Genomic DNA, 144,179 nt, shown 5'->3' on the forward strand with positions numbered 1-144,179 from the left:
GGAGAGATGTCTGTTGTTTTGAGCAATTTACTATAAAAATAATGGGTAGAAGTGTGCACTAGAATGTTATATCCTCAGTCTTTCAGTCAAAATTGTTATAGGCACTGTGAATCATACATAGGGGCCTTCTACCTACTCTGGGAAGATTATCTTATAGTTTCTGAAGGCTAATATAAAATTTATTAATGTATCCAAGATGTATTTAATCTAAAAAACCAGTGATTATAAAGATCAAAGCACAAGAAGTAGGTAACTACTATACCTTTTATTAAGACTATTTTAAAATTCTAATTTCATGCACATTTTCATGGTTTTATCTCAAAAATGAAAAACTTCAAGAATTTATTTTTTTTTTATATTGAATGAAGAGATTTACAAGGGTACCAGTGGTCCCTCTTTATAGAAAAAAGATTGCAGTCTTCAATGTGTTGCTGTCAGCTCAAGACAAAACTCTACTCCATTCAGCCCAGCCTATGTTGTACAGAGGTTATTTCTGCATTGGTTACAATGAATTTTCTGTTCCTGCATAGCTATGCTTGCTATATTTGCTTGGGCAAAAGTTCCCAATTCCTGGTGGCATAGCCTTGAGCACTGTGTTAGTCTGAGTGTCTCATTCCAAGCTTTCAAGGGTGTATTTGTGGAAAATCATTTTATTATGATGAAATGGGCCAGGCTGAGCTCGGCATAGCTATACTGCTCATGGAGAGGTACAGGTATATGCATGTGGGTGATTAGAGGTATTCAGGGGACTAGAAAAGGAACAAGAAATGGGTGAAGAGTTTCCTTCTTCCTCTTGGTAAATCTTCTACTCATCAAGAAGCTCAGGGTTCAGGTTAGAAATTAAATAAAACTTCTTAAAATGCCTCTGCACCAAGGCAAAAGATGGCATTGGTAATTCTAGCAGGTACTTCTCTGCCTGTCCCTTCCAAGAACCATCTGACAGGGGTGTTGCCACCATGCTTCATCTGAAAGGCAGGCAGAAATGGTTCTGACCACCAGAAAAAAAGCAGGCACAAGGTAAACAGGAGGAGCAAGGGCTCACAGTTTCTAGGGAGAAAGAGCTAGTTTGCAAGGGTCCAGTCTGTGGATGAGCCCAGGAAAAAAGGCAGCATCAGAAGACGAGGTGCCAGAGAAATGACTAATGCCATTGTTGTCCTTGTGGAGGGATGTAAAGAGGAGACATCCAGGCAATGACCAGTGAAGTAATTTGTTATGGATGGCATTGCATGTGAAAATTATCTGTAGTAACTCCATTTGAGGGCAGATATTCTCCCTCGTCCCTCTTTTCCATGAATCATTCAAAATGGATTCCAGTCCAGCTGGGAAAGAAAATTAAACAAACTTCTGATGACGATGCTGCTAATCTTGCAGTGGTGATTTAAAAGAAAAAGGACACTGGAATTACATACCCAGCAAAGATGACTCTACTGCAGCATATGCTACTCTTTTTGTGATTGCCATGTGGGTAAAACGTATTTTTAAAGCCTTGACGCAGGCAGGCTAGATTCAAACCAGTAGTTCTTGGCCTTCTGGGAATCCATTGGGGTTGGAGAATAGTAGGAATTAGAGGGGGAAAAGGAGAAAGGACGTGGCAAAAGTGGTTTCGCTGTACATAAGGCCCTGCATCCTGCTTCACAATATTGTTGATATTTGCTTTCATTTCGCCTCATATTCTGTACAGAATTGTGAACCACTTTTATACCTTTGGCAAGAAATAGATGCTTTGGCATATTTTTTCAAAGGAAAATCTCAGGATGATTGGCAAGGTGCCAGCAGCTGTCTTTACAGCTCACAGGCCCTGAGGTTTCTGCTTGTCTAGGCAATGAAATACCTTCTTCACAGAAATAGCGAGAACTTAAGCACAGAAAATATCTTCCTTTTTCATTTCATGAACTTCTAGCAGATGAATACTTTTTCAGGCTTCTTGGCCTGGCTGAATTTCAACTAGTACAAGTAAGATGCTTCATAAATGATAATCCCAACTCTTCCTTTCAGCATGGGGAGTACCATTAACAAACAAACAAACAAAATAAATGTTTAGGACTGTCATTGCTGGTAGTTTGTTTAGCTGCAGGCTCTGAGCGTGTTGTGAAGTAAAGATACACTGTTTTGCCAGAAGTTGATGAATGTATCAGCTCATGTCATGTCACAGTACTGAATTTGTCCTTTTGTCTTCTTGCAAAAAAACTTTATTTCCTTGGACAAGGCAGTTCCCTAAAACCTTTTGAGAGTGGCTCTGAACTCTGCTGGAAAAAGGAAAAGCTCATGTTATGACTGAAAGATGTAGACTTTGGGCACATCTAATCAGCACTGGGATTATTGAAGAGGTGTGGAGGAGCAGAAGACAGAAATGGAGAGGGGGAGCGCAGGCTGGACAGACAGCATGGGGAAGAAGCAGGACCTCCTGCAGCAGAAAGGGCTTTTGGCAGCTATCAATGGTCTCCTGCCCAGAGATCTGAGTTCAGCTACAGATCCACCGCTATACATTAGATCCTTCTCCACGTTTCAATCTTGCACAGGCTCAGCTCAGGTGTAAACCACTCCGGAGAGCCAAGCACTGGAGCCTGGTGTGATCTGATCCAACCCTGTACTGAGAACCAAGGTACCTCAACACCCACTTCCACAACTGAACAGAGGTAACACCTGCCTGTTTATTTGTCAGTCATCTTTGTATTTATTTGTTTCTTTTTACATGGTTTTGCTTTGTTGTTAAACTTAGTTCTTTCAAGGCAGCTGTGATACCTTCAACATTTCCAAACAGATGCAGAGTACTGTTTATTTTAGCTGGTTTATTCCTGAAGCATACTTCTGTGTGAGTTTTTAGGAAGAAAGGGGGAAGAAATTGTACCCAAAGTATCAAACCCTCTTAAAATCACATAAAAGCATTCACCAAAGCACGCTGTATAAAGCTCCCATTGCTATGTCCTGGTTTTTCGCAAGCCACAGTATGTACTGACGTCTGCTGTGTCTCTGAGTTAACTGCCACAGTGGCAGCAGATGTACTTTCTTATCTTATGTGAATAACCTTAAGCTTCAGCTTACGCAGTGTAATAATTTTTTCAGTTTACTTTCGCAGTATCACTTCATAACTGATAAAATTAATACTTAATCTGGTATGCGTTTAGGTAAGAATGAGTAGTTATGCTATCCTTTCATCTGCATTTGTGTGACATCCAGTGGCTGGATGGGTCAATCACAGGCTCCTATTTCTTGCAAAAGGTGTAAAAGTGGCTCATAACTCTGTTTAGAAGACGAAAGTGGGAAATGAATTGGTTATTAATCCCAACAGACCAATTGCTTAATTTTGGTTTAAAGATAAACAAGTGATTAAAGCAGCTTGTCCAAGGGAACCCGTTACAGATATGTATGTGTATAACTCATGCAGCCTTCAGAGCTCTTTCCCACTGCTACTGCAACTCATCCCCTTTGCGTTCCCGCCGGGCACAGAGCAGTGAATAAATAAGTGTGTTGTTCTAGACAAAAATGAATAGCTTCTGTTTTCCTGCATTTTGCTGCTGACTCCACCGCATGTGAAGAAAAAGACATTTTTTAAAAAAAATAATATTTTTAATGTCATACAACAACAGAGAAATTGAGCATTGATGTCTCTTGTCTGAGCTGACTTTAAAATTGTGTTTTCAAACTGACTAGATTTCAGGCTTAACATTTATTACTGGTGAACTAGTAAAAGGATGTAGAAATATTATTTTTGCCAGTAAATTTCTTGTTAAATAAATAGGACACACACGCAAAAAGACTGTGCAGGCCTGGGTACTGCATACAAGGCAAATGTTACCAGCAGAGACAGGAAAACAGCAGCTGTGCACCATTCTTGGACACAAAGTCCTCAGGAGTCACGAGGTTAGCGCAGGATCTGTTTTTTTCATGCCTGGTTTTGCTGACTACAGAGTCACTTAGTCAACGATAATAATCAGAATAAAAGTCCTCTTCTGAAGTTAGACTAGTTTTATGCTACTCTATGGCAAACAAAAGCAAGTCAAATCTGTCAGAATTGTATATAGAAGAAAACAAAGATCAGATATATGAAAATGCCCTTGCTGAGATCCAGTCCTTTCAGCTGCCTCTTGGAACCACCTTAAGGTATGCATCATTTAGATAATATTATATTGCTCATGATGGATTTGCTCCGTTCTATAGCTGCTCTTTGAGTCAGCCCAATGGATTAGAAACTTTGTTTTCCTGACCCTGAAATCTACAGGAAGATTTTATTTAATTTCAATGTGATTGTCCCTAAATGAAAAATTACAAACCAAGGTCACCTACCCAGCTCTTTCACCAGGACAAAGCTATCTGTCACTGAAAGCTGGCTGCTGATTCTCCGTGAAGGAAGAAATTACTCTTAAACATGAAAACAAGCAGAAAATTGGTTTTAGCTATATTTTTTAAGAATTAGTTGGTTATTCTTAGGTTTTTAATAAATGTAACCTTTTTTGATCATAAAGAAAGAAGTACAGAAGTTTTCACTGTTAATATTCCTAAATATCTGAATATTTTAATGGTTTTTTCATTTACAGCTTATGGAACCTTTTAATGGTAAAAGTGCAACTGAAAAAAAATTTCCTCTGCATATTCATCCCTACAAAAAAGTAATACATTAAAGATTATGATGTTATGAGCCTAATTATACTGTCAGTATCTGTAGAAGAGTTTTAAAAATAGCCTGCCTGGCACTGTAGGTGTCAGATTGCAGTGACTATCAGGCTAAAGAAAGAAAATGTAATTTACCCTAAAAAAAATGTATGTGTCAATCTACTACTTTAGTAATTTGGTGAGGGGAGGAAAAAAGAAGGGAATGTGGGATGATTGTTACTGCATTTGAGTGATTTCTTGAAGGAAATACTACTGCAGCGGTAGCCTGTACGATTTTTCCTGTTTTATTTCATGCACTTTGTAGGCACTTATCTACATCTGGAACAGTCCTTGTTGATTCATCTGAATAAACACTGGATGTGATAAACCCACAAGCATAGACAAGACATGCAGAGTCTTTGGTTTATTTGCTCATTAACCAGCATCCAGGTGCAGTTGCACCAGGGCAGGAGAGATGATGAGTTTGATTACAGTAACTGGAAGGATGCCAAACACAATTGTAACTGGCTGGTCTCTGGAATTGGATGCATTTGCAGTTGTAAACTGCTGTCAGTTCCCCAGTGAAGAAGCACACATCGCCCTGAAGTTTCACACTCTGGGCCTATTTCTTTATACTGGCTTTCCACTAGCGTGCAGATAACTTTGCCCAGAAAGCAGGTGTATCCTGCCTCTCAAGCATGCAAAACCCAAGGAATAGCTTATCTTTGGCCACAAAACGCCAAGTGTATAATGTAAATAGAAAATGATCTATTCCTTCTTCATGGGAAAGGCAGTTTTGCTGGACGTGTGCTGGAGGGCACTAGCAAACAGCACACCAGTTCCTAGAGAAGCACAGCCAGCCGATGCAAAAAATGATGCACTTTTTGGCCGTTCTGTTTTTATCCCAACCACTGAGTCCCAGTCACCTAAAGGAAGGAAAGAAACGAGTCGGGGGCCTGGCTTTTAATGCAGAAACCCCTGCAGACTTTCTGTGTCAGGGGTCAGTGCTGCTGGCATTGGCGGTTAAAAGCAAACCAAAATGCATAAATAAAATAAAATAAAATAAAATAAAATAAAATAAAATAAAATAAAATAAAATAAAATAAAATAAAATGAACCACACCAAGGAACCAACCAGGACTGGCCCAAAGGAAAAGGCTGGGAGCCTGTGAGCCTTCAGGCTGTCCCTGCAGTGCAGCCTTGCGAAGGGTGTGGGTCAGGGCATCCAAGGGTGCCTGGGCTTGGAGGTGCTTTTGCTTGCAGGGCACCAGTGTGTTGAGCTGGGATGGGATGAGAGGGAATGGCCTGAGGCTGGGCTAGGGGAGATTGGACATTAGGAAAAACTTCTTCACTGTAAAGGTTCATAGAATCACCAGGTTGGAAAAGACCTCTGAGATCATTGAGTCCAACCATACCTATCTGCCACTAATTCATATCCTTAAGCACCTCATCTACCCATCTTTTATACACCTCCAGGGATGGTGACTCCACCACCTTCCTGGGCAGCCTCTGCCAGTGCCTGATGACCTTTTCTGTGAAATTTTTTTGCCTAATGTCCAATCTAAACCTCCCCTGGTGCAGCTTGAGGCTGTCCCTCCTTGTCATAGAATCACACGATAGTTTGTATTGGAAGGGACCTTAAAGATCATCTAGTCACAAGCCCCCTGTGATGGGCAGGGACACATCCCACTAGATCAGGCTGTCTGCTGGATCGGTCTTTCCTGTTGAAAAGTGTCTGTGCCTTCAGTTTGAGCAGGGCCTGGTGGGAGAGAACCACTGGGTGGAGAAGGTGCTGGGGGAAAGGGGATCTTCCATCTCGGAGCTGAGCTGATGCTTCCCTGGCCAGAGATAGACTCATGGAATGGTTTGGGTTGGAAGGGACCACCAAGATCATCCAGTTCCAACCCCCCTGCCATGGGCAGGGACATGTCCCACTAGACCAGGCTGCTCAAAGCCCCATCCAGCCTCGCCTTGGACACCTCCAGGGATGGGGCAGCCACAGCTCCCCTGGGCAACCTGTCCAGTGTCTCATTGTGAAGAAATTCCTCCTTATGACTAGTCTAAATCTGCCCCTCTCCAGTTTATACCCATCTCCCCTAGTCCTGTCACTTGGGAGAAGAGACCAACATCCACCTTTTTACCACTTCTTTTTAGGCAGTTGTAGAGAGCAATGAGGTCTCCTCCAGGCTAAACGCCCACAGCTCCCTCAGCCTCTCCTTGCAACCCTTGTTCTTCAGGTCTCGGGCCCTGCAGAGCTGCCCAGGAGGTGTTTGGCTCCCACCCCCAGTGCTCACAGCCGGGCAGGGTCGGTTCGGTGCCGGGGGGAGCGGTTCTGTGCCGGGGGGGGGGTCCGGTTCGGTGCCGGGGGGGCGGTTCAGCGCCGCGCAGGTGGGGCGGGGCGGGGCGGTCCCGCAGGTCTGTCCCCACCGCCCGTCCCGCCCCACGGCACCGCCCCCCAAGATGGCGGAGAGCCTGCCCGAGCACGACCGCATCCTGCAGGAGATCGAGAGCACCGACACGGCCTGCGTGGGACCCACGCTGAGGTGAGGGCGCCCCGAGGGGCCGGGGCTGTGGCGGTGGCCCGCGGGGAGCGCTCCGGCCCCGCACCGCGATGGGGCTGGAACCGCCGCCCCCGCCCGCGGGGAGCGTGACAGCGGCCGGGGCGGGATGAAACGTCGCGAAATTGACCTTCCCCACCGCGCCCCTTAACAACCAGGTCCACACGCTGCCGAGTGGCGCAGAGAAGGGATGGTTCGGTCTTTCCCAGTGGAAAAGTGTCCGCGCCTTCAGTTGGAGCAGGGCCTGGGGAGAACGGCGGGGTGAGGAAGGTGCTGGGAAAGGGGTTCTTCATCTCGCAGCTGAGCTGATGCTTCGCTGGGCAGAGATGGAATCATAGAGTCGCCTCGCCTGGCGCAGCTTGAGGCTGTTCCGCCTTGTCATAGAATCATAGAATAGTTTGGATTGGAAGGGACCTTAAAGATCGTCCAGTTCCACCCCCCCTGCCATGGGCAGGGACACCTCCCACCAGGCCAGGTTGCCCGAGGCTCCTTGAACACCTCCAGGGATGGGGCAGCCACAGCTTCCTGTGCCACTGTCTCATAGTGAAGAAATTCCTCCTCATCTCCAGTCTTAAATCTGCCCCTCTCCAGTTTATACCTATTTCAGATGTCTGAAGGGAGTGGAAAAAGCACAGGTACCTGCCAAAGCAGAGAGAGAGAGAGAATTGTGAATTTGTGTGTTATCTCTTTGGGAAGATGCAGAGAGCTTGCGTGCAGGGAACTGGAAAAGGCGGTTTGTGTGGCAGCGTGCCTCGGGGTGCTGAGCACAGCCCTGCTGGCTCCTCCTGGAGAGGGAATGATGCCTGCTGGAGAGCGTGGGCAGGGCTGGGAGAGGGCAAGTGCAGGGTATGCAGGTGGCGAACCTGATGCGGAGAACTGACAGAAGAAAAATGTACATTGTGTGTAAAATGGGTAATTTTGCATTTGGCATTGAATGATGTTGTGGTTGGCTGTGTATGTCTGCAGTGGGTCCTGCGGCGCTGAGGGCTGTGTGGGAGGTGGCAGGCTGGGCATTTGTGCGAGGCTGGGGCCCATCAGTCCTCAAAGAGCCCAAATCGAGGGGTGGTCCAGACATCATGCAGGGGCTGCTTCAGGTTCAGCCTAGTCTTTGAGGCCAGCTCAGGGCAAACTGTGCTCTAATCTCGCCTTACTGTTCCTTAAGCACAACCAGTATTGTGAGTATAGTGTGGCGGTGTTGAAGTTGAGCATCGTTAAGAGCTTCACTTGCAAGAGTTCGTGAGCTCGGGTTGAGTGAAAGCAGCTGAGATGCTTTCACACTTGAGTTGTCTCTGGAGGCAGCCTAGCCATGTTTCAGCCAACAAGCCCAGGCAGGTTGGAGTTGATGTCTGCAAAAACCACACCAAAACAAAAAACTTAGCAATAAAATATTAAATATAATTGCAGTTTTGCAACCATCTTCAGTATGGAGCTTATATGAGAGGAACCTATGTAAGGGCATACAGAGAACCAGGCTGCATGGTGGAAGACACGTATTTGGGAACCACAGGTGTGGATGGGGGAGGGATGTAAAAGAGGGGAGGGACAATATGAATCTCTTATCCACAGTATACATTTAAAATGTGTCAAAGTTTTTATAAATATTTAGTTTCTTCACTTCTTTACATGTTCTTGCCCTTTCTTTTTCTGTTTGTATCTTATCTGTCTTGTCTATCTTGTTATCTTACTGACTTTTCAGAGGGGCGTTTTGCATTGCTGACTTCAAGAAATGCAGCGTTGGTCTGATTTAACCTATAGTGTTCATTTGCAAATCAAAGAAATTAGAAGAAAAGGGTTACACCTGTCTGAGTGTTTTGAAAGAAGTCCAGTCAACATGACAGAAATATGGTGCTACTTTATAAAAACAGAAATTTTTAAAATGAGAACTGTCTGTTCAGGCACACCTAGTAAAACTTCTGAATTGATGTGTAAAAGGGAAAAGTCTAAAATTCCACATCTAATTTTAAAATCTATTCCAATGAACAAAAGTATGAATGTAAAATGGGACATGATTTTTACTTGCTATGCAGTAAAAATCGAAGAAATGTGTTGAGTAATTCCATGTGCGGTTGCATAAGGCTGCAACATAAAGTGATCCATTGATTTCTGGTCATGGAAGCCATTGATACCAATTCATGTAATGACTGAAATGACATTCATTTCATTACGTGCAATGGAACATTTTTGTAATCTATGGTCTGTAATGCTGGGAGACTGTAGCATTGTAAGATGAAATGAAGGACCAATATACGTACTTTAAGAAGCAGAACAGAAGAAAGGGCTTGAGGTGAGCAGTTCAGTTAAGTAGCATGATGTAATACTAAATGCTGAAGATTGTAGGATATCCGAGATCTGACTTATCCTTAATTGTTTATATATAGAGAGCTCAGTATTTTCCTAATGCATCCATGCTTCACAAAGGATGTATAATTTTTTTGTAGGCCCTACACAGATTCCATGGAAACATGTTTCTGCTCTTGTTTTTCCTCAAGGTTTTGTTCGCCAGATTCGTGTAGCTGTCCCTGCCAGGGTGCTGCTTCCTACCCTACTAGAAGAGTGTCAGCGCTTGTGCTTATGATATAAAAAATAATAGCATATTAGATCTGTAATGGTTCTGTGTGTAATTTACAGATAAGGAACAACATACAGACTGATCTTGCAGGTGATTTTTTAGTGCTGAGATTCACTCATCTATAGGAATGCGCAGTGCAGGTCCTTTATAGGAGGAATCAAGATACAGCTAGTATGGAGTATTTAGGAGAGTAAGTTAGTTCTTAAAGATTGCTGAGCACCTCAAGAAATATCAAATACGATCTCTTAATTTTATCAAATTAATTTTCTTTTCAAATTTTAAGTGGTTTAATTGATTTTAAAATTGCTGATATTTACCTTGCATCTCTAAATTTAGTGACACTCGCTGAGTCATAAACGAGACTTAAATCAACTCTATAATGTGCCTTTCATTAAATAGGCAGGCTGTGTTTGTGGCATGCCAGGATTAATTTTTTTTTTCAGCAGACTGAAACTTTTATCAGCATCTTTCTAGCTTTGATGGCTGACTAAACAAGATTAATGACAACACCTGTTAAAGGATTGTCACTCTCACCTTTTTATATAGCATGTTAATATTTTATAGTTCATGTCATATACAGGCTGTTGGACTTTGCAAAACCGGAGAGAGTTGTCCACACATTTCTAATCTTTATAAAGGAAAAAGAAAAAAGGCAAAACAGAAGAAAGGCAATTCCCATATCCCTCTCCAAACAAAAGATAAATGTGTTACATAGTTAATAACAAAACACTTTCAGGCCCTCGCTGAACTCCATATAAATACATATTAACAAAATGTTGAGTCAGTTTTTAAGAGTTTTCATGCTTCTTGAATACTCTGCTGAATGCGACGCTGTAACTAATAAATTCTATTCAGAAGAAAATAATTGACTTTATCTGCTAGTTAGTTAGTTTTAAGTTGGTTGAAGTAGGTCAAAGTGGAGCTCAAAAGAGTAGAAGTGTGTTTCTGCCAATGTCCTGATATGTTATACTTGAGAGTCTCTTTGAGTGTGTGGTAATGTGTAATATTTTAAGGTCCTTTTTAAAAAATACATGAATTAACTCTTAAACTACAGCTTGACTATGTGTTGCATAAGTCTATGGTAGAATTTTTCTGAACATTTAGTCTCATGACATTTGTGTTGCTGAGCTTGCCGTATTCTGTGACCCTCATGCACAGCTGGTCAGGAGTACCTCCACGCCCACGTACAGTTGCCTAAACACCTAATACAAAAATAAAGTTTAAAAATGATGGAGGCATCAATGATGGCCATTTTGTAGCTAAGGTGCAGTTGATAAGGAGGTGCTGTGTCTGTGGATGTATCTGTAAGTGGGATGTGCTCTGTGGCTTTGACTCAATTGCAGCTCAGAAGTGTGGCTTGAAAGTCAGCGTAAAAATGCTTTTAACCAACTTTGTGTTCCTCTGCTCTTGAAATCTGTCATTACTGAGCTGTCAGTTGGTAGATGTTAGACCATCTTCTAGTTTTCTGTAAGTTGCGCTGGCCATGAAACTTCTTTGCAGAGTTATTAGACAGCCTCCTGGGAAGACATCTCACTGGTATGTTATCTCTGACTACAGGCATGAAACGGACAAGAGCTGTTAGGTTGATGCGTTTCTGTCTGATGCTGCAGTATGCTGCAGTGACCTTCCACTGACCTAGGGCTACATCGCACTGGTAAAGGCAGCTCTGAGCCACCCTGCTGCAAAGCAAAATCACTTCTGTATGATGCAGCTTTTTCCTCATTTACGTTGAACAGAGTTTGGAAGTGGGATGTAGGTTTGTTGTGAGCCTCATAAATGTGCATGAGTGATGTGTTAGAAGCAGTTGATAACTGTTCAAACCTGAGCATCTGTCCTTGTGCTTCAGAAGAGCTGAAGGTAAAGGCACACTTCAGTAAGGCATCATTAGAAGAATAAATTGAGGAAGCAAAGGTAGGGATAGTGGTCTGAAGAAGACTGTTTTGTCTTTGCCGATCAAGACTTCTAAGAAAATTCAGAGATAGAATTAAGGATTAAGAGTCTAATTCTGCTGTTTTTACTGAGTTGTGGTACACTTCGCAAGTGCAGGTGCTTTACCCAAACTGGGAGCCATAATTTGTATTTTGGAGATATTCCTCTATGCATTCTGGGGCCTGTCCCCTGTGTCTGTTGAGGGGGCCCGTCCAAAGCCAAGTGAACAAAGTGCCTAAAATACCCTTTGGAGTATGACAGCATGCTCTGAAACCTCGACGTAACTTCTTTTACCGAAAGCGTATGCTACAACTATTAGCAGGCATGATTTAGTTAAATCATTCTGTATCTTTAACAGCAATAGTTTGTAAGGAGTAGCATAGATAGTATAAATGACTTCTCTGGATGTGTGAAGAGAGTACAGTGTTAGCACAGTCATATTTCAGCTGGGAAATATTTTTTCTGAGTACTTTCCAATGGGCTGTTGGGATTTGTGGTGTGGTTATCCAATGACAATGTGGTTGCCTTCATTTTTGCCCTGTGGTCTTACTTGTCCGGTATGATTACCTAAGGGTATTTTTTCTGTTTTTTTGTTATTTTGGTTTTGGATTCTGAGCCAGCAGTTTGCATTTTTGTCCATAGCTTAGTCTTGTTTTAAATACAGACCAAACATAAAAGGACTAGGAGATCATCAAACAGTGTTTTGAATCAAAACTGAGATGGCTTGATCAGGTATTTCAATTTAAAATTGAATGCTGTTTCACAATATTATAAGGTATTTTTAGGGTTTGAAAATCAGTAGTCTGTATCTTCATTGATGGTCTGCCTTCTAGCCCTGCTTAGTTTTCAGGTTAATGTGTCTCATTCCTGGTTCACTTTCAAACTGAACTTACAAAGTAGCCCAAAGGAACTAGAAAATCCTTCTGTCTTAGCTGTGGTCTTTTATGGATCAGGTCACAGAGTGTACTTGGATGTATATTTATATATCAGTTTACCTTTATTGTAGTAGCTAACTCCTGCTTTGCAAGTGGATTGCTACAGAGTAAGGAGAATGGCCTGCTTGCTGAGAGCAGTGTATCCTGAAAAGCTGGTGGCTGGTTTGTAGTGTCGGTTGCAGGGTTTGTCACTCGGTGCAGGATTTGTTGATATTCTGAATGTTTTAAGTTGTAAGGAAACGGTTAGATAAAGCAAATGTCTATGTGAGCAGGTCCTTGACCATGCGTATTGCTGTGGAGAAGAAATATTCTTCTGTCACTAGTCCATTCCACAGAGTCAAAACAGTGTAAGAAAAGTTCATACTGTAAACTGATTAATCTGGCATTTATATATTTAGCAGCAGATGTGCGGTTCTGATTTCTGTGTAAGCTGTCCTGATATTTCAGGCAGATTTGTCATTTGGGAGCAAAATCTGTTTTAGAAGAAGCTAAGGATTAGCTTCCATTGCTGAAAGTTTCAACATAATATTTTATCTACTTTTCTAAAGCCTGAAACTGTTTGTGGGTAATCATATGCGCATTTTTCTGTTGTGCAAAAAAATCTTTAGGTTTAATTGTGATAGAGTTTGTCATGAAATGTGTGTCTGGAATCAGGTTGTCTTGATCTTTTAAAGTGTTTCTGCATCAGCTTCTGACTCAGTTCTTGCCGTGTTTTCCAAATGGGCAATTGCCAAATGAAGCTTTAACCTAACTTGTAACCTATGTGAAGAATACTTCTGAAATAGCTCTCTCAGATTTTGCAAGCATTACCAAAGAGCTTGAAATTGTTCCCGTGTTTAGGAAACATGTTTCAAAATACAGTAAAGCTTTTAAAATAGAGGGATGGTGTGCTGAGAGATCCAGGAAAAGTGACTTTGATAGGTGGTTCATGCAGTTTGTATCACCGTGTCTCATCAAGATTTATCCTTCCCATCATATGAACGGCTTATTCACTGTTACATCAGTGAAATTCAGGAAAGCCAATTGTTATTCATGTAATTTCTTCATCGACTTATTCCTCTAGCTGATTTTATTTAGTGTCTGCTGACCTAGATTTTGGACCTGCCATATGCATAGCAAATGCCTAATTTTACATCCTTCACAAATGCCAGTCACATGAGTACTTACATTCTTGCAGGTTTTTGAGGAAAGCCAACAGTATACACTGTACTCCAGCTTTCTGTGTGCACTGCTGAACCATTGCTCTGAGGCTTTGCAATTGCCTCAGTACTGATATCTACCTGAGGAGCATTAGCATAATTAAATTAAATATAAGCCTGTTTGTGACCTGTAAGTGCTGGAGCATTTGCACCTACAAGGCTGAAATTACAGCAACTGCAGGTAAGCAAGTTTTATTGTGTGACATTTTATGGATTATACTACTAGAAGGAACTCATGAAAGTCCATGAGGATTGATATTTCTTAAATAATGCTTCTAAGACAATGCCAGGAATGGGTTCGCAAATAGGAAATTTCTATGGGTTGTAGTAAACTATTAAGTGCTACCTCTTTCAAAAACATCAACTTCCCTTTGCATCAGCATCAAGTAATCGCATTAGATTTTATCTTACTGAAGGACTTGCTGTGGCTAGTTATAAAATCTGGCTTTTGCCAGTCTTTCTGGCTATTATCTGATGATGGTTGAAATGGCCAAACCTAATCCCTGTCACCACACACCTTGATAAAACAATGACATCATGTTCAATTTGATGTTCAGCTTAAGGTATGCTCAACAACACATCTCTTCCTCATCTTGTCTATACCTGCTAAGGAATTATTTGTATGCCTGACAGCCTGTCCTATGCAGGAAGGAGTTAACAGTCTCTTCTGGAGCCTGGCTGAAGTCCTTCCTGTACCTCAGCCTTTGCCAGTAATACCAAACTAGTCGGGAACTTAATCACTGACAGAGGAATTACGAAGGAAAGAAGCAAGTTTTAGAGTGTGTCAGCCCTGATGGAAAAAATTGAGGTCTGACAGGACCTAAAAGCTGTCTTTGAGCAGTTCTGCACCAGGAAACCTACAGAGAGAAATGGGACTTTATGTATATAGAATTTTTTTATATATGAGTGGGATTTTCACTGTCTCAGAAGAAGTAATTTGCTTGCAAAACTTGCAATTCTTCCATGAATCAGAGTAGTACAGAATGAGTAATGCATACAAGTAGTGTGTGTGCCAAGGGGGAAACTTTTGAGATATTTCAATGTCAAGAAGAATTGTTTAAACTTTCAAGTATCACATACTTCAGTTTTAATACACTGTAGTCTCCTTTCTGTCACAGGCACTTAGATGTTTCTGTTGGTAGTGGCTCTCACTGCGCCTTTCACAGTTCGCAGGCTTCCTGATGTGCAGTGACTGAAGGATCTCTGCTCCATTGATTACAGGAAGGCAGCCTTTTCTTCTGAGTTTTGTTTTTAGTTAATTTCAGGGTAAAAGTAATATAGTTGATACACTGTATGTTTGTTCTGCTTTGTTTCATAAACTTAGTAAACTGTAGTCAGGTAGCCAATGTAGAGTTTCTGGGGCATCACCTTTCCCTAAAGCAGGAACAGATTTTCTGCCGTTTAGTCCGTTTATCCAGCAGGCAGAGGACTGGAGTGAGGTAACAGTAGTAGAGGCCAGTTGCTTCAACACTGTTAGTTGCTTCCTAACAGAGAGGAACACTGTGAGTTACTTTTAATTGGGCTTTTGTATTAAAACTTTTTTAAAGTCAACTTTCATTTTCTTCAGTGATCCTGGGAAATGTGCATGTACAAAAGATATGTAGTACAGGCTCTTGATTTGCATGAGAAAAATACACTATGGTTTTCTACGTATAGGCTATGCGAGCTCACAGAGTTAACAAAAATTAATAATATAAATTTATTGGAAAATATATGCTTTGGTTTTATGTTTGCAGAAGAATGTGACACGTCTGAGAATTATCTAGTTTGAATAGAATACATTCTTATTCAAACTGCATTTAAAATTTTAGTTATTGGATATTTTATTTAATCTGGAACTTCTTGATTTCTAAAATAATGTATTTACATTTGTGTAGTGGTGGTATTCAAAGCCTTTTGAAGTAACTTAGACATTTGTGACATTAAACGTTCTGTTCTATTTTGATCTCTTGTGAAGATTGTACAGAAACGATTGATACGTACTTATCTTGAAGATTGTCTGAAGTGCTCCAGATAAAGGAGACAAATTAGCTGTGGGTTGTAGTAGATTGCCAATTATTTCTGGGACATGTATAACAGAAAACTGATCAAATCTTTAAAAACTTAAAAGCTCACATTTTCATTGATTCATTGCTCCTAAGAATGGAACGATTTATATTATACTCTGTGGAAACAATAAGGGGAGATAAGAGTAGTCCTATATGGACTTTAACTTCTTGTTCTGTTTTCTATGAAATAACATAGGTTCCAACTATGTCCACTGTATCCATTTAGGTGTGTGAACCAGATGGCCAAACTTGCATTTAATCATGTGGCGATAGCCAGCACCAAAGCGAGTGAAGCTGGAATTTTCTTTGTCTGTTTTATCTACTATTACAGCACAAAATCAGAAAAAAAAAAATAGTAGTGCAGCACTTGTTTTTCAGTTCTTGCTTCATACATCAGTAAGTCGCACAAAGGCTTAGCAGGAAGAGGCATCTCCTTGGTCAGCAGTGTAAAAACAGGAAGGAGGAAGTCTATTGCAAATCTGGGCTTACTGATTATCAGTTCATGTTTCGCTGCAGAGGATGTCCATTAACAGCTATCAGCGTGATCCATTGCTTATCCAGCATGAACAATGACTGCTGTAGTGCTGCCACTACAGAATATGGACCGTGCTTATAGGAAGTAATGTTAACTAACAAACTGTACTCAGCCCTTTCCTGCTCATAGAAACAGGATATTATTAGTGAGAACAATTCGCAGAAATTGCACATCCAGGAAAACCAGGCAAGTAACGCATAACAGCTAAACTAAGATTAATAAAATCTTTGCTCAGATTAGGCCATAGCTTGAGTTCTGCATTGTTCTGGCGTGTAATGCAATCTTTCAAATAGAGCGGTGAGATGTAATTATGAACAAGGATGGCAGAACTGGACCCTGCGTAGTGCCTGACATAGAAAGACTGCTTAGATTTTAAGAAATGTGCTTATTACCATAACTTCAGTTGAATTACAGGAAACATCTGGACATTATTTTATAAAGCTTTTTAGAGTGTATGCAACAACCTATATGAAATTACTCCATGGAAAAATCCCTACGACATTTGCAGTTTGTGTAAACAGAAAATATCTTTGTGTATTGTAGGACAAAGGAAGTTTCTGCAATGTTTCCTGTGAAACTGCAGCTTAAGTGGAGTGTGTGATACAGTATCGTGGGCAAGGATGCCATGGTTATAGTCACAATGACAGATCTGGTTTAAGAGCAGAATTGTAATTTGGCTGGTCAGTGTTTTGTGCAACTTTATTTAATGTTTTGGTTTATTTGTTGTTTGGTCTTCTTTTGCTTGTTTGTTTTTTTATTAAGTGGGAAGTGGAGGGAGAGGACCTACTGGACCGTTTCTTGCAGTGTGTATATGGGAGCTAGAGGAGAACACCTCTAGCCTTGGTACAAAATTGGCTTTGGTAACAAGATATTATTTCTAAAACCATAATTTTTTCATAAGCAGACATTCTTTATTTGGGAGTTGGTTTGTTTCCATGTGTGTTTTGTTTTAATCATTACTTTGAAAAATGGAATAAAAATTTTGTCTGAATTTCTTTTTTTTATAACTTGGTTTAACTGATCCAAGTGATCAGGTAAAAATTTTTTTTTTTTCCCATAATGCTAAATCTGAAGTTCTACAAATTAGTCTTTATCTCTTGTATCCCTTGCAGTTCAGAAGTTGCGTGGTCAGGCTTACAACTGTTGTGCATATAGGTGTAATTCCCATCATCATCACAGCATTCAAGGAGATGTAACTGATTGGCACTTACTAAGTGGTTATCAGTACCATGTAAGGAATGTGTGTATACAGTGTTTAATTGCTACATATGTCTTGTGTAATAAGGAAATGAAAGACTTTGTGGCAATGTAGGCAGGAGTGGGGAACCTGCAATTCCTCCTAGAAATGGGGCAGAACAGGATGGGTTATGAGTGTGTGAAAATGGTGGAAAATAAGTCATTAGTAAGGAGCTACTTTGTCCTGTAAAAAGATTGGGTTTGGGTTTTTTCCAAAAAAAAATGGGGGAAAATTTCCAGATCTGAAACCCAAAAGGGGTTTGTTAAATATTCTTTTTTTTTCTTTACCTGATAGAGCATTTTAGTAATGACTTTTAAGTGACAGAGTTATTTATCACCAACCAGGTATTCACTATCTCCTGCAACGTTATTTTCTTATTAAAGTGTGGAGCTTTTATTTTTAGTAAAATAAACTCTTCACTTTCATTCTTGCCTGAAGCCTAGGTACCTGAGCTGTTCTGCTTACCATTGAAAAGTTACAGGTATCGCCATAAGTATAAGAGACAAAATCACTTTAGTTCTCATTCTGATTCTCTTGCAGTTCACTTTTCCATGCTAAATTCTGATGAAGTAGATTACAGTGGAAGTTTTGTTCAAGTTTCTGATTATTCTTATTTTCTAGAGGGAAGATGACATAGATGTGATGGTGGGGATGAGGAAGGAAAAAGCAAATTTAGGGTATTTGCTGAACCATCAAAAAATATTTTTAGGCTCCTCTCCTTTGACACTAGTCTGCACACATGTCCTTTGCCTGCCTTTCCAGGAGTCTGGTCAATATGTTATGTTAATTTCTGGACTTACAGTTTGTGGTTTTTTTTTTTTGGCCTGTAACTTTTTATTTCCATCCCCCTTAGTGAAATGCTGATCCTCTTTTAATCCCATTTGATCTCAGGCATTTATGTTATGTATCCTGGCTGTGTGCACAGAAAATGATAGCAGAAATAAATTTTTGAAGCTGTACTCTTACCGTTTGTGAAGAGGTAGACTTCTAATGACTTAGAGTGGTAATGCACATGTATGGAGTTGTCATTGTATAATGTATCACATGATTTGAGGATAATCGATTTTAAAATTATTGTTTTGTAAAGGGTCAGGTGGAGTTGACAGTGGGTTAAGTTTTATGGTTCTTGGCTGAATTTTATCTTTCTGGAGATTAACGTCAGTGTCTGGTATTTTTGTGCATAGAATGGTGCCCTCTGGTGCTTCAACAGGTTTTTGCATGTAATCATAAAAAATTGTCAATAAGACCTATTAAGTACATATTTTTCATGTTGTGTTTTAGTTTTGAAAATAAAGTGGTTTTTTTTTTGTAAAGTAACATTGCTTGATTTTCTTCCATTGGAATATGGTTGCATGTCTGAAAATTTTCCTTCGCTTTGCATTGAGACCTGAATCTGTTTATTCTTGTCTTTTGCCCTTCAGCCCAGGAGGTAAGAATAGATTGATGTAAAAATATCCTTCTTGCAGTAACGTTGAGCCAGTGACTGAGGCATCTTTCTCCTAAATTAGTTTGAGCAGTCTCTGACTATGCCCACTGAATTTTTCCATCTTCCGAGTACTTTCTGCTCTATCTTATATTTACCTTGTATAATGGCATTAATATGACTCATATTGCCCAGTTGTTGGGATGCGTCAGGGAATAAGAGTCTGTCTATATACAGAGTTCTGGGAAATATGGAGAAATAACCTGCTACACGTCCCCAGAAAAATCCTTCAGCTCTGCTGATGGGTGCCCTGCTTACCCCATCAGTTAGGATGATGTCACTGATTTGCAGTACTGATGTCTAACTAGTCACTAAAGTTAGTGTTCTCTCATTCCAGATTGAAAATTAAGATGGTATATTGTGGGGCTTTGGTTTTTTTTTTTTTTGCTGCCAAAATCAAATACAAACTTCTGTCTCCAACATCAATGATTTTTCTCCTTTATTTTTTCCCTGGTTGGAAGACTCAGGCTGAGAAAAATGTTGCTCTTCAGAACCAGGGGAGGGCTACAAAGATGATCAGAGGGCTGAAGCGTGTTCCATACGAGGACAGGCTGAGAGAGTTGGACTTGTTCAGCCTGGAGAGGAGATCTTATAGTGACCTTCCAGTGCCTGAAAGGGGCCTACAAGAAAGCTGGAGAGGGACTATTCATAAAGCCTTGTGGGGATAGGACAAGGGGGAATGGGTATCAACTGGTGAGGGGCAGATTTAGACTAGACATTAAGAAGAATTTCTTCAACATGAAAGTGGTGAGACACTGGCACATGTTGCCCAGGGAAGCTGTGGCTGCCCCACCCCTGGAGATGTTCAAGGCCAGGTTGAATGGGGTGTTAGACAGCCTGATCTGGTGGGATGTCCCTGCCCATGGCAAGAGGATTGGAACTAGATGGTTGTTAAGGTCCCTTCCAATCCAAACTATTCTATGATTCTATGATTCTAAATTTGTGCTGTGTTACGGACCACTGGCATCTACTTCAGGGACCCCTAAAGCTGAAAAGGTTCCTTGAGGTTCTTCATTCAGAAGTGTATAAATGTAAACAAAATTTGGAAGAACTATATATTACACATGTAAAATTTCTCTTGATAACCTATATGTGTTTGCCCTTCATTCTCTGGTGTATGTGAAGCAACTTAAAGTGAGAGAGAGGTTTTTAGCGTAGACGTAATTGCATGTAATAGTCATCTTCTGAAGAAAAGCGTTTGGAAGGCTTGCTACTTCCTCACTCTCTTCTCAACAGAACTGGGACTGTATGTTGTAAATTCTGTTAATTTTGTCTTGTAATTTAAAATAATTAGCTGTTGGATGCTTTCAGGATTCTGTGTCTCTCTCCAAGATACTTCAATATGTGATTTGTCTGTCTGATAGTTTAACTTTGAAAAGTACAGAGTTGCTATAAGGATTGTTTTCAGTGCCGTAATCTGTCAAGATGTACACTGTCAGATAGCTATTCGAAGGTAGTGATTATTTAGCTTAGTGCAGGTAATTTTTGAAATGCGTGCATGGAAAATAAGCTTCGGTATTGGAAATAAACAATTCTGTGCTATATGTCACGTCCCATAATAGGTACATCAGGCATGCAGAGCCTCAGTTATGTTTGGAGTTCTGAGAAAACGCCTAATTTCTATCCGTGGCCAGAAATAGTGTGGTTCTCTTGGGTACACTTACACTTTAAAGAAGACCAGTGCTATAGGTCAGACTTACTCCTGAAGCCTCTGTAAATAGTGTGTATGTGGTGTCCTAAGAGTACAGCGTCTTTAGAAAGTTAGTAAATTCGTTTAATCAGTCTTCTTACTTATCACCTAGATCAAGAAGTTATGATACAAAGTGTGGATTTATTTTATATTCTGCGATGATTTATTTCTTTAAAGGTAAGTTGCTGTGTCTCAGGAATTTTGCCACCAGTGTGCTGAAGAGGGTTGATTTGTTACTGTTCCCACAAGATGGAGCTGTCTACATATGTAATTAATATAGAATTTATACTACTAGTGAATCTTGAGAAGGCCCATCAAAATACTGTTATAGATAACAGATCATCATGTTATTAGTATTCCTCCAGAAAACAGTATAATGTAGAACATAAAATAATAACTCTTATTTTAATAAGGTAGGTTAAGGCAGTGTGTGGGATATACACAGTATTGATTCCCCCTGCCCCCAATTTTAAACACTTATTCCCTGTGTGTGTGATTTTGAATTAAATATCGTGATAACACCCCTGAGAATTATCAATCACTACTTTATTTATCATAAAACTGAAATATAAGTAATTTTAATACTGGTGAAAAAAAGTGCTGATTTTTATAACAGTGAATACTGTATCACCTATGCTACATCATATGTACTTTCAGAATTTCTGACTATGTTATCTGGAATTGTTTGATAACATTTTAAAGAGAGATCTCCTGATTGTAAGTCATTTCCCTTTTTCAGTATTTTAACAGCAATAAAAATCAAGACTAGTTATCAAGACAGCCGTGCTCAAGTGCAGCTACTGGGTACCACAAAATCATCACACAATGAAAGTCCACAAAGACATTGCGTTGTTACCACTAAAGAAAGTTTGGTGGTGCAAACTCAAGTATGGAGTTACTCTTGCACCACCTTGTATCTCATTTTAGGTATATTTGGTCTACTGTGTTCTGCTACTGTTTTCACTTACAGTTATGTTACACGACTTGCAGTTATGAGTACACAGTGATTGACACAAGTCTCCTATCTTTATGATAATGATGCTTCTTTTTCCCTTCCCTTTGAGAACACTGGAAGGAGACCTAAACTTGGAGACTCCTTCCACCCTGAAATGAAAGGCTCAAGGAAGCAGTAATACATTGAATATTTTTTCTTTTTTTCCTTTTTTTTAAATTTTGCTTTAGCATCCTGTGTGCTGTAGGTGGTGAGTCCAGTCCATTCAGAGGAAGGTCATGCATGCCTGATATCTGTGCAGAAGCTATCTCATGCCTCTGGTCCTCCTAATCTTTTTGTTTCTTCTCCAGGAATGGTACTTTGGAGACAGATGGATGTCCCTCCAGCGTCTCTGACACTTTTCTTATGGGATAGAGCAGCTCTCCTGTAGCTTGTGCTGTGTATTCTGGAGCACTACAACATTAATTGTTGAACCTTTTTCTCATCCCTTCCATATTTCTTTACAAATAATAGTGACATGGTCTACGTGCTTCCACTCAGGTCTTCAGATGCAGAACATTCAGTTGCCTAATGAGAGCTCACTGAATGCTGACTGTGTGTCTTGCACCTTTCTTTCCTCTCAGGCCAGGTTGCTCCAGCCAGCACCAGGCTCTGTGTGCAGGTGTTTCCCATGGGCAGTTTTGGGTCACTCGTGATCTTTCACCACAGCCCTTTAAACCTCACTTGTCCTGGGCAGCCTTGAGGGGCACCTTTTGGCAATCTAATGGAAACCTCTGGCAGTCTGACTGTCACACATTTGCTCCTTCCAGGTGTTATTTCAGACTTCAGTGGTGGAAAGGGAGAGGGGTGTATTTTTCCCTGTGTGAACTACTGCATGGGTCAACAATGCTTTTACCGTGGTGCACTTTGGAGGAAAAAGCTTGTATTTCAGTGCCATAACCTTATTTTCCTATAAATCATAAGCAAATGGTGGATATTGAAGGAATATTTTATTGAATAGATTTTTCCCTGAGGAAATACCTATAACAAGAAGGCTATTGGGAACTGGCTTTCTTCCTTTGGTTTGTAGGACAGTTTACTACCTCTCTCATTTCTCTTGATTTCAGTTGCTTCTCTGAGTATGTTGTCCAAGGTCAAAATGATGACGAATCTAGTTACAAGACTCTTTTCAATCTTTTCTGTATTATTTTCTTCCTTGAAAGATCACGTTTTTGTCAGATAGTCATCTAGAAGTTTGAATGGGTGATGATAACGCCAAATCTTGGCAAAGTGCAGCTGTCTGGCTAGAAAAGATGATCTTGAAGAATATGGGAAGTCATACTTCTCCGAGAAGTATGGGAGAAGTACTTTTTCTCTACTCAGGCTGTACTTTTGGAACATGAGCCTTCCCCCTCATCTTAAGATTATTTTTTTTTAATTTATTTTTAAAGCAACTTATTTTTATGGATTTCTCGAGAAAACTTTGCAAATATGAAAGGAAATTTGAAGCTAAAGAAAGCAATTTAAAGATGTTCCGTCTCCTGATACTTTTAAGTGCTTGTACAAATATGTTTGTATATGTATGATTGTATCATCCTTACATTGCTGCTCTCATTCTGTCTGAAACGCTGCTTCAAAAATGATCTGTCTTTGCTTTTCTTGCTATTTGGAGTTACTGATTAAATTTTGGGACTGCTTTTGCCTTACATTTCCTGGGAGACCTCATACCTTTGATTTCCAGCACAGTTCTCCATAATACCTCTTTTCTTGCTTCCTCCGCAAAGTCTAAAGCTTTAAATTGCCTCTGTCTTCTTTGCTCACTCTCACCCTTGGGAGTTTTTTCAAGCTATTTCTGACAGAGCTCAGCAAGCTGCACCAGTAATTTCTCCTGCAGTCATGTTTCCTGCTTGAGGTTTTCAGTGTATGATTCAAACAATTAGTAAAGTGAAACAAAAGACTGATTTGGTCTTTCCTGAAAGTTAGATCCCATTGAGGTAGCAGGATTAGGCATATGCGTGTCATGGTGTTACTTTTGGAGATGTGAAGTTTCGGCAGGAGGAGGCAAGGAGCCATGGGGATTGCCATCCACCAGGGGTCTGGCTGCTGCCACACAGTGCTCCCATCTTTCTGGCTGGAAGCATCCAACCTTGATTTAGTTGGATAACTCTGATGTTAGGAATACCAGAGAAGCAAGTTTGTATGTTTGCACTTCTTTATATTTAGTGAAGAGTGGAATTTGAAGGAGAAAAGCGATCCATGCTGTTTGAGGTGTCCAGAGAAACTGATTCTTTTGTACCCGTATTTGAGCATTAAGGCATAAATAACAGACCAGTGAGACTCAGGTCAACCATGATGTAACTGGTTAAGCACCTGGATTAATGCCATACGGGCTGGGTTCAGTTCTCAGTTTTGTGCCATCTCCCTTTTAATGCTGATTTTGGTGGAGTGGCTCGCAAATGGTGCCACTGTAACATCAAGTTTGTGTGCTTTTATTTTATTTTTAAGAGAGAGATTTTAATAAAGATCCTTGCATGCTATTTTTAACTGGGGGGCAAAGTGAACTTGCATTTTCTTATTTGTGTTTAACAGGTCTGTATATGATGACCAACCAAATGCACATCAGAGGTTTATGGAAAAACTAGATGCCTGCATACGAAACCATGACAGGGAGATAGAAAAGATGTGTAATTTTCACCATCAGGGCTTTGTGGATGCTATTACAGAACTTCTTAAAGTTAGGGCTGATGCAGAGAAATTAAAGGTAAGGAACTAGTTTTTCGGAGTTTCATGTATCATTGTCTTTGAATTTAAAAGAAGGAACTTGATTCTCTTACTGAAGAATAAGAATTTAGTGATTATCACATACACTCTGATGTTTACAAGAATTTTTTAGGAGTGAGTTATTTAGGATTTGTGATTATAGCTGTGTTACCTGATCCTGATCCAGTAGTTTACATTTACAAAGCTGAATATTTCATTAGCTCTAGTTCTGATTTTTTTAAATCTATGTTTTCAGAAAATGTTATCAAAATTATCTTACTCTTTTTAAATGCTTTGTCAGAAGCTAAACAGTGAAAATGGTAAAACCAATATTTCTTACATAGATCTTTTTCTAATCATGCATTTACAAGTCAGAACTTAGAAAAAAATAAAGTATTGATTAGAGAAATAAAAATACTGTAATTATGCATGAAAAATAAATTTTCTTAAGTCTGTAATGAGTAGGAGTGTAGGTGGAGTTAATAGTTTTCATTAGAAATGAGAATGTAGATTTACTCCCAAATCAGAATGCAGAATAGTGAATTATGAGATCCGTCCCTTTTAGCTCTCTTTACACTTTTGAGAGCAAAATAATGCACGCCAGACAGAATGAGCATAGTTCATCAGAGGTTATGATTAGAAGAGCATTATATAAAGGATATTCAGATAACAAGAGACCAAATACAGCGTCAATGAGGTCATTGAGCATCTTTGTTCAGAAATTAATGAGATTTTTAATAAACTAGAATGTGCTTCCTTATTATGATGACCTAATGAGTCACTTACTATGTGGGAAAATCTGAGGTCGAGCTTTGCCTGCACCTGCAGCATTAAAATGTTGCTGTGGTTTGGAGATTTCCACGTTTGATGTTAATCAACCACCCAGTGTTTGCATTCAGCAAAGTATGAATGTTTAATTACCATAAAATGCAATCACCATTTCTTACAGACAATGAATGGCCCATAGAGCTCATTGAGGTTATCAAAAAGGGACCAGTGGTCAATTGGGTCAATGATTTGAATTGTTTGACAGACCTACAGAAACAAGGAAAGTTCAAAAATCCCAAGTAAATTTGAGAAGTTTGCCACAGAATCTGTTAGAAAGAACTGTCATAAGTAATTGAAGTTAACAAAAGCCCTTTGCGATCAAAAGTTCAAGTTCAAGCTGTAGAGTTAATTTGAATTTGCATTTCTTTGTTCTAAGTTTCTCATGAAGCATGATCTGATTACAAGGGTGAGCAGTCACATCAGGGCAATATATGCATATTTGTCTAACAAAGGTGAAATTATTTTTAAGGTCCAAGTTACTGATACCAACCAAAGGCTTCAGGATGCTGGGAAAGAGGTGAGAAAATGGTGCTCCCTATGGGGGCATTATGAATATGAATATTTGTAGCAAATTAAACTTATTTGCATAATTTAATTGTGTTTTTTTCCTTTTTTTTTTTTTTTTTTTTTTAAAAATCTCTAAGGTGATAGCCCAAACAGAGGAAATAATCCGATGTAGAGTTCAACAACGGAATATTACAACAGTTGTGGAAAAACTACAGTTGTGTCTTCCGGGTGAGTTGCCTACAGCTCAATATGATGGTAGATTAAATAAAGTAAGCAGGAATAACCAAAATACAAAATAATTTTATTTTTTAAATGGGGGTCCTGTAACATCAAGTCTAACAGCAGAATTAATGGGTTTTAAAAAGACGTCCACATGTAGATTCCGTGTCTTTTACAGCATTTGACATAGGGCAATTATGCCACTTTGTGAAAAGACAGCGAGCTAGATGTAAATGATGCAAACCATGTAGCCACATGCAGCTTTGAATGATGTAACATATTTAATATGATAAATAATGTACTTCCTGATTAAGAGGGTGAGTTTTTTACTCTTTGAATTCTATGGAAAATACTAATGATTCTATTTCAGCATTGTACTTTTAGCTCTATGTCAATACAGGCTTTTTTTTTAAGAAAACAAAAGGGCTCTAAATTACTTCAGAAAGGTAATATTGTAGGATTGCACACAACTCTATAAGGATTTTGTCCTGTCCGTTACATTGGCGTAAAACAGATTTGAGAAAATTTCTTTGTAAAGTTTTATTGTTGACTTGTTATGAGTACAGTAGGTGGTACTGTTGCCATTTAATGGAGACAGGTCATAGATTGGTAATAGAGATGAAGTTATGTAGTAAATGAATGAATATGCTTGATATATATGCCTACTGTTTTGTTTGATCGTAATTCTTTTTCATTTAAAAGCTGTTCTAAGAGTTCAGTTCTTTTTTCTTAACTGCATTCTAGAATATTCTTTGCTAGTTCCATCACATTTATGCTACAGTAGGAATTCAATAAAGTAAATGTAGCACATCCTTTTCTATGGTTTATTTTGTCCTTTACAATATGTATTTTTTTTTAATAACTAAAGCCATGATAAGATCAGTGGGTTAATCTGCTTGGGTTTTTTTTCAGTACTGGAAATGTACAGCAAACTAAAAGAACAGATGAATGTAAAAAGGTGAGTGAATTTATTAATATAAGTGAAATACAAATTTTGTCAATAGAATATCAAACACTAAAGTAATCAAGTAAATAGTCTCTAGACTACAAGTTCTGCTGCTTGGTACATAAAGCTTTCTTTTCTTAATACTTTGCCTGTGTTTCAGGTGTGGCACTGCAAGTGAATAAATGTATTAAATATAAAAGCTTCTAGGAGCTTACTGATTGCCAGAAAAATAGTGTTTACTTAAATAAGCATGATATGTAGTGAAATTCTGATTGCAAAATGTGAAATAGAATGTATTTTTTATTAATACTTAAAACAGCTTACGAAGCAAGATCCGAAGTAAAGATCTTTGCAGAGTCTATTAATTGCTGATTAATCTAACATGATATATTTAAATCAAATTCATAATCCAAGAAAAAAGGATATTTAATTCCATATATCTTTCTTCAGACTTATGTAGTATCTCTGCTGATCTTTTGTGTACATGGGACTATGAGAATGAAATGTAGAAAATGTGTTGGTTTTTTTCCCCCCCCGTGACAAATTGACTTGTTGAAAAAAATTTAAAACCGTAAATAAAAATGAACTTCTAGAATAGAGATTTCTAACTAGTACCTGACCAGCTGCTCCTTCCTCTGCTGTGTCTTCACTTTCCATCTTCTCAGAGAGCCACTTACTGCTGCAGTAATCGCAGTATTTCCAGTTCTCTTTCTGTGGCAACTTGGCTGCCCTTGCCCTCCTGTAGCTGTCATCCTGTCCCTCTGGGGTGACTGCTGCTGCCTTGCACCTCGTGCACAACCACCCCAGGAATACTACTACTGCCGTTCTTCCTGATTTCTACAGCATCATTTCCACCATTCTGCCTGCCTGCTTTTCATACAGCCTCAGTCATGCTGGTTGCTCTGTCTTCCCTTGCTGGATTCACTGTCATTGTCATTGCCTCTTTGTGTATTTGGCATCACTGCAGCAAGCTCTTACAAACAAGTCTGTCTGGGTCTGACTGTTTCCATTTGGGACTAGCTATACGTAGTCAAGTGTCTACAGGGCTAGTCTGTGATCTAGGTTTACTTTTGGACTCTGGGCTTCTGGATAGCCAAGACCTCTTGCTGTATCATTGGACATCTGAAAATCCTCAAGAGCGGCCACTGTGTCTGAGCAAATTGTCTCTAAAGCCTCTGTGCAGACATGTACTATATGTGTCACATCTACTGTACACATCAGATCAATCAGCACTGCAGCAAATCTGGTGGGTCTTCGACCATCGTGTACGAGCTACGCGATACCTGTGCTGCTTGGGAGGTCTGCAGATATGTAAGAGCTTTGAGAATAATCTAATAGTTATGACACTATGCTATCTCTTATTGCAATCAAAACTTGCTAGTTGTGAACCAGTGTGGTAGATATTATCAGCTTGACTGCTGTACAGTTTCCTCTGAACAGAACACTGTTTTGACATCTGCTTAAGAGTAGATAGCCACGTATTGTTGCAGTGCTCTTGGAGCAGATCAACAAAAGATGTAAACAGTCAGGTGCCCTTGCTGCTCTGGTCAGAGAACAGACTGCAGGTTGTACTGTCTGAATGGTACCACTTCCTTCTGCAAGGTAGTCTGTAGCGTGTGCTGTGCTTTGCATGTTAAAAAAATGGAAACGCTGGGATCGAGGCCTGCATTCTGCCATTCTCTTGCTCTGTCATGCAAGACAAGCAGCATCCTAGTTTTAGAATTGCAAGGGAAGTTATCTCTCCATGATAACATTAGGAATTATCACTTAGGTGAGATAAAATTGCAGATGGCTTTTAGCATTTTGACTCCATTTTTGTGAGTAGTTTTGTGGAGTCCACTGGTGGTTGATGTGCTAAATTTCTATTATGTAAGAGATTCATATCTGATAGTTTTTCTGTGGAAGGAGTTGCGAGACAGGGAGCCTTAAAAGTCAAAGGACAATATATTGAATTAAGGGGTTTGGACATGTCGTTTTCATACCATAAAAAGATCTAAGGGAGAGGAGAGGTGCTTGTAGCTTTGATCTACCATACCTTGAAATCACATGGAGTGCAGAAGGTTTAGACTCTGCTGCAGGCTACGACTCCAGCTGATATCTCTTTCATTAGCCATGCTACAGTTACCACCTTGTCTGTGACTGACAATTCCCTGTAATACAGCCTAGAGGTGGCTATCCTGGAGAACCTGTAGGTGATTCAAATGGTAATTTCCTTGTCCCTCAGAAGGCCACAGATCCAAAGAGGGAGTGGGTCCTGGCCTTTATCACTAAATGATTAAGCAATAGCAAGGCATCCATAGCATCAGTGCAAAGACATGATAGCTGATGTGTGCAGGTACAAGGAATTTCAAAACTGACCTTCCTGAGTTGTGCTGTGAAGCTGTCCTGAAAGAGTTGGAGAGAGGAGCATTCACAATCCCTTTCTTAGCAAAAGAATGAGGAATGTTTATTTTTGGCAAAGATAATTTTTCTCATAAACCTTCACTGAGGTTTGTTAATGCAGCAAAGCCTTTGTTGGTCTTTTTTAAAAAGAATTCTTTTCTTTTAACATAATCTGTTTGCAGCCTTTTAGAATATTTTCATTATTGCATTCTCTTACAGTCTTCCACTGTGAATTTCTAGTGTTTAAAGGAAGGGAAGAAGAAAGTGGGGCTATTCTATATTTTTGGGGACAGTTGTTTTAGGGTAAAGGTTGGAATTCCATTTCCTTTTCTCCACAGCAGCAGCTTTTAAGGTAATGCAGGATTTTGGGTCTGGAATACATCCTGGTTTATGCAGATGGAATGGAGGTTTACTGAGTAGACCAAAAAGCCATCTGTTGATAGCAACTTTTGATCCCTGTGGACATGGGCTACATTTGAACTGATGACCTAGAGGTGAAAGGCTCTGTATCCTATTTATCTGTCTCCTGAGCCATACATAACACAAGTTGACAAGAACTGTAGTTGGGAGAGGAAGTAACTGTGGAATCTGCTCCAAACAGACACGATTGGCTGGAAAGAGTTATGGAGGTTTTAAAGTCTTTGCTGAAGAAGCACAAGGGAGAGGTATGGTTTCTCCACTGCTCTCGGAAACACTTGGTGAGGGCTATGCATTTAGGCTGAACTACTTAGGTCTTTCATTTTAAGTCAGAGATAAGATCACCACACATTGTATGCAGCTCTGTTATTGTGGTCTGTGTGTTTGGATTTCAATGTGTGTCTCTGGAGAAAGCTCCAAACTGCTTCAAGAGATTGCCTAATTGGGAGTCGTTTGTACTGGTGGTTTTGCAAGTTTTCCACAATGAGTATTACAAAAAAACCCCCAAACCCACCATACAATGGAAATAATTAAATAAAGTAATCAGTTAAGTTTGTCACCGAGTCTTCTTGAATCTACTGCGAGAAGGACTAAAGAAAGAGTATGATGTTTCAGAGTGAGCATTTTGCCCTGGAAGACTTGGATTTGCTTTCTGACCTCACTATAAGCTTTCCTCTGAACTGTGGGAAAGATAGAGTTGATTAGTTATTTAGGTTACTAAGTCTCACTAAAACAGTCTTGCAGCCTTTCGCTGCAAAAACCTTCCAAGCTTTCAAATAAACTTTAAGACATAAAGGATGCAAATAGGAAGACTTCATCATTTATATAATTTGGTTTTACCCATGTTTGTATGGAAAGATATCAAAACAGTTAAAACTGATGGTGATTTGATTTTGGTTTTCTGCATTGTTTTTGGAACCGTGTCAACATAAAGCACTGGATTTTGCCAACTGTGAATCAATACTTCCCAGAGGTACCATGTATCTGGATAACCCCCCCCCCATCAAAGTATATGTTTGATACTGAACTTTCAGCTGCTTGCATTCTCACAACCCTATTTGTTTTATAATTTCTATTTTTAAAAAATCTCCTACCACATCATTAGCAATGAAAGAGATATTCCACAGATCTTGGTCTTTTCACACGCAATTCTTTAATCTGATTTTCAGAGACATTGAGCTCTTGACTCACTTTCAGAGTTAGTACTGCCTTGATCTTGGTTTGTGCTCCTTTCAGGCAACTGACAAAATTGATATGCCAGGGAAATTTAAATATTAGGTTTAGAATTGTTAAGACAACTAGATTTAAAACCAAATGAATAAATAGATAATTGTTCTTTTGGTGAAAGGTATTCCATTGCAATTTCAATAGATCATCTTCAAGATCTCTGTGAGTATGACTTTTCCGCAGTGTTACTGAAAAATTCCAATGAACTCCCATAAATTTGTTCGGTAGAGTAAAAGAAATTTTTCATATTTACTCAGTGAAGGTGTAGTGAGCAAGAATATAGAATATTTGCCTCTGAGGGAAGCACAAAGGCTGGAGAACACCACTATTTTTTCTTTGTATATTAAGTTTGTTTCCTTAATTAAAATAAAAGAAGAATTTTGTTTTTCAACAGCAAGTTTTGGGACATAACTGTATGTTTCTTTACACAAAGGGCTTTTGAACAAATGCATTGTTCTCCATAATACTCTTAGCTGTCGAGTTTATCTCGCTCCTGTTCTGTATAGCTTTTTGACTGCTCTAGTTTAACTTGTTTGGGCTTTTTTAGTAAGTTTTGCTGTTTTTTTGTAACTGCCTCCAAGTGATGCGCAGCTGAGAAAAATCTTAAAAGTTCTCTCTGTTACTTAAAACATAACTTAATATTTTGTGTACACTAAAGTAATGGTCGCTTCCTTTTCATTTTGGATTTTTTGTGTATTCAAGTTTCAAATTCTAATACAGAACCGACTACTCTGCGGCTGTGACTTGGACATTTTGTAAAATGCCTGCTCAATTAGTGAATAAGATGATGCAAAACACTAGTATCAATCTTGTGTGTATGTGTGTGTGTTGGTTTTGTTTGGTTGGTTTGGTTTTTTTCCAGTTGTGCTTCTTGCTGATTTTAGAAGTTTCCATTTTTATAGTTTGATGATGTTTGTAAAATCTGTCTTATGGTTTTCTGGTTCTAACAACAAGATGGATCGGTTTGGGACAATCTTATCATATGACCTCTGTTGGTGTTTCAAACTTATGTCTTGCATTATAAATTTTGCATTGGGGAATGTATTTTTGCAGGATGAGCTCAGAAGAATAAACAGAGGACTGCTATATTTATGTAAAAAAAAAATAACATTGAAGATACTACTTTAACTGATTTGTAGGCAGATGGGCATCTTCACCTTATATGGTTGAAAACATGTTGGGAACTAATAATATTCTTAAAATCTTCAGCATTGAGCTAAATCTGTGGAATTTTTAAAGCAGAATATACAAATGTGTTATTACATGAAATTATATGCAAAACATTTTAGTTTAAATCCTGACCTGCAGATGACCTTCAAATTAATAAGACTCCAGTTCTTTATCAGAACAGATGTTAAAAGGGCAAGGTCTTGAGCTCCGTATATGTATATATATAATTAGTAAGAGACTCTAGAATGGATTTAAAGTGGATTATGTAAATTCTGATCTTGGAGACAGCAGTCAAAAACCTTCCAGATGAACTAACAGCGTTCTGATAAGCTGATCTGTATAATTTAAATAAAAACCTTTTATACGATTTTGATGCTATTATGGTTTTATTCCCAAGAAGTCTCACCATGTGGCAGTCTTGGTCATTTACTATTTAAAAAAAACAAAACCCACACACATAAAGCCCCCAGACCCCTTGTTATCTGCAACATTCCCATCGCCTTATGTATATTTTATATAAACCAAGTATATAATAAACAAAAGCTCCTAATTTACACTTGAAACCTCTTTATTTGCAGTCTCATGAAAGCGGTTGTGTTCCGGAATAAAAGAGAAGACTTTTCCCATCCTTCAGCTATGCTGAATTGTTAGCTTAAAAATGTCTTGATTGAGAAAATTCAAAACAACGTGCTTATTTCAGAATGGAACAAGAAGTTATGACAGAAGTATTAATAATTTATTATTACTTTTGTACAGAAGGGGAGCCAGCAGCTTTAACTGCATTTCAGTTTGATCTATATCGTCTCTATCCAGAAGCAGAAGAACTGTAAAGGACACTTTTCCAGGTTTTCTTGAACATTTCAAGGGACTTAGCTTATATTCAGCTTTTCCCTTTCGAAATGATGTGGCAGTTCTCCAGTACCAGTTGTGTTGGAACTAAGGTTATAGTGCGGGAAGCTAAAAATGGGCTAAGACTATTTGTGGAAAGAAAGGATTTCAACTAACAGCAAGTTAAATCAGTCTGATTGTAGTTTTTCTACTTTTCTCGTTTGAGACCAAGCTAGAAGGCATCCGTTTACCTTTTCTGTTCTAATACGCCAAACTACATGCATTTTTAAAAAAACTGCCTGAGCTGAGTGGCTGTTAAGAATACTGCTTAAAGGGAAAGTATTGTCACATCTGCGACTAGTTGCTGTGCTATTCATGTTTAACCTGTTTCCTGTACCTCTCTTTAAAATGTTGTTGACATCACAGATTTGTTGATCATGGAGTTTCTGTTTATTGCCTTCTTAGTTTAGCTGTCTATCTCAGAATTGGCCCACTATTGTTTTGCTTAATCTTTTCAATAAAGTCAAAATTTTCACAAGTATTCTGCCTTAGGAGCCTGATTGACATTTGAAAATTAAATAAAAAAGGGTACTGACTTTAGGAACAGGCATATAAGAGCCTGGCTCAGCTCTAATTTTCCACCTTGTGGTGTTCATGTCTCTACTAAGAGCATGAAGAACCAATTTCCCTCAATTAAAATTTCCTTCTTTAAGTGTTTGACTAAGTCAGCTGAAAATATCAACCTTTTACTCATATGCTACAGACCTGAAGTTGCTAAATGGTTTTAGGAAGTAAATCATGGCCCCACAGCCCCTATAATCTATGAGAGAACTGAGACTGAAGACAAGTAAATAATTTTAGTAGTAAATAGAATTGATGTCTCAGCATTATGTATCTTTCTGTTGTCAAAATTGTTTGAGTCCTTAAATTTTTTAACTTGGTTTGCAGTTAAGTCACATTTACACTTTTAACTTGAGTAGTTCTTCAAACTCATCCCTTATGTGGAGTTTCACAACATAGTTATGAATGCACTGCATGACATCTGTGTAGTATATGGACATGAGAGGGAATGTATCTTTGTATTGTTTTGTTTTTTTTTCCACTTTTTGATCATATCTTCCATATTTCTGCTACAAATAGTCTGTAGGCTAACAGAAAGAACAGAGTAAATTAAGGAAACTTGGTTGTTGGTTTGTGGGTTTTTTTTAAACTCTCTGACCTTAATGCTTGTTCAAAGTAGTCATTTTTTTGGTGGAGTATACTGTGTTTTGTCAGAACTGTTTACAGTGAAATGTTATATACTGCTGGAAAAAATATTGCTCGAGATACGTGCATACATGTCTCTTCCAGCTCAGAATGGTGGAAAGGGGGTGGGTATGGATGTGTCTATATGTTCACATATACCAAAAGAAGGCAGATACATACAGGCGCACTTTTCTAAGTTTTTTTTCATTGTTTGTTGCATATACTGCCATGTTGGGTGGTTAGCAATTTGTGTTTTCAGAAAGAACAACTAATGGAAAACCCTAATAAATTCAGTCTAGAAGGGGAGATAATTATGACTTTAATGCCTCCCTTTTGCAGGCTGCTCCGTGTGGCGTAGGACTCTGTTGGTCAGAACAGCTACAATAGGAGCCTACTTCAAATTTTGATTTGACTGAGTTGCTTTGACAGTTCACTGTTTTTTTTTCCAAACTAAAGCCTTATGTGGATTTCTTAATTTTTCTAAGAACAGAGTAATTTCATTAGGTGGAAATTGTTTGTGTCGTGATGTTGCTAGATTTGATGAAAGTGTTTTATTAAAATTTTATAAGATACATAATTTTATTTTAATCTCTTTGTAGATACTATTCTGCTTTAAAAACAATGGAACAACTAGAAAATCTATACCTTCCTAGAGTAAGCCAATACCGGTTTTGCCAGATAATGATAGACAATCTTCCAAAACTGCGTGAAGAAATAAAAGAAATATCCATGTCAGATCTCAAGGATTTCTTAGAGAGTATTCGAAAGCATTCTGACAGAATTGGGGAAACTGCCATGAAGCAGGTAAGCTGACCTAACAGGATGACTTCTGTCCTGTTACCTGCTGAAGATGTCGTTGTCGAGTCTTAGGTTAGCGGAAAAGATTTGCCTAAGGATTACAGCCAGCACATAGACCTTTGAGTAAAGTTGGAGAGCTGTGAAGTGCCTGCTTACACCTTGGCTAATTTCTTCTCCTGGACATGAAGCTGTTGATTTCAGTGGTCCCTGACTAACACAGGAAGCGGCAGTGTGACACCTCAGTAGCATCAAACTTTCTTTTCCAGTTTTTTATCTGTGTCCTAGAGAAGTAAGTTTCCTTCCTAGGAAGGGAAGCAGAAAAGCTGTGTATGTAGAGTTGCACAAAATTGTGAAATACTTTGAGCAGTCAACTCCTAGACATTCTGCAATTCAGCAGCTACCACAGTAAAACAAAAAGCAGCTTATCTGGCCAGCCAACAAGGGTGAGTAAGACTATAAAGTTTTGAGATAACAGCTTGGGACAGCTGGAGCCCTTGCCTGTTCCGTCACAAAATGATCTGCTGTTTCAAAGCATTGGTACTGGGCAAGCTTTAAAAGCAGCTCATGCTTTTAAAATTTGTTTGGAGAACAAGTAAAGTTGTCATTTGACTTTTTGTTAGGCAGAGTTCAGGTTGGGTTGGTATTTTGTCATTTAAGGTTCTTCTAAGATGCGGCATTGATTATTATAAACTTAATTGCAAGATTTTACTTTACTACCTTATTGCATCTCTTCCAGTTATAAGGACAATATAGTGCATTTGGCTTCTACAGCTCTTTGCTCACTGAGGCTGAACTGAAGACAGCAGACAAACAGCTAGAAACTCTGTGATAGCTGCTCTTCATTTACATATCGATTCTCTATTTGCTGTTTATGATCAGGAAAATTACAGGTTACTTTTTTTTTTTCTGCCTCTTAAATTGCATTCTGGAGATTAAGAAAGAATTATGCCGAAATTAGCTATTGAAATAATTTATCATCTGAGATCTATTTGGAACAAACTCATCACTATAGGCTGAGAGCACACATCTTGCAAGTATACTGATGTGTGTTCAATAGCACCACCTGGTTTTCATGTCATAGTGTATACTCTTCAGTGATGAAATTTGCATTACATCCCTCTTTATTTGTACTACTTTTAAAACAGGCACAGCAGCAGAAAACCTTTAGTACCACTCTTCAGAAGCAGAATAATGTAAACTATGGTTGGAATATGCATTTATGTAGAAGCAGAGTTTTGGAAACCAAGAATGAAATTACATTGAAGCGAACGTTTGAAGATGATGATGAACATGAAGAAGAGGTAGTGTTATACTAAATGAGTATATTGTATTTAGAATGAGTTTTGTAGGTTTATTGGACAAAACCTGCAATACACTGTTTGTAGATGGCCAATGTTAGGACGAACCAGGGAAGACTTTCAAGGGACACCAGTCCAGATCAGCATTCTAGGGGGGGAAATAGTGCTGAAATATTAGTTGTTTTAGTGCTAGGTTTAGCATCATGTTTGGGAACATTCAATTGGATAGAACTTGTAATTATTCTGGAATTCATTTGCAATTCATATTATATATTACCTGCCCAGTGCAAATGATATGTGGCCCACTGGAGTATTTTGCTGTTGCTAAAGCCAGCATTTCTGTGTTGAGGACTTCAGCTTGTGTTAGAACTATTTCAGCTGTTAAATACTCAGTATTCATAAATTTAATAAAACAGCAAATATTGAGGCCTTTATATGTGGTGCTCTGAAAACACAGTGAAAGGAGTCTAGTACTGTAGTACAAAGAGAGGGGAGAGTCGAGCAATTAGTTTATGCTGTTGTGATAGTACCCATCCATTTTTGTGTCCTTATGAAGTGGACAAGTTCTGTTGGTGATTTTCCAGATTATATACTTTTTATTCTTTTATACTTTTCCTTTCCTTCTTCAGGTTTTAACCGCACAAGATCTTGTAGACTTTTCTCCAGTCTATAGGTGTTTGCACATCTACTCAGTTTTGGTATGTATTAAGGTGACCTCATAAAGATGTTTTACTTTTTGAGGACGAGACAATGTAGCACAGATTTCTAATGGACAGATGGTTTCTACTGAATGGTCATTTTAATGAGATGGATAGAATGTCACTTGAATTCCTCACAATTCAGCCATTAGGCACAGAGGGTATTGTATTTTTGAGGGCCATGATAGGAGAAATATTGAAATCCACAGTCATTGTATTTACCATTTCCAAAGAGAATAAGCAAATATTAAATAAATATCTCAGGGTTTGGGAGAGTGGGGATGGGAGGCAGTAGACAGTTTTCAGGCAAAGCTAATGCACGTGGTGTTCAGACGTGTGATATATTCACAGAAACGTTTTTGTAACAGCTTTACAATGTGTTTAGTTTCTTTAATAACCTATAGAAAAAATTTAGGAGGCACTGAGTTTCAGTTATGGAGTCGTAGGTAATACGCCTTGTATGTAAGTATTAATATACTCTGAAAGTTGTAGTTTAAAAACATAAATATTGCTTGAAATGCCTAATATTGTTTGACAAAATACAGGCACATGAGCAAAATCCTTATTTACAGTACATTCTGGGGCTCTGTGAAAAAGAAAAGGTAATTTCTGCATATTTCATGCATGCAAAACTGTGCTGGGGTCAGCTGGAGATTTGTGTGGAATAAATGCAAAATATCTGGCCTTGTTTAAGAGAAGTCTACCCTTAATTTAAGAAGCATCTTTTTCTTATTGAGACAATGTTGAACTGCTTTTGTCACGTTTTAGGGTGATGGAGAAATATTTGAAAATTACTACAGAAAGCAAAGAAGGAAGCAAGCAAGATTGGTTCTGCAGCCACAGTCAAGCATGGTAACCAATACATTTGTTTTTTGCATTGATTTGGCTTGTACCTAATACTTTGTGGCATTTTTATTCATAAACTTCTTTTCTTTTTCACTGAAAGCATGAAACAGTAGAAGGCTATAGAAGATACTTCAGTCAAATTGTAGGGTAAGTTTTCTAAACAGACTTTTGTTTCAGTTCTACTATGCTGATTATTAATTCACTCTCTCTTCTCCCATTGTCCAAATACTTTCTTCTGCAAGATTCGTTTCTGCACATGTCATGCGGGTGGTTGTTGCTGGATCTGAGTGGGGAAGAGCATCCAAGTCCTACCAGTACGGTGCCCCACAAGGGCCCTCCGGTGGCCTGGGCTCCAGCTGGCATGAAACAAACTTGTCACATTTTGACTTCGTGCTGGGCAAAGCAAAACACTAAACCTACCAAAGTGTCACTGTCCAACTGGGGAAGGGTTTGACTATGCCTGTGTGTGAAAGGGTAGAATTTGCTGCAATATTATGAAACAACTTAATAATTTAGCGCTATTTTGTTTTAGTTTCTTTGTAGTAGAAGACCACATTTTGCATGTAACCCAAGGACTGGTAACTAGAACATATACCGATGAACTATGGAACATGGCCCTTTCCAAGATAATTGCTGTTCTTAGGACACATTCAGTAAGTGAGAAGTCTTATCCGTTTAAATCCTCTTACTTCAGTGCTCTGTATATTTAAGCTGGGATAGGAACGAAGTGAAAAATTACACCTCTCTCATGTTTTCTCTTCCTTGTGATTAAAAATTGCTCAGATTTGGGAAAGAGCCTGCCAAGCTTTTGTTTTTCCAACAGTATCAGGCTGTGATCCGCAGCCATGGGCTATTTGCATAATCCTTCACTGATTTACAACTCACTGGGTCTTCCAAACCTTCTCTTAGTCCAGCAGTTTAGAATATGCAGAGTTAATCTGCTGTTATTATTGCAATCCTTCCTCATTAGTCTCAACTGACCTCTTCATTAGATCAGATTGAATAGTTCAGCACTGAAAGCACCACCAGGAAATAGTTCCTAATTATCATTCCAAATGCTGTGTTTCCAAAATAAACTCCACCAGCAAAACCCTTGGAGCTATCTTTTCAATGCTATAGTAGTAATATGTTTGTGTTGAAGTAGAGGTAGTAGAAAAATCTTCACAGATGTTGGACTGTAATTCTGTATCGGCTGAGTATTTTAGTACTTTCAAAGTGTGTCTCCTAAAGTTACATGTGTACTTTAGGTCCTGTGTTGCTGAATAGCTGCATGCTATTTCTTATTCCTTTGTGCAAACCAATGGAATACCATTGTTCACTCAGACTGACTGGTAGTAAATTGCTTCAGTCTTTACTATTGGTGTAAATTTTGCTATTGGGAAACATAAGAGATTTGTCTTTCTCTTTTTAAGAGTTGCTAGGAGCAGTTCCTTTATGCAATGTTATTTTAATTTTTATTACAATTGATCTTTAATTTGAGAAGTATTTTACATTCCATATAAACTGAGGAAAAATTGGGAAAAAGTTCAGATTGCCATTATAGCTTTATCATAGGACCTTTACTGATCAGTTGTAAATGAGATGTTCTCATATTTTAAATTCTTTTTAGAAAATTGGAATAAATTGAGATATATTCAGCATTTTTTAAGCTAAATACTTTGCAAATTAAATGGCTGCTTATAGATCTATACACTATATAAGAATATGTTAATTAAGGAGTGAAAGTACTGTAATCTATAGAGAACTCTTAAATGTTTGTCATGTAGTTAATCACTATTTCTTCTCAAAATGCGTAACTCCCATCAAAATCAGTTTTATCACAATCTCTAATAACATTGTACTACAGACTAATGTTTAAATACATGTAGGTCGTCTTACGAGGTATTGTAAACCAAACTCTTACTTTATTAAAACATGCTAAAAGCAGAAGTTAGAGAAAGGTGAAAAAGGCATGAAAGGTGAAAAAGGCATAAATGGTCTCTAACCAATGCTATATTCTCATAAAGCTTTAAATAATTTTAGTGTAAATATTTTTTGTATTGCAAATAATGATGCTAATGTGAAAGTTTTAGTTGTATGATGCCACACCTCTGAAAATAAAATTTCATTCATTTAGTGAATAACTTAATGACTTGACTTCTTACCATCAAACTTGTAATCTGAAATTTTTTAGAAAGTATTTTATAGTGTATTCCACATGCAGCTGGGAAACTGCCTGAGGTGGCACTGTTAGCACTAGTTAGACCCAGGCACTATGGAAAAACACATCTTGTGGAAACCTTTCTGAAGCTGATTTAGCAAAGCGTTTTGATGTGTGCTTACATTCCACAGAAATAATTTGCTAATTTTGAATGTCAGTACAATATACTGATATTTATTGAATCTCATATTTTAGTTTACTTTTTCTGAACTTTTGTACTACTGATAGTTCATATAAAAATTTAGCAGATACTTTTATGTAGCTGGACTAAGTGAAGACAAGTGAGTCCAAGTTGCTTTTACTAGGGCAGTCAGTCAGGTAAAGAGATAAGGCTGGAGAATTTAACCTTCTGTGCTAATATTCTTTGAAAACATGTCCCATATTTTAAATACTTTTAACAAAACCAGAATTTCTTGCTTTCAGTCATACTGCAGTGATCCTGACCTTGTCCTGGAACTGAAGAATCTCATTGTAGTATTTGCTGATACTTTGCAGGTATGTATTATATTAGTAATTTAACTTAAATTCCTAGTGTCACATTCTTCCGCTGAGTGATTAAGTGCAATGCTGTACATTTCCCTGATGTTAAGTAAACAAATAAAGAGCAAAGTTATACAGTAATATTTCAAAAATGTATGTGTTTCTTGCTCGGGTCCTCTTTTTCAGTATTACCAACTTAATGTATGCATCCTGGACTATCCAAGTAGCATCCAGTTGTTCATATCTATGCAAAATTAATATTAACGTTGCAATTTATGTACATTTTTGTTTTGTAAATGCTTAGCTTCTGATCTTAAGCAAGAATAGCATTGCAGTTATCATTAGCTCTCCATGTGGAAGAGTGAATGAGTGTCATTGGCAAGTATTCTCCCGATGTTTAACAGACTGGTAAAAAGGATTAGTTGTATGCATAAATAGCAAGTTAAAATATTGCAGAGAAATAAGACAAATTTCTGCTTGAAAACTGAAAGCATAGCATTAAGTATTTATTAAGAATTTCATATATAAAATATTTTAATTGTTGTGGTGTGTTTAAAGTACGATAATTTGTTCTGTAGAAGTGACAATATTGAATAATAAGTCTCATCTCGGAGTCCTGAAGTGTTGTGATAGGAATTGAGTGTGTTCTTGAATTATCAACTCTTTTAATTTTTATACCTTAGGGTTATGGTTTTCCTGTGAATCGACTATTTGATCTTTTATTTGAGATTAGAGACCAGTACAATGAAACACTTCTTAAAAAGTGGTCTGGATTGTTCAGGTTAGTATTTAAAAATAATTGTATTTGTATTGTATCTATTGGGTTTTTTTTTTACTTGAAGTTTTTCTTTCTGTAATTCTGAAAGAATTTATTAGCTCAGAATAGTGTATGAATTGCATATCGAGTAACTCTAAGGCATTCATCACGTGTCACTGTTTATTCAGGAGAAGAGCCATTGAGTGTTTATGAAGTTAGTGGAGGGAGAGAAAGAAAAGTCTCCAAAGAGACATTATTTGAGAAACACGCAGGAGAGAGACAATTTTTTCTTCATAAGGAACCTAATTGTTCTACACCTTTGCAATAGGGCATTAGGTTCCTAATTTAGATTGTCTTAATGGTTACAGCTAGCTGATAGGTGTATCTCCCCGGCAGACTGACACTGCCAGTATATCTTCATGTTTTTTTTAATGCAGGTTGGTTTCCCCTTGCTCCTTGGAATCATTTGATTGAGTCAGTTGTAAACCCAGGAATAGGGCAGCTTGGGACTGTACTCCAAAGCCTGTTTGCAGATAGGATGTGATATCTGAATGTTGTTTACTACAATGAAAGTTACATTGTGTTACAGAAAACCTTAAAATTAAATTGATCAATTAAGTCTAGTGTCTAAGGTTCTCATGCTTTCTAGACTCTTAGTATAGTCAGTGGAATAGTAGAAAAGTCCAGAGGGTACTTAAATAAAGCTGTAGTCACATCACCAGTTGAAGTTACCTGAACCATCTCTACTAACTGTAGCTAGCTGTGGTACCTAAGTGAGACAATGAATGTCTGCTTTATTGTAGGCAAAGCCTAGGCTACCATAATTAACAAATATCTTATTATGTTTTATTCTGCAGTTGACTGATTGATCTAAAGTTCCTTTGCTCTATTATGCTTTGAGTCATACCTATTAAAATACTTTCAGCTATTTTTTTCTCTGTGATGAGACATAGTATGAAGAGTTAGTGTATACAATTTACTTTCAAATTTGTCTGAAAATAGTTTGGATGTCTGAAAATATAATGATTGCAGTTCATAATTTTTTGAAGCTGCAGACCTTAGTGTGTGGTAGTAAAATTCATATTCATTTACATGTTTCAAAACTGGGAAATAATTAAATTACATGTCCTAAATTTTTTTGACCTTATTAACTAATTCATCAGGGATATTTTTGAAGTGGACAACTACAGCCCTATTCCTGTAGCGAATGAGGAGGAATACAAAATAGTTATAAGCAAATTTCCTTTTCAAGATCCAGAACTGGATAAGGTAAGGAAAAGTTTTATGTTATTAAAGTTTTCCAAAATCTAATTAAGGACATTTGGGCCAGTAATGATTTTTATAATTAAAAAGTAATTTAAATTTGAAAAGTTAGGTAGATTAAGAGGCTAAATCACCTTCTTTGTGTGTAATTATCCAGTCATAAATAAATATGAAAACTAAAGCTTTAGTAATTTGGTCTGATGTTTGAATGAATAATTAAACCCATTGTTTTGTAAACAAATTAATAATACACTTTAATTGATACAGTCTTTATGTAATTATAAAGCAATCTGTGTTTAATTAGTTAACTTAAATTTTGTTGCAACTCATTGCGCTTAGTAACTCAGTATGTTGTATGCTGTAGCATTGTAAAAATGTGTGAAACAAGGATCTGTTAACGACAGCAACTTTTAATTTCACTTTTAAAATTGACTATTTGTGTTTAAACATATGCAGCAAAATAAACATGAAGGGACTGTAAATAATTCTGCTGTACTAGCATTCCAGTAGGATAAGATTTCACAGCCTCAGCCATTCTTTCACTACAATTCCTTTTGCAGAACGGTGATTACTATGTTTTGCTATTCAAATATGGTTTTGGTAATACCCATGAGGAAATAACAGGCCCATGATGGAGTCTGTAGGGGGGAGCTAAATCTAAGAACCAAATGACGGTGGGAGTAATGTAGAGGAAAGCTCCTTTGTGCCTGATCCATCACTACAGATACCTGCAAAACTAACAAAAATACTCTTAACTCTGTGATTCAGGAGGGATTTCCTAGGCAAATGTAACAGCTGCACGTCATTAATACATTGTTGCAGTATAGATGAAAAGCTAAAGGTGGGTTTTGTGCTCATTTTTTAGTAAGACTCCAGGGGGCTTGCTGGATGCTTTCCTCCATCAAATTTGTTTACTTAGCCATTATAATACTAAATTAAGATAAACAGAATGGAAATCCTGTAGAGTGTTAGAAGTATACCACACCCCGGATACTATTTAGCATGACAGATTTTGCTAATAAATTGCAGAGATTTTTTAACTTGCACTAGATAATTTTATTGCTAACCTCTCTCGCTCCATCTGATGTATCAGGATATGCATGAGGATGTTACGTGTGTAGTTACATAGACATATGATTAATACAAACCTTTGGCTCTTACTTCACCAGAAAGGAAATAAATGCTTTCTGCTGACCAATTTTCATTTTGGTTTGTGACAAGAGAGGAATTTCTATAATATTTCATAGAGAGCAAGCACTTTTTGTAGACACTGTATGGGCAGAATCTCACTGTTTTGGCTGGTGAGCTTGAGAGTAAAGCTAGGAATCCAGCTGGATTCTGTTCCCACTCTGTCACTGACTGGCTATGTGGTGCTGGTACGTCACTTCACATCTCTCTGTCCCTGTTAATTCATCTATAAAGCAGGGATAACGTTTCCTACACATCTCTTGAAAAGAGCTTTGAAACCTCTATGTAAAGCAGAAGGACATCATTAGGAATAAGGCAGTCTTAAGAGATTTCTTTTCTTGTGTCCTAGCAATTTTTGAAGCTGTTTAATTGCCTTCAACCAAATTTAGCAGAGAGGTAGAAGTCTTGAAGATAACTGAGTTCATATAAGTTTTGTCAACTAGGCAGTGGGATAGCAGAAAAAGAATCTTTAAATATCCTTGTATAAGGAAAGACTGCAGTGTTACCTTATGTATTATTAGGCAGCAGGGAATCCACATGGAAGGGAAACTTCATAAATGCCCCAACATCACTTCTACTGGTTGCTGTTTATAATCTCATCCACTTCACCTCTCTGTTGTTGCCTCAGGTTAAAAGGCACTGGGAGGTCCTATTGGGTGGGTTATTTTAATCTACATTTTGATGTTTAAAGAAAAAAAAAACACCACCTAAAAAATAGATGTGTAAGTTCAGGCTAGTTGCTGAAGGAGGCTGTGTAGCTGGTGGAGAGGAACAGACACCCTAGAGGGCTAATTCCAATTGATGCATCTCTGATGCCTTTTATAGATTAAGGGGAATTTCACCTTTGAAAATGTCCGTTTCTCTTAATTTAGTATAAAAAGAGATAAACATGAGTGAGTGCCTCGCTTTTAACTGTAGATTAGGATTAATCACCCTCACACTTTACAGGTAAATTTACCATAGGAGTTGCTTGCAGCACAGCAGGCAGAACTGTGACCATAACCTATGAGGTATTTAACATAGCAAATTCAGTCTGATGGGACAAAGGAGCCTTGTCCACACTCTGCTGTTTAGATTCAATCTGCCAAACTGTCATGGTTTGATTATATCATCTCATTTGACTCCCTTTCTATACTCGGAAGTGAAACAACTGGCTCATATATCGAGTGTGTTGGGTTTTTTTACTTGCTGCCTCCTCTAATAATTAGATAGAAAATTTTGTGTCCTCCTGTATTGGCCTGTATTAGATAGAGTGGCTTCTTGTAGATCATTGAATATATGAAGGTTGAAACTCAAGCCCTGCTGACAGAATAATGTGATAATCTGAAATAGTTGTATGTAATAGCAATTGATGTATCTGTAAAAAATGAATAGCTTAAATCAGATGAACCCATATTTAAAGTAAATATTATTGTTAAAAAAATGTTTTTATTGCTGTTGAATGACACAAAAGCCTGGCATTTACTCCATATATATGTCACACCACCTAATCTTAAATAAAGAGGTATGATTAAGGAAATCTCAAGGTAGTATGTTTTGTCTTGTTTTTTGAATAAACAAATGTTGAGCTGCTGGTGAATTTTTTAAGAGAAATAGAATTCTCCAGGGATGATACCAGTTGTTAATTATTTTTCTCATTCATTTTTCCTAGAGTAAACAAAAAATCAAGTGTTTTGCAGATTTCAAAAATTACGTATTCAGTGCAGAAATATCTGTTTGGCACCTGTAGATTTAATTTGAATTTATTTATTTTTGTCCTCCCAATATCAGCTTTAAAATTGAAGTGCAAAGCATGATTTTATTCTTACTAGTATTTCCCACATGTTAATCCAAATTGTTGAAAATAATACAAACTGCTTTGGTTTTTGTGAACCACAGAGAGAAAGTAAATATATGATAGTAAATATGCATGCCTTAACATTCCCAGATGTACTGAACTTCTCAAACCTTTTTTTTTTTTTTTTTGCTTTCTTTGGGAAAAAGGGATTGCATTTTTGAACCTCTCAGCCAATTTAAATCTATATTGTTCACTCAGATTAAAAGTGGTTTGAGACTTTGTTTCTAATGTGTTTGTAAATTTCTTTTTACAGAGGGATCATAAATTGCATAGTCTCCAAACTTCATTGTAATTTTAATAAGTGATGAGTTCTATTATTTTGCGTACAAATTATTTAAAGAAACGCAGAAGTCATCCCAACACAGACCACTGTTTGTATTTGATGTAAACCAGAAAAGTTTAAGTTAGGTTAAAATAGTGTTAAGTGGATTTCTAATTGTTGCATCTAATGCCAAGCTCTCCTTAGAATCAGTTTCAAGTGTAAGATAGTATTATCTTTTATTTTGACAGCAATCTTTTCCAAAGAAGCTTCCAATGTCTCAGTCAGTGCCTCAGATTTATATCCAGGTTAAGGAATTTATTTATGCAAGCCTTAAGTTTTCAGAGTCACTTCACCGCAGGTAAGTTTAAAGTATCTGCAGTGTGACTGTAAGGTAACCTATAACTTCCAGGTCACCTAAAACTGTATATTAAACTGAAAATATGTTTTCTTGTGTACTTGCTAGCTGTGCTTGTTTCATAATTTACATATAATTTACACATTTAAGCCTTTCTATTTAATCTATGATTCCAAATGCTATGGCATGTATTTCATAACTGTATATAAATTTTATACAATATGTGTATGTCTGTATGGGTGAGGGCAGCAAGGTATCGTAAGCAGTCTAAAACACTGCTGGGTTTTTTGAACAGTATTCATTGGCTTGAGTAATCTAGAGATTTTATTTATTTAACAAAGCATATAAGATTGGAAAAACCTCCTTTGACACTGACCATTTCAGAAATAATTGGGTAATATCCCTGATTACTTCAAATGGTTTTCCCCTTCTCTGTGCTTTGAATTATCCTAGCAGTGATTTCTCCTGCAACAAAATATGCTGTCTGGAAAGCTGACTCCCTCCCCCATCCCACCTTTTAATGATGGAAAACATCACAGTTTTCCCATTTCCTTTCCTCTCATGGCCTTCAAAAGCTTAGTTTTAATTACATAAAATAACATTCATAGATCTGAAATCTGGAAGTTATTTGTGGCCAGACACCCACTTCTCCGCTGTTAAAGATATAAATAGCTCGCTTTCACACATTCTTAATTGTTAGTGTTTATAATTTACACGTACTAATGAGTGTGTGTTGACCTCCTTAGTAACTCATTAAAAGCCACAAATTACTCCTTCCGAACTGCTGTGTCAATAAACATGTCCAAAATCTAAAAATAACAGGTTTTGCTGCAGTGTTGAAATTCAGTTAATGGATAATTTGGTAAGTGAAAGAAGTGTTCAGTGTGCTAGATCGCAGAAGCTTGGAGCAACCAGAAATTAAATGCGCATAGGGATTTGTTATCGTGACAAGTTCTCTTTGCAGGGGCAAAATAAAATCATTAAGTATTACTGCCAAAGTATTGTCATGTACAGCATAATTGTAAAAATAAACATTTTTTTCAGCTCAACAGAAATAGATGACATGCTCAGAAAATCTACAAATTTACTGCTTACGAGAACTCTAAGTAGTTGTTTACAGAACCTAATTAAAAAACCTCATATAGGTTTAACAGAGGTAAGTTTTAAAACACATACTCAAAACTCTGTTTTTTAAGACAATTAGCACTAAAATTATTTTAAATGTATATATATGTGTGGTATTAAGATTTGTTTAAGAAAAAACAAGTAGTGTGTGCTTTAAAATAGAAAATTGAAAGAGGTGAAAGATGAAGCATAGAAAAGAATCAGTGTCTGTTACATAAATAATACAATACATTGTTGGGTCTAGTTGGAAAAATATTTACACAGAGATGCCTTTTAAGAGGGAGATGGCAATGAAAGAGTTCCATCTCCAGTGTGATAAACAGAGTTTTGCAAGAAAGGGGCCAAAGACTCTGGCTTCTTTGGTCGCCTACAGAGCATGGTTCATGCCTTCTGCTCTTGTCTAGCAATTAGTAGCACATTGATGAGTTTCTTTTTCTTCCTTTTTTTGAGAAAGGAGGTGAGAGAAGAAAGTGTAAAGTTTCAGATTAAACCTATCAGATCAAGAAATCTAAAATTGGAAGTTCACTCTAACACATTAAACTTTTTCTATAGTAATTACAATTAAAATATTTTAGTGTTTTTTGTGCCTGTTGTTTCTTCACTGAGACTCTTGGTTTAATTTGTTTATTGGACCAAATAAGACAGGGCGAGACAGTGAATCAGTCTGAACATTCACTGCAGGTACATGCAGTGTCAGGAGACAGCAGATACCTGACTTATCTGTTGTTAGAGCACTGTTATGTCATACTGAATGTTGTTTTGAAGCTGCAAGAACCTCTTGTATAAATGAAATCAAGATGATGAGGAAGAGGAAAGAGCTTTATAAACCATATATAACCATGGCAGCAAGACAAGCCATGCCAGTTTTCTGAGATATAGTTTTCTATTTTCTTGAAATTGGAGTAGGAATATTTTCAAGGATATGAAAATCAATCCACTAGTATTTTTTGAGGTGTTTCATTATCAAATCAATGTTTTATAAGAAAAATGTTACAAAGAGAAAACTTATTTTATGAAGTATTACATCAGTGTACACTAAAACAGGCAATATGCAGAATTAAGATGGTATTTCTGTTACTGCACATTATTTACATTGTGCGGTTTGTGAACTGAATGCAAAACCAGACCCTGCCTATAAGAATATCTATATCATGTATAAGCAGGTTGTTATCATTGGAGTGAAGAGGAGTTAACCACCTTTTTTTTAAAATCCTCTACCTTCAGAGTGCATCATTCAGCAGACAGTTTTGTGGAAACCCCCCAAATTTTATAACAGTAATTTTTAAAAAAATGATTTCTATGTTGCACATTAATGATTTGTTTCTGGCAATACATTTTCCTTTATTTTCCCTTTTTAATTCCAAAATATCAATTGGATTTATTTCACTGAGTATGTGTTTACAATCCTCAGTTTTAAAATGGCGTAATTTGTATGTAAACTGTGGTATTGCTCCTTAGTGGTATTTGAAAGCAAACTTGAAAACTAACAGTTAATAGGTGGTATCCTGAAATCCCATAGTTAATTTCTAGTAGCATTGTTGCTGAGATAAGTAACCATTTACAAAATTAAATTACAATGGGTGATACAAAGACTTTTACAAGACTTTTTTTCTCTTGTAGCTTGTTCAAATCATCATAAACACAACACACCTGGAACAAGCTTGTAAATACCTTGAGGATTTTATATCTAACATTACAAATATTTCACAAGTCACTGTTCACACTGCAAGACTTTATGGACTTTCTACATTTAAGGTATGGTATATGTCATCCACTATATGACTACATCTGAAAAGTTACATTAAAATCACTGTAAATGAAGCATTTTAAATCTTTAAAAGAGGGCAAAGCTGCACACTTGCTCATTCTTTACTCTAAAACAATTCTGAATTGTTAATTCAATACATTGAGCAGATAAACACTGGTTTTATGTTATCGATATGATCTGAAATATGTCAGTACATGAAAAGCACCAATATTCTCTTTCAAATCCATCTTCTATTAAGTTACAAAATTACAAGTTTAAGTGCACCAGAATCTTTCAATAGATTAAGCTCCAATTTGTGTAACATCTCCCCTTTCTGAATGTAATCCAGCAAAACAGCTAGTTTAATCTAAATGTTTGTATTGTTTATTTGTTTTTAATCTACAATATAAATATTCTGTGGTATATTTTCAAATTGCCTAACTTAGTAATACAAAAGCAGTATTAATGTGCTACAAAGCATAAATTATTCAGTTACCTTTTCAGAATTCATATTTTATTTAGGTGTCCTTTAAATTTATATACACAGTAATAATTGTTAAAATTATTACTGGGAACTTGCCTATTTCTATGTATGGCGTCTTCTTATCTGCACAAACCATTTTCTCTTTAGTACTTTAGCTTATATCTCAAAAAATTGGAGTAAATCATCAATGATGCATAGTCAACATACACAATTGTAATTTCAACAGTTAGCATGGCAATGTTTGTAAGCCAAGTATAAAGTAATCCTAAAATGAAAAGATGTTGCAATTTTCTTTCTGTCTATGGCTCCTCCTCTCAGTAACAGATGAAGCTCTCCTAGTTTTTCTTGAATTTGTCTATACAAAAATCATGAAGAATTTTGAAAAGGGAAACTAAAGCAAAAATATTGAGTGGCTTGTATATGTACTTGGCAGAGCAAAAACCGTACACTCATCTGTGAAGTCCCTCTCCACAAGATTGCTCAAAAGGCCTTGGTCCTTTTTCAGATGTAAAGCAGGCATGGTATTAAGGAGAAATCTGCAGGTACAAATGAAGTTGCTGAAGACAATTTACACACACAATGTTGGGTAACTCAAGATGATGGAGATATATCCCTAGAATAAACTAGTCAAAATATTAATCCTTGCTCAGGCTGTCTTATGTCATAATAACCCTGGTAAGCTCTAAAACATGATCCCAGCAGCTGGACTAGTTATACTGAGTGCAAAGGTGGTTTGGTCTCAGGCCGGTGAACAGCCCTGCACCAGAAACCCTCCTGGCATGGTGGCCCTGAGGACAGGTATAGAGGTGCTTAGAGATATTTCATGCTCTGGTGGTGGTTGAGTGCCAGGTACTTCTTTCAAGCACTGTATAGTTGTGTACATCAAAGAACCATGTTTTGGTATTCACATGCATGGCATTTGTATACAGAATCACTAGGTTGGAAAACACCTGTAGGATCATCAAGTCCAACCATTCCTGTCAACCACTAAACCATGCCCCTGAGCATTTCATCCACTCGTCTTTTAAATACCTCCAGGGATGGGGACTCCACCATCTCCCTGGGCAGCCTCTGCCAGTGTTCAATGACCCTTGCTGTGAAAAATTTTTTTCTGATGTCCAGCCTGAACCTCCCCTGGCGCAGTTTGAGGCCATTCCCCCTTGTCCTGTCCCCTGTCACTTGGGAGAAGAGCCTAGCTCCCTCCTCTCTACTAACTCCTTTAAGGTAGTTGTAGAGAGCAATAACGTCTCCCCTCAGCCTCCTCTTCAACATACATAGAATATGGCAGAAACAGTTTTCATCGATCGAGTCTGGCCAAGTAGCTTTGTTTTTATTTATTATAGAAGTAAATATATGTATTTGGGGGTGGTTGAGAGTTCTCTTTCTAAAGAAAACATACTGACAGAAGAATAATCTTGTGTAGGTTACCATGGGCCATTAAATCAGCCAGTGCATTGCATTCTTAGTCACTTGGGGCTTCTATACAGGTATTTTTGAAAGAGAAGCAGAACCACACAAAAAGTCATCAGGGATTCCAAAGCAGCTGCAACCTGAACTGTAGGTATTTGGGGTTTTTTAGTGTACACTGAAACAAAGGAGAGTGATTTCTTGTATTTATGGGATAAAGAAGACTAATCCTATTGAGAGTAGTTCTGTTTTCTCTACTTCATTTTTTCTCTTGATGCATTATGTAGTCTATCCTATTATAATATCCCCTCTGGCATAGATGTTAAAAGATGGGTGAAGTGGAATAAGGCATCATCTTTGCAAGACACTTCATATTTCCAGTTGATTGCCAGCAATTTTCCTGTTAGCTGTTATTTGTTTTGCTAAGGATTTAATGAATAAAGCAAGACAGAAAGGTTCTAGCCTAGCAGCTGTAGTTAGGTTACCATTGTCCTATCAGTAGTTTTTGCTTGTTGTGTGCCTATAGTGCATGTGTGCCTTTAAATTTGCATATCTATAGATATTTTCATGTAAAGTCAATCAATAATCTTTTTAACATTCAAATAAAACACTTAATGCATGATTTCATTAAGAAGTAAGATGGTTTTTATCCTTTAATTTCATTTAATAAATGCAGCTGAAAGTTTGCATAATCTTTTGTGCTGATTGTTTATGCTGTAAGTTATGTTTAACTCTCCTATAAGCTATCTAGGCTCTATAAGAGAAAATCACAGAATATTGTAGCTGTGTTTGGTCAGCTTAGTATCTATGCACCTTGGAATTAATACTGGCAAAAACATCCTAATTTTTTTGATGTTTTCTCTCCTGTCTTTTCCCCTGGAGAACTTGTTAGCACAATGTTCTCCACTTATAGTAGAAAATTCTTTTCTTGTTAATCCCTCTTCCTCCCCCCGCCATTTTAATGAAAAACTGCTTGCAATTCCCCAACTGGGCCCTCCCAGAGTCTGGTATGTTCTACTGTTATTAAATTCATCTCTTGGTGACAAATCATGTCACCCCCATTCTTTCTGAGGCATCAAAAATCTCCTCTGATTAGCAGCATTGATCACATTTACATTCCATGACATGATCTTATAAGTACATCTAGATTGTATTTTTTTAACAGAAGCCTTCAGGTCTATTTAATAGCTACTGTTTAAGAGGGCTGTTTTTCTTGTTTTTGTATATAAGAGCTCATACGAAGTTGTCCTTCAAATTCTCCAAGCATTGTTTCACCTGGCTAGGAATTTTTTAAAAAGACCCACTGCTACTTGTTTTGTTTTATCATATTGAAAAATTGTATCGCTTTCAATGTCTATAGCCATGTTTTCCAGCTTTGAATGACCACTCTTTTTCTTTGTTTAGATCAGAAGTCACACTAAACATAAATAGATGCATTTGCAGATCTAGTTGATAGGGGTTTTTGAGCCCAGAGTCTCAGCATCGAACAGTGTAATGGCTGTCTGGGAGCCAGATATGCAGCATCCCATCCTGTGCAGGGCTTCAGGACATCTTCTGGAAGAAAAGCCATTTAACAAAACCCTGTCATTTGCCCTTTTCCATTTATAACAGGGGAAAATCGGGTGAGCAATTCTGTCACTGCATCAAAAGAAGAGATGGAGTTATTTGCCTCTAGGAGTCATCCCAAATCTTAGTATTGCTAACTTGCTCTTTCTTGGCTTATACGTTAGGTTCATGGTGCTTCTCCTCAGAAGTAGCTTCTGGGTTTGAAATCCAATTATTCAGCCGTTCACAGTTTTCTCAGGCAATAGAGCAACACCCTTTTCTTGGCAGCACACCAGTCCAATTTTAAACCTATAGCCAAAGCAAAATAAAAGGTAGCCAAAAACCAGCTTCCAAAACAAAAACTGAAGGACTAGTCTTGACAATGCCAGTGAATGATCTTAACTGGTAAAGATGACACAACTACTCCATAAATACATAATGAAAACAAAAAAAACCTGCCACCAAAACAAAAGATCCGGGCAATTACTATAAAGCTAATCAGATATATTTGCAAGTTCTGTCATTACAGATTATTGGAATCTGAGGTCTCGTTGTTATTTAGGAACTTTAAATATAGACTTGACTTTAATCAAAGCTTTTATAGCCATAGCCATCTTGAAATTGTGGATGTCAGTGTATTCCTTTATTTGACATGTTAACAGATTGCCAGATTCTTGTGTGTTGGACTGGGAGAGCTGTTCAGTGGAGGCTTTTACAAGTTGGTTTGGCAGTAAAAATGCTATTTTTAGGGAATCATACTTTGATATTTGTACACAGCAGGACTAAAAGCTTTCTTCTTCGTAAATTGCCTCATGGCCTGGGGCCTGACTGAAGACTGACTTCGGTACACTCGATGTGATGCCACCCTTAAGCTCAGATTTTCTTTTTTTTCTTTTTTTTCTTTTTGCCTTTCTTATTTATAGCTTTCAGACTCCCAGAGGAAACTAGCAAAGGGAATTTCATCCACTTGTATGTTGCTCCAGTATATCCAGCCTACTTTTACTCTCTAAAAACCTTTAGCAGCTGACCAGTTCACTTTAAATCAAATGTCTTACTTGAATTATTTCTCAAGATCAGTGTTTCACATTGAGCCAAAATTAGAGCATAGAATTTATTGATCATTTTTAAACTCCAAGTTGGCGAAAGTGCATCTTTCCAGCAAGATAGGCCTTACCAGGCATCTGGAAGTAGATGCCATTTTGTCTGTGAGGATGTCCCCTAAACAAATAAAACACATAGCATTGTAAATGCACTTCACAGTAAATGCTAGACTTTACTTTTCAGAACAGTGTAGAGGTCGAATCCAGATGGTGGCAGAATGAAAAGTTGGAGGGGGAGGAAGTAGCGGAGTGCTCTGAATTATGGTGTGCAACGATCAGGGTATTTTAAAGGAGGATGAAAAACGATAAGTATTCTTCATATGTGCAGCTTTAAGACATTAATTATGTAAAAATCATGTGATTGCTGGATCTCTAGCCATAACAGATAAAGTAATTAGGTTCTTTTATTATTATCTTTGTAAAAGATGGCAAATAAACTTTGTGTCAGGGTTAATAAATTTGCAAGGCTGAATTAAAGGTGGTTGCTGTGAAGAGAATAAAGTGATTTGGTTTGTCTCCAAGAACCTAGGTTATTCTGTAGGCATATTCTGTTATAAACATTCTTATGATATACATTATGGGAGTATTTTAAAAACCACAACCTCAGACTTACTGTAAGAGAAAGGTAAAAATATTTATTTTAATAAAGTAATTTTTTAATATAAGAAAAGGAGAAGACTTTCATTTTGCTGAATACAATTTCATCTGCATTCTAAATAATATTTTTGAATTCTAACAATTGAACATGATTGTTTTTCAGGATGCAAGGCATGCTGCAGAAGGAGAAATATACACAAAACTTAACCAAAAAATAGATGAATTTATTCAGATTGCTGATTATGATTGGACAATGTCTGAGTCAGATGGAAGAGCAAGTGGATATTTAATGGACCTTATTAACTTCTTAAGAAGCACGTTTCAAGTTTTTACTCATTTACCTGTAAGTGTTCAAAATTAAGTTTAATTTGAAACTATTGGAGCATTGTCTTATGTTAAAATACGAAGATTTTGAAGATAGATGTGATTTGGAGCTGTGCACATGCTGGCAGATGTATTTTTTAATTTTTTTCATTACAGATGTATTTTCAGATGTATTTTAGTATGTTGATGATGCTTACCCATAGTAATATACTACTTAGAAAATACTTTAGTATTATGGTTAACAGTTCATTTGTAAATATTGTAAGAATTTATGCAGTTTTCTAGAGCATTACATGGCCTTTTTAATTATTGGGTCTGCATACGTGTGCATTAGTTCAAACAGTGCAGGATTGGTGCAAATCTTGCATTTGTGCATAAGATTATGGAGGCCTTGGGTTCTCCAAGGTTATTTTTAGCTAAATCATTTTGATCATAACAAGACATTTGATTCTAGTTAACTGAGCTTCATTGAAATGAATGCTTGTTCATGTTGAAATATATCCTGTGTTATTTTGTCCCAGCTAAAAGGGCTCTGTTAACCCATTGTATGTACTAATTGTTACACTCTGTTTTCTGATTTTCCCTTGCTTTAAGACAAAAAAAAAAGACTATTTCTAGTTTCCTTTGTCACCCTAATAGTTGATAGCTTTGTAGATCTGGAGTAGCTTCAATAATTCTTTCAAGCTACAGCTGCTTTTTGTCAGCTTGTCCTTGGTTGTTACTGTCATGCTGATGTCTGAGTGCTTTACCCATATGCAATGCCTATGTACACCAAGTCCTCGATGTGTAGAATGTTTTGAGGCTCTAGACTGGAAATAAAAGATAATTTCTTTGCTTACACAGCAAGGTGTTGAAGTTGCTGGCATGGTGGGCTTACCTTGTCTTCCAAATCACATGCAAAGAGGCTGTGACTTTTCAGTCTCCTTTTTTTTTCACTAACTCAAAGACAGAACCCACTGAAAATGTATTGTGTAGTATTGATGTGAAGTGTGAGGCATTTGCTTCTGTGCAAGTCAGTTGAGCTTTATTTGATAGAGGATAACAAGTTTGTTAGATAGTTAAATGTATTGTAACTCTTTATACAAAGCAATATGAACAAATGGCACTGCCCCTCATTGGTCATATACGTATGGCAGTGAAGGGATGTGCAGCTCCTGGAGAAGGATGTACAGAAGTCTGTCATGAATGTATGCTGTGATACAACTGTTCGGAAATGAGCCACAGGCAGAAAAAAAGTAATGTGTTAAGAGGGGTGGAAAGAAGCAGCTGTGGCATTAGGACTTGAAAAGCGTGAAGGGAATAGAAATGTGTGCCTGGACACACAAGTCAGCCTTTGGAGAAAGCTAGTTCCTATGAAGAGGTTATTCTGTAATTTCAAATTCTGGTGAGGTAACAGGCAGGATTTAGAACTCTATGGACAACTGGTCTGGTGTGGCAAGAGGGTTCTTGTGACTTTTGACTTATCCTGTGTATCAGTCCTTATTATGGATTGGCCACTTGTAGAAACATACAGTCCTATGAATGTTGTGCATGAGATGTGGAGGTTACATGAAAATGTGTAAACAGTTTCATTAGGGTAATTCTGGTTGGATTTGTCATATTATTTTCATTAAGAGACTATTTACAGTACAAGTATTTTCAAAGATAAGCCCAGAACTAGATTCTATAACTCAATAAAATAGTTTAGCACTCCAAAGCAGTTACTGAGATAGATTCTCATATGCCGTAGTTAAGATCTGGAATATAGTTTTTAGTATTTATTTTCATTGATGTCCCTGTATAATTTTCATAATAATTTTTGTGCAGCTAATTTCTGTATGGCTGGCAGAAATTGCTCAAAAGAGTTTCTCAGAACCATTTATGTAATTAGAAACCAAAGAACAAAAGCCCTAGCCACTGCCCATAATTCTAGTATGGAAAAGTGCAGACAAGTAGAGGAGTCTCATCTCTTCTTCCTTAGGGTATCCAATCATGTTCGGGGGCATTTTGCCAGGGCTAGGGGCACCAGCTGGCCACACCTGTTCTCCGTTGTCTCGTTCAAGGGTGACTGACTTCCTCTTTGATATTGTTTCAAACTCCGGTGGTCTTGTTGTAGTGCTATAATATGTTCTTTAACAATTCTTTGCTGAATTTATTAGGTTTCTGTTGTTAGAGTCCTGTTTTAGTTTAGCAGTATGTGTAAGCTGTGTAAGTGCACAGAGATGTCTCTTTGTGCTTCCGTGTGGGACTGTACTCAAGTATTTCTGTACCAGTGTGGACATGGCTTGTAGAAAGTGCATCTTATGTTTCTTGTATGTTTTATGCAATTTGTATTAATTTTATTGGAACATTACAGCTCTGAATCAGGTAGACCATAATCTCAATTTTACTGAACCTGCACGCTTCATGGCACAACTTACTTGGGGTCCGATATCTCTATTGAATCACTAGAAACGTCTTGCGTCTGTGAAAGTTTTATTTTTCTCTTAAGTTTTATATCTGGATTTTCTCATTTGTGTTTATCTAGTATACTTAATAAGCAGTTTTGGAGAAGAAAATAGCTTTATTCTACCCCCTAGCTATATTACCATTAGATTTATTTTAAAATTTATTAATAGGTTGTGTTAGATTTAGATTCCTACTGTCCTGAGCCACTCTAAGTCTTGCTTGAACAAAGTATGATAGTAATGTTCGTTAATGCCTCTGTAAGCCAAGATGGTAAACATGGCGTTTATTTTTTAACATAAGTATTTTGGAATATAGTCTTTCTTAAAATCAAAACTTTCTGGAAAGGCATATCAACAGGCACTTTGTCATTTGAAGTTTGCTAATTTCATATTTTGGCATAAGGTTCCTTATCACAGAAAAACATTTTATTGCTGAATTAGTGTTATTTAAATTATAATCTCTTTGTTATGCCTCAATAAAATACTATATAAGTTCCAGGTTTAAAAAAAATTAATTTAAGGAATTTATTAGCTGTGATTGTTCTTTTTGGAAGCTTTTCCTTACCTTTTATTGGTACCAAATTTTTATTCTTTTTTTTTTTTTTTTTTGATGTTGACAGTACATCTTAATTTTTTTGTTTTGATTGCCTTACTGGTTTCCTTCTCAGAGTAACAACAATGACCATGCAGCTATGTCGGTAAGTAGATGCAAGATGAAGAAAAAGCATGTGAACTGAAAAACTATGAACTGCCTGCAGGCTTATTGCTTCAATTTTTAATCATTTAATAAAAAGACCCTTCTGTTTTGCTGGTGACTTGTTGTGTACCTTGTGTGGTTGCATGCAGGGATCAGGTTAATGACTAACACTGGACTTTTGTACATTGGGACAGCAGGAGCCCTAAAAACCTTGCAGAAGGTTGGTGGGGTGTGCCTTGCATCCCAAATGAGATAATTTAGAGGCAACTACAAGACCTTTTGGAAGAGAGGTCAGGTATCAAAATGCAGCTGTGAGACATGAATTCAGGATAAGGGTAGAATGATAAAGCAGAATGAAGAGACTGTGAAAGTGCCAACATTTCTCTGCTGCATCTGCCTGGGGTGAAGAGAATGTGTGCTCAAATTTTATCTTTTTTTTTTTTTTTTTTAAGAAGGTGATGGATTTCATTTAAGAGTTCTTCCAAGCCCTGATTATTTTCAGGTCATGAATTTTTGTTTAAGGAGTTTATTTTGATTTGGCATAGGAATTTCCATTATAATGACAGTGCCAAAATTAATATTATTCTGTTAAGAGTGGCTTCTGAATACAGAATTTCTGAACTTTTACTAATTTTTTCTAATAATATGGTTGAATCTTTTTCACTTAAGCAGTGTACAGCAACAAATGTGTGTTTTGCTGTTCGCTGTTTTAAGTGAACAAATATGTAAGGCACTTAGAGTACGCATGAGAATATGTGAGAATAACCCCAGTCACTGCCACAATCTGGAAAGCAAGCTGGCTGAGTGGTAGCTCTGTGGATCTGAAGAAAGGATCTAAGAAGTGGCCTTCCAAGTTGTGAGGAGCCTAGAGCACATGAGTTACAAATGGAGATTTAGGGAGGTGGATTATTTAGTCTGTGAAAGAGAAGGCTAGGGAGAGATCTAGTGGCAGCCGACAACTTCTTGAAGAACAGATACAAAGGTTATGGAGCTAAACTCTTCTTGGGTGGACCGACAAATTTACAAGTGGTCACAGATAGAAGCTTGGGAGGTGAAGCTTTGATATTAGGGGAAAACTTTGCATGAATAGAGTAATATGTTGTTGTTGGAAGTTAATCAGAATGACTGTTGAATTCCCATTCTTGATTGTCTTGAAGGCTTAGTCAGAAAAACGAGTGACAGACCTGAACTGATGTTAGCAATAGTCCTACTCCAAGTAGGAGGAGGTTGAACTAGATGTTCATTGCAATGAACCACCAACATTGAATTTCTATGATTTCAATACTAAGCCTAATGTTGAACTGTCAAGCTAATAGGTGTCACAAACATTACAAATATTGAATATTTTGTGTGGAAGTACTTCCTTTTAATGTGGAATAGGAGTCCGTGTGCTGGTTATGCCATGACCAAGCACTTGCAGAATTTAAGAGGCTGTATTGCTTTTGAAAGGTTATAATATGAGTCATGAAGTTTTTAATAGTTCTGTTTTCTAAAGAAACAAGAATTTTTTCTTTTAAGATTACCTTTATTTTCAGGTTCTTTTTCATCCTATTCTAAGTTCATATTGCAGTTTATAGTGACATTAGATGCTTTGAATCAAAAAGCGATTTAGAATTTCGTTATACAGCTGTTAGTCTCATGGAATCACCTGCATGACCAGAATGTTATTAGGGACCTGCATTTTTTAGTTTATATTTTAAACAGTTAAGGGGAAAAAAAAAACCCAACTTCTATTTTCAGATCAGTTAATTTAAAACAATAGAGAGTGTATATATGTGTGTTGTGAAGTTTACAATTAGCCAAAGTTTTATTCTAGATATGTGCTTTGTCAGTTCAAAGTTAGTATTGGGCAACTCTTTGGAAAAGAGTGGCTATTAAGAAGTAACAGTTACAATTTACTTTCAGGTAGATAATTTTTATTATTTCAATAGGTCGTGGGGCAGTGACTGGAAGAAAAATTGATTCTTAAGAATTCCATTAGTGTTTTTTAGTAAACTTGTATTTTATCAATAGTTCAAAAGTTGGATTTTAGTCCTGATAGTAAGTAATATCATGCTTTAGTTATTATGGCTGACAAAATCTGTGTTTTGTTTCTTTGCATTTTCAGAAAGTTTTTCATTATGTCATTTCATATTATTAAATTAATTCTTCTTAACTGCTTAGATATAACAGATAAGTTTTGTCATTTCCTTTTATGCCGAGGATGGCAGTTTGTGTTATTTTATTGTTTCTGTGATTGGCAGCAAAAGCCTAATTTCACAGCTTGCAGTGAGGGCGAAGGGGTGGTGGATTTCTGCAGCTATATTCAAAACCTGTCAATCAACAGCCTCCACAGGCTGCTTAGAGAATGGGTTTTCTTACCGATTTCTCCAAATGCTGCTTCATGCTGTCTTTGATTGGCACAGCCTGGCAGGGAGGATGGATGAATCTGTCACTGGCCGGTTAATTGTGTTGCTGGTCTCAGCCTGACATCAGGTCTTTGACTCCTAAGCGACTCAATACAAAACAAATTAGCAGATTGTAGTCATATTTCTCATTCTATATGCTTTGACTTTGTTGAATGCAGTCCATAAATCATATTGACTGACACCATAGTGACTGATGAGAGCTGCTTTTGAGACAGCTAGCATGGGTCTTAGAAAGCCGTACTGCGAAGGTGCTGTGGAAAGATGCATATGGCTGACCCTCTGGGAATTTCCTAGGAGCCAAATGTCTCTTTGCTGCAATTGTTCTTAGGAGAAAAGCTTTGGGTCCTATAAAAAGGATTTAATATGTCAGCAGATTCTCTTTACAAGCTCCTTTGAAATATAAGAAGTTTGTCTAAGGGTTTTCTCTTTTTACAAACTTGTATTTCAGCAAAATGTGAAGGCTGGGGGGAAAACCAGTTGCCTTTAACACTGTTAGCAGGTGTTTTTGCTTATAGAATAGGGTCCTTGTCTCCTAGACTTTGCATTGGTTGAGTGGAAGAATAGGCTTTGTAGATAGCAGCAATTAGCATAAGCACAGCAGAGATAATAGTACTGTCTCCAAATGGGAGGCAACTGAAGCCAGTGTGAGAGGCCTGCTGAATCTCTGCATGCTGTTGAATATAGGTATTTAATTGCTACATACAGTTGCCACAGCCATCCCCCCTTAAAAAATAACAATAGTCATTTAAAGAACTCAAGCTGACAAATAATAAACATTAAGGATGTTTTAAAACTAACTGAGATTTGTTTAATACTGGAAGAGAAATATGTTATTGCTGTGTTCACGAGTGCTTAAATTTCCTCTTCAAAAGCACTATGAAAAAATGGCAAGTAATTGATTAATTGGTGGATGGTGGAAATTTGGAGATGATAGATTTTTAACTAGATCTCATGTGTCAAACACAAATTTGAATTTCATTCTTTTCTGAATATCGTGCATCCAGCTTAATTTGAGCTGGAAAGCACTGAATTTTGAAGAGGATAACAGTGAAATTCACATTTCTCTTGGTTAAAATTCAGCATTTTGATTCATATATGTAGCTTCTTTTTTTCTCTAGATTTAAGGAAATTGAGTGATTATATTAAGTATAAACTGTATATAGTGAACTGCTGTTATTTGTTGATACCTCATGTGAACAATAAGCCTGTAGTTCAAGTTACATAGTTGGAAATAGTATCAATGTTAGGATGTTTCCACTTTATGGAATTTTAAAATAAGCATTACACATTTAAAATCCAAGTGGCTTTTACCATGTCATTTCTGTATCATAACCATTATCTTGTGCTCCAGTACTATTTGCCAGATTACAACAGCTAGCTACAGATGCTTCTTAAAATACAAAATTATTTCTTTCATTTAGAATAATAGAGGAGTACACATTGTTTGCGTATAAAATAAATAGAATGTTAAATTCTTTCTTGACAGCCTATTAATCTTGTTGAACTTTTATTACATTATAGTGGCAGCATAAATAGGACATGGAGCTGATTTGATGGAGCAGTATGTTAAACAGAGATGCACTAGTTGTTCCATTAAATCAAAATGACATTTCCATTAAGTATTTAAAGCCTACTACGCTGTAATTAAATAAACTGTGGCCCATTGGTTCCCCTTCTCACCTCATTTTTTCCTTCTTTTTTTCCCCCTTCTTTTGCTCTTTTCTTTTTTTTTCCCCATTCATATTCATATTGCTCTACTTGAGAAGCAGAGCTGCGTTTCTCCCAGTGTAATTACAGTTGGGTTTGGGAGACTTAAGCATGCTGTTCTTGCAGTGTCTCTTACATTCCGTATTGTCAGTTCATCTGTTTTGGTCAAAAATGTTATTTGCTTTTCTGAGATTTTCAATTAAGAAACTGACATCTCATTTTAGATGTAAAGCTCCTAGCAGTTCAAGGTGTCCTAATGCTGAAGAGGTATTATCAAAAGCCATTTAATATTTCAGTGTGACATGTGGAGAGCGAACACTTTCCATTGTATTGTCTATATTTTAGTTACATTTTAATAAATAATGCACTTTTAAAATACAAAATTTTTAGGGCTAAATTTGCTTTCAATTATATGTATACACGAAAATTCAATTATATGAGCAAGTTATCTTATTAAGAACAAGATCTAGCTCTTCCAATGTTGAAGCAGGACTTGCCAAACTCTTTGGAACACTGAGCTGCTGTCTGTCCTTACCAATTTTCGTCGCTTATATGAGTTTCTATGGGCCAACCATGAATTGGTCAACCTGACTTTCCAGAAAACAACTGGGAAACCATTACTTTAGAGAATAGGTGTCATCAGTTTACAGATGGATATAAGTAAAACAATAGTGATGTATACTCCAGTAGGTGTATTATGTAGCTATGATTTCTTTTCTGTAAGCATGTTATTAGTTACCTTTGTTTAAACATGTATTGTAGCATAGACATCAGTTTGAAAGTGTGGTTTAAGTATGTTAAACTACAGGGATTCGTATAATTGCATTTGAAAGCCAAGATCACTCTGCTCTAAAAGATTGCAGTGATATGAACAGAACGGTGCCATCTGATCGGCTTTCTGGTCTTAAGTGGTTTTCTTAATTCTAAGACAGAATTTCCATATCTTTCAATTTTTCTGTAGTAGTTTTTTAATAGTTTATCAAATTAATGTCCGATTTTGTGCTCAGGTCTCATGTTCAGAAGATTGTATCAATTACACATGCATCATAAAGAGAAATGTTACAACTAGACTGTGATTGGGAAAATTATTTCCATTTTGTACAGCAGAGGGCTACATTTCATATTCTATGTAGTTGATTACTAACAGCACTGATTTATTAAGCACCTGAAAAGATGATGGATAAGCATGAATATTTTATATAGTTTAGCAACAAGCTTTGAGATGGAATTCAAGCAATTAAAGTGCCAGTAATTAGCACAAGCTGTTATGAGAAATGCCACAACTGAAAGCAGTGGTTTTGCTTTATATCAAGTTTGGGAAATTTTTTTACTGTGGTTAAAAATATGCAGCATGTTGATTTTCATTACATTCTTACTTTCATTCTGCTTGGGTGAAAAAAACTAAAATAAATAAATCCATAGAACTGTTCATGTGCTTTAGCAACTTATAATTTTGGTAATGTCTTTGTATTTGAGACTTTGATTTCTGGAAGAAATATCAATAATTGCTTTAACATATATTTAAGTTAGTTCCCCAGTTGAATTAATAGAAACAAAGCTAACTTGTCAAAGAAATAACAGCAAGTGTGATCTTTCTTCTTCTAGTATAAATCATACACAATTAAGAATTTGAGAGTATGTTAAAATCAATTCTGATAATAGTGATGTATAATTAGTTTCTATATTAAAACCTATTGCTCTTTCTACTAGGGAAAAGTGGCCCAGACAGCTTGCATGTCAGCCTGCCAGCATCTTTCAACGTCCCTAATGCAGATGCTACTGGACAGTGAATTAAAACAAATAAGCATGGGAGCAATTCAGCAGTTTAATTTAGATGTGATACAGTGTGAATGTAAGTAGATGTTCCAGTACTACTATCTATATCTGTCTTAACATTGAAAAAGTATTCTTTAACATAAACCATATAATGATCTTTTTTCTGTAGTCTACTGAGGCTTTGTCTTTTTTAAAAAAAAAATTACAGTACAGTAAAAGTATTTATGAGTAAGTATGTTAACATCTATGGTTATCTTTTTTATGAAACTTCTTTTTTAACTGAAGTATTAAATTGAAACTTACATCTGTTGTTATTCATAATAGAATTGTAATTGCATTCATTAAAAGACTTGTGATCTAGTACAAAATTTCCCAAAGCCACTACCTAAATATTGTGCTTTTATAGTTTAGGAAAAAAAAAGATCAAATGTCTGTGAAATTTTCATTTTCCCTCTTGAGTTTTATTTATTATGATAAAAATTTAAAATGTGCTGTTACGTGGGGTTTCCTCCCTGCTAGAATTACGACAGCCTTACTCGCTATGCAGAATAGCAGTACTCATTCAGTAAACATCAGGTGTTGGTTTATTCTCACTGTTTAAAATATGCCATCAGACTTGTTTTATAAAACTGGTTCAATCCAGCACTGGAGACAGGATAAATTTCCTCCCGTTTTGCATGGAGCTCACCACTGGAGGTAAGCCATTAATCAGTGTAAAGGAAGTTCCTTCCATAGCATCATGCTGTGAGTACATTTTAGGCCTGGTTTTATAGCTGATGACTGATACACAGTGAAAAAGCTCGCTAGGATTTTTTTTTTTAATGCATATTTTTAGATTATTATGCTCCTTTTTTCCAAAGTATCTTTCTTCTTACATGTTTGAAGCACAGATCTCAATGATTTTGGTGACAGATGTAAAATGGGGCAGTTGTGGAAGTCATATCCTGAGGTTTTTTGTTTAGATGTGAAAAAATTGATGACTTCTCAATTAGCAGCTACCTATGGGAAACTGGAAGTTTTGACTTCAAGCAATTTGGTTTCAACCCTTTTGGCAAAGTGCTCTTGTGAGAGTCCAGGGACAGAGTTAAGGGGCACTTTGGGCATTTTAACCATAGGTTGGTCTTTCCTTCTCCTGCCTTATTTGTTACATTCCAGCTAAACTCTGTGACAGGTAGAGCAGGCACCTCTCTTGACAGTCTTTTGTTATATGGCCTTAAGGCCTTTTAGTGTGTGAACTGATGGGATTACCAGAGTCCAGTTGAAAAAATATCATGACATTAAAATTTGTCTGATGATTGCACAAGTTGGCCAGATGATGGTTTGACCCTTCTTTTACTTCTAGTATGCTTGATGTTGCAAACTTAATAGTGTCCTTTATAGGCAGGGGTGTCTGTGTGTGCATTTTCATAGTTTCCTAGATGTAGAAAAGCTCTCAGATGTAAAACCAGATATTACATAGTATTCACAACATTGCCATTATAATTATTCATCTAGACAGGCTGTATTAGTGTGTCCTGTATACAGTCATCTGCCTCTGAATCAATAATGTAACAGGAAAGAAAGCTTGCCCACTACCATACTATTCTGTTTCTAATATTCAAAATATCATCTGTGAATAGCACAGTACTTCACTACTCTGTGTAGATTAACGAATTCACTGTTTCACTCAGGGATTTCTAGCAGTAGAGGGGATATAATGCATGCCTTGCAAGTGACTTTCATGATATGAACAGTATGCTCACAGCAAAGTAATAAGAAGTCCCAGTTAGTCCGACTGTCATCTGTTCTCTGGGTTGTTTTCAGACCTTTTTCTTCTCAGCATTTGCCCTGTTATGTACCATGTAATTTCTCTTTCTAACATCTTTGGTTGCTGTACAGTGCAAATTAGTGATGAGATCTTAGTAGAGTTTTGTTTAATTTAACAGGATAAATTTTCATTATTTTAAGATTAAAATATAACATTAAGACAATATGTTTTGTTGTATGTAACTATCATACTAGGCATATGGCATGGAAAGGGCACGGGAAACCTTGGGCCAAAATAAGAAAGTTTCAGAAAACTACTCACTTAAAGACTGAAAAATGTACCATGGTGTAACTTCTAGCATGAGCTGTACAGATGTGAATAGAATAAACTTGGATTCTTCTTTTGTGCAAAGCTGTTCAAGTATGTTAGCAAAAAATCCTTTGAATGGGTTAAATATAATTATGGAAGCTTGTCAAAATAGTATGTTGCAACAAATGATATCTTACAATCTTGGAATAAGGAACTAGCACAAGATTCTGCTCAAAGATTGTTTGCTCTTCTAGCTTCATTCATGAGGTCCATCACAGGCAGATTCCAGGCCTGTGATTTATGTTTCTCCTCATCACCCTCCCCCAGCTTTATTCTTTGACACTTTGGGATTAATGGATACAACAGTGACATTTCAGTTAGTGCTTAGAGTGTGCGGAAAAAGTCACAGTCATTGGATACTTTTCTACTGTATTGCATACATAGTTTTGACATTTTACTTATAGACACAGTGGAGTATACTTGGGTGTATTTTGAACTAAGCAGGTATGTGAGATGTAGAATGTTATGAATGTCTGAAAGTATATTTGTGAAAATTCTTGGCAATATTCTAGATATTTATTCTGATCTTTACATTCTTTCTAATATGGACTGGAGAAGAGCTAAATAAAAGAAGGAAAATGTGATTACTTGTCAGATTAGCAACAATTGTTGAAGTTAGTAAATACTGAAGTTCTTAGTCACAGAAAATAGGTGGAATGGTAAGTGGTCTTCCAAGGAAGAAAGGAGGGCAGGAATGAGGTCATCTTGTGGTGAAGTACCTAACTTTAAGAAGCAGAGCAGAAAATCTGGAAGCATTAGATACTTCTGGACACTATGGTTATTCTTGTGCAGATGGTCTTCTCTGATGCTTTTAGAAAAAAAAAGTTGCAATCTTCTTGCTCTGCTTCTAATAAGTTTTTTGTTTTCCTTACAAACATTCCAAAAACTTTCAGTTTTCTTTCAGTGTGTCCTGTTTTAATTGAAGTCTTTCTCTACTCTTTCTACATATTTCTAACTTAGAGCGTGTTTTACCTCTGTATTTTAACACATTCTTTCTCAATGGTGATCTTCCACTAGGATGATTGAGATTCTTACAACAGTATTCAGAAAAATAAAATGTTCTAGGTCCCATTGAATGAAACCCAACTGAGAGTCTGTTGCTAGCATGTTGCATTTCAGTGTCCTGAGAAGGGAAGAAGCTTGGGGAGGGGAAGCATTTGCTATTTCTTGAAGATGAAAATCAAATGTGGGTTACTGTATCTCACTTTCAGAAGCAAGGTGTACATAAGAGACAATTAGCTGTAGAGATGCTACCCAGATCTAGATACGTCACATCAGCATTTTATTAAAGAATTAGAACTTGTCAGAAATTCTAATTGCTGGAAGAGTTACCAGTATTTTTTATGACTTACATGTTTTAACATAGCTGAATTGTGAGACGGGATTAATTGGCAGAATGAGGCATGATTGTGTGCCTTTTTCACCCACACATGAATCCGTGCAAGGATGAAAAGGTCTTGGGTCTTGCCTGTAAATTAGCATGGGTTAGAGAATTAGCACAAAGCAGGATACGCTATACCTTCCCAACTGGCCCTACGCAGGGCTTCCTGCCAGTCCCTCCTTTTTCACCTAATGTGTGGAGAGCTGCAGTATCCAAGAGCAGCAGAGATCTTGATCCAGTTGCTCTCTATTGAGCATACACAAAGGTGATCTCCAGGTGGGCATGCCAGAAGCTGAGGAACCCAAATCCCGTTTTTCCTGTAAAAGGCACAGTAGTCTCTTCTGGAGGCCTCTGACTTCGCCTGCCTCCTCTCCCATCTGGGAAGCCAGGTTAACTTAGCTCACTTGAGTCTGTCCTTCATCTGGCAGTCACATATGGCAGCACAGAAGTGAGGGGAAGCGGAGAAATCTCACCAGTGCTGGGGGCAGGGCTAGGGGCTGCTGCCCAGCCAGCTGGCTGCTCCCTCAGCGAGGCTCCCCCCAGGCGTATTTGAACAGCTGGAGCATCCAGCAGGGCTGCAAAGTGGCTGACCACTGCTCTGATAGTCACCTGATTCTCCCCTCTCCTTTAGAAATACGTTTGTAGCTTTGCTGTCCTGCCTTTGAATTGATGCTATGAGACCAAAGTAACACTGTCCTAATTGAGCTTTTGATCCAAAGTCTGGATTCTGATTTCTAATTTCTGCCATAGAGCAGAAAAACTATTTGCAGGAATTAGGTACTGAATTCTCAAACCAACAGGGAACCACAACCAAATGACTAAAATACGGGACATTGAGAGAATAAAATGAAGAGACCTGTTAATAAATCTAGAAGATCACAGAAATTCTGTACAATTTATAGTTAAAGATGTCTTAAATTCCATTTTAGCAGACACATCCTTTTTCTTAAGATATTCATTAACACATATATACATCAATTCCCATATATCCTGTATACGAAACATAATTAGAACATCAAAGCAAAGTATTCAAAAGAAAATGGGCTGAAGTGCTCTTTACAATATTTAAATTTATCATTCTTATGCATGTGTTACCTCCCAACCTGTTTTGGGTTTATTATATACTTTTTCGTTAGATTCTACCACCTGTAAATTCCCAAACTGTCTGTTGTAGAAAGTACATTGAGATTGTACATATTATGGACACACATTGTGCCAAAGATGCTGTTCTGTTTACACAGAAAAGGTCTATGCATTATCAGCAAATTGCAGGGAAAGAAGATATTAACAAACCCCTTGTCGATACTAGATGCGTAAAATGCATATTTTTAGCTTGTTTTCTTAAAACCGTTAAAGTTTCTGATTCAGACTGCCAAGCAGCCAGTTTTTTGCTGTGTGACAGCTTAATGGAGATCTTTGCATTTCATTCTCATAAAATTCCTGAATGTTCTTATGAATGTTAAAACAACAAACCAGCCAGCCCCCTACCCCTCCAAATCCTCTTTAAGCCTACAATGAATGTAGGGGGTGAGTATTGTAAAACAGAAATATATGACAATGTTTCATTACTATCTGGAAAAGGACCCTTAGGACAAAGACATTAAGAATGTTAATCCTGTTCTTATAATATCTTCCTAAAACGCTGTGCAGTAGAAAGTATTTAATTAGCTTTGTAAAATTGCTAGCAAAACTTAAAAGCGCTGAGCCAAGGGCAGGAGGGGGAACTGGCTGACCGTTACCATAAGTAGATTATCTTTTTGCCCTTTGAACTCATGAAATTGTAATAATGAAACAAATTCTACTGTAGTCGCCTGTCAAAAAATGACCCAACTATGAGAATAATTGCTTGTGCTATAATGAGTGTCCCTGGTGGTGTAAATGCATCCATGATATGAAATTGTAGTTAAAGAGAACAAAGCCTATACAATAATTAAGTTTGGTACCTTGTGTGCAATGGTAGTAGGTACTATGTAGAGAAACTAAATCATACTGCATTACTTGATGCATTAGGATAAATTCCAAGCTATGTTAGCCTGGTGAGTTGCAGAAGGGATGCAAACCTTTGCCCTCTGGCAAACAAAAGTATCCCATTATAGGAAAGTACATCCCAAAGTATAAAGTGCCAATAGCTAACTGAAAAGTTTTGCTGCAGATGATACTTTTCAGTTCTAGTCACTTTTCAGTTCTATAACTGTTCCTTTACCTTACGAGCTTCCTTCTCCCAATGTTACCATTGTGGAGGGACTGGAGCAGCTCGGATTCAAGTCAGGGAAGCTGGTATCAGTGTACTGTGTATGAATGGAAAGTTATACAAGATCAGACACAGATGGGCCTTATTTTTCAGGAATTGTGCAGTTGTCCTTCCTTCTTCAGGGGAAGTAGAAAAGACCCTTTCTGACCATCACGCTTATCCTTCTTATATAGCTCACAGCCCAAGTCTCTTTTTAGCTGTTTGCTGTAGAGCATTGCTAAGAATTTCCTGATACAGTATGGTGGTCTCATTTTGAACACTGTCTTTGGCTGACCATGGGGCCAGCATCATAGGCCTGTCTGTCCCTGAAGAAAGGGTGGTCTCAGTGGCCATGAATACCTGCAGAAGACAGCTATGGAGACACCCAATCCTTTAGCCTCAGGTGTTCAGAAAGGTGCTTTCCTAGGCCTGGAGATCTTTTGTTCCTCTGCAGGTTGCTGATTGTGCATACCGTTTTCTCTTTGCTGCTTTTAAGGTGCAAAGAGTTTGCTATTAGGCAAACTCTCTGTATAAAATACTGGGTTTGGGATATGCTTGTTTCTACTTTTTTACCTTTTCTTCTTCTACTTAGAAGCATCTCTGTGGTAGATTGAAACTCTCTGAAAACTCCCCTAGAAAGTTGGTGTTACTTATAAAGTAGGAGAACCAGACAATTTAAAAATCAGACTTGAATAGAGTAACCAGTGAGTGTTTGCCAACACTTGCCAGTATTTGTCTGTGATGTTACAGTGTTCTCCTCGGGGCGTTTGATTGCTATTTATTATGCCTTTACTTTATGAAGAATCAAGTAATTGTTGAGTTTAATTCATTCTGCTATTACATGACTGTGCATAAAAATTTTCACACTATTGTAATACAAGCAATAAATTCTCCATTTATTTGTAAAGCTGCTACTCTGATACTATATATTCATCTATTACTAAGCTGTTCTTGGATATTCTGAGATGGTTTTAGTAACTTCTTGTACCACTTAAGTAAGAATCTTTATATAATTTTCATTTACCATGACATTCCATATAATCATTTTTAGGCTTATAGTCTGTCTGAACTCATTAGTCTGCTTTACATTGAAACCATACATTCAGAAGTAAATAATTGAGCTCATTATTTTACCATCATGTTAGCTGGGACACCAGTGTCTTTCCGGATGATACTTTCACTGCGTGATCCAAATTTTCTAACTAGCCATTAAGAAAAAAATTCTACAAAGTATTTCATATTATTTGTAAATGTTAGTAGGAGTCCATGTGGCAGAGTACAGTTGAGCATTGGATCTCGTAATGTTTTGGATACATGTTCTGTTTCCTCTACCATTACGTGACCTGTTTCTTAAACTTGGAAAAACATGTTCCCTTTCACTGCCCCAGGTGATATCTCCAAAACTGTTACAGTCATACCTGCTTTGTTTTGTTAAGAGCTCTAACTGAAGAGCACAAGAAAAACTTTCTTAAGTTAGACACATCACAAGAGTTTGAGTGAGGCTATGAGTATATCTGTAAGTGTCAGTTGTTAACATGTGCCTGGGACAAGAACAACAGAAGTATATTTATTTTTATGTTTGGCAGTTATTAATCATTTCCTAATTTAAACAAATAGCTGGCTTTTGTTCATTACCCTAAATGTTACCTTTTTGTGTGTGTGTGTTTTTAATATAGTTTTGCCTTCCAATTTTGACAGTCTATTTTGGGGTTCAAAAAGCACTGAAGTTCATTATCAATAAGCGGGCTAAAAGGCGTGAACAGGCATTTCAGCTCTGCTCTGACTGTGGCATGTAGAGCTTTCCACCTGTCATCTACACATTAAACTAACTCCCACCTTAGTGTTTGTCTTTTATTGCTCTTTAGCCAGAGGTGGGAGTTTTATAGAACAGATGCTGTAACAAAAGCAGATGTTTGAAAATATGTTGACAGCCATGGAATTGGTATTATTTTGAAATTCTTCAATAATCATTGACCTCAGGCCAAAAAAAGTTGTTAGCTTCTATGGTTGTAGCATTACTACTGGCTTAGAAGTTTAAGCAAAATTCCTCATAATACCCCTAAATGTGTTATTCTTTGGTATTATTGGAAAAATGATGGGAAAGTTATTTGTGGGTTTGTTCATTTTTAATCACTGTGAGTTATTAGTTTAATGTATTTCTGTCAAACTTGTTTCATTTTAATATTAGATAATTTTTATATTGCATAGAACTTGATTTCTGTTAGATTTTTTTGAACATCTACATCTGTAATGTTTTTAACCTTTCTTTGCAGTGTTTGCTAGTTCTGAGCCTGTGCCAGGATTCCAGGGAGACACCCTGCAGTTAGCTTTCATCGACCTCAGACAAGTAAGACAGTAGTTGTTGTTTTTTATCCTACTAATTTCCCCTTTTGACCAATACTGAGGTTATTAAATTCAAGAACCTTTCATGTTTTCGCATTCCCATGTAATTAGTTTTGAAAAGCAGTTATTTGAAGTGTTATTAGTGGCCCTATTCCCTGTAATTTAGCGTAAAACTGTTTCTCCAATGTATTGTTAGGGGGCACTGTGCTACTGGTGGTACTCTTAACGTGCATATGAGATTGAATTTTGGTCCTGATGGTTTTGTAAAGATCCTGTGACATCTCCTTGCAAGAGTGTATGTGTTACTGTGGTGTGTGCTGGCCTGAATCCATTTTGAGCAATTGTTTTACTCCCCAGAAAGCAGAATTGAGTATGATATTATTAAGCATTTCCTTTCTTTTATTTTTTACATAGAATTCTTTTAAGCTCTTAGAAAGCAGCTTTATTTCGACTGACTGATCTTTATGCTATATTGATTTTATATGTATTTTAAATGCCTTAATATCGGAAGCACTTTTCCACTGTTCTTACCAAAAGGAAAGTTTTTCCAGACTAAAATCTACTTACCTTAATTTCATGTAGTTATTTCTATTCCCTGCTCTCTGTAAATTCCAACTCTGTGTCCACCCATAGCAAATAATTTTCAAAAACTTCTCAAACTTTTATTATGATTTATTTCATATTATGATTTATTATTTCACAAAATCACGTGTGTTATTTAAATAGTGACATGAATCATTAACTTCACATAGGGAGTTTTTAGCTTTTTGCAGATGTTGGTGATATTTTTCAGAACCCAACAAAGTAATCAGAAATGAAGAGAAATGTAGAAACAATTCTGTGCCAAATTAACCATGTAGTAAGAATATTTTCACTTTCAATAATTTAGTAGGTTTTTCACAGCAAGTTAATGAAAAGGCCTTTCAGAAGGGAAAATTCCTGAGGAAAAAGTATTCCAGTTTCTCCAGTTAGAAAGGGCTTAATGAAAGTGTATTTTTAAATACAAAAGTTAAAAGGTAGAGTTGTCTGGTACATTCTTACAGTAATACAATGGTATCTGCAGTGGGATAACTGTGAACTATGTGAAGACGATATAGGGGATGTTTTAAGCAGCAACTGTGGAGCATGTCACATAAATAGGGACTGTGTTGCTTATGATAGCTCTCAGTTTATGTTAGCAACTTATATTTAGAATTCTCCTGATGCAAGTAATGCTTTATAGAGGATGCTCTTATGCTAAGGGACTCTAATCCGTTTCAGGTACTTCATAAACAGCAAAAGTCTGGGCAGCTCTCTATCGGGTGGCAATTGGAGCTTGTAGATTTAGAACAGTTCTAGTGTATTTGTTTTGATTTGGTTTTTACTATATTTTTATGTGTCTTACCATAAGGTATTGCAAGCAGGCATTAAAAACATTTACCAAGGATATGCAGTGTTTTCCCTCTCTTCCTTATTTGTGATCCATTTCTATGTTAATAGGGTGGATGACAGTTCTTTTCAAGGATACTTAGAAAGCCAACAGAGCCTTTTTCAGAAAGTTCTTATAAAAGGTCATGCTTCTGGTTTTTAGTTTGAATTTGATACTTTTTCATGAATTGCAGGATATGAAAGATAAGGAAGTAGGTCCAGTGGTCAGGTTTTACCTGCCCACCCGGACTGTGCCCTGAGGTCAAACTCCTGATATTGGCTGTTTGGTACAGAGGAGCTGATGACAGGTAGGGGCTGATACAAGGGGGAAAGCTTGAACCGTATCAAAGCTAAAATGCAGGAGATTTGGGACTCTGTGAGAGACTGTAGCTAAAAGATGGATCAGCAGGATTGCCCTCTTCTTAAAAAGCAGCTGACCTGCAAGGGAAAAGACTTTATCGTCCTGCCAATCACATGGTTGCTAATGGAAGCCAGTTATCTCAACAACAGCTTACTCACTCCCTGTTGTAGTAGGGCAGCGTGTAAGATTAATGAGGATTGGGCAGTAGGATATTGTAGTGCACTTTAGTAAAGAAATAAAGTCACTTACAAGGAGCCAGCTTGCAGGACAGAGGGGGAAGAGTTACACTTGGATGATTGCTGTGGGGGGAAGAGCAGCTCTGAAAAGAATTGCCGTAGCTATTTTCATCCTAACAGTTCCTGATCCTCTTTTTTTCCCTGAAGGCAATGCATAGACAGCACGTTCTCCACAGCAAGCCCACTTTCCTTCTTCCTTCCACAGGCATAAAAGAGCAAACAGAAAGAGAAATAGTTGGCATGAGGAGCTGTGTCTAAGAAGAGAACAGCAATTAGTAGCAGGAAGCTCTAAGAGGCCAGGAATCATGAAGGGGCCAGGCATCTGCCAGTGTCCCCTTTGATGAGCCACCTCTTTCTCCTTACACTACCACCTCTTATGCTCATCATACTTAAAATGCTCCTTAAAGATCTTAGTAATCCGTAGAAACCCTAGGCAATAAAGATTTTTGTGCTGTTCCCGTAACCATCGTATCTCAGCATCTTACAGAGGTGACTTGGTGCGATTGACTAATCATGCGAATTGCATTTGTTCTCTATTCTGTTTTCTTCTGCCATGTGGAAGGCTTTTTATGTGCACAGATGACTGTCTGACTTTTATATTTTGACTGTTCTCTGCTATATATGTTTGGCATACAAGACAGAAAATAACTGAGGGGGGACACAATTCCTGAAGATCTTAAAAGCTCATCTATTATATGGAGTAAACTAAAAACATGAATGCAGGATAATTTCATGTTTGGACAGTCTTTTCTGTGTCAATAGTTTACTTCATAGAATCGTTAAGGTTGGAAAAGACCTCAAGATCATTAAGTCCAACTGTCAGCCAAACACCACCATACCTTCTAAATCATGTCCTGATGTGCCATGTCTGTGCATTTTTTGAAGACCTCTGGGGGGTGGGGACTCTACCAACTTCCCTTGGCAGCCTACTCCAGTGCTTCACTACTCTTAACTTCAAATGGAAGTGTCGTTTTACTTGCTTCATACTGACTGATAGTTAATGAGCATAATCAAAAATGTACTTGGCTTTTGCATCAATGGAAATCTTTGCATCTATAGCAGCCAATGGACTGTTCTCCAAAGGTTGTCTGTGCCTGTAGAGTTTCATCCCTGGGATGATAAGAGGGCACTGTGCTTCAGGTCTGGGAAGATGGGCAGTGTCTGTAAAACTGCAGAATAACACACAGTATTTTCTTAGAGAGATACCTGAAGGTTACTGCAGGGAGAACATTAATGTACAGTTCCCCATACTGATAGTGATGATCATCTAGAAACTTGCAGCTCCTACAGCAGTGAGTAGCTGCTAAGCAAATTGGGATAGAATTACGGTTCTGTCCAGCTGCAGTAATTGTGTCATGCCTCATGCCGCTTGTCTTAGTGTATGACTTTTGGTCATACATACATGCGCTGTTTAGCCCCACTTTCTTAAAGCAACTAGAGGAAGCCTAGTTCAGCAAGACAGTTGTCAGAGTGGCATGTACTGCTTTAAAGAGCCTGGCCTCTGGCATGTTGTGAAGTTGATGCAGCTCTCCTGCAACCTGCGTCACACTCTGAAGATAATCTCTGTATAGAGAGCCTGGATAAATAGTGCAGTGGCCCAAAGTGAGTTGGAATGAACTTTGGGGATTTTGCTACTGATTCAGATCCTAGGTCAACTGGAATTAACCTTCAAAAGTAAACAGGTCTTAGTTAGTCCTACTTGAATTAGCCTTTGAGGAAGCTCAGCCTCTGACGTGAATTAGTTTTGTCCTGGTTATGATCTGTTCTTTAGTGCCTAAAGACTAGGGTTACAGTTCTGGAATGTGAGGCAGTTTCTTAGATGTCCCGAACACTTAAATACTGTGAGAAAAGGCTTGAATCTTACAATTTGTGCATTATTCTTTGGGAGTCAGTGTAGTGGATGGGAACAATAACCTTGTGGCAGCCTGAGAGGTCAATAGTTGCTGTCCTAGGGCAAATTTCCTGATTCATAACCGAGTGGTAACAAATGCCTATTCTTGAAACCAGTTCATTGCCTGCAGAGTTATAACCTAAGCTGCAAACATAGCTTGGCTTCTTTTCACTTTAGCATTTGCAAGTTGTTTCTAGTGTTTCTATCTGCCACCAGCACTAATTCAGTTCCAACAGGCCTTCTTCCTCTGCTGTGTGAACTCAGACAAGTACTCAGCTGGATGATTGTGGCGTTTCCTTATTTTGCTAGGGGTGAAGAGGACTGTGTCTCATCTGAGTCCTTAATGGCATATTGTTAATAGCCTCCAGCTGTTGTCAGTGCTGGTCCTGCAGCAGGGGCAGCCATCTCAAGTGAACATAATCATGTGCTGTTGGTAACCCCCGAGTTAAGCAGCCACCATAGCAGTGCCTCCACCCACATGGTAACATAGAGTTTACAGTCTGATAGTGATGTGTCCTGGTCTGAGACACCAAGGACTGTGAACGATAAGGTCCATAAATTCTGTATAGGTATGGGAGAAAATTGTCAAAGATTTTCAGCAAATTCTGTTAACATTTTGCTAAAATTAGAGATAAATTAGACATAAAGTCATAATGCAATCAATGTGATCAATAAACAGAATAATTTACCATAGAAGCATCAGAAGATACGTTTTTGTCAGACTTTTGTTTATGATCTGTGTAAATAAGCATGTAGATAAGCACTTTTATGAGCTCAAGTTATTGTGAATGAACTTCTAAAAATTGATACCTGATATTTATAATGCATTTTCTTCTGATTCCAAAGCATAATGGAAATTAAATTGATAGTTTCCTGGGTTGCTTGTTCATTACTTTGTAATGCATTTTCTGGTGTTGCTTGTTCATTACTTTGTAATGCATTTTCTGGTGTATTGCTGGTGAGAAATATTGTTAACCTCCCAAACTGTAGTGTTGCATGCAACAGGTGTAAATATATTTGAAGGAGAAATTTCTCACTAGTACTTAATACAGTCCTCTTCTTTCTCCCTCTTCTCATTCATCACTGAGAGATGATACTGTCCTTCTGTTAAACTCAGAACTAACTCATTGTAGGTAGGAACTGTGTCACAGATCACTAGGCTTCAATTCCAGCCACGGGATTGTCTGCCACTGAAGGCAGGCTGACAGCTCAGTCTTCCCCACTGTTTGTTTGTAGTGTTTAATTTGAATTCATTTCCTGTGGTAGTAACTGCATTTCAGCTCTGGCCTGTCTCCAATTCCCTCAACGTAAAGCATACTGAAGCTCTCACCATCTGTGTTCCCTGTGGAGAATGCTCTTGAGCCCTTTAGAAGACCTCCAAGAATAAGTTGCAGCCTGTTGCCAAACCTATCCACCGTGACTCTTGGAGGTCGAGGGCTTCAAAAGATACGCTGTGGCTTCCTTCACAAGCTGCCAGCCACATCGTGCCTAGGCTTCGAAATGGGTAGGGTACACACCCACCCCAGCCTCTATTCTGCAGAAGAGTCTTGACCTGAAAAAACATTGGGATTTTCCAAGAGGGAGAAATCCCTAACAGTATGTTTAGGAGTAAGTCTTAAAAACTTCAGAGTTTAAAGATAAAAGTAAGCCTCCCTTTCATAAGGCAACAGACTGAAATTTTAATTAGCAAGTAGTACAGAATATTTCATCTTTTGCTTCCTGAGGGAAATGGTTGTTGAGACTTTCATCTTCACAGAGGCTCTTTCACAATGCTTACTGATCCCTTTCCCCACCCCATGCACTCCCAGCTTCTCTGAACAAGCAAAGAAGCATGTTACATCTGTAACATGAAGCCCAGCCTCAGGGTGCTATGTAATGGGATTTGTGCTTCTCTAGTTTTCAGTGCAATGTTGCTTATTCAGCTAAAGAAAGGAGCTCAAATTTCAGACAGCAACAGAACAGGAGGTGCACCTCTTTGGATTTCAGACCATAGATCTTGCTCTGCTGAGGAAGGAAACAACACTTGCTGGCCTTCCCCTTCTCTGTAAATTGACTCTGCACTAAAGCAGAAAGAGGGCTTAAGGCACACTGTGAGCTGAACGAGGGCACTTCAAGGCTCAATATCTCATGTATTCGCATCATACTGGTAGCATGCATATGCATAGCTGATCACAGTATGACTGCATGCTAAATATGTGTTATCTGACTTGCAGGGGGGACACAATGTCTTCTCAGAGTACTGTATTCTTACAAGTAAATGGGAATTCTTCATATGAACATTACAATTTATTTGTAAGCACTTATATTCCCCAGTGGAATTTCTTCCTTTGATTTCTCCTTTTCAACTAGATTCTCTGAAGCCTGTAGGTAATCACAATAGGCTCAGATCACACGTTGTGTGCACAGATATCTGTGAGGAATATCTCAATCAGTGCTCTGTACGCAGAAATGAGTCAGCTCATTACTTGGATGGGATTTATACCTGCCAGCTGGTAAGAATTAGGAAGCTTGGAAACAAATGCACAGAAATTAGCAGCAGGGGATCAAAAACAAGCGTGGCTTTGGATACACTACCTTGATAAGGAGTTGCAGAATAAAAGCAGGATGGCAAGTCATTTGTTTCCTGGCAGTGGATATTCCTACATTGTTACTGCCAAGAAGTAAGAGCACATGTGCCAGGTATTAGGTGCATGTATGTTCTTTGGGACATAAAATCATTTATCAAATTCAATGCAAAACAGATTGTATCCAGTTCAACATCTGAATTCCTCTTTTTCAGCAGAGAAGTGCAGATAATACACTGATAGTGTATGAAGTTCTTGCTGTAGATCCCAGCTTACTGACAACGAGGGGGCATACCCAAAACCAGGGTTTAAAAACTTGGTGTACAAAGGCTGTTACTTTACTTCAGTAGCCCTATCAATACTTACTAAACTAAAACAATACATGTTTGGCCATGTAACTACAAGATACACTACTCCCTCTGTGGCAAAAACCAGTTTCTCCAGAGGGAAGTATCGTAGCTTGTACACAAAAGACTGTGTGATGAAAGGTATAATGCTTAAACTGAATGTTCTCTTCTTCCTAATTGACAGTAAAGAATTGCTGTAGGAAGCTAAACCATGGAAGTTACCAAAAATAAGAAAATAATTTTCTTGTTTCTTCAAGCTAGTTCATTTAAGGATATAGTTCTCATGGTTATTCACTTGCCGAACCAGATATACACAAGAATTAGATGGGCTGACAAGAAATCTGTACTATGTATTTAGAAAATGACAGAACTCGTGAAGCACTGGCTCAGCTTGACTTAGAGACCTGCACGTAACAGCCTTTGTAAAAGAACATAAGCCTTAGTTGAACCAAAATAGGTGAGGTTGTTAGTGTTAGGTGAATTTATAGGTGTGGGAACTCAGACATGGAATGGCATTTATTGATCTCATTTGTCACGTGCAGGTGAAAGTCTTGACTACTTAGAGCAGTATAGGGGAGTTAGATCTTCTAAATAGTACCATCATAAAAATTACTAAAAGTTCTACTGGAGAAGTTGATCAAAGCAGATATTAAAAAAAAAAAAAAAAAAGAAAATAGACAAAACCTGCTGTCAAGACTACTTAGATGGACATATCCGAGTCCCTGTCTGAATGCTACCACCTGTCATGTTTAATCAGCTTTCAACTCTTCTTCTTACTCATCAGTACTTTCACAAGACAAGGTTTAGAAATAGTTAATCAATTCATTAAAAAAATCTGCAGAGTTGTTATGCTTGAAAATATGGCTCTGGAAGAAGGCTCATCACATAGTTACAGAGGAATTCCCTGTAAGATCACAACCTGAATGGTACTGAAGTTGCATTCTTGGTAGCTGAAGTGCATATCCCTACTACACTTTGTCTGCAATGCCAGACCCCAAAGGCTTCAGTTTTCTTTGATGAGGTACTAAATTTCTTCAGTAACTGACATGCTGCATGTCTGGGAAACTGTTTATAAAGCAGTCACTTCCAAGAATAATATGAGAGAAAGCACAAGCTAAGCTTTATCTGGAGAAGGTTTCTATTCTTTTGCAGAAGGATCTGTTAGTAGATTTCAGAAGGTTCAGATAATTTCCTAATTAACAAATCTCTTGCCTGAATTAGAAGTAATTGATCCATGTGCCTATTATATTTCTATATTCCTGCTTAATCTCTCTTGAGTTGCTGATACACATCCTATTCAGTCAAAGTTATTCAGTGGACTGAAGTTTCTCTGTAATAGTTTCCTTTTCCTAGCAATTTTGCTTTCCGTCTGATCCTCACATTTATCTTTGTCACATAAGAAATGATGTAAATGCAGGGAAGCAAGATTTGGGTGTGTGACTTTCCTCAAGTTTGTGAATACATTATATCAAGCTGTTGTCTCCCTGCTGACAGCCAGTTGCTGCAGGATGTCTACTATTGTGTCTGGGCCCTCTGTAGCTCTGAGCTGATGGATGGAGTTCAGTTTTGGAGCCCCGAACTCCACAGGACTTCCTCTGAATCCTGTGGGTGGTATGTGGTTCCTATGAGTAGTGAATGAGCATTGTTAATTGAACAACACAAGAGAAGAAAATAATTGTTTTCCTTAAAGTTACTTGTTATTAGTATTCTTTTAACGTCTATGAGTCCTTGTCACCCATCAGGGAGCCACGGGGCTGGTAGCTGCATTAGCTTGTTCAATAATTTCTGCTTCCAGACTGCTTACATCCTCGAGCCTTAGCTATATTGGTAGTACCACTGGTATGTAGTATATATTGGGCAGCTCTACTAACCCCTTAACCCTACAGATTTGCCTTCAGTATTTTTTCTGTTGCATCAGTCAACATACTTGGATTCCACTCCTTCTTTAAATTATCTGTCTATCACAGGCAGCAGGAATAATATCCCATTTTTTCCCTTTTTTAGTTTCTTCTGTGAAAAGAAAGGTAATTCATTGCTTCTTTGGAAATCGCTATAGGGACAATGTAAAATTCAGTAGAATCAAAGGAACCCTTTACAACAAGAAATCAAGGACTGTTCTCTGCTTCAGAACACCACAAAGAAGGATGTACATAGACATAGTATGACAACAAATGGAATAAGTGAAATGTGGTCAATGAATATTTATTCATTTGGATGATAGTGTTTCAGAACAAAAGATCATATCTTTAGAAGGGTTTGTGCAATATGTACCATAATGTACACTGATCTTCAATCGAGGGATTTAGCACTGCAGAAATGCGAATTAAAAAATATTATTCTGACTCTCTGACTGCCTCCAATCAGTCATTAAAATCTGGTAGATTAAAAACCTCATGTTTTCTTTCTGTTATTACAAAGATACTAATAGGACCCAAAAGAAATTATTTCCTACTGTTATGTAAGTAACTGGTTTCTAATTGAAGTGAACTGCTTATGCTGTAAGTGATTTGACTGTACCAACTATTCTTAGGCACAGTTCTATATCATACTGACTTAAACGTTAACATTTATGTCTTTTATGGGTGTTTCTGGTTTGTCATCTTGGGAGTTGCATTGTTTTAAAGAATATTGAAATAATAAAACAAATTTTACATGCTTTAGAACCTAGTTTGATTCCGCAAATCACTAGGGCAATATTAGCAAAGGAGCAGCATAATTTAGGAGACCACAAAATTATAGAGAGAGTGATGGTGGGAGAAAAAATAATGAAAAAATATCAAAATATGAGTAGATGAAAGTAGTAGTTGATGGAAGGAAAAAAAGGTGATGAAGGACAAAAAAAAAAGAGGAAAAAAGTCAGTTCCTGTCTATAAATGCACTTTATTGTCTTTATCCTTTTCATTCTGTGTTTATCATTTTCTATGGTTTATGCTGAGACCCCTTAAGAACCTTTTTCTTTAACATTAAAAGTCTGAAGAGATGTTTTTACCCAAAGGAAAGAAAAGACTTTCAGTGCACAGTTAATGGTGTATAAAGTCCATGAAGCCATCAGGTTGCCTTATTCCCAGGAGAACACAAGCTTTCCCGGTTTCAGTCGCATGCCTCCAGGGAATTGTTCCAGGAGGACACACAATTAGCCTGCACTCTTCCAGAGTGCACAGTGTAACATGATGCAGTTAAACCAGAAAACAGTTTTCATCTTTTGACCCTGTGTCAAACGTGTCAGTTGAGTAGCTTACCTGAGATCTGCAGGATAACATAGACATCGATTATTTTCCCATAGAAAGGAACGTGCAGAAGACACACACACAAAATGCAATTTTAAAAACTTATTTTCAAAGTAACAAAGTGCTGATCCAGCCTTTGTAAGTGACACAACTCAGTGCATTCTGATTCTCCTTCCTTTTTGCCAGTTTAAAGTTTAAATAAAAGTATCTACTCTTGCTTAGGATGTATGAGAAGGACATTAAAACTGGCTCCTTCATTTCAAGCACAAGCAGGCTCTCAAGTCCCGTGGAAATACAGATTTGATAATATCATTGAATTGTACATCGAAGTGATAGTTTTGGGAATGGTAATATGTTCAATATAGTTCCTAAGTCTTGCACCTATTGATGTAGAGGACAGTTTAAAAGGTTCACAGTGCAAGAGACTAATGTTGAATAATTCCTAGACAGAAATATACAGGTAACGTGGGATGGAGGGAACCTGTGTAACTGGTAGATGGAAAAGGCACAGGCAGAAAACTCAAATGATAGTGTAAACCAGTGCCCATAGCTTAATTAAATAAAACAAATAATGTGATTTAAACTTCTTTGAGTTAAAATTGCTCTAATAAGGGTGTTAATTACTAGAGGATTAACACTGCTTACATGTGATAATAGATGTGGTCAGTCAATAAAGGGTGAGAATAATGTTCGTTTAAGAAGCAAAAGAATCTAGCACAGGATTACTTGCCAGAAAGGGATAACATTTCAAAGTGGCAAGTAAAATCAGAGGAAGAGGTTTACGAATTACAGGAGACATTAGAAGCTGAATTGTGCTATCCTCACTCAGCAATAGATTCCGTGTATATTGGGATCTATTGGAGCTGAGCTATGAAGTGTAATTGTTACAAACGACATATTACAGAGTTTGGAATTATTCTCTCTTCTGGAGCAATTATGAAAACAATTTTTCAGATTAAACATATTAAGAAAATATAATCTGAGAAGTGATGAGAAAAGGCATATTGTAAGTAAAAAGATCACACTCTAAGGAGAATAATTTCTTGACAGTGTGATTCTTAGAGAAGTGGACTACTGACATTAAGTAGAAAGGGTTTTTCCTAAAAAGTTTGCAAACATAGCAGCAGGAGAAGAAAGATCTTTTGCAAAAAGCCAACAAAAACAAATTCTGAGTTATTCCAGTTTCTTATTACTGAAGCTTACTGGGCTCAGAAGGCTTTCCTAAACCAAGTTATCTAGACAAGAAAAACAAAAACATGTACTGGAATTTTATACAGGCTCTAGTATTTGCTAAAATGTTTTTAGAGTCTCTTGACAGATATAAATGTGGGAGTAAACTTCTTGTAGTAGTTGAAAAAGAAAGTGAAGATTGTCCAGGAAAGAATATGAAACTTTTGTCTAGTGATTTTGGCTTTGCTTTTAACTTGTCTATATTTACATTCCTGAGCTACTGATTGTGGAATTCCTTGTCCAGTGGTTCCCAGGTCTAGTAGAGCTTTCCCTAAGGGATGTAACTTCATCTGCTATGAAGGGTGGTTCTGCAGCCATACCCTGAGTGCACTACTTTAGAAGAAATAACTGTCTCTTTACAGTCAACTCATGATGAGCACATCTCTACATGTTTGTCTTACAATTGCATTGGATTTTTGTCTCTGGATGCAAACAAAATGATGCTGGTTTCTGGCCTATTATGTCTTAGATTTTAGTGGCTTTCCACATATTCTAATTCAGCACCCAAGATCAGACGAGATGCTTTATTGAACAGTTTCTATATTTGTCTGCTTCCTGCAGAGGTTTTTCAGAGTGATGCCTTATGTATAAAATGCTGAGCCACCAATGCTGGCCACAACATAAGATTCCAGAGCACTAAGACTCCGTCATTTTTTTATTTTAGATCTGCAGCTTTTTGAGAACCATACAAATCTTAAAAATAAGCTAAAAGAAACCACCAAGTTATATATGAAAAAATAATTAGACTGTTCTGTTGAAACAATTTTCCTCCACCTGTGAATTTCCCTACAAATTTCCCCTACTAGCTGGTTGTGGAACCCCTGGTTACCTCAGTGGAGATGTGTTTCATAGGTGCACACTAGAGATCCCCAGCCTCTGTGGAGACCACATGCTGCAAAGTCAAGAGGTGCTCATAAACCTGACAGACCTGATGTATATCCTCCGGCTCGGTTGGAAGCCTCAATCTCTGTGACAATGCAATTTCAGTGTTTTTCGTAGATGCAATTGCAATTTTCTCTGTTGTTTTAGCCCAAGTCAGAATATTACAAGAAATAACTGGAAAGCTAGGAGAAAGAAATATCCCATTCTACCACTGAATTTCTTGTGGCCAGACTGGCAACTTCCTGGCTCAGTTCTGTGAGCTGCAGCTTCACACAAAGAGCTGAAGTCTTTGCCTCCTCTGTGAGCGCAAGGTTGATGCTATGGAGCTGTGTCATGCTTGCTTGTCTTCGGGTAGGCATTGGTTTATGTTTGCATGCCAGGGCAATGTATTTAAAACTATTCAAACCTATAAGTAATCAGACTGAAACTTAAACTTGGGAGTTGTAATTATACTTGGGTAGACCGCTACAGGTGTTTAGTTCTAGGGTATAGCAGCCTGACCTCATAGATTAGGTGTGTATGCATACAAGGACAAGTTTGGATTAGTTCAAAACAACATCTGTCAGATAATGACTTTTCATGGTATAGTATAGATATTGACCTCTGGTGAGACTGCAGGCATCTGGTTACTCACATGGATACTACTAAATAGTAAATATGACAGATAGGACAAGAGTGTTCAATTCCAGAACACACTCTGGAAGTTGAAATGAACTTGTTTTGTTTACATTTTATTCCAGTTGCACCAAGTTAGGTGATTTTTATTTAGTTCCCACCTTCTCTAAACCAGTTAATATTAACAATAGCTCTTATAATTTTTGAATACACCTTTTTTTAGTGAAACACCCCAAACAGATTTTTACAGGAAGATTGGGACAAATGATACCAATTTAATCACCACAAGAAGTATTTTAAGGTACTGTGCCACATCACGTGCCATTTATGGTATTATTTCGTAGACAAGCAAATACTTAAAAGCAGTCTGTTAATAAGTCTTATGCATTTGAAAAAAGTGTGTATAGAAGATTTAAGTTTAGTAACCAAACCTCTAAAAATCACCTCTTCAGTTAATAATGGTTTTGGTAAATTTTACTGTTTAAATGCTACTTGCGAATCTCTGTTTAAAAAAAAAAGAAAAAAAAAAAAAAGAGAAGCCAAATAAAAATGACAGTATGAGATTAACTGTGCTGTATTAAATGCTTCGTAGTTTAAAAAGCTTAAATATTTTCAAAGTCTTGTTCAGGTCAGAGGTGGATGTCCTGTTTTGGGAGACTGCACTTGTCACCCCTGCGTGCTGTTGAGTGTGTTGCCTTTGCCTCAGAAACTCAAAAACCAAAAAAAATGATGAATGACCATTGCATAATACACAATTTTTAATCCACACAAATTTTACCATTGACATAGTTTTATGCTTTGTCTAGAGGAACTTCGTGTACAGGCTAACAGGCTTGACATGAACAATTTGGCCGAAGCCCGTGCCCTCTGGAGCATGACTGTCTGCCAGGCTCCTGCTTTTCAAACTCTTCCCTGTTTCTAGGCTCAAAATATGGCTCTTTTACTACTAATCCAGCTTATTCTTTAGTGATGATGAAGAATACACTTCATAATAAACATTTGCACTGTAATTAAACTAATCTTCTTTGAAGAGGTATTCCTTGTTGCTATATTGTGTATTGCATACAGCCTAGCTATTTGTATTTACTTCAGTGACTAATTTCTAGTGGCTTTCTTCAGATGTTACATTTTGGGCTGCTTGAAGGTTTAATGGTAGTTGTAAAAATTATACGTTGTGAGTGTTTTTCTGGTTATGGTAACGGCAACAAGCTTGTTCATGTGACTTCAACAGCGAGTGTTTTATTGTGTAGGCAGGCCTAAGTTCTCTTGAAGTGCCAGACAATAAAAAAATGTATTTGGGCTTGCTCATGAATATAATGAGACCAGACATCTCCCAGAATGTACCTTAACATCCAGATTTTAGGAAAGAATTCCACCTTTTCAGAGAATTTCGGTTTTAAAGGACTTATTGATCACAAGTAATTTCTGGGTTTTTTTTCCTTAGTGTAACAACGATTCCCAGTGGTTCAGCTGTTGTAACCTCTGAGTTTCTACATTATACACCTAAAAATGTGTTTAAGATTGCATTCCAACACTCACGATAGTGACAGATATGGTTTTCACTTATAAATTTGAGACAGATGGAAGCATTTAAATGTAATACTGTTTCATTTTTGTGAACATTTAGATGTCTCCAATTTATGCACAATTTTTAAATGCATAGTGGAAAAAAAAAAAAAAAAAAGGCGCATATAATGGAATGGCTTAAAAATTGAAAGACACTGCCTTTCTAACACAAACTATGCTTCCTTTGAAAATCCCGGGCTCAGTTTTCAAAGCAATGCCTAGGAATTTAGCCTGCGACCCCCATTGACACTAATGGGAATTGCATAGCTAAGTCCCCATAACATCACTTTGAAAATGCATTTGTTATACCAATCCAGAAAAAGAGTAGCATAAACTATAGGGAGGCATTCACAGATCAAGAGATCAATTTACACTTTGAAATAAAAGACCGATGTGTGTTGCTCCAGCTATGTGATCAGTAGTGGGGGATTTTAACATTCATCACATTCACAAAATAAGTCACCAGGAGTAAATAAAACAAAATATTTTGGCATGTGGCAGGCAGACTTGCTAACCAGGCTAACAAGGTATTTGTCAGCAGTAACGAATGCCAACTGATTAAGTGATAATTGCATTTCGTTGGTGCAGTGTTATTCTACAGTTAGCAAACTCTCTCTTTTTTTTCCCTTGTAACCTGGACTTAAATATTCATGTTTAAAATACTTCTATAGTTTCTTTGTGACCAGGAAATGTTTAGAGTGAACAAGACTTGTTTTGTCCAGTTCTGATTCTGGTCCTTCACATTTTAGTTCCAATCTAGTAAGTGCTTTCATGGTGTGCATGCTTTAATAAACAAGGGAGATAACATTTGGTGAACTAATGGGGGTGTTATCTTCATGTTCATGCAGCGGGTTTTTTCTTAATTCGTTAAAAATAAGTATATACATATGTAACTTATATTCATACATACTTGTGCATGAAACATAAGCAGAGACTAAAAAGAAAGTGTTGTGTAGTTGTGTTTCTGCAGTGCCTATGAGTTCCAGTCATGGACCATGGCCCCATTATGCTGGGCAGAGTACAAATAAGTGTTTTAACAAAAGGAAGGCAGCGTTGCTTCAGAGTTCACAAACCGATGAGATTATAGCTCCACTGAGAGGTTAACGTTATGTCAGAAATTATGAAACAACAATGATTCTGGTTGACAGGCTTCCTCTTGGGTCATCAAGCCCATTTATTCTTCTGAATAAAAGGTGTATATTGGTACAGTGTGAGCTTCTTGAGATGGGAAATGTTGAGAGCTGGGACATTTGTGAGTGGCTTTTGTGAGTTTGCTGTGTTTAAAATGAAAAAGTCCCCTTTATCTTTGAAGCTTTTTAACTCCAAACCCTAATACAAATAGTAATACTTGAAATAATAATATATTTGCTATTCCTTTATCTTAACGATTTAAATGATACATAGCTAACAGCAGTCACAGGGCTTTTTTCTAGGTCAAAAGCTGTGCGTCCTGAAGGAAGGAATTGCAATGTTATTTCTGTATTCAGTCTTTTTCTTAAAAGACTGAACGTAGCTTGCAGTTGTATATGTTTGGCACAGTTCATTTCCCAGAAGAGATCACCAGTATTCAAGGCTTTGGATTTTTTTAATTAAGGAGGTCAAAATCCATTATATCTAAATTTCAAAGAATTTACCAATTAGCTGTACTCTGCAATGCCCAGCAGGTGGCTTTTATACTATTAAAGGGAGATTGTTTCCATCTCTGATCAAAGCAAAAACAAAACAAAGGGAAATATAGAATATTTTGCTGTACACAGTGCAAACCGCATGCTGTGTAAATTATAGGTGAAAACTGTATGTGAGAGACTGTTCAGTCATACCACTTCAAGAAAAAAATATATATTTTTACATTGATCCTCATGAGGATTTTAACGGTAACATGGAAATCCGTTTAGATTACTGATTAGCTGAGAAGATTAGACAGCTCCCTATTTCCTAAAATGAAGGGTTTAGAATTATCTTATTTAAAAGAAAAGTAAAAATGCACAATTAAGTAGATTAATGAATTTGCTAGAAGTAAAATTAGAAAAAGCTGAGCGTTCTGGAATGTTGCAAGATGCAAAAAAAGTTCCAATTTGCACTTTTCAATGAATCTAAACTTCCCCGATTTTTACCTACTTAAAAGAATGTTTGTGACCTTTTGACCCTTTTGTTATCCCTGGCTCAGAAAAGCCTTTATTCTGTAAGGCTTAGGTATAAAAAAATAAAAAGAGCGTTAATGGCATAACAGTCCTTTCTGATCACCCTGTGTAAGATGTTTATGCAAAGTGTCAATAGAAGCAATTGGCCTAACAGTGTGACAACCTGCTTTGCTTGGAAATGGGCTAATCTCCTGTTTGGGTTATCCAGAGGTCAGGTAAGGATTTCTTTTTTTGCACTCCCGTAGTGCCTGGGTACATAACCTGCAAACACTACGGGGCAGAAATAAGAAGCAACTGAGGCCACAAAGCTTACACCACCCCCACCCCCCCAATCTTCCCCTTTTTTACTTTTCTTCTTTTTTTTTTATTCTCTGCCTTCTTTTAGTTTTTCAATTCCTGGTCCCATCCCAGGGAGTCTGCTGGAGGGTAACACATAATGATGACAGGGACTCTACCAATATCATTATCTGCTGCTTCACTTTTGTTTTTGTTTGTTTTTTTTTTTTTTATTTTCCAAACGGGCGTCATCCCACTCTTTTTTGAAGTTCACGTGGAAACCTACTTTAACTCTGAGTTTTGAGGCTGCCCATGTTGCCCTGTCACAGCAGGCTGGAGCTCAATAAGCGCTCAGGCAAGCATAGCGGGCCGGCCATGGGCATTGGCGGGCTGCACGCTGTGAACTCCTGCCTCACTGAATCAGCTTCTGTCTGTTTTTATAACTGCCTTTTTTTTTTCTCCTGTTAATTATGCCCCAAGGCTGTGGAAAGACAGCATTTATCTGTTTCAACAGACTAAGCAGCAAGTGTTCTGACATGTTTATCAGGCAAATTGTACCTGACAAAAGGTAATTACACATGCAGTGTAATCAAGTGCAGAAGTAACCGGGTGACTAGGGGTTAATAAACTGTTTAGCATAAGAAATATTCAGCTTGTGAGCAAGGACAGTGGGCCAGAAGGACATAACTGACAGTGATAGTAAAAATTACTTTTCTTCTGATGGAATATTTGGGTTTGCAATAGGTAAGCAGGGTACTAAGTGTACAACTCCTAATTTTTCTCCCCAGCCCCTGAATCAGGGGTGCCTAGTTGTAAAATCGAAGCTATTTACTGGCGCCCTTATTCTTCAAAGGAGGGGACAGCACCATTGCAACTTGTTTTAAGCTACCTTGATAATTTAAAATTACATTTTTTCTAGTATAACCAACATGCTCAGTGTTGTGTAATGGACACTCCTTCTCTGAAGCCCTTCTGTTGACTCTGTGGATAGCCAGTTCCCAAAGTTGTGTTCTCTTCCAAGATTATTCCTGACAGTTGCCCAAAAGTAAAAAGCAAAGGGCATCTGTATGATATTTGAGGATGTGACAAGAGGTTGAAACAGCATTGAAAGGGCCGGATGGTTGATTCCAGCGGTTCCCAGTGCATAGAATTCTCACGTAATTACAAGATGGCCTAAATACAGGACTACGGATGAGCTACTCGGGACTTTAGGTAATAAAAGACAAAGCTTTACTGAGCAATGATTATCATTAATTTATAGCCAAACATGACCATATCACCTTGATATTGGAAAACAGCAGTTCTGAACTTGAAGAATAAGTGTAAGTGCCTTATTTGAAACCAGAATTCCATCACTAAAATCTTAAAAGCCTTTTTCCCCCTGTGGCATTAACATTGTAATGTTTTGTGTTAAACAAACCTTTTAGCTATCGAGGTCTTAAAGTAGGATCTCTTTTAACTGAAATAAATAGTTCAGTATTATTTACAATAAGATTGTTGTGTTTAAAATAAAAGTCTTCTAAATAAAATCAGCAGCGCTATCTGTGTAATTAATGTAAGAAGTGATCATAGCCTTTTATATAAGTATATATAAACACCTTTGTTTTTCCCACATGGTGTTTATTTTGAGCAGAAAGAGCTTGTGTTAGGCACATAAAAGGCATTTAGAAAATACATAGCAACAAAAAGTTAGCAAATCAGTGTATTATAAGGCATCATTCAAAATGTAAGTGTAGAACAGCAACCAAAGGTCTCAAGTTATCTATAGTAACAGAAAAATATGTGACTGATAATGCAGTTTGCGAGGGCAACACTGTTTCGTATACAGTAAAAGGAACATACTGATCTCTGATCATCAACCCTGATGGTCCCAAAGGATAAAGGATCTTCTTTTATCACACCTTTATAAGAGACAAATCCTCTAAATAAGGCAGAAGTGTATACCCCTATCTGTCTTCTTAGTGTAAGTAAATGGACAGTCTATTGAACACTCCATCTGGTAGACTGTAATAGAAAGGATAAAGCTTTTCCCGTGTTACTTTCTTTTTTGGTTACAATTCATGCACACATATAGAGATGCTTCTCTGCAAACTCTCTTTTTAATTATGCCTAGTTAGAAAGGCTTGAAGATCTGTTCCTTTGCTCCTTGGGAAACATACTCCACTTCATTATGAAATTTTCAGGTATATAGCATTGTCTGTTTCAGCTTATTCTTATTTTTCGTGGTTTTTATGGGATAAAGAGTACAACAGTGCCATTGTTCTTGCATAGCAGAGTAGTAGTTTATTAGGTTCTTCACAGTGTTTCAGCCACATTGATAAGCTGGTTCTGACAGAGCACCCTCCGTGACTCCTTAGGTGAGGCTGAGCTGCTGACTAACAGCTCCTGGTCTGCTCTGCCTCCAGACTCAGTTGTGGGAGAGATTGCTGTTCTGTTCAGTGTGAAGTAGCTCCCATACATCTTAGTTTGGAAAGATGGATGTGCAAAATAAGCATTTTTCCTATTGTAATTCTAAGGCAAACAATGTGTGTTCTACCTACCCCTAAAGAAGTCACAGTCAGCAATGCCAGTGTGATGTGCTGCACTGTATGGATTTTGGTTGATTTTTGAAGCAGGAAAATATTTATTGCCAGAACCTACTCTATGCATGTACTTTCCTTATTACAGTGCATGTCAGTATGGACCGTTGCTTGCTAGACAATACATCTCATTTTCAGTTATTGTTTTGGTAATAGCAACAGTTTTAGCAGATAAAATATTATTAAGGAAATGTTGATTTAATTTGTCCTTTAGTAGGTTGATTCTAGTTGCCACAGTAAGAACTACTGTCATAGAACCAGAAAATTCTCCTGTAGTTCATGCTTCACAACTGAGAAGACTTGGGGTGAGCTCACCTGAAGTTAAATCCCCTAAATGTTTTGGGGTTTTTTTAATTGTAACTGATACTCATTTTGGCAAAATTAACGCTTTAACGATTAGACTTGCCCATGATGCAATTTTTCTTTTTCCACATTAGCAGTAATCACAGTATTTAAAACTGCAAAGATTTAGAGCCTTCTTTTATTTCAGTGGAACTCAACGTATCCCACACATTACTTCTCCCTAGTATGAGTCACATCAGCCTGTCAAGCCAAATCCACAAATTATTTTCTTTATATCTTCATCTTGAGTACCGTGTAACATTACCAAAGGCTGTTCCCTCTCCCTGTGGTTTTGCACACACCTAGTCCCTGTCACATTATAAAATCACTTTAATATGCATCTATTGTGATTGAAAATACAGAAAAATATAGGCAAAAAGTTAGGCTTTTTTTCTCCTCTATTGAAGAGTTGGCCAAGTTTTCATGATGAGTTTCATGCAGCTATCTGTTTGCATGAATTAAAAAAGAGACTTTTTGAATCTTCCTGTTCTGCTCTTATTTTCAATAGTCTTTATGTATAAATTTCAAAGTAACTTTATCCTTTACTAAAATAAAAATCATCTATCAAAGGATTAGGTAGGCCAGTGTTTATTACTAGTTTTGTCTTTCCAGGGGTATGTTCGAATCATATGAAGTAGCCCAAATATTTTTCTGCTGCTTTGAATGGGTGGGGTCAATATGCCTGTGACCAAGACACACTCACTTAAACGGAGGTCTTTTTATAGGAGGAGGAATTAAAGTGCTCTGTTTAAATAAGGCACACATTTTTGTAGCAAAAGGCAGTGTAAATCAGAAAGAATACAGTAGCAGAAGTTGAAGCAGTAGGGTCAATGCCATTGTAGAACGGCTGCAGGAGAAAAGGTGAATTTGGGGCTGTGCTTGAGGGGAGCTTTGTATGGGTGGGCTGAAGTTCTTTCCCATACACATGTGATGGTCCTGGGACCAGCAGCTCGTTTCTGCTAGACTGTCCTTGCTGCCATTGGCTGCTCGCCAGCCTGCTCCCCTCGCAAAGTGCCTGAATTGACTGTACATCTGCCAAGTCAGATGCAGGTGATCTGAATGGCCAGGACACAGATCCGAAGAGCTGCACACCAGGCAGCTCTTGCCCACCCACAGTGTACAGTACGTGCTGTCAAAGCCCATTATGTACAGCAATATGCCACAATGCAGAACTGCAGCTGTAAGGGGAACAAAATGCACAATGCATAATTGTGCACAGCAGCAGTTTGGTCTCCAGCAGTGTCTGCAGCTTGGTCAACTTTACTCCTGTAGCAGGGCGCATTTGCCAGTGCTACCCTTGAAAACATGCGCAGGAGGAGGGAAAGGTGGCATGTATCATTTGATTGCATGTCCCTGGACCTTCATGTTACATTGCTGCATGTTATGACAGCTGCTTTAATTTAGGAGATTTATTAGCATGAGGCTGGTCGTATGCAGCTCTTTTACCAAGTGTGGAGCAGGAAAGGGGCTCTGGGTGCATCCCCCTTGCTAATAGTGTCTCTCAGAGTGGTCACCCTTCAGAGGCAGGATATGTTTCATGTTATCTTGGGATGTTGTTTTACCTGGTATTGAAAAGCAAAGACTCAGTGGTCTGTTTAGAGCCCTGCAAGCCTACCTGTGTTTGGTCAGGTGATAATGAGGTATAATCTTCCACCCATGCCATCACTATCACTGGGATGTCCCAGAGCCATGATACAGTTGGGCAGTTAATTCTAGCACTGGAAGTATGATGTGAAAATCACTCATGTCATTGTTGGCAGGAATGTTTGTTTGAATTTGCCAGCACTGTAATTGTATTGGTCATCAATGGCTTTGGACTGCACAATCTTGAATTCCAGTGTTACGGTAGGGATAAGAAATTAAATCCTCTGCCTTTGATTTACTGAACACAACTGCTGTAGGAGCATTAGCATAGTCCTTTCTTAAGCACCACTTCCTGTGTGCATCCCATGACAAGTGGCATTGTAATTAGTAATAATTTATTAATACATTCTGTTCGCTTCTCTGTAAGGCAGAGGGAAGATGAAGTCTCCAGATTATATAGTTTGGGTTCCTGTGGCTCCCAGTTTGTGTTGTACGTCTGCCTGTCCTATCTTTCCATTCTTTTGATTGTGCTTTTGAATGTATCATACAGCCTCTCTGAGAACTGCGTGCTGCCAACTGTTGTAGCGCAAGTGATAAGAAACAATGAGTAACATGCAGCAGCAACTGGGGCCGTGGGTTTCACAAATGCCATTAATTCCTGAGTTATTCAGAACCTTCCCAAGTGACTAAAGACATGTTCTCTTCTCTCCAGTTCAGTAGGAGAATTGATGGTGTCTGTTCTGAGAAAGAGCTTTGTGAGAAAGAACTGTTTGCACTTAAACTTGATGGCTGTCCTGGATATGTAGTCAGCAGTGAATGAAATAGCCTCCTTGCTTTTTATACACCTTTCACCCAAATGAGATAGGTCAATGTAAAATCTAGATGTCACTGAGGTTTATAATGGTCCCTGGAGGACTTTGGAACAACAGAGCAATAACTGTGTCAGAGGTCCATTAGAAAGCCAGGAAATGTTACTGCACATTCATAAAAGTCTCTACTACAAATATGGAAAGAGTAATTATTACAAAATAATTTATTTAAATTAGACACTTTATTTGAAAATAACACATGAAAGAGGTTAAGAAGTAGAAAAAATTGCAGGAAAAAAGCATATGAATTTGAAGCTGTGAAGACCTGGTGTATGCTTTTATTTTGTGATTAAGTTGGTGTGATAATTTTGGGGATTACTGGAGATGTGTGATGTTTTATCAGACTGAGAGGTTTGAGTACAGCAAGGCTCAGAGGTGCAAGCTCTGCTCTTAGTGAATCTTGAGAAGGCAGAGGAGCCCGTGCTGCTGCAGCCCTGCTGAGGGGAGCCAAGGCGTTTGCTGCTGAGCCCTGGCTATAACAGCTCTGGTCTAGCGCAGCAGAAGCAAATGTTTAAAGTGAAAGGGGTTCTTTATTTAAACAGCAAAATGGTACAACCTGTAATAGTCAGTGAAGTTTCCTAAAGTGTTTATTTTTACAGAAAATCCTGTTCCATCCCACCTTTCCCAGCCTTACTGGTGTAGCAAGGCCCGCAGGGAGTCAGGGGCTCTAGGTTACAGTGAGGACGCAGCGCAGCAGAGCGGCCACGGGCACTGCAAGCCAGGGAAAGTGTTTCTCATGGTTCCCCATGCTCATTTTAACAGAAGATTTGGCTAACAGCGGGCAGCCTGAGAGCAAGCCCACGTTAGCCCTCTGCAGCGGGAGGAGGCCAAGCGTCAGTGGCGGGGGAAGCTGGGGCACCCTGCCATTGACGTCAGCGGGAGCGGGGCCGGCAGGTAGCCGTGGGAAAGGATGCGCCGAGCCGTGCCGCCTGTGCCCTGGCCCCGGGCAGCCTGGGCAGGGCGCCCAGCGGTGCCTGGCCCGCACCCGTGATGGCAGACGGGGAATTAGGCTCTGCGGGTTGCGCAGGTGCTGGCTGCCGGAGGTTAGGCATCGCGCCCGCCTGCAGAAGCAGGCTGTTCTGTTGAACAGCAGCTCTGAGATCTGTGAGTCAGAGGCCTAACTCGAAACTGTGGCCAGATACGAGGCTGCACTCGGAGGCTTTTTATTGCCCCTTTTAAGTGTTTGGGGTTGTTTTGGGCCAGAAGTGTGCCATGGGCTTGGGGCTAAACCACAGGGATCAGTCACCATGGAGAGTGCAGCAGGGGTTGTTTAATTCACTTAATTGAGACTACCTGAACCTCTGGTTTCTTAAGTTACTGTGAGCAGCCACAGACACGAGTGTCCCCTTCGCACCCCCCACAGTAAAGCAAGGGGTGAAGCCTTTAGCATCCCCTCTACGGGCTGAACCCACACAGCTGCTCCCTGGCCCATGGGGGGAGGCAGGAAGAGCTGGAAGGAGAAACGGGCAGGTGAGGGGTTGTGGGCAGGAGCTGCAGGTTCCGGGCAGGGGCTCCAGGCAGGAGCTGCAGTGTCCAGGCAGGAGCTGCGGGCTCCGGGCAGGAGCTGTGAGCAGGAGCTGCAGGCAGGGCTGCGGGCTCCTGGTAGAAGCTGTGGGCAGGACTGTGGGCTCGGGGCAGATGCTGCGCGCAGGGCTGTGGGCTCGGGGCTGGGCACCCGCAAAGTCCCTTGGCGCTCCCTAACCCCCTGCTCCCCCGCAGCTCCTGGACCTCTTCATGGTGTGGGACTGGTCCACCTACCTGGCAGATTACGGGCAGGCCACCTCCAAATACCTGCGGGTCAGTCCGGGCACGGCCCTCACGCTCCTGGAGAAGTAAGTGCGGACGGTGCCGGGGGGTCCCGAGCGGCCCCGGGCGCGGCCGGCGGCTCCCGAGCTGCCGCCTCGGAGAGGGGGAAAAGCGGGGGCTTCGCCGCAGTGGAGCCGGGGAGGGAGGGCATCAACCCGCGTTAAATACCGCATCGACACACCGGGATTTAAAGACGCTTTCTAACGGTGTTTTCTCTTCTCTCCTGCCCGCGGCGAATACCTGTTTTGCAGAGTTCACAGAGGGTACGTATCGCCTGCGTTGTAACCAAATATTATTGCTTCGATTTATACTATTTCCTGAATTTCGTTTTTAAATCCATTGATCCCGAAGATCAGCGCTAACAGTACCGGGTAGTTTGACGGTGAGCAAAACACACCCGTTCGCCGAGTCTGAACCTACCGTGGAGGCAGATGACACTAACGGGTTTTGTGGTTTGCTTCTCTCCCAGCACAGTTGGTAGGGCCGGCTTGTGCCCAAGTGCTCTTTGCTTAATACTTGCGGGCAATGTGTGAAGTAATACTTGTTAAAACAAGTTCCTCATTACAGAGGTTTAATTTAAAAATACGAAGATAACAGATTTTGTAATTTTTCTGGTAATATCAAAAAGATCAAAAGAGGAACGAAAGTAAACCTATTTAAATAGTTAAGTTTTTCCTTCTCAAATTATGTTTCTAATATGTCTGTGTCATTTGTTTTTTATTTCTCCAGAATGAAAGATTCTAGCAAAAAGAACAACATTTTTGCTCAGTTCAGGAAGAATGATCGTGACAAGCAGAAGCTAATAGAGACTGTAGTAAAGCAGCTTAGGAGTTTAGTGAATGGTATGTCCCAGCACACATAGGCCTGTTGAATCGATGGTATCTCATCACGTCAAGAGGTATTTCTTAGCCATTATTTCTACTAAGCAAACAAGTGATATCAGTTAGGACATTCATTTGACCAAGTAAAGGAAAAATGCAGTCGGTGGCTTGTACATGGAGTCTTCAGCAAACAATTCTTTGTACGTATTTTTAATGGATCGAATACTATTTTGTATATTGTAATCAAATGGTGAAAAATGAGACTGTACAATAAAAATGAGCTCAGTCGTATTGTACATGGAAGAGCTGAACTGTAAATATGTTATTTAAATAACCGCAAGACATGGTGTCCAAAATTTTGCTCTAGGTAGGAATTACTTGAGAAATGATCTCTTAGTTGCTGTTTTCTGGATGAATCCTAATTTAATGGTTTCTTTAAGCATTGAGATATTTGCATCTCAGATGCTGCCTGTTGTTTTCTTGCGTTAAATGTATATTAGCCTTAAAGTGATTTGACATAATTTTGTATACCAGATTTTGTAGTCTGGAAGTATAAAAAAATCTTTGATTTTTAGTACCTTTGAAAACTACCTGATAACTAGACTTGATATTTATTTAGCATTAGCACTTACAGGCTTTGTTCTCCAAAAGGGTTTAATCTTGAGGTTGTGAATGTAAATAACCACTTGAGTTCTTTATAATGTGACATTTTTTTGTTTTGGTTTCGTTTTGTTCCTCAGGGTTACTATTTCTAACTGTACTTTTGTAAGATCCCGGGTTCTTTTTCCCAGGTCGCAGTAAGGAATAGATTTGCCACTTGGTTTTGTGCCACCCCTGTCAGTATGCGCTTTCCACAGCCAGACCCGTCCCAGCAGTTTGCCTTTCTCCCCATTGCCGCTCTCTTTGCACTGTCCCCCCCGGCTTTTTTAGACACAACGAGAATGTCTAACAAATACAAACCAAGCGGAACGTGTAAAAAAAAAAAAAATGTACATTTTCGATGTATTTTTAAGTTATTGACAGTCTAAATACAGTAATACGAACCTCACCCGTGTTCCCGTTTGATTTTGCGCACTGGAAGGCGCCTCGGCGCTCGGGAGCCGGGGAGGGGGGGCGGAGCGGGGCGCCGGGTCCCCAGCCCGGGCAGGGGGGGCCGCCCCGCACCCCTCGCTCGCAGCCCCGGCACTCCCGCTCCAGTCACCCGCTCCAATCACCACACTTGGCCACGCTGCTTAAATATGCAGCGGAGACGTCATCTCCGAAGGTGGATGGGGCGTAAGTGGCCAATATCTATATAAACGTGGCCGAGGGGCGAACCGGCAGCGGGAGGCGAGCGGGGCCGCCGCAGCCCCGAGGATGCCGGGGCTGCCCTGGCTCGCGGCGGCGGCGCTGGCTGCCCTGGCGCTGCTGGCCGCCCTGTGCCGGCACCTGTGGGCGCTGCGCTGGAGCCTCAGCCGGGACCGCGCCAGCGCCCTGCCGCTGCCCAGGGGCTCCATGGGCTGGCCCTTCTTCGGCGAGACCCTGCACTGGCTGCTCCAGGTGAGGCGCGGGGGGACGCGGCAAGCGGGGAAGGCGCTGTCGGGAGCCCCGGGCTGACCTGCGGCTTGTCCCCAGGGCTCCCGCTTCCACAGCTCCCGGCGGGAGAAGTACGGGAACGTCTTCAAGACTCACCTCCTGGGCCGGCCGGTGGTGCGGGTGACGGGCGCTGACAACGTCCGCAAGATCCTGCTGGGTGAGCACACGCTGGTCAGCACGCAGTGGCCCCAGAGCACCCAGATCATCCTCGGCTCCCACACGCTGCTCGGCTCCATCGGGGACCTGCACCGCCAGCGCCGCAAGGTGAGCCTCGCAGCCGCCCCGAAAGAACACGCAGCCCAGGCAGCACCTCCTGCCCGGGCTCGGGCCTTGGTGCTACACGGGACCCCCATGCTTTAACCACCTATCTCTGTTCCCCTCCTTCTCCTCCTAGATCCTGGCCAGAGTGTTCAGTCGCGCCGCCCTGGAGAGTTACCTGCCACGGATCCAGAAGGTTGTGAGCTGGGAGCTGCGGGGCTGGTGCATGGAGCCGGGCTCTGTCGCCGTTTATTCCTCTGCTAAAACCTTAACTTTCCGCATTGCAGCTCAGATTCTGCTGGGGCTCCGTCTGGAGGAAAAACAGTTCAAGGACTTGGCCAAAACCTTTGAGCAGCTGGTGGAGAACCTCTTCTCCTTGCCCCTCAACATACCCTTCAGCGGGCTGCGCAAGGTACTGCCGCCTGCTCTGCTCCCTCTGCCTGGGGGCAGGGGCCCGGACCCCGGCGGTACAGACCCCCTTACCCCAGGTCCACCAAGCAGCACTTGTGATGGGCCAGGACACCTGGTGGCACCCTGTGCCAGGTCCGAGGGCCTGGTGCCTTACCCGCCTCAGGTGTCTCCCATTCTCTTGCTTCTTACTTGCTCCTTGTTGGCTTCCAGCATCTCCGGGCAGTGGCTCCAGCTCACTGTACAGCGCAGGGTTTCTCTCCTTCCTCACCCCATATGTTGCTTCTGTTGGCTTTGGTTAGTCCATCATGTCTGGTCCTGTCCCATCTCATCCTGCCTGGACTCATGTCAGCCCACAGCTGAGGGGTTTTGTGGGCATGAGCATAAAGGCAGGTGGGCACAGTGCGCCTCAGGTTTGGTCCCTTGGCCCACATCAGCAGAGAGACAGCAAGGGGTCCTGGAGGGGAACATGGCAGAGGGACAGTCTCCTCTGCCTCTTTCAACCCACAGTTCTTCCCTGCCACCTGCTCCTTCTTGCCTGCCTCCCAAATTCCTGCACTAGGTCTTGGTCCTGTGTCCCCCCCTCCTATCCCGTTTCAGTCTGCATTCCCTCTTCTGCCTTTGGGTTACCTACCCTCACCACAGCTCAAATCTCCTACCACTTTTAGCCAAGTCCTGTGCAATGTCTTCCACTGTGACCTCTGCCACACCAGATTGCCTTACTCAGCCAGTCTCAGTTCTCCAGCCTCCCTGCTGCTCTTCTCCACCAATTCAAAGCTTATTTTTTCCCTTGTCTAGTTTCCCTTTACAGGTTGCCGCCAGTTTGAGCTTTAAGCCCCCATCCCTCTCTGCCCGCTGTCAGGTCAGTCACAGCCTGTCTGGCTCCAGACCAACCTCTTCAACTTACATTTAGGTCCCTTTGTGTTTTCCCTTGCTCACTGCCTTGTTTCCTTTATCCAGTTGTTCCCACATCAAATCTCAGACTTTGTATCTTCTTCCTGATATCTGGTCATGGCCATTTTTCATCCCAAATCTCTGCTCCTTCTGGCTTTTGCAGGAGGAATCTTGGTAAAGAAGTACACACTTTGTGACTCCATCCATTTTTCTTTGCAAAGAGATGGCTGATCACTTGATTTGCAGAGATCTTACCCAAATGTTTTGCGGCACCCGAGTGCAACGCAACTGGAGATGAGCCGGGTGTGATTAATGTGTATCTACTATACCTTGGTAAAGCCACTTATTTTTTCTTGTCTGGGATTTGCCCAGCGCCTGGGACTCGGTTTTACTAAGTTACGGTTTCTTGTCCTTTTGGACAAGCTTCCTTTGGACCCCATGCAACTGTGGGTTTGTTCACTGCAGATGTGTCTGGTATCGTGCATTTACTCCTGTCTCTTCCTCTCAGAATATTTCTTAGGACTTGCTGTACTTGATTCATAACAGCAAGGCAACAGAATTCGCAGCAGTTCCCCCCAGACTGCTGCCTTTTGCAAGGCTCTAGAGCTGGGTAACAGATGAAGTAGTTCTTGCTGTTACAGCTCCTGGGATTAAGGATAGCCACACTTGGGGTCCCCTGGTCTCTCTGGAGAGGGGGGCAGTTCCTAAGACTCTCCTGAACTCTGTCTGCCTCCTGCAGGGAATCAAAGCACGGGACATGCTACATGAGTTTATGGAGAATGCTATACGGGAAAAACTGCAGAGAAACAACCCAGAAGATCACAACGATGCTCTGGATTTCATAATAAAGAGTGCTAAGGAGCATGGCAAAGAATTCACCATGCAGGAGCTAAAGGTAAGGAGAACATCCCCCCCTTTGCAGTGTCCGCTCTGACTCAGTGGCTGTTCGAGAGACCTGGGCTGCAGGGCAGGAGGAGGGTTGTGTGGGGACCTGCCACCCACCGCTGGCTCCTGCTTTCCTCCTACCAATGCTGAGGACACCATCTCCAGCACAAGCAAGAAAGCCTGGACTTGGCATGCTCATATGCTCCTGTAGAATTGTGTCTGCGTTAGAAGAGAACTGGTATTTAAAAAGGGAGCGAATGCCTCTTCTGCCTTTCCTCTTCATGGCTACCGGGCTTCAGCCTGGCTTAGAACCCTGGTAGGCTGTGTCAAGGTTGTGGACATCAGTGTGCACTTGGTAACCTCAAAAATAATATATTGGGACTATTTAGAGCTAGTCGTGTGCTCCTCACATCCCCAGGAGCTGGCATAGCGTGGTGTGTAGATCATCATCTCACTGTATTCCTCAGGGCTGTGAGCCCAGAAATCTCTGAGACAATATATCAAAATGGGTCCAGGGATCAAATGACGGGTTTTGGGTCGTTTCCTATCACCTCGTCATTAATTAGATCATCTAGCTTGTGGATTGCTATGATGCATCACTCTGATTTAGGGAGGAACTCAGTTGTCCTTACTGAGCCAAAACTACCAAGTAAATGTGAAGAGTGTTTTGCCAAAGATCTTGGGGAAAAAAATTGGCATCAGTACTGCGTTATTCCTAGCTCCAGGTCACTTGGTGTCAGTGAATGATAGACAATACTGGATTTATATAACAAGTTTTGAAGCAGTTTTTCATGGGTATAGCAGCTGAATATAGTTTAGAGGTATTTGAATATAGTTTAAAAGTATTGGACAGGCATAGTTTTACCATTTTTTAGGTGTTTATCTAAAAACTAATGTTTTATAAATATTTTGTGAAAGTGTAATCCCTAAATCTAAAATATTTGAAAGACTTTATAGTGACTATTAGATAAATTAGAAGCTGTATATATATTGCTAAAGAAATTTAATTATAATTATTTTTTATATTATTTATTCTTATAGGATGCTTTTATAAAAAATATATTTTTAAAAAGTAATTGCCAAATTCAAACTGTGATTAAGGTTGATTAATTTCTGTTAGTATTCACATGGATATTACACACAAATAATTACATGATGTCTCGTCATGTCTCTGGTTCTGGCCACAAATCGAATAAGGGGATATTAAATGTACCACGGAGCAACATGACAGTGACTTGAGTCAGCTGAGTCCAGTGACAGTACACTCATATGCTGTCCTGTACTTTTACAATTAGAAAATATCTACATTATTTATATTTAACAAAATAACTTGCAAACTGAACAGCCTATAGTTGCAATTATGGCAATATTCTCCACTCTAACGAAACAGTAGCAGAGCTCTCATCTAGTGTCATGGTGTAATTGGATAAAAAGTTGAAAGCTGTCTCAGACTCTTAGATATATCTGACTTTGAGAGGCACTCCAACACTGGCACACAATAGTTAGTGATTTGGTTTTTTGTTCAAATTATTTTTAAGGGCTGTCTTCCCAGAAATTTCCCTAAATACACTATGATTTGCACTGCTGGCATGAACTCAGCAGGACACTTGGAAGGGAGCGATCATTAAAAAGATATCATTTTGCCAAAACTACTGTTTTACAACATTTAAAACCTTGGAAGGATTAAACACCCATATCCGATCCTACAGGGCTGTCACCAGCTGGCTGGGGGGAACCAGAACGCCGGCTGGTCCTGCCTCCCCAGATGGGAGTCAGGCTAGGGACAGGGACAACACTGGTGAAGCTGTGGGAAGGCGCTGCTCCCCAGCCACCCGTTATGTTGGCCTTATAAAAGCAGGGAGGGAAAGCTGCAGCTTGGTGTCACATCTTATGTAGCAGCACTGTCAGAGGTTGATGCAGGGAGTCATAAGGGCTGTTATTTCAAATTGCAGAGCCTGCCCTAAATTCCTTGCATGTTATTGAAACGTCTCTGGTTTTAATTGCAAGTGGTGGAACTGAGAGATTTTTCATCTGGGTCTGCTACCGTGTGATGTAAAAATTCCTGCTCACGTCTGCAGGAGGTGTGATAGGGGTCGACAGAGATCTGTTATTTCAGAGGTTTTATTTCAGCTGAAAGATGCCCTTGAGAGCTGCACTTTGGCAAAAGCCTGTAGTCCAGCCGATATATGGCACTGGGGACAGCAGCAAAAAGTAATCCTTGTTACATTACCCTTGACCTAACCAGACTTGGCTTCAGGTACCTTCAGGCTTCAGGTGTCCCTCCCTGTGATTTTGGCTTCACCTCTCCAGAAACCGGTTGTGTCAGAACAATTTAAAATCCAAACACATAGCTGTGTGAAAGGAAACTGCTTGTTTTCCCTGGGGTTTTTCACTCCACTTTGCCCCTGGGCTGGAGTGATTAGTGCTCAGTAGTGCCAGCGAGGTCCCAGCCCCTCCCAGGGTGGCAGTTACTTGTGCTTCTCCTTCCAGCTTCTCCCATGGCTTTTGGGTCTGGCCTCAGTGCTCCCAGCCTGGTGCTGTGGAGCCTCTGGTACCTTCAGATGGTGCTGTAAGTCTGAGCGTTATGTTGGCTGTCAGAGACGACACACCATGACCCAGCTCTGGGCAACCCTTAACTTTTGGAAAACAATTTCCCACAACTGATCACAGGATGCTGCAAACAGCCCGCAGCAGCTTAGCATGTGCTGTGCCATATAGACAAAAAAACTGGGAGAAAAACTGAAAAAAAAAACCTCCAGAAAAACTGGGAGGCTGCATGTGGTTCTGTGAGCTGGGACAAGACAGTTTTTATGCATTTGACTGTGTCGTGGTTCATCTGAGCTGGTTAACCTCCTAACTTGTTATGGACACATCTGCTACAGCGCTATCAGGAACACTGCTGTACTTCAGTATGTAAAGCTTGAAAAGTGAGCAAATCCTTTGCCTGGTGTGTGCATCCCTGCAGGAGAGCTCGCTGCTGGCTACAGCGCCTCCTGGGCTGACCTGCTGTAGCAGAGAAGTCTTTCTGCTTTTGATTCTGTTGGTTTGAGTATGCTCCCAGACAGGCAAATGGTTGATTATAACTGGAGATGGATCAAATGCAACTCATTTTAGCTGCCAGCGCATCTAGGATTTATGCATAAACACATCGCCTCATAACCGCTGGCTGGGCAGGAAAGTAGAAGCTGTGTGCAAAGGGGAATTGGCAGATGCAGGTGAAAAGCGAAATGTTTGAAATGAACTTCACTCAGTATGTTTAAATGCATGCTAAAATGCTTCTTTAAAATGTCTAAATCTTGTGAGGAAAGCTCAGAAGAGTTGGATTGGAGGTGATGTGCACTCATCTCAATTGTGTTTATGCATCAGTCACTTGGCAAATTGATGTCCAAGACATACAGAAATGGAAGAACAAGTGTGTCTTGTTTTGGTCCCTGCCAGCCCAGGGTAGGTGCAGGTTTGTGGAGAGCAGGGGGGAGGGGTCACGGCCCGGTGCACAGGGACAAAACCTGCAAAAGGTGAGAACTGTCTGAATCACCTGTTTAAATGTCCCCAGTTTAAAATTGCATTCAAACTTGTCACCTTCTTTCTTCTCCCAGGAGTCAGCGATTGAGCTCATATTTGCTGCTTTTTTCACCACGGCTAGTGCCAGCACCTCTCTGATCCTCCTGCTCTTGAAGCACCCCTCGGTGATTGAAAAAATAAGGCAGGAGCTGATGTCCCACGAGCTGTATGAGCAGCATGAGCACTGCCCGGAGGGACCCTGCCCAGACACCCTGACTTCCCAGAGCAGGGACACTGAGAAGCCACTTTACCCCATGGCTAAAGACACTCACAAGGAACAGAGCCAGCCCTCAGGCCCAACGGAGGAAAGTTCTCCCCAGCTCTGTGAGCCACCAGAGCCCACCCTCCCCCAGAGCAGTCCCTGCGCTGGCCCCCAGCTGTGGGTACCATCAGGGCAGAGCAGCCCCTCAGACATCAGCCTGGAGAAGCTGAGCCATCTGCGCTACCTGGACTGTGTGATTAAGGAGGTGCTGCGGGTGCTGCCCCCCGTCTCTGGAGGCTACAGGACAGCACTGCAGACTTTTGAGCTGGATGTAAGTGCCTCAGGCATCACCAGGCTGCTAGGGAGCTGCTGCTGCTTGCCACTGCCTCTCAGTACCCTGTGTCCAACACAGTGGTGGTGCCTGGCAACGTAGCTCAGGGGAGGTGGCATCCAGCAGTCTCCGTGAATCCCAGCTAGGCTGGGGAGAAAAGGAGCTGCAGAGCAGAAGGGCAATGTGGTGGGGCTGTCCTCAGTCACCCTCTGCTCACCTTCCACTAAGTACAGCCAACTACACAGGCATGTAATGCTCCTCTCCTCCCTTCTTTTCTCCTCTCCAACAGGGCTACCAGATCCCCAAAGGCTGGAGTGTCATGTACAGCATCCGTGACACACATGAGACGGCCACCATCTACCAGAGCCCCCCTGGCAGCTTCGACCCCGACCGCTTCAGTGCCACCCGGACGGAAGCCATGGGCCGCTTCCACTACATCCCTTTTGGTGGTGGGGCGCGGGGCTGCATTGGCAAGGAGCTCGCGCAGGCCATTCTCAAGCTGCTGGCCATTGAGCTGGTCAGCACGGCGCGCTGGGAGCTGGCAACGCCTGGCTACCCTGCCATGCAGACCGTGCCCATCGTGCACCCCACCAACGATGGGCTGCAACTCTACTTCCACCCCTTGCAGCCCAGCTGCCGCAGCGAGGCCTGAGCCAGGGCCATGCTGCCCCTCTCAGCTCTGGCATCAATGCCCTTCCATGGCTGCCAGAGGCATGTCTCTGCTCCCTCAGGCTGGGTATGGCACTGGGTCACTGCAGAGCCAAACCTCAAACATCCTTTTTGTGGTTTTTCCCCCTCCTGGTGTACAAGCCATTAGGGAGGGTCCTGTCCCTGAGCATAGGGGTAAGCCTCAGCCCCAGCCTGGGGGCAAAATCCATTGAAGTCACTGGCAAGGAGCATCCTCCATGGGGCCTCAGCTAGCCCCAGCCCCACATAGGTCCCCAGTCTCCGGGGATGGGAAGCAAAATGCCCAGTCACACAGCTAAGGCTCCCAGAGCTTTACTGTCCCAGGTTTATCTCCTGTGGGTGTGTTATAGGCAAGGCAGGACAAACATGCTGCACACCATACAGCTTTTAAGACACGTTAAAAGAGGAAAGATCCACAGCATCACCTTAACTAGAATAATCGAGTGCAAAGTGGTTTTTATTGTAAATATTTAATCTCACTTTTGCATTTCCTATTAGAGCCAGCTCAGAAGACTTCTCGTTCACCAGTAGTAATAGCTGTGTATGTTGCGCCTGAGCACTGCGCTGCTGCTTGGGGTCTGCCATAAAGCCCCTCTCCAGGGTCCCCACAGCCTGAGGTCCTCCTGACTGGGGAGGTGGACTGAAGCAGAGAAGGGACCTTTGGGGAATAAACATTTGGAAAACCAACATTTCTGAATATGTCTGATTTATGCTGAGAAGTCCGTTCCTGATGATGCTGTTCTCTTTGCAGAGGGGGTATTTCACACAGGTCCTATGGTGGCTGGCTGGACAGTGACTGTGTCACCTCCTGCAGCCTGTCTCTGCCAGGGGAAGTGCCAGGACAGCAGCTCTGTGGGTCCATCCAAGGGGTGGTACTTGAGGCTAAGCCTGGGTGCTGAGGGCATCCTTTTGGGTGGCTTTTGAGTACTACCTGCCTCATTGAGACATGCGTATTTCTTTCCTATGTAAAATGAAGTGAATCCTGTTGCTTGCACTGAGAAGAGAGCTAAGCCCAGGTCCTTGCTCCACTGCAATCTATTAATGAACTCCTTTTAATTTCACCTTTGCTCTTCACTGTCACTTATCCTGTGTAAAAGCAATGAGCGAAATCATCTGGGTTGTCTCTCTGGTGCATCCTGGGCCTGGTGGCTCTATGTGAAGGACCAGCGTCAATTTGACCTGTGAGGGCAGAAATGTGGCACAAGGACAGAGTCACTTTGGGAAAGGCTCTGGGGAATGCCCCTGTCCCCTGAATATCTGTCCTCCTTCAACACCAGGCTAAAATTGACCTCAACCCTGGGCAGTCGCCTTTGCAAGTCCATGCTGGAGCACTGCAGCAGGGCATGTGCTGCTGTTAGCAGTCAGAGAGCTGTGGAGCGAGTACAACACTACCTGGGGCAGAAACGCGACTCCCAAATGTGATGGGTCAAATCTGGAAGAGGTTGAACTGCAGAGCTGAGTTAAGTGTTGTTGGCAGGTCGACCCTATAGTGAACCAGAGTCTCTGCCCCTCCTGACCTTGCCCTGAAAGGTGAATCTGGCTATCAGAGGTGAACTCAGTAGGTGGTGGCTGCAAGTGGCAATGACTAACTTTAATTAGCAGGAGCTGCTGGCGTGGTTGTGACCCACAGGCAATGCAGGCTCAGGAGCTGCTGCTGTGGCTGTGACCCACGGGCGATGCAGGCTCAGGAACGATGTGGTTGTGACCCACAGGTGATACAGGCTCAGGAGTGATGTGGCTGTGACCCGTGGGCAATGCAGGCTCAGAAGCCGCTGGCGTGGCTGTGACCCACGGGCAGGGCTGGGCGTACAGCGCCCAGCACCATGTGCGGGACGGCCGGGGCTCCTCCACTTAAAATTTTATTACCCCAAGCGCTGACGAGCCCCGCAGCCACCCACTGAAAAACGTAACGCAAATCTAGTTGTTAAAAAAGAAATAAAAGACTCAAAACTGATTTTGTTTGCAGATAAACAAGAGCATTTCCAAATGAAGTGTAATAATTGTTACTTGTAATCAAAGTTCGTTCATATTAGGCTGTTAATTTCTTGACCCCCTTCCAAGATGTTTTTAATTATCCCTTTCACTCTTTACCATTTGATTCTTTTCGAGCCGATGGCTGCAGAATACACAGCTGGGGAGATAATAAAGCCTTCCTGTGGCAATTATCGGTGCTCAGGCCACCGTATCTCGTTATTTTGATAGACAGTGAACTTGGCGCGGTTGCCGGCCGGGTTCACGCAGATGTCACGGTCCGTGTTGTAGGTCACACGCGGGTCAGCGCCGGGTCAGGGCGCGGCCGCCGCACCCCGAGGGCGGGGAGGCACCGGGGGCCGCGGAGGTGGGCAGCCCCGCTCCCGAGGGGCATCCCGACAGGAGGAAAGGGTCCCGGCGCGATGCGCCGGCCGTCAGAAAAAAATAATTCAAAGTGACATATTCCTCCTCCCTCTCCCTGCACAAACACACGCACGACTTGCAGCGTTTATTGAGCTTGTCTGGGAGCGAGGAAAGAAAAGTTACAGGGAGGGAAAAGAGAAGAAAAAAGAGGGGGAAAAGCGAGCGCAATCGTTTCTCGGTAGCGGCCGCGTCCGGCGCAGCGCCCTATCCCGCCGCCCCCGGGACCGAGACCCCCCGATCGCCCCTTCGGCCGCGGCAGCCCCGACGGCGCCGGGCTGCGGGCGAGCGGCGGAGCGGGGCACGGCGGGGCGGGTGTTTCCTTTCGGCGCTCACCTCCCTTTCCCTCGGTGACCCGCGCTTGAACCTGCACCGGGAGGCTGAGACGGGCCCGCGCTGCCCGCGGCCGGGCAGAAACACAAGCCGGGCCCTTTCGAGGTGAACCCGAGGACAGAGGCTGTCCCTCCGCCCGCGGCACCGGGAGCGCCCGCCCCGTCCAAACCCTGCACCGGCCCCTGCCCGCCGCCCGCGAAGCGGCTCCGGCCGGGAGCGCTCCCGGGTCGGTGCCTCCGGGCAGTCGGGTTCCCGGGCGCCGGAGCGGGAGCAGAGGCGATAAACGCGAGGCTCCCGCCGCCGGCCGGCAGCACCTTTCCCGTGCGGCGGGCGGGACGCGCCGCGCAAAGCAAATAGTTAAAGATTTCGGGGGGAGGAGCCACGCCGCGATCCGCAATTAAAGATGAACTTTGGGTGAACTAATTTATCGGACCAAGGTAGGGTGGGCAGCGACCTGGGAAGGGTATAAAAGGCGGCCCGCGGCGAGCCCGTCCCGCGCACTCGGAGCTCCGGGCTCGCTCCCCAGCCATGGGCTTCTCCGCCCTGGTCGCCAGCGCCCTGTGCACCTTCCTGCTGCCCCTGCTGCTCTTTCTGGCCGCCGTCAAGCTCTGGGACCTGTACTGCGTGAGCGGCCGCGACCGCAGCTGCCCGCTGCCGCTGCCCCCGGGCACCATGGGGCTCCCCTTCTTCGGGGAGACGCTGCAGATGGTGCTGCAGGTAAGGGAGGCGACGTCGCGGCGAGGCGCCCCGGCCCCTCCTCTGGCCGCGGGGGAGTCGCCGAGCGGCGGCTTCGCTGCGCTCCCGCGCCCAGGTGGGACGGAGCCGCCCTCCCTGCGCCGCTCCTCTCCTCCTTTCGTAAATCTTGTTCTTTTCCCCGCATCGTTCCGGTCCAGAGGCGGAAATTCCTGCAGATGAAGCGTAGGAAATACGGGTTCATCTACAAGACTCACCTCTTCGGGCGCCCCACGGTGAGGGTGATGGGCGCCGAGAACGTGCGGCACATCCTGCTGGGCGAGCACCGGCTGGTGTCCGTGCAGTGGCCCGCCTCGGTGCGCACCATCCTGGGCTCGGGCTGCCTCTCCAACCTCCACAACGGGCAGCACAAGCACCGCAAGAAGGTACGGAGCCAGCCCCGACGGACGGGCGGTGGGCGGCGGCCCCGGGCGCGGCGGCTGAACCCGTGTCCCCTTCCTCCTCCCCGTCCTCCCGGGCAGGTGATCATGCGAGCCTTCTCCCGGGACGCGCTGCAGCACTACGTGCCCGTCATCCAGGAGGAGGTGAGCGCCTGCCTGGCGCGGTGGCTGCGCACCGCCGGGCCGTGCCTGCTGGTCTACCCCGAGGTGAAGCGCCTCATGTTCCGCATCGCCATGAGGATCTTGCTGGGCTTTCAGCCCCGCCAGGCCGGCCCCGACGGCGAGCGGCAGCTGGTGGAGGCTTTTGAGGAGATGATCCGCAACCTCTTCTCCCTCCCCATCGACGTGCCCTTCAGCGGGCTCTACCGGGTAAGGCTCTTGGGGGCCGGGGGTCCCCGCGCCCGGGACAGCGGGGATGGGTGGGAGGGAGGGATGGCAGAAGGGCTCAAGTCCCACGTTGGTCTCCTTGCTGCCCGGCCAGGGCTTGCGGGCGCGCAACATCATCCACGCCAAGATCGAGGAGAACATCCGTGCCAAGATGGCCTGCAAGGAGCCCGAGGGCGGCTACAAGGATGCGCTGCAGCTGCTGATGGAGCACACGCAGGGCAACGGGGAGCAGCTCAACATGCAGGTGAGGTTCCCAGGGCCGGGTTTGCCCCTTTCCTCCCAGCCGCTCTATCAGCACCATGCTTATCTTCTGGGGCCAAAAGGAAGGCAGCAGGAGGCTCATCGCCCTCTCCCCGTGCAATAAACTGGTTTGTGTGGTTCATTGGGGGTGTGGAGGCTGGAAGCAGCCTGTTCGATGAGAAGCACAGCACTGGGGCCGTGTCCCCAACAAACATAAGGGCCACCTCAATCCTGGTCCTGGGCATCTGCTCCAGCCTGGGAGTGACGCTTAGCGATGTGGTGGTGGAGTGGGCCTGGTGGAGATACTCAAGACCTGTTTTGTGTTCCTCTGTACTGTACTTCAGGAGCTGAAGGAGTCTGCCACAGAGTTGCTCTTTGGGGGCCATGAAACCACTGCTAGCGCTGCCACGTCCCTGATTGCCTTCCTCGGGCTCCACCACGATGTTCTGCAGAAAGTGAGGAAAGAGCTGCAGGTGAAGGTGTGTGTTTACCCTGGAACTATTTCATGGGAGCAGGCATTAGGAAAATACTTCCAGGAGAGGTGTCGCAGACAGGGCTCTCCTTGACCCAGGGGTGCCTTTCTTTTGGGGGGGGGTGGGGGGTGGCAGGAAAATATCACTTGCTGAAGGGCAGAAGCTTTGTGGTGCTGGGAGCTCTGTCTGCCTGCTCCATAGAACTCATGGCAGCATCTTCCTTTCTAGGGGTTACTGTGCAGTCCCAGCCAAGAGAAGCAGCTGGACATGGAGGTCTTGGAGCAGCTGAAGTACACGGGCTGTGTCATCAAAGAGACCCTCAGGCTGAGCCCTCCTGTTCCTGGAGGATTTCGAGTTGCACTCAAGACCCTTGAGCTAAATGTAAGCGGGGCTTGGGCTCCACTCCTCAGTGCTGCTGCGCAGGACCAGTGTAGTGACATAGCCTTTCTGCCTTAGAGTGACCTGCAGGGAGCCAGGAGGGGAGGCGAGGTGGGGTGCACTGTGACATGTCCTGTGCTGACACTTCGCCGCCTTAACGCAGCAAGGTGCTTCATGTCCCTTCTCTTCTTTTGATAGGGTTACCAGATCCCTAAAGGGTGGAATGTTATTTACAGTATCTGTGATACCCACGATGTGGCAGATCTCTTTACCGACAAGGATGAATTTAACCCGGATCGCTTCATGTCTCCATCTCCAGAGGATTCCTCTAGGTTCAGTTTCATTCCTTTTGGTGGGGGCTTGAGGAGCTGCGTGGGCAAAGAGTTTGCAAAAGTCCTTCTAAAAATATTTACAGTGGAGTTGGCTCGGAGCTGTGACTGGCAGCTGCTGAATGGACCTCCTACAATGAAGACTGGCCCTATAGTGTACCCTGTGGACAATCTGCCTACCAAATTCATAGGTTTCAGCGGCCAAATCTGAGAGCTCCACACTTGTCTCTGGCTGGATTTCTACATGGCATTTATTATGTACATAGTAACTTTTTATAGTAACAAAGGCCTTTAAATATTTAAACTTGTTAATGTACAGTAGTTATTTATGTCCTCTAAATATTTCAAAAGGCTATGATATTTTTTTCCTCCAAGCACTACAATTATGGGTCTCTGATTCATAATTAGATAATGTTATTTCTATAGAAATAAGTTTTCCCCTATTTAAAAATCTTACTCCGAGCTGGCCGGCTAAGCATTTGAAGGCATTTCATGATGGCATATGTATTAAGAAATACTTTTAAAGGCATTTGAAACAATGGTAACTAGCTGCTCATCCAAATTGCCTAAAACGGTTATTGTTTGAGAATGTTTTCAGTATTATTGGTGTCTAGATCTTATGTTTAATGTGTGAATTTTAAGTTTGATAATAAAGTTTATTTTTTATGATCCTCCGTTTGAAGATTGTGTGTATGCTAGAGAGTAGCTAAACCCGTGAGTCTAAAGGATATAACATCAGATCTGCTTTTGTGAGCGAGCTATTTGCTATTTGTATGCCTCCCCGTGCATCCCACCCCAAATGTAGTTCTCACTTGTGAATAGGAACTTTTAAGTTTTAGCCTGTAAGTGGCAAGAGCAGTGCAAAAATACACTCGCTGAAAATGCATGGAGTGACAGCAGGTGCTGCAGGTCTATCAATCACGTAATCCTGAGATACAGTAAATAAGAAAATAAAGGGAAGCAGAAGAATAATGTGTAATGAGTTACATATTTTCTCTGTAGCTAAAGAAAATAGGTTGAGGGAAAAAAAATCCATAAAGGTCCTCTCCTGCCGTATTACTGCTGACCTGTGTAAACGGACCACTGGATCCTGTTTGGTGTTGGGTCTGCTGACTATGAATCTTTACCTATGAAGGTGTCTCTTATCAGCTGGTAGAGCAAATAAAATCTGTGATTTCTTCTTAAAATGCGACAGGTCTGACTAGGTCAGATAGAGCTTGCATTTGGTTTGCAAACTTCTTTCCCGGAATTCAGCGAAGTGAAAAACTAGGACGTAGGTGCTAATGTGAATTGATTAAGAGGGAATCGACTGCTGAGATGCAATACCCGGGGTTGGGGAGGGGGGGGGGGCGTGTAAGCAGGGCAGATAAAATGCCCTAGGCATGACCCCTGTTTTGCCTAACCATAAAGTTTTTGTCTGACTCCCCCCCCCTTCCCATTACTACACCTATTAGTCTTCCCTCACAAGTCAAACATCATCAGCTGGCTCTATAAACATCTACAAAGTAAACCACTGTAATTCAGTGTCATGAACACCTATAGCACCATGTAGACTAACTTAATTTTTTTTATTTGCTCCTGGAAAACAGTAACTTTTTGTTATGTTCTCCAAAGGTAAAAATTGAGGACAGAGTTAAGTTCCTCAAATTCTCTGCAGGTGTTTAATAGCAGCTATGAGGTTTTGGATTTTTTTTTAAAAGTGTTTCTATGATACATTTGATCTGTTTTCAGCTAGTATTTTAAATGTATATTATACGACCTTAGGCACAACCTGCATATAAAAATGAGTGTAACTATCAAGACTTTTTCATATTGATTTTTTAAATAGTTTTAAAATAGAAAAGATAGTCTTTTCAGATTGAGCCTGTATCTTCTTGGCAATGTTTAATATCTTAAATAATTTTTACTATGCAAAATTCCGGTACCATTAAATTTTTTAGAGATTTGATGAGTAATCTCAGTTTAAGAACCCTTTATTATCAATATAGCAGTGGAAAACTGCAAACCCTGATACCAGTTTGGAGGTAATCCTGAAGGCTGGAGAAGAGCAAGACTCTTGTCTTGGTATTCTTTGTTAATGTTTTCCTCCTTAGCATTACAACATTTTGCAAATCCAAGTAGATGCTGATAGTCTTTATATGTTTTGTTTATTTTTAATTGAAATATTTCTATGTGGGAACTTTTTACATGTTCTTCATATTATTTTAGTTTATATTTTGTTTTTATAAAGAATGGGAATCTAAATGCTGTCTGGGGAATATAGAGAATATAAACACTCTTTCACAGCCTAAGTTCATACATATATTTCTCTGTTTTATTTTTATTTTTTAGTCAGGTTTGTAAGGCATTTATGTTTGGAGAAAAAAAAAATCATATACCTAATCCATATTTTGTCTGGACATCTGAGGGCACATCCTCAGCTGCTGTAAATCATGACAACATAACATATGTTAGGCACTGCCCCTGTATCATTTATCTCTGTAGTTAAATGGTCTGTCACAGCTGTGTGATGTAGGCATCCTGGAGTTAGCTTTAAACCAGCTATCCCCAGAAATGGCAGCAGTGTAGCTGCAGTAATGTGGAGTAATGTGGGTTAATTGCTAAAATATTTGCCCAACTTCTTGAGCAGGTTTTACAACCTCTGCTAACCTCCCCTATGCAGCTGTAGCTCGGCAGCTTAGATGCTGCCTACAGACCCGGTTCAGGTGAGCGCTGGTATGATTATGGAGCTTTGCCTGCTCAGCAGCGCCTGGTGTGGGAACATACTGAGGCTGTGGCTTCTCCTTTGGGGCTGACCAGCTCCTGCTCTCCCAGCCTCTACTCCTTGTTATGCTGGATCTTGCTGAAAAATTACCCAAACCTCCTTGTTTTACAGTCAGACGGTGTCCTTGGTCGAGCTCGCTGCCTGAATGGTGGTTTATGGTGGGGTGCTGCAGTTGAAAGGGAGGAGGCAGGAAGAAGAATCTGCTCCTTAAATCTACGCCACTGTTGACAGGTAGTTCCTAGAGCGATGCTCTGACTTTGGATTTGCAAGTGTTCTCGCGTATTACTCTATGTGACTGCTGCTCCAAGACAAAACACGTTAAAGGGCTATATTTGGTGCAGAGCACTCACTCCCTTCTTATCATTGGGGCTTTTGGGGGTATTTCATATTCCTGATGTTAGTTAATCTGCCATTTGAAAGAAAAATCTTTGGCTATGCCTGTCCTAAAAAACTGCATATGATTCAGAGGTGCTATGCTTTGGTCAGTCCCAGCCATGATTTATATGTAGCACGCTGGTTCTTTTCTGGGGGTGAAATGGGTAACTGGAACCCACACTTCTCCCAAACCCATATGAATAATAATGGCTCCTGCAGCATGCCTGATGCTTAGAATTTCTGAAATACCTATGCAATGTTAAATGTGTGGTTCCTAACAGTTATACCCATTCTTGAATAGAAATGACATCAAAGAATGACACTGGTGTAAATTAATATTGACTAATGCTACCTGATAAATCAATTCCTGATCGTAAGGTGATAGTATTCCCAGATAAAGTCAGAACAGGTGATAGTGACTCTTGAAAATGATTATATAAGTAGGAAAATAATGTGCAAATGAATGCTGAAGACTGAGAATAAAAGAATACTGCTTGATTAAAAATAACTTGATCAGTTTATTTACTTTGTCCTAGTGAAAGTAGGCCATGTTACTTTCAGCAATTGAAAAGGATTTTTTCTTTTGTTTCATAAAAGCACCTATTGAAGGAACAATGTCTTTTGAAGCCTTATGTACTTAATGTTTTCCACTTACCTTTCTGACATTTTACTTTATCTCGTGCTTTTACTACAAGAGTTTTTCCCTATCTCTTGCAAGATGAGAGACTTACAAAAAGTTGCTGTTCTTTCTACTCCATTTCAATCTATTGTAGGTTTTCTTATTTTATTCTGGTCAGTTATTTAGTATAACATTTGGAGAGGTACCAAGAAAAACAGTTCATAATATGTAAAATATTCCATCCTTGACTTTCAAGTGGTACTTTCCCAAGTGCTATGGGAAGTTTTGAAAACTGTTTTTACAATATGCATCTATTCATCTTTGAGAACAGACCACTGCTGTGTTTTGTTAATTCTACGCATCAGCAGAGGTGTTCAGGGTGGGCACTTATAAAAGAATACGCGCCACTCATTTAAAACTAATGTGCATCAAATTAGACCCTGAGATCCATCTCTCTCTTTTTCTGTTAAGCATTAGAATTGATTTTTATGAGAATAAAATTAATTTCTCAAAATTTGCTGTCTCAAAGGGACCTGCAGTGCTTACGTTCCCTGAAAATCCAACTACATTTGACTTAGTCCTGAGTATGTATTAAGTAGCCCAAGTGCAAGCAACCCATTGCAGAATTTCTTTACCATCAAATTTTTACATACTATCCTTCCTAGAACAATCTAACAGGATTGTATGCAAGCCTATAGGATCCCATACAAGGCTGTGTTTCTGTTGGACATACACGAAATAAACGAACCTTCAAGCTATTGGCTTTTGGCAGTGTTTTTGAAATTATGAAGGGAGTCACAAATGTTGTGTTTGGGACATACAGCTTGGTAGGGTATGTTCCAGCCCCAAATTAGTTACTTTATTTATGGCTTAAAGGTACTATGTTACATGTAGTTGTCTTCTCTATTATAACAAAAAAGAGTGGGTAGGTTTCAATAGCATTTGTTAATCCAGATAGTTTTGTTTGCCAGGTGGTTTGTATTGTAAATTCTCTGTCAAGTTATACATCCAGCATGCGATGCAAAACATATACAGATTAGCAGCAAAGATTCAAAAAGTTTATTAGTTGCAACCATTAGAGTGATAGATTAGGAGAAAGGAAACATAACTGGCAGCAAGTTTAGAGAAGGCTCATTACTCGACTGGCTTTCTTCACTTGTTTAATAATGTCTTATGAAAAAATGTTATAGGAGAAGTTCAATGAATAATGCAGCCTTCATTAAGTTATGTAAATGAATGTAACTTCGTGGGTGGGTTAGAAATAAAACACTTAAATCTATTTACATTCAAAGAGTATGGGCAGCAGAGACAGCTTTTAAAGATTCTCAGATTAAAATATTTAAAAGGTGACAGACAAAAGAAGTTTGGCAGTAGGACATACTAGTGCTGTTTTAATAGGTGTTTACAGCTCGCCATGCAGTTGCAGCATGGGCAGGGCTACATATTAAGTATTCTCAGTTAATTAAAGTGTTATTTTTTCCTTTATCAGCAGTCCCAACAATGTTGTTTCCCTCGTGTGTGCTGTTAGTGCACATGTAGAACTTCTATGATTTGTAAGGCTGGAAGGATCATTTTAGCAAAAGTGACTTATAACGTACTTGTTTGCCAGGTCATTTTGTTCACAAACACACAATCATTCATACTCTGGTTATTTCAAGGCATTTTTTTTTTCCCTCAATTTATGACCATTTAGGAAAGCCTAAGTCACCATAGGTTAAATTTACACTGCCATACAAGATAACTGCCACACCGTGAGAAAATTACAAACCAAGGACTAAATCAGCTGTTGACAACATGCTTTTCTACCACACCCACAAATGCCAACCTTCCTTATGCCTCCCCCAGAACAAATTCTTGGATTTGGGCCTCACAGTTTACCCAGAAGGTCAAAGATTGTTGGAGGCTGTTTTCAAGCAAACAGAGGAATAAATTCCAGAGCTGAGGGCCCCTCACAGGCTCAGAGATATAATTTACAAAAATTTGCACTGTTTTGCATGAGATGCAGGTTAATGACTTTCTGAGGTGGTTGGGAGCTGAGAAGATCAGTGTGAATATGGAGATCTGTGTCCTGAACAAGGGTCTAAGTACAGCTGACACAGCTTAAGGAAGGAGCTGTGTGCAGGCACGCATCTACCTAGACTGTGTTAAGTCATCTCTGTTACTGCTGTTTTAAATGAAGTAGCTTCCTCCAGGAATCACTATTTTGAGGGGTTTTTTCTGCTTTAGATGTATAGGGTCAACATTGATTTAATATAGCTGTATCTGACAAATATACTCCTTTTCTGTGTAGAATGTCAGCAGAACAAACATCTTTTCAGGATTAGATCTGAATTTGCAGTGAAATGATGGCAAGTCTTAGTTTTCTTGGCTTGTTGACTAATTGACTGAAGGAAGTGAGAGACTGTGGTATGCTTTGCCCAACAGCCTTTATATCATATCTTGGCCCCTCTGAATAACAACCTATCTGTATCCTATGGGCAAGGAAGGAGGGGACTGGATAGTGTGCTGCTGACTATAGTAGTGTGTGAATAGGGTTGGGTTTTTTTGCTCTTACTTACAAGTCTACATCATATATCTACTCATAAAACACCCTGCTTCTCTCCAAACCTTTCCTTTGAAGCCTAGGGACTACAGAGTAATTGGAAACCACTTCCTGGCCTGGCAATAGCCTCCCCTTTTGTGAATTGTCCTTAACTTTGACAAGAATGCAAGGAGATAGGGTGGGAACAAAGGGGAACCACCAGCGAAGCCACAGCCCCACTGCTCCAGCACTGCACCACTGTTCCGGCTGTGCAACACGTAGCTTATTTTCACCTTAGTGTCATCTTTCCTCTTGTCCTGACTTCTCTCGTCCTCGATATTGCTATATCAAATATGCGTTATTGATGTTAATGATGCTGCCTACAGCACCGTTGCAAGCTACCGCATGCATTATGAATCTAGCAGTTAAAGGGAAAAGTTCATTAATCTTATCAACAGATTGCTTGAAGTAACGGCATGTCATGACCTTTTTGCTCATTCTATGAAATGAAATGTCTCATATTTGTGACATTTCTGAGGGAACCTTTCCACTAACTGTGACTGAGTGAGTGCTGATCACTGAGATGTACTGATTGCCAGTATTTCTAGAAAAATACCACGCATTCCAACCATGGGGACATACACAGAAAAGTACATTTTACAGAGACAAGTTACATGCCTGCAGAGTGGAAGCATCCACTTTTCATGGAATGGTCTTATCATTCTCCTGCTTTGCATACTGTTAATACATTTTTTTTTAATCAACAGTTTACAGGCGTACTTATTATTGAAGTATTTAGAAAGAGAGAGAGGAGGTGGGCTGAGCATGCTGATGAGGAAAACTGAGAATCCTTAAGCAGTCAGAGGTACTACTTGTTTATTTTGGTGACTCCTTGGTGATTGTTCTTTTCACCTTTTATTAACCTGCCAATGGATTAGTCCTCGTAAACTAAAGAGGAGAGACCAGTGCACAACCCACTGCCCCAGAGATAAGGTCACAAAGAGGGGACGTGTCCCGAGTACAACCTCCGAGAAGAAATAGAAGTCTGAAGGCATTACACTAGGCTGCCATTGCGCTTTACTAGCGCTACTGTGATTTACCGTATCAGTTCAACTGCTGACACCTTTATGTCCCTCCCTCCTATCCCAGCAGGCCACAGAGACACAGTCCATGATAGATGCTGGTGAACTTTTCCTCTGATCACCTTCTGAAGAACTTTCCCATAATCTATTGTTTTCTATCACAGTGGAAAACAAAACAAGGTTTTTTTTGACTTTCAGTTACCAGCTATTTTGCCCTAACTTTAAAGCAATGTACTGAATTTATTACATCAGTGTGAAAGAAGTTTTAAACTCTTGTCTCTTTATCCTACTCCCTGAACTTAACATGGTCCAGAGTAAATCAACGTAATTGCTGTTAGACCTACATTGTTGCAGGAATGTTTTATATTCCATGTTGTCAGTTATTTAGAACAGTTAATTGAAATTGCAAACATAAAAAGAGGAAAGCTACAGTTAAGAAATTAACTTTTTTTGGTTCCTGTGGTCACTGTATGAATTATATAAAGAGCTAACATTAATGTAAGACCAGAAGTGACTGGAATATCTAAAAGAAAAAATACAGTTGTGGATTCAAGGCAAGTGTTTCTTTTAATTGGCCATATAAAAATATAAGAACTCATTCTGGATTGACAGAAGCAGCTGAACTAGCATTCTTCTCCAAAATACTAATCAAAATGTTGCATTTGCTTCTAAATAAACAAATACCATGGACTGCACCTGGTTTTCTCTCATCAAAATTCAGCACCAGTATTACAGCATGAAGGAGGGGAAAAAAGTCACAGCAATGTTAAGAAGGGGCTTATTGAAGAGAGTGAACTTGGATGAGAAAAGGGAGAAACTTCGCTGCAAGCTCTCTCCTGCAAAGGCTCTTCCTCTGGGTACATCCTCAGCTAACTTCCTTGCTACTGCAGCCTCTGGGAAGGCTGAGCAGAGGTGCACGTACAAGCAAGCTGGTCCTGTGTACAGAAGCATCAGTACGGTTATAATAAGGAGTAGATGGATCAGGAAGGAGATATTCAGGAATGACACCTTCCAGTAACGTTCTGATTACAGTGTTGATCAGCTTCATCCTTTCAGCAGAATTATGTTTGGGGATGCCTACAATCAAAATGTTCCCAAACATGCTTTCAGTGTCTTCCCCAAGGCTCTCTGACTTCTCTGGGTTGTGACAATACAATAATCTTCTGGTTTATGTATATTGATGGCAATGAACATTTTCTGTTAAAACAGAATTTTATTACAATGGCCCGTGAGGACATGCTTTTAGTGTCAGTCTATCTTTTATGCCAAAAAACTCATACTCTGTAGTTCGATTATGAATGTGGGACAGTGATGACTTTAGGAAAGGCACAAGGTGGGGAAGGCCTGTTGTGAGAGATTTGGGCAGGATGTAACACTACGTTCTTCTTCCACAAAACCGGGCAGGCCTCACAGCTGGTCTTACTAAGAGGTCTTACCAGAGACCCCTCAACATGCCCCGCTGCCACCATGAGTCCTAGCCCTGCCCCCGGGGTTGCAAAATAGGTGCCATTGCTGTAGTGTACTCACTGACAGCTGCTTCCCTGAGAACCCTCTGTGTTAAAAGAGAGCATGAGGACGAATCTCCTTTGCAGGACTCACCCCGAATGCAGCCCAGCAAGCAGCTCTTCAGTACTGGAGGGGTTTCTTTCCTCATGCCCCACCACTTGGGGTTGCATAGGTCCAGCAGCCTTGCTTCAAGAAAGATACAGCTTTGTGTGTCCTATCCAGCTGCTGCTACTTGTTTGCCTCTTTTCCCCAGAAGCTCGAGGAAGCACAAGGATTTCAGAAGAAGGAGGATTTCAGAAGAAGTTTCTGGATCAGATGTACTGTCCTTGTAGCCAAAACAGAGGCACAGGGGTGGGGTCCAGCTCGGGGCAAGGTCAGTGTGGCTGCCTTCCTGCCTACTCAATTTACTTGGACCGAGAAGACATAGGTATACTAAGAAACTAATGACAAGGGAGAACAGAAACCTAGCCCTTTGCTAGCTGACCACTCACACACATTGCAGCTCCTCTCGGCAGAGCTGGCACAGTCGCCAGAGCCACCACCTCCCTGTTAGTTTCCTCCTTTCACGTTCTCCTTTGAGCTCATGCATGTTCCTGATCCCTAATATCTGCCCCTGCACCATGGTTTGCTTTCCCTCCTGTGGATCACTGGACAGAGGGTAAATGTGGTTTCATGTCCTCTCATGCTCCCTGCATTTCTCCAGGCTTTCCCTTTCCCCTCATCTTCCACAGCAGTGTTCAGGGTCGCCCAAGCTACCCACCACTTGTTAGTAGGCTCCCATCTGAAATTCCTTCCCCAGTCTCCCACCCCTAGTGAAGGCAGTGTCTCCAATCTTTATTTGTCTGGGAAATAGCTCATTTAACTGGGCCAGGGAGGATGGGCAGAGATAAAAAAGAGCCATTGTTATGCTGAAAGCAGTTAATGGGTGCCACCAGACACTTGTGTTATCTACAAACCATAGCAGAAGTCCCTTGAGCTGTACTGGTTCTGCCCAGGGCACAAGGGTTTGCCAGTTCTTCCTTCCCAGTTTTCTGATTTTCCTCCAGTGGAAGAAGGGTCTGGCACTGGTCTACACCATTTCTTGTCACTTTCTAATGGATTGGATGAGGTAGTTGAAACACACTGAAACAAACACTACACAGGCAGAAAGACCAGTGAGTTGAGAAAAGGCCTTTCAACATGTCACCAAAAAACCAAGACTTTGCCTTTGGAGAGGGGTTTGGAGAGCTGGACAGGACCTGTCCTGTGTGGGAAGGACCGACAGCTGTAGCTGCAGACAGGGCTCTGTGTCTTCTTGGAGTTAGCTGTGAGCTGGGTGGCTGTGTGGAGGAGCATGGGATTTGGTGAGTTGGGCCCTTACTTTCTCTTGGGTGTTTAAACATGCCGTGAGAAAAAAAAAAAATGCTTTTCCAGGAGAAAATTTATGCTGGGTCTTCAGCAGATGTGTCGGTCAGATGCATGCTCTCAGTGTCCTTTCTGGATTAAGGAAGTCTTCCTTTGTGTTTCTGTAGAAATTTGCCTTAACTCTTCATTGGACTGGAGCTTTTATGGTTAATTGGCAAAGCCACTGTCAAATAATTCAAAAGCCTGACTAGTAACTTAACTCAGGCTTTTACACAAAAAATCATTCACTGTCATATTTCCTCCCACTTTTCAGAGGACTGCCTTCAGAGGAAGCAATGTGAATTGTTGCTCACTTTTTCAGTTCTGCTGTCCGAAGACTTGGAAATTTCTTAGTTTTTCACCCTTTCTCATTACTTTTTTTCTCTCTCCCTCACCCTCTGTCTGGATCACAAATGCTGACCTTAATAGTTAATGTTCCACAAGTAATAAGTCTCTCAGAGTTTTCGTTGTGACCAGGAAAGTGGAAGATGGGTAAGATTTTGCTGGTCAGAAATTGAATGTTACTGATTCATGGAAACAAATCCGAGTGGCCGGTGTAAATATGCTGTAGCGAGCCACTAGTGACATCTAAGGGGAAGGTAATGTGTCAGAGTTTGCCTACAGGTACACCTTCTAGGTTGGCATGAAAGGTGACTGTTTCCATATTCCCTGAGAGGTATAAGGAAGGTACTTGAAAGAAATCTGGTAACAAACAGGGTTCCTGGCATATGGTGTCATTCACCTACAAGTCACATCCAGCCCAACTCAGCAGTGACTGAAGTTGTTAATATATCATTGTCCTTTAATGGTCTATGAAAATGAACTTTTGATCCCGGTCCTGTTTCAAGTAAACAGATGACTCCATCAAGCAACACCATTCCATTTGGGAGCTCAGCAGAGGCTAAAACTAGCAGTAAAAGATCTGCCATTCACAGGCATTGCTAGTCAGCTGCGAACTTTTGTCCAGAGGGTGGTGGTTGTGGTGAAAGAACACAGGAGGAAAAAGGACTGACAATCAGGTCTTAACAATTTCTGGTAGATTTTTGTTTAACTCTAGTTCCTTCTGTCATAAGGAATTTTGGAAATTAGGAATATTATCCATGAATAAGCCTAGAAGGCAGAAAAGGTTAGTAACCCTGCCTGTCTTCCCTAGAGGTTGCCTGTGCGGTGGCAGGAGAAAGTTTACATATGGTTCAACTGTCCTCTTACTCTGCTGAGAGGACTGTAGTGGCAGCACAACCCTCTGTGGCTTTTAGCTGGAGTGATACTGAAGAATGACGGTTAGCACACTTGCATGCTTTGGCCCTGTTGATCTCAACTCAGTGATAAAGCGAATAAGTGTTTCTACTAGAACGAGAATGCTGATTGAACTCGGGCTAGAAACAAAAAAGGTATTGCAACATGCTGCATCTGAGGGATACCATGGGCCAATTCTAATTTGATCCTAAAAATGTTTTTTCATTAATTAAAAAAATCACCATCTATAAACCTTTTTTACAGATTACAATTTTATTTGCTAAGCTCGGTCATTAGTTTAAGGTTAAGGACTGCCTTATACCATAAAGCTGGACAACATTTTTTTTGCTGGGGGGAGGAAAGGGAGCTGCTCGGCCTTTCACCTTTCGGCTTTACAAGCAAAGCCAAACTTCTGGGCAATCACTGTGCAAAATGCTTTTTTCCTCCCCCTCTTCCAGTGATGGCTGCAAACAAAGGTCTTTAGGGTTGGCTACCCCAGACTTCAGGACTTTTAAGGGTCTTTACTTGACTGGAGATCAAAGGTTTCTCCTTAAAGAGTTTATCACTCAGACAAATACTCTGCAGTTAGCATTTCAAACTGGGTTTACAAGTCAAATAATTTAGCAATATCTTCTAACCATGTGGTCTTATGCAGAGGCTGCTGGATGCCAATTATAGCACCACTTTGACATAGAGTGCAGCACTATCTATTGACGAATGCGTGGGCCCTTTTCACCATTTTTTGCAGAGGAGTTTCCACGTATTCCGAGTAGGTCCCAGACTAGTCAGCTGGGGCCTGAGTTTCCTTCCTGGGATTGCTGATTCCTTACTTGTCACCTTCAGTACGGTTCTTCACGTCTCTCTGTCCCTGCAGAAAGTGGTTTTCTCCTTTGAAAGCATAGCTATGAGGACATATAACTGGATGGTGGACATTATTATCATTGGTGTACAATGCAGTACTGCTACTGCAACGATGTCTTAAACATTGCTCAGATGTCTCTCTGACCTGTTCAAGGTTGTTATCAGAATGTCCTGACACTAAGAAGAAGAGATTGCCTGTTGTGCTGGCGTGTACAGGCCAAGACAATGCTCAAAATGCTCTTGTAGGCAAGCTTGTACCATCAGCTTTTTCATGTTAGCTGCTTGAGTCCAGAGCCCTGTCTAGTTTCTGTGCTAGATTTTCACAACTACCTAAAAGGAGGTTGTGGAGAGGAGGGAGCTGGCCTCTTCTCCCAAGTGACAGGGGACAAGACAAGAGGGAATGGCCTGAAGCTCCGCCAGGGGAGGTTCAGGTTGGATATCAGAAAAAAATTCTTCACAGAAAGAGTCATTGGGCACTGGAACAGGCTGCCCAGGGAGGTGGTCGAGTCGCCTTCCCTTGAGGTGTTTAAGGAAAGGGTGGATGAAGTGCTTAGGGACATGGTTTAGGGAGTGTTAGGAATGGTTGGACTCGATGATCCAGTGGGTCCTTTCCAACCTGGTGATTCTGTGATTCTGTGTTCTATATAGGTCTTCTTGCTGTGCTGGTAACTTTGAACATCTTCTAGAAGTGCATTGAGCAATGACCCTAGCAATCATCTTGGATTTATGCATTTTTTCATCTCCTCGGCAGAGATATTGAGTCATTGACTTGTTTGGTGAAAGTGCAACTTCCGTTTCTGTTAGTCTTTTACATCTTCTTTCACAAAATAAATAAATAAATAAATAAACAAGGAAGCACAAACCAGAACTCTGTTTACACATATTTTATTTTAATTTGAATGTAAAATTATGGTAGCAATATCAGCTGTTGATTAAATTGTGGGAAGAGTAGTAGATGGGATTCATTGAAGGGAAGGTGCTTAGGCTTACACAAACTATCAACTTATTGTAAGGAGAGCTATATAAGAAGTATTACATATCCCTTCTTTCCACTCCATGGAGGGAGGCTCTGCTCTGCTTGCTAACTGTAGAGACATAGGATCTGACTTTGACTGGTTGATTCCAGAACAGAAGGATTTTATGGTAGCAGAAAGCGATCAGTGGGTCAGGTTTTTCAGACAAAAGGCTGAATGTTTTCTCACAGCTTCTGTGCAACTAGTAATAAACACAGTATTTGGGCAACGTTATTAATAATAGTTTAGCTGGCTAATTGTTTTCAAGTGAAAGTCCAAATGAGGTAAGCAAAACTATCAGCATGTCATGGGTAATTTGTGGCTTACACTCTTTCCAGATGAACGCTCTGATTGCTATGCATCAGTTATGACATAGATGGATATGTTCGGGGTTATGGGTGACTGACCACTCAATAGAAGAATGTCGATATTAAACAAATGGTATGTTCTACCTGCACTGTAGGCGTGTAAGAGATTGGTTCATGTTTGCTTTTCATTTATGACAGCTTTTTTTTGTTTTGGGTTTTATTAGGTACTAATAGTTTTATATAATGATGACGCTCAGCATCCCGATAACAGTGCTAAGTTCATAGGAAGCATTTTTGATCATCATACTCTTCCCAATCATACTGTCTCACAGAGAGGGTGGTTATATTATCAGCAAGCGTATGGCTTCTATTTCCCAGGCTGACAGTTTCTACAAGAGACCAAAGTCATCCATCGAAACACACTGGCTATGTGAAAATTGCAGGCTGAGGAACACAGATAATGTTGCACTTTTCTCCAGACCAGATTCTGCACATTGGCCTGTCCTTGCCCAGTGTTTTCACCATAAAGAAGGCCTTTGCAGAACAAGTTGAAGCTAAGGAGGTAACTGTCGCTTCAAAAGCAGGGAAATGAATTTCTGGAGGGCTTTCACATCCCCTGTACTTTCAGGAACAGCTTCTGGAGATGATAATGAAATCAAAATCTTGTCTTATTCTACTCAGGAAAAATGGCACACAATTGTTTAATTGCTGAATCTTTCAGGAATACATATATATTGAGGCAAAGGCAGCAACAGCTACTGTGTTCACGCTATGTAACAAGCTACAGTTGAAAGTCATGGTACCTGACCCAAGTGTCTATATGAAAAACAGAAATGTGGAGAACTCCAAATTCCTATATATTCGGGTATTGGCTAAATTACCAAAAGGGTAAAAGATATATGTTAGTATATAGAAGACTAGGGAAGAAAAATTTTATTTCTGATGAATTTCAATTTTAGGTGGACATTCAGAAGTGAATCTTAACTGGGCTTTTGTCAGTATTTAGAGCCTGCTTCTTTATTTTTACCTTTTTGCTGAATTAAACCCACATGTTTCAAAACAACAAAACAACCCCTGTTACAGATTTTATTCTAAATAAATGATATCATAAGAAATTGCTAAGACACTCAAATGAAGTTAATTGATAATTGATAATGTTATGATTTCAAGTTGGCGTTGTCTAATACCAGGACCATGTGATGTTAAGTACAAAAGCAAGGAATATGGCTGAGAACCTCATTTGAGCTGGTAGCAAAACACCACTTGAATTTGAAAATCTGACTGTATCTAGTCAAAGGTTCTTGCAGGACTTCTCTAGCAACCCAGTCTTTACCCAGGAGTCCTATAAAAGAGCCTATCCTTGTTTTTTTTAATTACTATTTAGAATTTTATCATAGCATCTAGGAATCTGAGGCATGGACTAGGAATCTAAAAAGACATCTGCCCTTTCTTTGTTATCAATAATCTATGGATCTAGAGAGCCCTAGATGCATTGCTTTTCTACTAGATATGCTCAGGATGTCTGAAAGAGGGAAAATGGCAACAGTCTCTCCTTTCACCTAATTGCCTCCTAACGAAAGTCATCCTCCAAGACTTAGGAAAAGTAAGTTATACCTTGTTTAGGTGACACGCTTTTCCCCCTTTCTGGGAAAGCTTTCCTAACCACAGAGCCTCCAGCAGCATGGTGGAGTGCTCAGCTCTGGAGGAGAAATTTCACTTCGCCTAGCACAAGTATGTCAGAGTAAGATGTGTGTTCACTGGTCTGGCCAGGAAGCAGGATTCTAACAAGGGAGCTGGAGTGTTTGTCTGAAAGTGAGGGGACTGGCTACACCTTTTTTGAACTTGTACATCTTTTGGAAAGAGCTTGATTAGGCTGAGGATGAGTTTGATGTTGTCATTAGACTACCGTGGTGGTGAGAGGGCTAGGCAAGTGTGGAGTTGATGCGTTCTCTTCTATATGGTTTTCACACTCCCACCAAGACCTTAGCACTGGATAATGAGCCCCTAACTTTTCTAATGATGAGTGAGTTTGATTTTTTAGAGGGGAGTATTTCAAAGGATGAAGCTAAGCTCCTAGTTATACTATCATTCCAAAGGTTCACAGTAGTTCAATCTGACAAGAAAGAGTGGGGCAAGAAGCAGCAACCCTGGTTTACTGCAGAAATGCTCAGATTTCTTAATGGACTATGAATATTTCTCTGCCTGAATGTGAACGTTGTCCACTTTATTATCTTTGCCTGGAAAGAGAAACTGAGTAAAAGATGAGATAGACCTGGACTTTTCTGAGTGATTTATCAAATAACAGGAGAATTTGGAATATGAGGGTTAAATCTGGAAAACAGCTGTGTTATGGACTGAATCAATGCAAAATCTAAATTCCTTGTTCTTACATACCTTATTGGTCTGATCATGTTATTTCAGTGCAGTAAATGGGGATCCAATTTTGCATTCCTTAGTCAAATGCACAATTAATATAAGAGAACTGCCTTGTCTGAAAAGGAGTTGTGATACGTCTGAGTTAAAACAGCAGGACTAATAACTACAGGCTAATAACTCCTTAGCATAATATCATCATATACCACAAAAACTAGAAACTAAAATATTCACGCTGATTGTAAAAAAAAAAATAATCTTTCTACACTTCACCACATCCTAAGGTATATTTTCTTTTGGATGTAACAATATACTGAACTTTCAATACAACCAGGCCAACATCTTTAAATAATATATTCCTTCCATTATCATTGCTTGGTGAAATGGTTCTTGCCAAATTTAGTGTTTGCTGATGCAAGTGGTGGGAGGAAGTGGGGAGAGAAAACTGTTGTGTCTAGATTTTAATTTTGAGAGAAACTACATTAATATATCAATACTTGCAGGTGTTATTTTACAGATAACTTTATTTTGAAAACAATGTGGTAAATTTTATATCAGAGCTCACATTTTTTTTTTTTATCATAAGCAATATACGTTGTCGTAGCACTGGACTAGAAAATACCTTCTTTGACACTTCTGTTGCAGGTAACTAATATCTGGTCACAAAATCCATTCTCAAAATGCATCAAACTTGGTCTTAAAAAGAGATACATTTTTTGTTTCCACTGTTCTTAATGGAAAGCTCTTCTTGAACATTCCTTTTCTAATAGTGAAAACTTTATTTGAAAACCAGAAAAAAAATTGCTCAGGACTAGGTTGTACCTATACTTGCACTAATTTGGTTTTCAAATTAAATAAGATTTTTCCCATTTTGAGTATTTATTTCTTCTTTATTCATAGAGAACCATCCTAGTAGACTTTGTTCTATTGCAGCACATGAGCCTTTGAATTCTCTTCTCCAGGATCCTGTCAGTGCAGCAAGTCTTTAATCATTCAATTTTGAACAAAGATTAATTTAAAACATGGGCTTATGTGAACAATATTCCAGATGAGGCTTGAACAACACCTTCTCCAGTGTTATGAATGTTTTACTGTTTCCACTGGAAATGCCTTGTCTCATATATTCCAGGTTCAGTTTTGGCTTTTCTCAGTCATATGTTTGTGACTCAGTCTTTCCATGATCAGGTAATACCTCCTGATCTTCTTTTTTTCCTTCATTTGTTTCCAACTGATGAGCCCTTAGTCTAATTTAAATAGTCATTATTAGTTGCTAAATATATGCTTGTCCCTTACACATTACTTTTCATCCCACTTTTGCTACTGTAGTCTTCCGGAGCATCTGTTTCGCTTGTGTGTTGTTCTGATTGTCCTCTTGTGGACAGCACCCCCCTCCAGCTTTTTGTTGTCTTATGAAATGAGATGCTCACAAAACTGATCATTGACAAATTACAGTAGTAATTTATCCTCTAAGCACCTCTGACCAAATATTCTGCCTTTCAGCACCTGCCCCTAGCAAAATTCTCATCTACCTCACAGCTCTCTCAAATCCTGCCTTCTCTACCTTAACTAACAACCTTAGGAAGCATAGCATCAAGTGCTCCACTGCAGGCATTTTCTGTGCCCAGAAATTCTGTTATTTTCTCAAAACAAACCATCACAAAATGTCCCACCCACTCTGATATATTTACTTTGAATTCCCATTGATAGAGATTAGCTTCATATGTTAGTTCTGTACAGTTTCCTTCAAAACAATCATTAGCTTGTCGTCAAGAACAGTAGAAAATGTTTGCATTTAAAATGTGGATGATGGTATTGTTAACAGGTGCAGCTTTGTGGTACATCGGTGCAATATGCAATAACTAATTTCTCCCATAACAGAGAGGATAGAATGTAGTACATGACTCGCTTTTTAGTCTGTTGGTTTCACTATGCAGAATCAAAATTATGAATTACTTTTGAAGTTGATGAAAAAATTCTCACAATTACAGTTGTGCAAAGTATCATCTTTATTTATTGACTGATTAAATCTTTGTAATAGGGACCTGGCATAGTTTATCTGTCCTAATAGGAAAACATGCTTCAAGAAATGCAAATATTCTCCTAATTTCATGGAAATTATGTATATACTAATGCCTTCATATATACACTAATGTCTTCACTTCTGTATCATTTTATGATTTTACATTCTTTTGAGATCTAGTTAATTTTGAAGCACTGGAACTTAGAAAATAAAAGAGGATTTTTTTTTTTTTTAGCTATGGACGAAGTTTTCAAAAAAGCTTCAAAAATTTTTAATGGTTGGACTCTTGTAAAATACCTTCTGTAATTTATGCATTGGGCATTCTTTTAATAGTGGAAAAAGTTTATAATCCTTCAGATAGAGACTCCTAGTACCTGTCTGTTCCTATATCTTTTTAAATCAATGACTTACTAATATTCTGGAAAAGGGAGAAAGTATATGGTTGAGACTCATGTTTGGTTTGATGACAAATACGTCCAGTAAGGGACAAAAATATTTTCTTTATGAAATGGAAAGAAGGCATGAAAAGTCGGTTTTCATCCTCAAAGAAAGATAACTACATCTTAATACCTTCTGAAATCTAGCTAAAAAATATAAGAAGATGAATAGTTCTGCAGTTGACTTCAGACTTAGACACCTGGTTTTAAATCACAGAACCACCTGTGCTGTGTTAAACATGAGAGGAAGGAAGTACAGTATACAAGGTAAAAAGTACAGGGTGAGGCAATGTTATGTATCCCTTAGGTCAAACAAGAGGCTGTTTGTAAATGACCCTTCTGAGGCAGACATATGACTTCCCAAGATTGGAGCATTCTACAAAGGGATGCATAAAGAGCAGTTGTTCACAGCAAGGGTTATACTATATGGCTATTAGAGTGAATAGAAGCAACTCACTTATTGCCAATGACAGGAAATAAGGTCAAGCAAAGATAACAGGTCTTTGAATTAGAGGTTTTCAAAATATTAGTCTTTGGCCTTCAGTATAGAGTTGAATGAGTGGTTTTCTTTAAAATGTTCTACTTTTAAAACTCTGAGACATTTGAAGCCAAGCATATGAAACAGCAATCATGAGGTTTTATACAGTACAATCAATAAGTAGTCAATCTGAATGCAAAATTAAAAAAAAATACAACTGAAGGCTTTTGGGGATGTTTCATTTAATCTGGATGCTCCCTCTAAAAAGGAGGGAGAAGAAGTCATGAAGTATGCCAATGCTGTAATAGCACTGCTAAACATCTGACTTACTTGAGAAAATAAGTATTTGTATAACAGCACATTGTTTACTGCTAATCTTTAATATTTCTCTGGTGCGGGAATAGTTCTCATTTTCCATAATCCTTTAATGGATTAACTACATAATCCACTTGCAGAGTGACCTCAGCTTTCTTCTTTGGCATTTGATAAAAGAAATTGATCTTTTCCTCTTATGTATTGTTGAATGTTCCTCATAAGCTATCATCCAAAGACAATCCATCCATGTTAAGAATGTAGGCATTTAAGATCAGAATTTGTGAGGGAAATAGCTTTACAGTGATTTACAGAAGTTCAGTCTGAGCTCCTGTCCTTTCATATCATCTCTTCAATTTTTTTCCTATAAGTCATTAAAAAATATAAAGCAATTAGTTCTGTAATAGGTATATGAAATTAAATCACAGGCATAAACTTAGGATAACTTAAACTCTTACATATACACACCATGTTCAGTAATCAAATAAGTGAATTTACATAAACTTCCTCCATAATGGGATCAATTCAATGGAGTGAAGTCAAAATTAGTGGAGCTGTCAGAAAGAGTGAGGATATGTGCAAAACATGAAAAAAAAAATGTATACGCTGCTTTGTAGCCCCCTTAGTAAAATAATAGTTTCCATTAATTTCATATTAATATCTTGTAGTCAAAAGCAGAAATTAAAAAATAAATGCCAACAGATATACAGCTGTAACAGTTTCTTTCTACTGTGTACATATTTTCAGCAGGTATGTAGTTTGATTTTGCATATACATCATTATTTCAATGAAACACAAATCACTGATAGCTAAATAATTTCTTACTAGTTAGTAAGTTCATGTAGCACAAACAGATAGAATACATATTTAATTCCAGTGTTCGTGTACACATTTGTGTTTCAAATCAAATGCATAAGGAACAATAGGTCAAGTAATTTTTTTAGAAGAGAATAGAAGGTCTTGTCTTTCATTTAGCAGGAAGGGGTAGAAACTGTTGATGGTCGTTAACATGTGTTAGGTGGGCTAGAAAAAAAGATTAAACATCCTTTCCCACTATCCCTTAATCATAGGCAATTTCCTTGATGCAGAGTTTCATACCTTTCATAGGGATGTCAAGATGACCCATCTAAGTAGATCAACTGCAAGACAAGGGACAAAAAAATTCACACTTATGTGTTCCTTTTGTAATGCTGCAGCTTCTTCTTTAAAACAACAGAAAGCATGTTTTTATTTGAGGTTTTGCATTTAAGTGAAAAAAAAGTCTCCTTTTATGTTTTATGCTTTGTGCAGTAATAGAATGCTAGTGATATTAACTAGATAGATAAATATTGTTATTAAATGAGCAAAGTATTTGTTTCTGGTAAAAATGTGATGTTTAGGCAGAAGAAATCTGAAATATTACAATATATTAAAAATAAAAAGTTATTCAGTTTAGAGAGTGATCTGTAATCTATAATGAGATCTGTAGTAAGGGAGAAATACTAGAAATAATTATATTTCAGCTATATTTTAAAGACTGCTGGTTTGAAACCACGGTAAGGCTATGTGGTTAAAAATATGTTCCTCACTACTGTACATCTCTCTAAATGGTGGGAAACAAAAGAAGGCAGTAAACCTCATGAGCTATATCACATCAAAAATCTTATTCCAATCTGTCTTTTAGACTGACTACACAAGAAGGAGAGAGTGTCTTCCTAAAACATAGACACTATTCCAAGGTCACAGATCCAATTGCTTCACAAAACTGAAGATAACACCTGCCTGCTGTCAAAATGTCTTCCAATTCATTTTTTATGTATTCCAGTACATGGCTTTGGAAGGATAGAACAGGAAGAAGAAAAAAAAATATACAAACCGTGCATATTATATAATTTGAAGCATGCCAAATATAAGCAGATCAAGGTTCAGCTTTTATTGTTCTATACTCTCCTCATTTTAGCCATGTAAGTGACATGATGTTTATTAAAGACTAGAGAAAGGCACTGGTGTGTTGAGTGTGGCCTTGTGAGCAGCATAGCAGAAAAATATATTTCTCATCCATTTCCAACAATGAAGAGTTCATACACAAGTGAAAAGCAGAAAGATTGCTACTATTCAGTAAGACCAAGAGAAAGAGAAGAAAACAACTCATGGTCATTTTCTCCAAAAGGCAAGTGCATCCAAATATGCAGTAGCCATCAAAATTGGCTACATTGCTTTGCCTGGTATTGCTTCTGCACAGGAAAGCTTTTTCTTATCCCTATTTCCTTACAGACATCTCCAAGTCTCCAATTGCTTTTCGCCCCATTGAGGAAGTGGGAGAGGGAAAGAAAGAATTTCTTCTTGCAGTTCAGCTTTTGTCTTTTCTCACAAATGTTATTTATTGATTATTTTTGACAGTCCTTGTGGTGTTTAGAATAATGCTAGAAACAATTTTTCCTCTCTTTCTTTTTCCCAATTCTAATTTTGCTGATTTTGAATAAAAGACTTCTGGAGTTTTCCCTCAAACAGTGTCCAGAGTTAGAACCAGCTTCACAATACATCCTAGCTCTTTGTGCTTTTGTATACATGAAAGACTATCTGACTCACATTGGTCTTTTCTTATACTCTTCATTAACTTTAGTGATTGTGTATTTCTACCATATATTCTATCAGCTCTCTAAAGTAAATCTCTGAGTGGTATTTGGTTTTCCTTTTTCCTTGGGTCTTTAATTTTTATTTAAAAACATTTAAAAATGGGTGCCAAATTTCCTTGTATTTGTCTCTTGACCTATTCCTTATTCTTCAAGAGATTTTGTATAGAGTTTGCTGATTCTGTTAACTCTTTAATTCATGCACAAAGGATAGCATTTTTTGAGGGTTTGGATGATTTTTGGTAACTGTGTGAAGTTGAATATTTGCACAGGCTCTTGGGAGGTTTGAATCTTCTCCATGTTTGCCATCTGTACCTTGAGAAGATGCATTAATTCAGTGAGTACGCCTGTGCTTCTGTACTGTGACTATGCAGAGATGAATGATTCTTTTGCAGTTTTCATTTACAAACTACTAAGAAGCTTTCTGAAAAGCATCTAAGATGTATTTGAAAACTGGTCAGTCCTGTGTGTGGTCACTGTGAGTGTAATACCTCAGTACTGCAGTTCCAATGCATTTTCTTTGCATTTTTCTTAATGAGGAAATTGTTATTTTTCCCATTTCACATATGGCCAAGTATCATAACTGTGTCAATCTTCTGGTGAATGACGTACTTCACTGATTTGCAGCTCTTCAGCTCATGTCCTAACTACTGGAGTTTTATTCTGATTACAGTGCTTTGTGTATGGTTTCTAACTCAACCTTTTAAAGAAAACTCTTCAAAGACATAGGACTCTACAGAGTCTGAAATTCCTGAGGTTCTGGCTAAAAAATGCTTATGAATTGTTGTACAAACTTGACTATGAAATTGAGTCCTTTTGCTTTGTTGTATTTTCTACCTACACAGGTGCAGCGTTTTTTTTTCCTCTTGCTTTACACATATAGACTTTCTCTGTCTATAGTAGCAACATCCAAAAACATTATTATTGTATCTGCTGAGTGTTTCCGACACTTACCCTGGGAGGGACACATATGTTAGTAATAATATCTCCAGCTGCTGCTAAATAAATCATAATGCCATCTTAAAAACATTGACAAAATAGAACCAGATTCCATATTGAAAGCTGGCCAATCTTTCATATGAATGTCTTTCACAGAAATTCCTGGGCACCTGTTATAAGACTTACTCTTCACTTTTAATTAAAAGATATCCATAAGTATTTTTTATTAAATACCTCACCACACGTGGTCACCTCTTTTTATCTTTTGTTTCTTTCCTATGGAGTGTACAATCATCTGCCAAGCATTGTATTCCATGCAAAGTTTGTGGTTTGAGGGTCATGTTGAAATGAGGAACGGGAAAGATGAACAAATGGATGTACAACTCTGAAACTATGTTTGTGTATACAATGTATAAAATGCTGTTCTCAAATTTTGAGCTCTCCCCTAGAAATGAAAACACAATCCTGATGTCATTTCCTGCTGGAGAAACACAAATATATTAGAGAGAAAGTATTATACACGTTTTACTAGTAAGGAATGAAAACATACATGGAATGAGATTTTTAAATAACTCAACAATTCATCTGTATTTTTTGCATAAAGTTACTCAACTGAAATAAAATTCCTCAACTTTGAATGCTGCTCTGTTATTTTTCTGGTTTCCTGTGCTATGATGAGTGGATAGCCTTACTACATATGTCTTTCTTGTATTTTTTTTTTGTGCTCTGTGTTCTTGTAGGCTGTATTACCTGACTTTTTTTTTTCTCTGAGGCAAACTGCAGTTTCAAAATTTACCACCAGCCTAGAGCTGGTATTTACTGGCAACTCTTTAGAGGCTGTTCTCTATGTCCCTTCAGTACTTGGCTTTCATGGGGATCAAGAAAACCTTTCTAAGAGTCTCGTTCAGAAATATGACAAAGGGACAATTTTTCCTTGTGTATCTGTAAGATCTGCAGACCACAATGTGACTTCAACATAGGTTTTTAGGTAGTTATGTCTTCTGCTCCTGCTATGTGCTGTCCTTTGGAACAGTGCTTTCATGTTGTTTTAGCCTAATACCATAATACCAGAGCAATGGTAGATGTCTTAAGATGGTGAAATGAGTGAGAATCTTAGGGCACGCAGACGACGGAAAGAAGCATATGTATGCCAAAGTTTTTGAACCTTTGAACTCAGGGCTCCTTAAGAGAAAGCATTAGGAAGCTGAAATCTAGAAGTAAATTTTTAATGCAGCTAAAAAAGCTTCATAGCCTTCACATGCAACAAAACCCGTCTAAATCACAAGGAGCTTACCTAAACCATTGGCTATTCTGTACAGTGGGAGAAGTAATGTGTGTGTCCAGTGGCAACCAATGCTGCTAATATTAACCTACCATTTTCAGTGCAGAAGGCTGCTGTCAAGCTGAAATGCTGTGTCATGTCAGAGCTATTAAGAGGGGGAATGTAAATTAGAGAATCAGTGCAGCACCATTGAATGTTGACCTCTTTTTTTTACTTGAAGGTGGCTGAATCACGAGGGTGTCCAGAAAATGTATCCATCAGGAGCTCCTAAGAAACAGATGAGACTTGTTTGGACAACACAATCTGGTGGAAATTAGTATGTACTTGTATACATTTTGGTATCAGCCACCAGTCAGCTGTGACTAATATGAGTGCTAGTATGAAATCATTCCAACATATAACATCATACGTGTGCACAAGCAAGAAATATCACTAAGAACCTCACATCAGAGGTGGTGTACCTCCTATCTATTAATTTAAGCTCTGTAGAAAAGGCTGCCAAACAGGAGGTCCTGTGTGCCTTTTGTTTAACTTGCTGTATTTGTTGCCTAACACCCTGAAGAAACTGTTAAAACACTATTTATCTTTATTCAAAGAGAATCCCTGAAATTGTGCCAAGTTCAAGGTAAGCATGGCTTATAGACCATTCCTGTGCCCACAGGGCTAGCAAATCTCCCAAGGGCATAGGAAGGGTGTAGTCTGGAATGGATTCATATGATGAAGGATGTAATCACTGAATACTAGAAAGCAAAGCATTTTGGATTACAGGCAGAACTTACAGGCTTTATTTTGTTCTAGTTTAAATATAGGCAAAAGAATGACAGGTTGTGGTTTTTTATGTTTCTTCCTCTAACCTTGTATTTTAAGCCATTTTGCTTTGTGAATATTGCATAGGTAACCATCCACATTTTAAAAGCATATTCTGTTCAATAGTATTTTTTCTTGCACTAAATTACCCAACAGCTAACAGTTTAATTGTGAGCTCATTTAAAATACATTGATAGCATAACGTAAAATGAATCTAGAGTTAAAATTTAATGGATAAGCCACTGAGACTATCAAAACTGTTCCATATGATAAATAAAAAAGAGGAGTAAAAACTGTCTGGGGTATTGTCATACACAAAGTACGCAAAACATCTCATCTGCTTTCTGGCATTAACCCAGCTGAGACCTAGCTACCATGTAAAAAACAGATTAAACTAACATCCATCAAGGTGAAAGATAATTATTGCTTGTGTCAGACAACACCTGTTTTTGCAGCATTCCTCAACTGAGTTAAACTAGAGACATGCTAGAGCTTTCCACTGAGTTTTACATTTGACAGTTGCCTGAAGCAATTGTGTCTGTGAAACACCTTCACCTCTTCCTTTGTTTACTTTTTGGGTAGACTAAAAATGTTAAAATACTAAACAGAAAATTTTAAAATTAGGCAGAAAATACAGAAATTAAATATTTTAAGTCAACTATGGACATTTATTGAAAAATGTTATTATAGTCAGTCTTTCTTGACATCTACATACAGATCTGTTTAAAACATTCATTTGAGAATGAATTCTGCTTACATTACTGAAGCTGAGTAATCCCACTTACTCCACTGAAAGTCCATAAGAGTGAAAGTAGTAGTCCATAGGTAATACCATAATGTACTCTTGCTATCTTTAAGCAACACTGCATAGGTTTTAAGGCAGCCTACTGTGCAAGGTAATCTGTACCACAGACACAAATTTCACAACCAAGTCCTGCTTCAGTTGTGCCAAAACAGCTTAGAGCCCATGGATCAAAGTGTGTTCTGTTACAGGAAAAACAATGATACACATGCATCCTGTAGTCTTTACAGGTCAGTTCATAGAAGGATTTGGATGCTTCCCTGGTTTGTTTTGCCGTTTTGTGAGATGGAGGATAAAGTTTGATTTTGTAATTGTAAGATGAACAGAAGTCTTTTGAAATAGAACTTATTTTTCCTCTATATGGAAAAAAAAATGTTGAAAACTCTTTGTCATCAACTGCTCTGTGAGGTACAATCTACTTGATCAGGTTAAATACTAAAAGGTCCAATCCATAGTTTATTTATGTCAGAAAGGGTCTTTTAATCAGTTGAAGTGAATTTTGGATCATACCTGATTGAAAGGCAAGATGGATGGTTACGCTAAACAGTAGCCCCTAAATGAATTTGTTTGAAGGCGATGTTGCTTTAGGAAAGAGAAGGAAGAACAAGGTTTAGTAGACTACAAACTGCACGTTGAGCCAAGAGGGAAGAAAACTAGGAAGGGGTACAAGTAATGGAACAACAATCATCCCATTAAAAGCAAAACTGCAAGCACATGGTAAGCTCTGGTAAGCTGTGTTCAAAAGGTAAAGAAAACCCCTCTGCAAAAAGGGTGCTTCCCAAGAGAGAAACACAGAAGTCCGGGGAAAAGAATGAGCTGAGGTCACAGATGTGATGTTTATTGGGGCAATAGATCCAGCAGCAGCACAGCATGCCTCTTGCAAAGGAAGGCAGCAGTTAACAGTGACTAGTACTAGCTGGTTTTAATGACACACTACTTCTAAAGACTGCACACAGATTTGAAAACAAACATGATCAGATGGAGGGATGCGACACAGATAAAATGTATAAGCCAAAGGCCTTAAAGGTAAAGTTACTGCCACAAATAAGCCAGGGGAGGCAGTTGCACTACTACAGATAAAAAATATAAGGCCATCTTGTAGGAAATCTTTGCTGAATGGTCAGGCAGAGAAACTACCTTATCTGTTTTATCTGAGAGCATATCAGGGTGGTACGGTTGCAGCAAGGGCAGTGCTGACACCACCCACAAATAGAGGGTTTGAAGAGACTGCAGTGTTACCTTTTCCACTGAAAACTCATTTGGAGGGCAGACCTTGGTCAGCAGAGTGTGTAACCACGCTCCTGAGACAATTAAGAGAGTGTTGAACAGAACAAAATCATTAGAGGAGACCACAAACTGGCTAAAGTAAAACTTAGTGGTCTGTATAGGTCTCTAAATTCTTGTTAAGATTATAATACAAGAGCAGTTTTAGGTACTGACAGAGGAAGGACAGCTGGTGACAAAACATGCATGAGCATTCAATAAAAAGGATGCTCTGCCAGAATCATAGTCTTGTAATAGATGACAGAATGACCAAAATATGTACATTTCATAACACTTTAGCAACATCACCACATTAATTTCCAGAAACTTCAGAACAATGGATAGACTGAGACCCAAATGTAATCTGACAGTACAGTAACCAGAGGTAGGAGTTAAGAATATGCAAACAGTAAGAGTGTGTCTGTGGAAAGTGTTTTGGAGACGATGCCTCAATAGAGGATGAGGTCAGTGGAGAAAGCTGTCAATTATTTGAGCTGGAAATCCACATTGCTGGGAGCTGTGTTACCGATACAGCTGGTACTGATTACATAAAAGCACTACAGGAAATACCAGAAACAGAAGATAAAAAATGTATGAAAAATACATCTTTGTGCTTATATTGATAGCATGGAAGGTCTTAGTACATTTCTTTACATTTCTCTTAATGTACTGATCCTGCATTTTTGAATAATGAGCTCTATTAGGGCATGATTCAGTTACACTGAACCAAACTAAAGAAAGGGTGTAACTGGTGATTAGAGAAATGCAATGAAATCAATGGAACCAAATAATTGGCTTCCTTATGATGTTTTTCAGAGTTTTATTTTTCAGATAAATGTAAGTATAGATCTAACATACATTCTTTCAAATCCTAGCCATAAAAAAAAAAAATATGGTTATGAAACATAATAGTCTTTGCCTTGGAGTTTATAGACTAGAACTAGTAGAGTGCCAAGTCTATATTTCTACCTGTGTTAACACTTCAACCTCTAACACTGTCCAAAATGGTTCAAAACTGGCAGAGAAAAAAACAAATGTCCAGGGCAACATCCAAGTGAAGAACAAATCATTCTGATTAGCTGCCAAACAGGAGATGATCATAGCTGGTGTCTGGTTCAAGGAACTGGTCCACAGGCCATGTGCGTCAGCTTGAGTCCCATGTAATAAACCTTCACCCATTTGTCTGCATGACACCACAAACTGGAGTGTTGACTATGGCACTATATGTTACAGATTTTTTTCTGATCCATGACCTCCAGATACCTACACAGCTAAAACCTTCTTATGAAACTCTCAACCACTCGTATCTCAGCCTCAAAAACAGAAACGAACGGAGAAAAACTAAACTTGTTAAAACCAGGCAAAAAGATGTGTTAGAGGCTGAGATACGAGTGGATGAGAGTTTCATAAGAAGGTTTTAGCTTAGATGTTCTGTTTTTCTCTGTTCGTTTCCTAGACTGTTATTTCACTTATCTCTCCCTCACAATCATTCTCTCCATAGTCTAACTCAGCGTAAGTGACTGGTCTTTTCTTTTAAGGAGTTTCATAGTTTACATGAGCTTCTCATTCAGCATCTAAAGGTCGACTCCTATTTTTAATCTGTTAATGATGCCAGTGTCTAATTTTCACTTGTTACATTTTCAGAAGATCATCGTAGTGCTTTCATCCATATATCTGGCAGAAGCTTCGTTAAGAACTTCTTTAGAAGTGCAACCTATTTATCTTCATTGCCCTGGGATACAATGCATACAAAAAATTGTCAGCCACAGGCTGCTAGAGTCCTGAGATGCCTGCTCCTCAAGCTTGTAAGTATTGCTCTGGTGTTGTAAAACTCCGCTGTAATTTGTTCTCTTTCATTTAGCAGGGACAGGGACTTAGGGACTTCTTTTGCTTTGTGTTTATGCAACATTGGTAGGACCTGCAGTGATACCAACAGAAGAATAATTAATAAAACTGTGTACAAAATTATGTCTCCCAGCGACACACAACAGCCCCTAAATAACAGACTTAACTTTTGCATGATCCACTGTGTATCTTGAATTGTCTTGTAGACCTGACCTTCCTTCAGCACCAAGCAGGGGATTCTGCGTGATTAAAAGATATATCTAAACACAGCCTTTTAAAAAGCTTGTGGCATTTGCTGCATAGTTACAAACACCTTACCCTGCATATTCACATGTATTTGCTACTTTGCTTCTGCTAACTCCAGAATTAATAACACTGGCCCCAGCCAATGAGTGGCACTGTTTGCTTCAAAACTTTCCCCCTCCAAATCTTTTAAAAATGCATGCATCAATGTAGCAGTCTAACAAGCCATTTTAGGAGCTGATTTGATTGATGCTTCTGTAATAGGTTGCCAGTACAAGTCCTACAACAAATTAGAAAGAAATAGGAGAGCAGGGGCACACACAGGGTCTACAGAGCAAGGGTCAACTTCCTTAGTCTCACAGAGAATTCAGTGTTCTAGTTGGGAATGGGCTTGATACACTGTTCTGAACTTCCCAGAAGAAAGACAAGGGGATCTGAAGGATTAGACACGTATTGGTCATCCACACCTGTCAGTGTGAAAGTGACAGCAGCCTCAGGGGGGCTGGCAACAAAATCTTTCCTATCCATCGTCATTCCAGATGCCAGAGGTAACTTTCTCTCTGGGTCACCACACGGGTGCCAACAGCCACTCCTCCTCTACCCTGAGTTTAGGAGAATCCCAGCCCACAGCATATTCACAGAGGAGCAGGAAACAGCAAAATTACTCCTGGATATTGGGGTAAAGAAATTCTCCTTCTTGTGTTGCAGAAGGCTTGCCTGGAAAGCAAAGCCCAGCAAGGCTAACTTATTTACCACGGTGCTTAGCTGCTTAGCTACCAAGGGTTAATTTGTGATGGTCCAGCCTAGTTGCAGGGTGCATCTTGCACCTTGGGCTCAGGCTTAGCTGGGTTTGCGGTTCTTGACAAGGGGAATTCAACAACCATGGAGGGGAATGGAGAAACACAACTTTATGTCTTGAAAAGTTCAAAAGATTAATTCCTAGAGCATCACAGGTGTGAATTTAGACACTTCATGGGCAATGCATAGAACCAATCAAACAATAATTCAGATGATTAACTTTCATATCTCTGATAACAATTCAAGTATTGTTGGTCTTGTTTAGCCTAGACAAAAGAAGGGTCCAGGGAGACCTTATAGCAGCCTTCTAGTACTGAAAGGGGACCTGTAGGAACAGACCCTTTACGACGGAGTACAGTGATTGGATGAGGGTAATGGTTTTAAGCTGAAAGAGGGCAGATTCAGGTTAGATATTAGGAAGAAATTTTTTAATTAGAAGGTGGTTTGGCACTGGAACAGGCTGCCCAGAGAAGTCATGGATGGCCCATTCCTGGAGGTGTTCAAGGCTTTGAACAACCTGGTGCAGTGGGAGTTGTCCCTGCCCATGGCAAGCGGGTTGGAACTCCATGATCCTTAATGACCCTTCCAACCCAAATCTTTGAACAAGTCTTACAAGGAGCTGCTGAGGGAACTGGGATTGTTTAGCCTTGAGAAGAGGAGGCTGAGGGGAGGCCTTATTGCTCTCCACAACTACATAAAAGGAGTTTGTAGAGAGGAGGGAGCTGGCCTCTTCTCCCAAGTGACAGGGGACAGGACAAGGGGGAATGGCTTCAAGCTGCACCAGGGGAGGTTTAGACTGGATATCAGGGAAAAAAAGAATCACAGAAAGGGTCATTGGGTACTAGCAGAGGCTGCCTGGGGAGGTGGTGATGTCACCATCCCTGGGGGTATGTGAAAGGCAGGGGGACGAGGTGCTCAGGGACATGGTGTAGTGGCAGATAGGAATGGTTGGACTCGATGATCTGAGAGGTCTTTTCCAAACCAGTGATTCTACGATTCATGATTCTATTGGAGTACACAGAATGCTATTCCTTTAGATCCTGTCCCTACCTGGAGTTTCAGTAGGGGGTTGTCCATTGAATGGTGAGCCAGGGACCCACCATCAGCTGCTGCACCTACTTTAGGACACTGCAGAGCACAGATTAGTCCTGAAACTGAAAATACATCATTTTAAAATCAACCCAGAGCCACCACCGATGGGACTCCCCGGCCGAGAGGGAGGGCTGCGTTCGATCTGCGGGTGCCACAGCCTTTCCCGGACCCCGGGCTGCCCCGGCTCGGCTGCGGGGATGAGCTGCTCGCCCTCCCTGCCAAACCCTTGTGGGTTCAGTGCCTTTTGCAAGCGATGGGAGAAGGCAGTGGGGCTGTTAATTGAGGTACAAGGCATCCCTTTGTCTGTTTGGAATTAAGCAGGTCTCCAGCTGCTTTTGGGTGCCGGCTGAAGCTCTCCCTCATGGCTGTTTGCAGCTGTTTAACTCGCTAATTGATGATCAAGAGCAGGGCAGAGCCCGGTGTGCGCACACCTGAGCGGGACCCGGGGCTGCGAAGCTCTGAGCCCGAGGAAGGAGTGAGCGAGCGAACGAGCGCCCGGTTAAGCGCGCAGCAGCCCGGGCTCCGCGTGCCCTCGGTGGTGTTCAGCGGGGCAGGACAGGCATATCCCTGCCTCCTTCCTGCAGGATGCTGACAGCTTGGGTGAACGGGAAAAGGAGCAGGTATCTTGGGAGTAAAACGTGCCAGCAAACGAAGTGGAAGGGTTGGAAATAGAGCTCTGTAAGTCGGTGTAAAATGGTAAATTTGGAAAAGAAAGTTAGTAATAAAGTGTCTTTAAATTGCTTCAGGAATTTTCTGATTCCTGAATCTGTCTTCCTGATGCACTTCAGCTGAATAAAAACATTTATATACATACATATATATATACATATATATATATATATATATAAAAGACTCTATTTGTAAGCCACATCAGAGAGGTGATATTACCTGTAATATTGTCGGTGTTGATTACAGCTGCTCTCTTTCAGTAACCTCTGGACGAGTTTTTTACACTCCTCTGAATGGAAGGAAACAGTGAGTGACTCCCGTCTCACAGGCTGGAAAATGCAGGTTCGTGTGGAGCGTGATTATTTTCACTGTGAATTTACAGGGGACGGAACAGCTGTAGGGTTTTATCACTCACCTGTTGATACTGTAAGGCTCATTTGGACCCTGTGCTGTGCGCAGTCAGCACTGCTGATGTGGTCAGAAATCTTTGTCATTCCTATGTATTAGTGAGTTATGAAACTGGTTGTGAACTTGAAGGACAGGACATCTTGCAGGATCTTAAAAGTACTTTTAAAAGCCTCAAAACGTTTTCTAAATTCTGCTGGTTGATAGGTCTAAAATTGGTAAAGTGTGAATTGACAGTGCTGTGGGATTGCTAGTAACATTCAGAAAGGATCATAGCAGTGGTTTGCAGGCAGGCTGCAGTGAGATTTAGCACGAGCATAAGAATCTTAAATGCACTGCGCTTTCCCATTTTATTTAAGGACTCTTTCTGGTTTATGTCAGGAATGCGGGTGACAAACTTTTTCCTTTTGGAAAAAGAAGATTTCAGCTTCTCCATAACGAAGAGACTCTAGCCCGAACAGAAAACTGAAATAGCAGTGCAGGGAGCCAAGTGAATTCATGTGTGCTGACTGCTTTTTTTTTTTTTTTTTTGTTTTTAACTAACTTTATCTGTGAACTCCCAGCCCCGGAGCCTATTTGAAATAAGATAGGAAGCTTCAGTCTTGTCACAAATGCAGCTACAACTTGTCCTGGGGAAGCCTTCGTAACGGGGTCAGGTAAAGTTCAATGAACTACGAAACCAGCACTATTTCAGAAATGCTAAGGTGCTTTTTCCACTGATCTCTCCACTCTCCCTGCCTGTTATTAAACTGGTAGTTTTTACAACATCAATAAAGAACTTTCCTACCCAATTGCCCCAGACAAAGGCCTGAAAGCTAGGTTTAAACTATGAAAACTTTGTGTTAGGTTCATTTAGATTGTTTTGCTGTGTCAAATACTCACTTGAGTTCAAAAGTTCAGATGAACCATGAACTTTGTCATTTCACAGCAGGCAGTTCTACAAATGTAATCCGAAAGTGAAAAAACATACGATATTAAGGTGCATTTGTTGTTCTGTGTAGAATATACTTGGAGTTTGCATTTGCAAAGTTCTGCTTGACTTAAAGAGACTTTTAACTATTTAAAAGATGCAAAACCTAAACACAATTAAGCCAAATAATTCCTTGATCCCTGACCTTTTAGGCTTTCAAACCAACACATATTCAGTGACTAATCATTACTGCACAAACTAAACCCAGCTAATCTTCTTAATAAATTGTGAAGTCTTGTATGTCTCATGGTTTCAGTGATGGCTTTTCTCCTAGTCTGGAACACTGCAGAATATCAAAACAAATAGGTCATGGCTTTTTGTATTTGT

The 144,179-nt window shown here is 39.8% G+C and overlaps 3 protein-coding genes across 14 annotated transcripts; all 3 read left to right on the top strand.

The window, feature by feature from the left end:
- Positions 1-3,855: 3,855 nt before the first annotated feature.
- On the top strand, positions 3,856-97,408 carry EXOC6 (exocyst complex component 6). 9 transcript variants are annotated; one of them, XM_054071579.1, is made up of 24 exons: positions 3,856-4,101; positions 24,294-24,465; positions 25,762-25,809; positions 25,937-26,027; positions 26,931-26,976; positions 34,833-35,037; positions 36,177-36,332; positions 36,959-37,027; positions 37,796-37,879; positions 37,974-38,020; positions 38,406-38,526; positions 40,497-40,568; positions 41,237-41,334; positions 42,474-42,579; positions 46,109-46,218; positions 47,260-47,371; positions 48,961-49,095; positions 54,384-54,563; positions 57,639-57,668; positions 63,493-63,634; positions 71,559-71,632; positions 95,465-95,577; positions 95,803-95,814; positions 96,281-97,408. In XM_054071579.1, exons 1-24 carry the CDS (start codon positions 3,980-3,982, stop codon positions 96,411-96,413), a joined length of 2,478 nt encoding a protein of 825 aa, XP_053927554.1. In that variant the 5' UTR covers positions 3,856-3,979; the 3' UTR covers positions 96,414-97,408. The 9 variants fall into 9 exon arrangements, 6 of the variants coding, with proteins under 6 accessions (XP_053927554.1, XP_053927555.1, XP_053927556.1 ...); XM_054071581.1 differs by lacking the exon at positions 3,856-4,101 and adding an exon at positions 7,033-7,133; XM_054071584.1 differs by lacking the exon at positions 3,856-4,101 and adding an exon at positions 16,344-16,549.
- A 187-nt stretch (positions 97,409-97,595) lies between these two features.
- Positions 97,596-107,100, top strand: LOC104067946 (cytochrome P450 26C1). The gene is made up of 6 exons (XM_054071585.1): positions 97,596-97,911; positions 97,987-98,211; positions 98,342-98,617; positions 100,247-100,402; positions 103,989-104,486; positions 104,776-107,100. The coding sequence occupies exons 1-6, from the start codon at positions 97,729-97,731 to the stop codon at positions 105,136-105,138; spliced, it is 1,701 nt and encodes a 566-aa protein (XP_053927560.1). The 5' UTR covers positions 97,596-97,728; the 3' UTR covers positions 105,139-107,100.
- A 1,180-nt stretch (positions 107,101-108,280) lies between these two features.
- LOC104067858 (cytochrome P450 26A1) lies at positions 108,281-111,428 on the top strand. Of its 4 annotated transcripts, none has more exons than XM_009570656.2 (7): positions 108,281-108,614; positions 108,791-109,015; positions 109,112-109,399; positions 109,512-109,661; positions 110,002-110,136; positions 110,359-110,511; positions 110,707-111,428. In XM_009570656.2, the coding sequence occupies exons 1-7, from the start codon at positions 108,426-108,428 to the stop codon at positions 111,046-111,048; spliced, it is 1,482 nt and encodes a 493-aa protein (XP_009568951.2). In that variant the 5' UTR covers positions 108,281-108,425; the 3' UTR covers positions 111,049-111,428. The 4 variants fall into 4 exon arrangements, with proteins under 4 accessions (XP_009568951.2, XP_053927563.1, XP_053927564.1 ...); XM_054071588.1 differs by having other exon boundaries at positions 109,148-109,399; XM_054071589.1 differs by having other exon boundaries at positions 109,169-109,399.
- Positions 111,429-144,179: the final 32,751 nt, after the last annotated feature.

Source organism: Cuculus canorus, chromosome 7, assembly GCF_017976375.1.
Source record: "Cuculus canorus isolate bCucCan1 chromosome 7, bCucCan1.pri, whole genome shotgun sequence".
NCBI lineage: Eukaryota > Metazoa > Chordata > Aves > Cuculiformes > Cuculidae > Cuculus > Cuculus canorus.

Bases quoted from the DNA above. Each gene is read 5' to 3' on its own strand.
- EXOC6 (XM_054071579.1), top strand. From the start codon at position 3,980: ATGGCAAACAAAAGCAAGTCAAATCTGTCAGAATTGTATATAGAAGAA. The intron at 4,102-24,293 runs GTATGCATCATT...TGTGTTTAACAG, and splicing joins CCTCTTGGAACCACCTTAAG to GTCTGTATATGATGACCAAC. The intron at 24,466-25,761 runs GTAAGGAACTAG...ATTATTTTTAAG, and splicing joins CTGATGCAGAGAAATTAAAG to GTCCAAGTTACTGATACCAA.
- LOC104067946 (XM_054071585.1), top strand. From the start codon at position 97,729: ATGCCGGGGCTGCCCTGGCTCGCGGCGGCGGCGCTGGCTGCCCTGGCG. The intron at 97,912-97,986 runs GTGAGGCGCGGG...GCTTGTCCCCAG, and splicing joins CCCTGCACTGGCTGCTCCAG to GGCTCCCGCTTCCACAGCTC. The intron at 104,487-104,775 runs GTAAGTGCCTCA...CCTCTCCAACAG, and splicing joins TGCAGACTTTTGAGCTGGAT to GGCTACCAGATCCCCAAAGG.
- LOC104067858 (XM_054071587.1), top strand. From the start codon at position 108,426: ATGGGCTTCTCCGCCCTGGTCGCCAGCGCCCTGTGCACCTTCCTGCTG. The intron at 109,662-110,001 runs GTGAGGTTCCCA...ACTGTACTTCAG, and splicing joins GGGAGCAGCTCAACATGCAG to GAGCTGAAGGAGTCTGCCAC. The intron at 110,512-110,706 runs GTAAGCGGGGCT...TTCTTTTGATAG, and splicing joins TCAAGACCCTTGAGCTAAAT to GGTTACCAGATCCCTAAAGG.